Here is a 115325-nt window from a genome sequence, read left to right on the forward strand (position 1 = left end):
ATCCAGTCCGTGCCGGCTCTATGTAAGAGCAATCCAGCTACACCCCTGCAGTATCCCCGTAGCCCTGCATTTTTTCCCTTCAAGTACTTATCCAGTTCCCTTTTGAAGGCCATGATTGAATCTGCCTCCACCACCCCTTCGGGTGGTGCATTCTCCTCATGTCACCTTTGCTTCTTTTGCCAATCACCTTAAATCTGTGTCCTCTGGTTCTTGACCCTTCCACCAATGGGAACAGTTTCTCTCTATCTACTCTGTCCAGACCCTTCATGATTTTGAACACCTCGATCAAATCTCCTCACAACCTTCTCTGTTCCAAGGAGAACAACCCCAACTAGAGCAGTGTTCAAAATAATGATGGGTTTTCATGAGATGAATCGTGGTAAAACTATCTGCCCTGGTCGGTGAGTCGGTAGGGAGAGAGAGAACAAGCATCAGAAAAGGAGGAGTTAAAAGAATGGAGAGAGTCCGAGGTTCAGTTAGAAAAAGAGGGACGATTTCTCTCAGCGGCCCGGTCAAAATCCCCCAAAACCATCACCACTAATGGTCACTAATCTCACTACTGTTTGTGGGATATCGATGTAGGTTTAGCACTTCAAAATACTTTATTGTGCAAGATTTGAGTGCTTTCTGATGACACACAATATAAATACAAGTGAGAATCGATTTCTCTGAGAAGCCACTTTTGTTTTACAAGATCATTCCAGTTAATTTTAAAAGCTAAGTCCAGAAAGGTGACCAGATGACTTGTGATATCTGTAAAAAATGGCCCAAAATGATAGGAACATAGGAACAGGAGTAGGCCATTCAGCCCCTCGTGCCTGCTCCGCCATTTGATAAGATCATGGCTGATCTGTGATCTAACTCCATATACCTGCCTTTGGCCCATATCCCTTAATACCATTGGTTGCCAAAAAGCTATCTATCTCAGACTTAAATTTAGCAATTGAGCTAGTATCAATTGCCGTTTGCGGAAGAGAGTTCCAAACTTCTACCACCATTTGTGTGTAGAAATGTTTTCTAATCTCACTCCTGAAAGGTCTGGCTTTAATTTTTAGACTGTGCCCCCTACACCTAGAATCCCCAACCAGCGGAAATAGTTTCTCTCTATCCACCCTATCCGTTCCCCTTAATATCTTATAAACTTCGATCAGATCACCCCTTAACCTTCGAAACTCTAGAGAATGCAACCCCAATTTGTGTAATCTCTCCTCGTAACTTAACCCTTGAAGTCCGAGTATCATTCTAGTAAACCTACGCTGCACTCCCTCCAAGGCCAATATGTCCTTCCGAAGGTGCGGTGCCCAGAACTGCTCACATTACTCCAGGTGCGGTCTAACCAGGGTTTTGTATAGCTGCCGCATAACTTCTGCCCCCTTGTACTCTGGTCCTCTAGATAGAAAGGCCAGCATTCCAATAGTCTTATTGATTATTTTCTGCACCTGTTCATGACACTTCAATGATCTATGTACCTGAACCCTTAAGTCCCTTTGGACATCCACTGTTTTTAACTTTTTACCATTTAGAAAGTACCCTGTTCTCTCCTTTTTTGATCCAAAGTGGATGACCTCACATTTGCCTACACTGAATTCCATTTGCCACAGTTTTGCCCATTCACCTAATCTATCAATATCGCTTTGTAATTTTATGTTTTCATCTACACTGCTTACAAATTCGTAGAAGGTACTGCCAATCTTTATTCTGGGTCCGATCAGCCTTTACCCTTCTGTTTCTCTCTCTCTCTATCTCTCTAAACAGCGAACTTAATGTCCATTGTGATCCTGCCCCGGAGGAAGTGCGGTCTCTCCAGATGCATCACTGGGTACCTGGTGTCCATGGCGGTCACTGATCTCCTGGTTGTTGTCACCGCGCTGTTCCTGAATCCGATCAGTGGTATTTATCTGCCGGTTAGTTTCCTGTCCACCACTCCTGCCTGTAGTATCAGCACTGTGTTCATCTATTCATCCAGAGACTGTTCCGTTTGGTTAACGGTCGCTTTCACCTTTGATCGATTTGTGGCCATTTGTTGCCAGAAGCTGAAAGCAAAATATTGCAGCGGGAAAACGGCGCGTGTGGTCATATGTTTGGTGTGCGCACTGGGTTGTTTGAAAAACATTCCCTGGTACTTTGTATATGAACCAGTGTATGTGATTAACAAAGTACCCTGGCTTTGCAACATTAAATTGGGCTTTTATGCTTCATTTGCATGGACAGGATTCGACTGGTTCGATCGTGTTTTAACCCCTTGTATCCCCTTCATTCTGATTCTTCTGCTCAATGCTCTGACCGTCAGACATATTCTAGCGGCCAGTCGAGCCCGCAGGAGACTCCGGGCCCACAGCAATGGAGAGAATCAGAGTGGCCCGGAGATGGAGAGCCGGAGAAAGTCCATCGTTTTACTCTTCATTATATCGGGTAATTTCATCCTGTTATGGACGACCTATGTTGTAAATATTGTATATGTGCGGATTACAGACGGTTCTTATTTCAAAGGTTTTAATTTCAATGACCCCAAGTTTATTCTGGAAGAAAGCGGAAACATGCTGCTGCTCCTGAGCTGCTGTATCAACACGGGGACTTATGTAATGACCCAGAGTAAGTTCAGAGAGGAGTTAAAGAATGCGCTGAAATATCCACTGACTTTAATTGTTAAATTAGTTAAATAATGAAAAGACGGAATCATTTCCAGATTATGTCCTTTCCCATACTCTATCCGATACCTTTACCCTTCTGCCCATCAAACGCTGCCCGACTCTCCCAGACACTGCCCCGCGCCCCACTACCACAAATAAGGGCCACCTCTCCCACCCAAACAACAAGGATGTACCCCGAGACCCTCCCACACACTGAAGGTGAGAACAGATGGCGAATTTACCGCTCACAGTGTGGCGATATATTCTCAATTCCTCTTCGATTACTGCCCACTTCTCCTGAAGGAATTCATTCAAGTCAGATGACGTTCTAGCCCCGAATGATCTCATTTCCAGCTGTGAGAAACACATCAAGGGTCATGGTGTCTGGTCAGGGTTTTATTTTTGCACAAAGGTCATGACACAAATACTAGAGGCGACACTAAGAGTCACTTTCTAAAAATGTGAAATGCTTCTGTTTACCCCCCCCCCCGCTGCCCCCACTCGGCCTCTCCCAATTACCCCCGCTGTCCCCACTCTGCCTCTCCCATTTACCCCCCGCTGTCCCCACTCCCCCTCTCCCATTTACCCCCCGCTGTCCCCACTCTGCCTCTCCCATTTACGCCTCGCTGTCCCCACTCTCCCTCTCCCATTTACCCCCCGCTGTCCCCACTCTGCCTCTCCCATTTACCCCCGCTGTCCCCACTCTGCCTCTCCCATTTACCCCTCGCTGTCCCCACTCCCCCTCTCCCAATTACCCCCGCTGTCCCCACTCTGCCTCTCCCATTTACCCCTCGCTGTCCCCACTCCCCCTCTCCCATTTACCCCCCGCTGTCCCCACTCTGCCTCTCCCATTTACCCCCCTGTCCCCACTCTGCCTCTCCCATTTACCCCCAACTGACCCCACTCTGCCTCTCCCATTTACCCCTCGCTGTCCCCATTCCCCCTCTCCCATTTACCCCCCGCTGTCCCCACTCTCCCTCTCCCATTTACCCCCCGCTGTCCCCACTCCCCCTCTCCCATTTACCCCCCGCTGTCCCCACTCCCCCTCTCCCATTTACCCCCCGCTGTCCCCACTCTCCCTCTCCCATTTACCCCCCCTGTCCCCTCTCTCCCTCTCCCATTTACCCCCCGCTGTCCCCACTCCCCCTCTCCCATTTTCCCCCCCGCTGTCCCCACTCTGCCTCTCCCATTTACCCCCAACTGTCCCCACTCTGCCTCTCCCATTTACCCCTCGCTGTCCCCATTCCCCCTCTCCCATTTACCCCCCGCTGTCCCCACTCTCCCTCTTCCATTTACCCCCCCTGTCCCCTCTCTCCCTCTCCCATTTAGCTCCCGCTGTCCCCACTCTCCCTCTCCCATTTACCCCGCTGTCCCCACTCTGCCTCTCCCATTTACCCCCCGCTGTCCCCACTCCCCCTCTCCCATTTACCCCCCTGTCCCCACTCTGCATCTCCCATTTACCCCCAACTGTCCCCACTCTGCCTCTCCCATTTACCCCTCGCTGTCCCCATTCCCCCTCTCCCATTTACCCCCCGCTGTCCCCACTCTCCCTCTCCCATTTACCCCCCGCTGTCCCCACTCCCCCTCTCCCATTTACCCCCCGCTGTCCCCACTCTCCCTCTCCCATTTACCCCCCGCTGTCCCCACTCCCCCTCTCCCATTTACCCCCCGCTGTCCCCACTCTCCCTCTCCCATTTACCCCCCCTGTCCCCTCTCTCCCTCTCCCATTTACCCCCCGCTGTCCCCACTCCCCCTCTCCCATTTACCCCCCGCTGTCCCCACTCTGCCTCTCCCATTTACCCCCAACTGTCCCCACTCTGCCTCTCCCATTTACCCCTCGCTGTCCCCACTCCCCCTCTCCCATTTACCCCCCGCTGTCCCCACTCTCCCTCTCCCATTTACCCCCCCTGTCCCCTCTCTCCCTCTCCCATTTACCCCCCGCTGTCCCCACTCTGTCTCTCCCATTTACCTCCCGCTGTCCCCACTCCCCCTCTCCCATTTACCTCCCGCTGTCCCCACTTTGCCTCTCCCATTTACCCCTCGCTGTCCCCACTCCCCCTCTCCCATTTACCCCGCTGTCCCCACTCTCCCTCTCCAATTTACCCCCCGCTGTCCCCACTCTGCCTCTCCCATTTACCCCCCGCTGTCCCCACTCCCCCTCTCCCATTTACCCCCTCGCTGTCCCCACTCCCCCTCTCCCATTTACCCCCCGCTGTCCCCACTCTGCCTCTCCCATTTACCCCTCGCTGTCCCCACTCCCCCTCTCCCAGTTACCACTCGCTGTCCCCACTCCCCCTCTCCCATTTACCTCACGCTGTCCCCACTTTGCCTCTCCCATTTACCCCTCGCTGTCCCCCCTCCCCCTCTCCCATTTACCCCGCTGTCCCCACTCTGCCTCTGCCATTTACCCCCCGCTGTCCCCACTCCCCCTCTCCCATTTACCCCCAGCTGTCCCCACTCTGCCTCTCCCATTTACCCCCTGCTGTCCCCACTCTGCCTCTCCCATTTACCCCCCGCTGTCCCCACTCCCCCTCTCCCATTTACCCCCTCGCTGTCCCCACTCCCCCTCTCCCATTTACCCCCCGCTGTCCCCACTCTGCCTCTCCCATTTACCCCTCGCTGTCCCCACTCCCCCTCTCCCAGTTCCCACTCGCTGTCCCCACTCCCCCTCTCCCATTTACCTCCCGCTGTCCCCACTTTGCCTCTCCCATTTACCCCTCGCTGTCCCCCCTCCCCCTCTCCCATTTACCCCGCTGTCCCCACTCTGCCTCTGCCATTTACCCCCCGCTGTCCCCACTCCCCCTCTCCCATTTACCCCCCGCTGTCCCCACTCTGCCTCTCCCATTTACCCCCCGCTGTCCCCACTCTGCCTCTCCCATTTACCCCCTCGCTGTCCCCACTCCCCCTCTCCCATTTACCCCTCGCTGTCCCCACTCCCCCTCTCCCATTTACCCCTCGCTGTCCCCACTCCCCCTCTCCCATTTACCCCTCGCTGTCCCCACTCCCCCTCTACCATTTACCCCGCTGTCCCCACTCTGCCTCTCCCATTTACCCCCCGCTGTCCCCACTCTGCCTCTCCCATTTACCCCCCGCTGTCTCCACTCTGCCTCTCCCATTTACCCCCCGCTGTCCCCACTCCCCCTCTCCCATTTACCCCGCTGTCCCCACTCTGCCTCTCCCATTTACCCCCCGCTGTCCCCAATCTGCCTCTCCCATTTACCCCCCGCTGTCCCCACTCTCCCTCTCCCATTTACCCCCCGCTGTCCCCACTCTGCCTCTCCCATTTACCCCCCGCTGGCCCCACTCTGCCTCTCCCATTTACCCCCCGCTGTCTCCATTGCGCCTCTTCCATTTGGTCCCTCAGTCTCCTAGTTTGATGTTGAGCAAGCAGTGAGGGGTGTATCGGGTCATGAGGTTATAGATTGGGCTGGTTTACTATTCTGCTACTGTCGATGGCCCGCAGCAGTTCACGAATGTCCTCCAGTTACTTGGATTGTTCTTCCCACCGTTTGATTGGAAGTGTAACATTTACTACATTTAAAGCCTTTGGTGTTATCCCCTTCTCTGCTGCAGTAGAAACAATCTCTTCTCTGTCCTCATAACTATAGTTTCCTCATCGCGAGATTGCTCATAGAGCATTGTTGAAAAATATAATTTTGTGATATTGGACTAACCTTGCTGTGACTGAAGATGGCGCTGTTACAACCTTTTCTCGCAAGGCACCACCTGACCAAATCAGACGAATGAATATTCACACTGGGAAAAATCATATTCTATTGATCAACACGCTGTGACTTATCAGAGGGATTGAGAGAAACAGTGGAACCTATCAGACTGATTGATAAACTCATTGGGCACTATTGGAAGGATATTTAACACAGTGGGGCCAATCAGACGGACTGATAAACACACAGGGGCCGATCAGAAGAATAGAGAAACACCATGGAACCGAACAGCGTGCTGAAGAATACCCTCGGTGCAAGCAACTCAGCCCCAGGACATTGCTGCAGGAGTTCCTCAGGGCAGTGTCCTAGGCCCAACCATCTTCAGCTGCTTCATCAATGACCTTCCCTCCATCATAAGGTCAGAAATGGGGATGTTCGCTGATGACTGCACAGTGTTCAGTTCCATTCGCAACCCCTCAAATAATGAAGCAGTCCGAGCCCGCATGCAGCAAGACCTGGACAACATCCAGGCTTGGGCTCATAAGTGGCAAGTAACATTCGCGCCAGGCAAGTGCCAGGCAATGACCATCTCCAACAAGAGAGAGTCTAACCACCTCCCCTTGACATTCAACGGCATTACCATCGCCGAATCCCCCACCATCAACATCCTGGGGTCACCATTGACCAGAAACTTAACTGGACCAGCCACATAAATACTGTGGCTACAAGAGCAGGTCAGAGGCTGGGTATTCTGCGGCGAGTGACTCACCTCCTGACTCCCCAAAGCCTTTCCACCATCTACAAAGTACAAGTCAGGAATGTGATGGAATACTCTCCACTTGCCTGGATGAGTGCAGCTCCAACAACACTCAAGAAGCTCGACACCATCCAGGGCAAAGCAGGCTGCTTGATTGGCACCCCATCCACCACCCTAAACATTCACTCCCTTCACCACCGGCGCACTGTGGCTGAAGTGTGCACCATCCACAGGATGCACTGCAGCAACTCGCCAAGGCTTCTTCGACAGCACCTCCCAAACCCGCGACCTCTACCACCTAGAAGGACAAGAGCAGCAGGCACATGGGAACAACACCAGCTCCAAGTCATGCAGAATCCTGACTTGGAAATATATCGCCGTTCCTTCATCGTCGTTGGGTCAAAACCCTGGAACTCCCTTCCTAACAGCACTGTGGGAGAACCGTCACCACACGGACAGCAGTAGTTCAAGAAGGCAGCTCACCACCACCTTCTCAAGGGCAATTAAGGATGGGCAACAAATGCCGGCCTTGCCAGCGGCGCCCACATCCCATGAAAGAAGAATTTTTAAAAATTCCGAGGGATTGATAAACACACTAGGACCTAACATTTGCATTAATAAACAAAGTGGGACCTATCAGAGGGATTGATGAACACACTGGGACCTATCAGAGAGACTGATAAACACAATGGGACCAATCAGAGGGATTGACAAACAAAATAGGACCAATCAGAGGGATTGATAAACACACTGGGACCTATCAGAGGGATTGATAAACACAATGAGACTTATCAGAGGGATTGATAAAGACACTGGGACCTATCAGAGGGGTTGATAAAGAACCTAGGAAATATCAGAGGGAGGGATTGATAAGCAAACTTGGACCTATCAGAGTGTTCCATAAACACACTGGGACAAATCGGTGGCGTTGAGAAACACACTGGGACCTGTCAGAGTGAGCGTTACATAGAAGCTTAGAAAATATGAGCAAGATTAGGCCATTCGGCCCTTCGGGCCAGCTCCGCCATTCAAAGTGATCATGGATGATCGTCTAACTCAGTACCCTGTTCCCGCTTTTTCCCCATATCCCTTGATCCCTTTAGCATTAAGAAATATATCTATCTCCTTCTTGAATACATCTAATGGCTTGGCCTGCACTGCCTTCTGTGGTAGAGCATTTCACAGGTTCACCACCCTCTGAGTGAAGAAATTTCTCCTCATCTCGGTTCTAAATGTCCTACCCCGTATCCTGAGACTGTGACCCCTGGTTCTGGACTCCCCAGCAATCGGGAACATCCTCCCTGCATCTGGTCTGTCTAGTCCTGTTAGAATGTTATAAGTTTCGATGAGATCACCTCTCATTCTTCTAAACTCTAGTGAATATAGGCCTAGTCGACCCAATCTCTCCTCATACGTCAGTCCTGCCATCCCAGGAATCAGTCTGGTAAATCTTCGTTGCACTCCCTCTATGGCAAGGACATCCTTCCTCAGATAAGGAGACCAAAACTGCACACAATACTCCAGATGTGGTCTCACCAAGGCCCTGTATAACTGCAGTAAGACATCCCTGCTCCTGCATTCAAATCCTCTTGCAATGAAGGCCAACATACCATTCGCCTTCCTAACTGCTTGCTGCACCTGAATGCTCACTTTCAGCGACTGGTGTACAAGGACACCCAGGTCTCGTTGCACCTCCCCTTTTCCCAATCTATCACCATTCAGATAATAATCTGCCGTTCTGTTTTTACAACCAAAGTGGATAACCTCACATTTATCCCACGTTATACTGCATCTGCCATGTTCTTGCCCACTCACCCAACTTGTCTAAATCACATTGGAGCCTCTTTGCATCCTCCTCACAGCTCACATTCCACCCCGGATCTGTGTCGTCGGCAAACTTGGAAATGTTACATTTGGTTCCCTCATCCAAATCATTGATATATATTGTGAATAGCTGGGGCCCAAACACTGTTCACTGCGATACCCCACTAGTCACTGCCTGCCACCCGGAAAAAGACCCGTTTATTCCTACTCTCTGTTTCCTGTCTGTCAACCAATTCTCAATCCATGCCAGTATATTCCCCCCAATCCCATGTGCTTTAATTTTGCACACTAACCTCTTGTGTGGGACCTTATCAAAAGCCTTCTGAAAATCCAAATACACCACATCCACTGGTTCTCCCTTATCTATTCGACTAGTTACATCCTCAAAAAACGTCAGTAGATTTGTTAAGCATGATTTCCCTTTCATGAACCCATGCTGACTTTGTCCAATCCCGTTCACGCCCTCCAAGTATTCTGTTATCACATCTTTTCTAATAGACTCTAACATTCTCCCCACTACTGATGTTAGGCTTACTGGTCTGTAATTCCAGGTTTTTTCTCTCCCTCCTTTTTTAAATAGTGGGGTTACATTTGCCACCCTCCAATCTGTAGGACCTGTTCCAGAGTCTATAGAATTTTGGAAGATGATCACCAACGCATCCACTATTTCCAGGGCCACTTCGTTTCGTACTCTGTAGATTATCTGGCCTTGGGGATTTGTCAGCCTTTAGCCCCATTAATTTCCCTAGCACTATTTTATTTAACTAATACTGGTTTCCTTCGTTTCCTCCCTCTCACTGGACCCTTGGTTCCCTAACATTTCAGGCAAGTTATTTGTGTCCTCCTTTGTGAAGACAGAACCAAAGTATGTGTTTAATTGTTCTGCCATTTCCCTGTTCCCCATTATAATTTCCCCCATTTCTGACTGTAACGGATCTACATTTGTCTTCACTAATCTTTTTCTCTTGACATATATGTAGAAGCTTCTCCAGTCAGTTTTTATGTTCCCTGCTAGTTTACTCTCATACTCTATTTTTCCCCTCTTAATCAATCTCTTTGCCCTCCTTTGCTGAATTCTGAACTGCTCCCAATCCTCAGGCTTGCCGCTTTTTCACAATCCTCTGAGTGAAGAAATTTCTCCCCATCTCGGTCCTAAATGGCCGACCTCTTATTTTGTTTTATTCGTTCATGGGATGTGGGCGTCGCTGGCGAGGCCGGCATTTATTACCCATCCCTAATTGCCCTTGAGAAGGTGGTGGTGAGCCGCCTTCCTGAACCGCTGCAGTCCGTGTGGTGAAGGTTCTCCCACAGTGCTGTTAGGAAGGGAGTTCCAGGATTTTGACCCAGCGACGATGAAGGAACGAGGCTACGAGTCGTGAGACTATGACCTCTTGGTCCAGACTATCCAGCCAGGGGGAACAACATCTCACTTTCTACCCTGTCAAGCCCTCTAAGAATTTTTACTTTTCAAAGGGATCAACTCTCATTCTTCTAAACTCCAGAGAGTATAGGCCCATTCTACTCAATCTCTCCTCATAGGACAACCCTCTCATCCCAGGAATTAATCTTGTGAACCTTCGTTGCACCGCCTCTAAGGCAAGTATATCCTTCCTTAGATAAGGAGACCAAAACTGTACACAGTACTCCAGGTGAGGTCTTGCCCGAGCACTCTGTAATTGCAGCAAGACTTGCTTGCTCTTATACTCCAACCCTCTTGCAATAAAGGCTAACATACCATCCGCCTTCCTAATTGTTTGCTGTACCTGCATGTTAATTTTCTGTGATTTGTGTACAAGGACACCCAAATTCCTCCGACGATCAACATTTCTTAGTCGCTCACCTTTTAAAAAATATTCTGATTTTTTATTCTTCCTACCAAAGTGGATAATTTCACATTTCTCCACATTATACTCCATCTGTCACCTCCTTCCCCACTCACTTAACCTGTCTATATCCTTTGCAGAATCTTTGTGTCCACCTCACTGCTTACTTTCCCACCTCGCTTTGTATCGTCAGCAAACTTGGATACATTACACTCGGTCCCCTCATCTAAGTCATTAATATAGATTGTAAATAGCTGAGGCCCAAGCACGGATCCTTGTGGCACCCCACTAGTTACAGCCTGCCAACCCGAAAATGACCCGTGCATTCTTACTCTCCATTTTCTGTCCGTTAACCAATCCTCTATCCATGTAATATATTACCCCCAAACTCCATGAGCCCTTACCTTGGGGGACAACCTTTTATGTGGCACCTTATCGAATGCCTTTTGAAAATCCAAATATACTACATCCACTGGTTCCCCTTTATCTACCCTGCTCGTTACATCCTCAAAAAACTCCAATAAATTTGTCAAACACGATTTCCCTTTCATAAAACCATGTTGACTCTGCCTAATCATATTATGATTTTCCAAGTGCCCTGTTACTACGTCGTTAATAATAGATTCCAGCACTTTCCCAACTACTGATGTCAGGTTAACTGGTCTGTAGTTCCCTGTTTTCTCTCTCCCTCCTTTCTTGAATAGCGGTGTTACATTTGCTCCCTTCCAATCCGCTGGGACCGTTCTAGAATCTAGGGAATTCTGGAAGATCACAACCAATGCACCCACTGTCTCTGCAGCCACCTCTTTTAGAACCCTGGGATGTAGGCCATCAGGTTCAGGGGATTTGACGGCTTTTAGTCCCATTAATTTCTCCAGTACTTTTTCTTTACTAATATTAATTACTTTAAGTTCCTCACTCTCATTCGACCCTTATTTCACCATTATTGTTTTTTTTTTGCGCCTTCTATTGTGAATGTACAAAATATTTGTTTAACGTCTCTGCCATTTCCTTATTCTCCATTATAATTTCTCCTGTCTCAGCCTCGAAGGGACCAACATTTACTTTCACTAATCCCTTCCTTTTTACATACTTGTAGAAGTTCTTACAATCTGTTTTTATATTTCTTGCTAGTTTACTCTCATATTCTATTTTCTCCCTCTTTATCAATTTTGTGGTCGTCCTTTGCTGGTTTCTAAAACTCTCCTAAATCTCAGGCTTACTACTCTTTTTGACAATATTGTAAGCCTCTCCTTCTAATCTAATACTATCCTTAACTTCTCTAGTTAGCCACGAATGGATCACTTTACACACGGAGTTTTTATTCCTCAATGGAATGTACATTGAGATTTATGAATTATTTCTTTAAATGTTCGCCATTGCTTATCTAGTCATATCTTTCAATCTAATTTCCCAATCTACCATAGCCAACTCGCCCCTCATACCCATGTAATGGGCTTTGTTTAAATTTTAGATCAGCAAGCACATGGAAAATAATATACAGAAGTCACATAGAACTTGACCCCAGGTACAGGATCGGAATAAGCGGAGCTTAATTTACTCTGTATCTAACCCTTTCACTGTCCTCCGAGTGTTTGATGGGACAGCGTAGACGGAGCTTTACTCTGTACCAAACCCGTGCTGTACCTGCCCTGGGAGTGTTTGATGGGACAGTGTAGAGGGAGCTTTACTCTGTATCTAACCCGTGCTGTACCTGCTGTGGGAGGGTTTGATGGGACAGTGTAGAGGGAGTTTTACTCTGTATCTAACCCGTGCTGTACCTGCCCTGGGAGTGTGTGATGGGACATTGTATGAACATAGGGACAGTAGTGCCCCATTAAGACAATCTAAACTGTTCCACCATTCAATTAGATTATCGCTGATCTGTATCTTAACTCCATTTATCCGCCTTGGTCCATTAATAGCCTTTCCTAACAAAAGTCTATTAACTTCAGCTTTCAAATCTACCCGACAATGTGGAAAATTGCCCAGGTATGTCCTGTCCACAAAAAGCAGGACAAATCCAATCCGGCCAATTACCGCCCCATCAGTCTACTCTCAATCATCAGCAAAGTGATGGAAGGTGTCGTCGACAGTGCTGTCAAGCGGCACTTACTCACCAATAACCTGCTCACTGATGCTCAGTTTGGGTTCCGCCAGGACCACTCGGCTCCAGACCTCATTACAGCCCTGGTCCAAACATGGACAAAAGAGCTGAATTCCAGAGGTGAGGTGAGAGTGACTGCCCTTGACATCAAGGCAGCATTTGACCGAGTGTGGCACCAAGGAGCCCTAGTAAAATTGAAGTCAATGGGAATCAGGGGGAAAACTCTCCAGTGGCTGGAGTCATACCTAGCACAAAGGAAGATGGCAGTGGTTGTTGGAGGCCAATCATCTCAGCCCCAGGACATTGCTGCAGGAGTTCCTCAGGGCAGTGTCCTGGGCCCAACCATCTTCAGCTGCATCATCAATGACCTTCCCTCCATCATAAGGTCAGAAATGGGGATGTTCGCTGATGACTGCACAGTGTTCAGTTCCATTCGCAACCCCTCAAATAATGAAGCAGTCCGAGCCCGCATGCAGCAAGACCTGGACAACATCCAGGCTTGGGCTCATAAGTGGCAAGTAACATTCGCGCCAGATAAGTGCCAGGCAATGACCATCTCCAACAAGAGAGAGTCTAACCACCTCCCCTTGACATTCAACGGCATTACCATCGCCGAATCCCCCACCATCAACATCCTGGGGGTCACCATTGACCAGAAACTTAACTGGACCAGCCATATAAATACTGTGGCTATAAGAGCAGGTCAGAGGCTGGGTATTCTGCGGCGAGTGACTCACCTCCTGACTCCCCAAAGCCTTTCCACCATCTACAAGGCACAAGTCAGGAGTGTGATGGAATACTCTCCACTTGCCTGGATGAGTGCAGCTCCAACAACACTCAAGAAGCTCGACACCATCCAAGATAAAGCAGCCCGCTTGATTGGCACCCCATCCACCACCCTAAACATTCACTCCCTTCACCACCGGTGCACTGTGGCTGCAGTGTGCACCATCCACAGAATGCACTGCAGCAACTCGCCAAGGCTTCTTCGACAGCACCTCCCAAACCCGCGACCTCTACCACCTAGAAGGACAAGAGCAGCAGGTACATGGGAACAACACCACCTGCACGTTCCCCTCCAAGTCACACACCATCCCGACTTGGAAATATATCGCCGTTCCTTCATTGTCGCTGGGTCAAAATCCTGGAACTCCCTTCCTAACAGCACTGTGGGAGAACCGTCACCACACGGACTGCAGCGGTTCAAGAAGGCGGCTCACCACCACCTTCTCAAGGGCAATTAGGGATGGGCAATAAATGCTGGCCTCGCCAGCGACGCCCACATCCCGTGAACGAATAAAAAAAAAATTGACCCCCCCAGCCTCAAGAGCTTTTTAGGGGAGAGAGTTCCAGATTTCCACTCCCCTTCGAGTGAAGAAGTGTTTGTTGACGTCACCCCTAGCTCTAATTTGAAGGTCATGTCCCCTTGTTCAGGACTCCCCCACCAGAGGAATTGGTTTCTCTACCGACCCGATCAACTCCTTCAATCGCCTTCAACACCACAATTAGATCACCCTTTAATCTTCTACACTGAAGAGCATCCAAGCCTAGTCTGTGCAACCTGTCCTCAAAATTTAACCCTTTTACCCCCGGTATCGTTCTGGTGAATCTGCTTTGCACCCCCTCCAAGGCCAATATATCCTTCCTGAGGTACAGTGCCCAGAATTGAAGGCAGTACTCCAGGTGAGATCTAACCAGAGCTTTATACAACTGTGAGCATACCTTCCAACCTTTTGTATTCCAGCCCCCTTGAGAGAAAGGTGAACATTCCATTAGTCTTTTAATTTATTTTTGTACCTGTCAACTAGTTTATAGTAATTTCCGGACACACCTCCGAAATCTCTCTGCTCCTCCACAGATCCGAGCTTCTCTCCATTTAGAAGATACTCTGATCGATCTTTCTTAGGTCCAAATTTGATGACCTCACACTTCCCCACGCTTAAATTCATCTGCCATTCATTTTGCTCACTCACTGAATCTATCAATGTCCCTTTCCATCTTTCTGCTCCCATCTACACTATTTATTGTGCCAGCTCACTTGTTGTCGTCAATAAACTTGGATATTCGGCTCTCTCTTCCGTCATCTAAGTCATTTATAAATATAGTGACAAGCTGAGGCCTCAGTTCAGATCCCACTAGTCCCATCCTGCCAATTCGAGCACTGACCCATTATCCCCACTCACTGTCTCCAACCTCCTAATCAATTCCCAAACCCGGCAACGGGTTGGCTCTAATTTCATGCACTTTCCTTTTTTGGTAACGGTACCTTGTGTGGAAAGTTATTGAATGCTTTGTGGAAGTCCAGAGAAATAACCTCCATCGACACTCACTTAACTATACGTTATGCTCCTAAAATATCGACTAAATCAGTTAAACATGACTTAAGAATCTATGAACAATTCATATTTGTCTAAGTGCTCTGTCACTCTCTCCCTAATAACAAATTCTAGTAACTTCCACACAACAGACATTAGACTAATACGTCTAGAATTTCCTTGGTTATCTCTCCTGCCCTTCTTAAATAGTGGAGTGACATTGGCAATTTTCCAATCCAAGGGGAGAATGCCGCAATCAAGAGGGTTTTGGAAGCTCATGTCTGGAGAATCGACAATTTCCCCACTTACTTATTTTAATCCCCTGGGGTGGAAACCATCAGGTCCTGGAGATTTGTCTATCTTTAGTCTCATTATGTAACAATTAGCATTTTTAACTGGTATTAAATCTAGTAATTTCCTCCACTTGATTTATTTGTAGATTTCCTCTTATCCTTCATCCTTTTCCTCCATTGTGAAGGTCAATATAAAGTGATAAATACAAATAACTTTTAGCAATTCTGCCATTTCCGGATTTTCAATTACAAAATCACATGGGTGTCTTTATGGGGCCCACATAACTCGTAGCTACCCTCTTTCTCTTAATATACTTGTAAAATCCTTTAGTGTTACCCTTGATATCTCTCGTAAGTTTTTTTTCCCTTGTATTCCCTTTCTGCAACTCTTACTATTTTCTTTGTATCTTTGTTGTTTATAACTCTCCCAGTCAGCAGGATCTGCGCTATTCTTTGCAGGTATGAAAGCTCTGTCTTTTTGTTTTATATTATGTCTTTCATTGAGGAGTGTATTCCCTTTAGGAGTATATGCAGATCTTGTATTGTATCAAATGCTTATTTGAACACCTCTCATTGTTCATTTGTAGTTTTACCCGTTAACAGTCTATTATAGAATCATAGAATCATAGAAGTTACAACATGGAAACAGGCCCTTCGGCCCAACATGTCCATGTCGCCCAGTTTATACCACTAAGCTAGTCCCAATTGCCTGCACTTGGCCCATATCCCTCTATACCCATCTTACCCATATAACTGTCCAAATGCTTTTTAAAAGACAAAATTGTACCCGCCTCTACTACTGCCTCTGGCAGCTCGTTCCAGACACTCACCACCCTTTGAGTGAAAAAATTGCCCCTCTGGACCCTTTTGTATCTCTCCCCTCTCACCTTAAATCTATGCCCCCTCGTTATAGACTCCCCTACCTTTGGGAAAAGATTTTGACTATCGACCTTATCTATGCCCCTCATTATTTTATAGACTTCTATAAGATCACCCCTTAACCTCCTACTCTACAGGGAATAAAGTCCCAGTCTGTCTAACCTCTCCCTGTAAGTCAAACCATCAAGTCCCGGTAGCATCCTAGTAAGTCTTTTCTGCACTCTTTCTAGTTTAATAATATCCTTTCTATAATAGGGTGACCAGAACTGTACACAGTACTCCAAGTGTGGCCTCACCAATGCCCTGTACAACTTCAACAAGACATCCCAACTCCTGCTTTCAATGTTCTGACCAATGAAACCAAGCATGCCGAATGCCTTCTTCACCACCCTATCCACCTGTGACTCCACTTTCAAGGAGCTATGAATCTGTACTCCTAGATCTCTTTGTTCTATAACTCTCCCTAACGCCCTACCATTAACGGAGTAGGTCCTGGCCCGATTCGATCTACCAAAATGCATCACCTCACATTTATCTAAATCAAACTCCATCTGCCATTCATCGGCCCACTGGCCCAATTGATCAAGATCCCGTTGCAATCCCAGATAACCTTCTTCACTGTCCACAATGCCATCAATCTTGGTGTCATCTGCAAACTTACTAACCATGCCTCCTAAATTCTCATCCAAATCATTAATATAAATAACAAATAACAGCGGACCCAGCACCGATCCCTGAGGCACACCGCTGGACACAGGCATCCAGTTTGAAAAACAACCCTCTACAACCACCCTCTGTCTTCTGTCGTCAAGCCAATTTTGTATCCAATTGGCTACCTCACCTTGGATCCCATGAGATTTAACCTTATGTAACAACCTACCATGCGGTACCTTGTCAAATGCTTTGCTGAAGTCCATGTCGACCACGTCTACTGCACAGCCCTCATCTATCTTCTTGGTTACCACTTCAAAAAACTCAATCAAATTCGTGAGACATGATTTTCCTCTCACAAAACCATGCTGACTGTTCCTAATTAGTCCCTGCCTCTCCAAATGCCTGTAGATCCTGTCCCTCAGAATACCCTCTAACAACTTACCCACTACAGATGTCAGGCTCACTGGTCTGTAGTTCCCAGGCTTTTCCCTGCCGCCCTTCTTAAACAAAGGCACAACATTTGCTACCCTCCAATCTTCAGGCACCTCACCTGCAGCGGTGGATGATTCAAATATCTCTGCTAGGGGACCCGCAATTTCCTCCCTAACCTCCCATAACGTCCTGGGATACATTTCATCAGGTCCCGGAGATTTATCTACCTTGATGCGCGTTAAGACTTCCAGCACCTCCCTCTCTGTAATATGTACACTCCTCAAGACATCACTATTTATTTCCCCAAGTTCCCTAACATCCATGCCTTTCTCAACCGTAAATACCGATGTGAAATATTCATTCAGGATCTCACCCATCTCTTGTGGTTCCGCACATAGATGACCTTGTTGATCCTTAAGAGGCCCTACTCTCTCCCTAGTTACCCTTTTGCCCTTTATGTATTTGTAGAAGCTCTTTGGATTCACCTTTGCCTGATCTGCCAAAGCAATCTCATATCCCCTTTTTGCCCTCCTGATTTCTCTCTTAACTCTACTCCGGCAATCTCTATACTCTTCAAGGGATCCACTTGATCCCAGCTGCCTATGCATGTCATATGCCTCCTTCTTATTTTTGACTAGTGCCTCAATCTCCCGAGTCATCCAAGGTTCCCTACTTCTACCAGCCTTGCCCTTCACTTTATAAGGAATGTGCTTACACTGAACCCTGGTTAACACACTTTTGAAAGCCTCCCACTTACCAGACGTCCCTTTGCCTGCCAACAGACTCTCCCAATCAACTTCTGAAAGTTCCTGTCTAATACCATCAAAATTGGCCTTTCCCCAATTCAGAATTTTAACTTTTGGGCCAGACCTATCCTTCTCCATAGCTATCTTAAAACTAATGGAATTATGATCACTTGTCCCAAAGTGATCCCTCACCAACACTTCTGTCACCTGCCCTTCCTTATTTCCCAAGAGGAGGTCAAGTTTTGCCCCCTCTCTAGTCGGGCCATCCACATACTGAATGAGAAATTCCTCCTGAATACACTCAACAAATTTCTCTCCATCCAAGCCCCTAATGCTATGGCTGTCCCAGTCAATGTTGGGAAAGTTAAAGTCCCCTACTATTACCACCCTATTTTTCTTGCAGCAGTCTGTAATCTCCTTACATATTTGCTCTTCAATTTCCCGTTGACTATTTGGGGGTCTGTAGTACAATCCTATCAAAGTGACCTCTCCCTTCTTATTTTTCAGTTCTACCCATATAGACTCAGTGGGCGAACCCTCGGATATATCCCCTCTCACTACTGCCGTGATGTTCTCCCTAATCAAGAACGCAACTCCCCCTCCTCTCTTACCTCCTGCTCTATCTTTCCTATAGCATCTGTACCCTGGAACATTGAGCTGCCAGTCCTGCCCCTCCCTTATCCATGTTTCAGTAATAGCTATAACATCCCAGTCCCATGTACCCATCCATGCCCTGAGTTCATCTGCCTTGCCCATCAGACTTCTTGCATTGAAATAAATGCAGTTTAATCTAGACTTCCCTTGGTCTTTGCCCTGCTTTCTCAGACCATCTGTCCGGTCATGTTCTGTACACTCTCCCTTACTGCCTTTTGTTTCTGTCACCATTTTATTTCCCACTGACTTCCTGCATCGGTTCCCATCCCCCTGCCACATTAGTTTAAACCCTCCCCAACAGCACTGGCAAACACTCCCCCTAGGACATTGGTTCCAGTCCTGCCCAGATGCAGACCGTCCAATTTGTACTGGTCCCACCTCCCCCAGAACCGGTTCCAATGGCCCAGGAATTTGAATCCCTCCCTCTTGCACCATCTCTCAAGCCACGTATTCATCTTAGCTATCCTGTCATTCCTACTCTGACTTGCCCGTGGCACTGGTAGCAATCCTGAGATTACTACCTTTGAGGTCCTGCTCTTTAGTTTAACTCCTAACTCCCTAAATTCAGCTTGTAGGACCTCATCCCGTTTTTTACCTATATCGTTGGTGCCTATATGCACCACGACAACTGGCTGTTCACCCTCCCCCTCCAGAATGTCCTGCAGCCGCTCCGAGACATCCTTGACCCTTGCACCAGGGAGGCAACATACCATCCTGGAGTCTCGGTTGCGTCCGCAGAAACGCCTGTCTATTCCCCTTACAATCGAGTCCCCTATCACTATAGCTCTGCCACTCTTTTTCCTGCCCTCCTGTGCAGCAGAGCCAGCCACGGTGCCATGAACCTGGCCACTGCCACGTTCCCCTGGTGAGCCATCTCCCCCAACAGTATCAATTCCTGACTCATCCCTCCAAAGTCAGCCTTACCTAAATTCTAAAGCTTGGTTTATAACTCACTATTCTCCATCTCAAACCTAATATCGAATTCTATCATGTTATGGTCACTGTTAGCTAATTGTTCCCTTACCTTTAGATTATTGTCTCGTTCAGGCTCATTACTCAACACTAAATCTAGGATGTCCTGTTCTCTTGTTGATTCAAGGACATATTGTTCCAGAAAACTTTCTCCAATACACTTCTGAAATTGGCTGCCTTTGAGACTCGAGTTGTTCTGCTGCTCACAGTTTCTGTGAAAATTAAAGTTTCCCATGATAATCACTCTGCTTTTCTGATCTCCGTATTTATGTATCCCGCCACTTCATCAATACTATCAGGAGCTCTGTGGACAACTACAACTAAAGTCTTGCATCTTTTTCTATTCCTCAAATCTACCCACAGAGTTTCTACTGCCTGCTCACCCGCACTGATATCCTTTCTTTCTAAAGCTGTAAGTGTGTCCTTTATCAATATTGCTACTCCTCCGACTTTTCCAATTTCCCCGTCCTTTCTAAAGACCTTATAACCTGGAATATTTATCTCCCAGTCCTGCCCAGCTTTTAGCCAGGCCTCAGTGAATGCCATTCCGCCATACCCTTCAAGATAAATGTGGATTTCTAATGTATTTGTGCTATTCCTTAACTTGTCTCTGCAGCTCAGCTACTTGCATTTACTCGCATGCACTCTAAACCCACCTGTGCATTTCTCCCCTGTCTGCTCCCTCCTCTTTCTGGGCTACTCTTTATTCTAATGCTTTTTGTCTCTCCCATTTCTTGCTTCTCCTCTCCGACAATTCATCCTGCTTCCCGTCTCTCTGTCAAAAGAGTTGAAACAAGGCTCAGCATTAACAGCGGATTTATTTCGGCAGCTTTTTCGTGCTTTATTTCATTTTAAAACTGTATAATATCAATCGGAATCCAACGAAATGTGTCAAAACCATTCGAGTGAAAGTGACTTAGGCTCTGTTTGTTCATTGGCCTGTAATGAACATAAGTTAACATGCGTGAACATAACTGTTAACCTGTTTGTTTAATATAAATTTAAGATGTCATTTAGTTATCTTTCGGGAGAATAACATCAGATGTAAATACCGGACATTTGAAAGTGTCACAGAGAATGGGTCGGAGCTCAGTTATTATCGCTTCTCACCAAAAATGCATGCACCACCGAAGGGTCTGATTTATGCTATTTACTGTATCGTTGTTGCAGCTCTTGGAGTCTCAGGTAAGCTATTGCACTAAGTTAAATCATTGTACAAATTCAAGTTAATAGTTTTAAGTTATAGTTGCCTCACGGTGTCTCCCACAGATTCACTTCTTAAATGTTATAATTTCACACAATATTCCACCCCAGCTTTCAGTTCTTCATTCAGTGTTATAATAACTTCCGAGTCACACAGACACACTCACAGACACATACAATCTCACACAGACACACTCACAGACACATACAATCTCACACAGACACACGCGCTCATACATACACAGACACATACAATCTCACACAGACACACTCACAGACACATACAATCTCACACAGACACACGCGCTCATACATACAGACACATACAATCTCACACAGACACACTCACAGACACATACAATCTCACACAGACACACGCGCTCATACATACACAGACACATACAATCTCACACAGACACACTCACAGACACATACAATCTCACACAGACACACTCACAGTCACATACAATCTCACACAGACACACGCGCTCATACATACACAGACACATACAATCTCACACAGACACACTCACAGACACATACAATCTCACACAGACACACTCACAGACACATACAATCTCACACAGACACACTCACAGACACATACAATCTCACACAGACACACTCACAGTCACATACAATCTCACACAGACACACGCGCTCATACATACACAGACACATACAATCTCACACAGACACACTCACAGTCACATACAATCTCACACAGACACACGCGCTCATACATACACAGACACATACAATCTCACACAGACACACTCACAGACACATACAATCTCACACAGACACACGCGCTCATACATACACAGACACATACAATCTCACACAGACACACTCACAGACACATACAATCTCACACAGACACACTCACAGACACATACAATCTCACACAGACACACGCGCTCATACATACACAGACACATACAATCTCACACAGACACACTCACAGACACATACAATCTCACACAGACACACGCGCTCATACATACACAGACACATACAATCTCACACAGACACACTCACAGACACATACAATCTCACACAGACACACTCACAGACACATACAATCTCACACAGACACACTCACAGTCACATACAATCTCACACAGACACACGCGCTCATACATACACAGACACATACAATCTCACACAGACACACTCACAGTCACATACAATCTCACACAGACACACGCGCTCATACATACACAGACACATACAATCTCACACAGACACACTCACAGACACATACAATCTCACACAGACACACGCGCTCATACATACACAGACACATACAATCTCACACAGACACACTCACAGACACATACAATCTCACACAGACACACTCACAGACACATACAATCTCACACAGACACACGCGCTCATACATACACAGACACATACAATCTCACACAGACACACTCACAGACACATACAATCTCACACAGACACACGCGCTCATACATACACAGACACATACAATCTCACACAGACACACTCACAGACACATACAATCTCACACAGACACACTCACAGACACATACAATCTCACACAGACACACGCGCTCATACATACACAGACACTCACACACACTCGCACACACACACATACACAGACACATAGAATCTCACACAGACACACTCAGATACACTCTCACACGCACACAAACTCACACAGACACACATACAATCTCACACACACACAAACGCTCACACATACACAGATACATACAATGTCACATAGACACAAACGTTAACACAGACACACACACATACAATCTCACACTCACTCACTCACACACACAACTACTATTTAAGGATTATATTCCTTCACCGCCGAATTGCCGTCTGATATCTGGACCCGCTCTGGTTCATGTTATCGATCTGTTTTCGTGTGTCGACGCAACTGTTACAAGATTGTACTGGGCCAGAGTCATGTTACAGCGTGAAGCAAACCGGTCCGAACGCAGTAAGAAGGGTGTTATTTTGAAGTGGGCTTTAATATTCTCCAACCAACTGTGTCTCTGGAGCAAGAAGCAGGCCCACTTTCCACCATCAGTGTCGATGTTGCTAGATGATTGCAATGTGTCTATTTCTGATCATTGTTTTGAAATCAAGTCCAATGAGATATTCACATCTCACCTCTGTAAGAATATCCTTCCTGCTTGTCAATCGGACTGACTTCATCCCATCTCCTTCAGCGCATTAGTGTAAATTTCAACGGGTTCGGGAAGAGGATAGAGGAATGAAACGAAGTGAATTGTTATTTCAGAGACACAGCACAGGCGCAATGGGCTGAATGGCCTCCTTGTCGGGTGTGAAATCAAAGTTCCTACGAAACAAACAGTGAATTTCAAAAGATTAGTAAAACGGACAAAGTGTTATCCCTTCATTTATTGGGTATCCTCCTCAAAAGAAAATTTAGTGGGCTCTTCATTTGGAGACTTCCTCTCTGCACTTCCGTACCTTTTGCACAATTCCGCCTGGTTGCATACAGTTTTGGTCTCCATACTTAAGAAAAGACATACTTGCTCTCGAGGCAGTACAAAGAAGGTTCACTCGGTTAATCCCGGGGATGAGGGGGCGGACATATGAGGAGAGGTTGAGTAGATTGGGACTCTACTCATTGGAGTTCAGAAGCATGAGAGGCGATCTTATTGAAACATATAAGATTGTGAAGGGTCTTGATCGGGTGGATGCGGTAAGGATGTTCCCAAGGATGGGTGAAACTAGAACTAGGGGGCATAATCTTAGAATAAGGGGCTGCTCTTTCAAAACTGAGATGAGGAGAAACTTCTTCACTCAGAGGGTAGTAGGTCTGTGGAATTTGCTGCCCCAGGAAGCTGTGGAAGCTACATCATTAAATAAATTTAAAACAGGAATAGACAGTTTCCTAGAAGTAAAGGGAATTCGGGATTACGGGGAGCGGGCAGGAAATTGGACTTGAGATTTGAGGTTAGGATCAGATCAGCCATGATCTTATTGAATGGCGGAGCAGGCTCGAGGGGCCGATTGGCCTACTCCTTCTCCTATTTCTTATGTTCATATGTTCTTATGGTTGAGCTTAGTTTAAAACTATTTCCAGTGATTCGATTTGTAGATTGAGTCCTCTTCCTGTCTTTGACTGAGAGTGCAGCATCTGATAGGACGGGATTGAAATGCATGTCTTTGAGTTTCTTCAATTGTTCCCAAAATATCTCTTCTTGGTTATGTTCAATTTAATGTATTTGCTTCTTTGTGAATTGATGATCGATTAATTTATTAATTATTCCTTTCCACTTCTTATCTATTAAATTTCTTTTGTTCTGTTGACAGATTCTCCCCTTCATGCACGATTGCTTTTGAATTAATTTGTTATTTCAGAGTTTCTTATTTTCAATATTCCACGCGGACTTCAATGGGATCTCGGGCCCTCTTTAACCTCATTATTTTTTGCATTATGTTCCTCTCACTCGAGGTCTCCGGCAAACCTCAGCTTTAATTCAACAATTATTTTATTTTCATGTAACTTATAAATCTGTGGCAGTGGACACTGTGTTGAGGTTGTTAAATATGAAAGCTGGAAACTTCGAACAACTTTCAGACCAAGTCACTATTTTACTGGAATTCTAACCCGCCATTTCTCTTCTTGCAGCTAATTTAGTGGCGATTGTGATCCTGTCCCGAGGAAGGTGCGGTCTCTCCAGATGTATCACTCGGTACCTGGTGTCCATGGCGGTGACGGATCTCCTGGTCATTCTCACGGCTGTGATATTAAACCGGACCAGTGTTATTTATTCTCCAGGTAGTTTCCTGTCCATTACCCCGATGTGTAGCCTCAGTAGTGTATTAAGTTATGCAACCAGGGACAGCTCAGTCTGGTTAACGGTCGCTTTCACCTTTGATCGATTTGTGGCCATTTGTTGCCAGAAGCTGAAATCAAAATACTGCACCGAGAAAACGGCGGCTGTGATTATAGGGACGGTCTGTGCCCTGAGCTGTTTAAAAAACATCCCATTTTTCTTTATCTATCAACCATCGTACATCATTAACAATGTACCCTGGTACTGCAATGTTAAATTACTTTTTTATACTTCTCCTGTATGGACAATATATGACTGGATTGATTGTATTCTAACACCGTTTCTCCCTTTCCTTCTGATTCTTCTGCTCAATGCTCTGACCGTCAGACACATTCTAGCGGCCAGTAGAGCCCGCAGGAGACTCCGGGCCCACAGTAATGGAGAGAATCATAGTGACCCGGAGATGGAGAGTCGGAGAAAGTCCAACGTTTTACTCTTTCTCATCTCGGGCAGTTTCATCCTCTTGTGAATGACGTATGTTGCAAATTTCTTATATGTAGAAATTACACGCTAATTATTCCACAGGTTTCAACTTCAACGACCCAAAGTTGATTTTCCGAGAATTTGGAAATATGCTCCAGCTCCTGAGTTGCTGCACCAACACGTGTGTTTATACTGTGACCCAGACTAAATTCAGAGAGGAGTTGAAGAATGTGCTGGTGTCCTCTCAATCTACTTGTTAAATGAGTTCTAAAATGACATTGATTGTAACATTATCCCTGCCTAATATCCCACGGTGCTCACGCGCTCTCCCAACCTTTCCTTGCTGACCCTGATTCCAGATTGACATCACTCCTAGATCGTTCAACGCACACAACCTGGAAATATTCGAGGGAAGTGATGTATTTCACCCAAATCGAGTGTTGTGAAATGCTCTGATTGATTTTTCACTGACTTTATCCATGGTCTCAGCTTGGCACAGGTCTAAGAGCGCCCATAATCCTCTGCAACTTCGACATTACTGCTTGAGAGAGACAATCAGAGCGGTGATTGTAAGGATAGGATATAGAATAGTAAATAGAATGAGCTATTTGTAGTATATAGAATTATATTATATGGAGCTGTAGAGCTCTTAGGTTAGAATACAATTGAGAGAGACACACGGTTGGTACCCGGAAGTGGTGAGTGTGAAGTACGAATTTTGATTGTCAGTGTAGATCAGAGAAAACTTTCCTTTCGTAATAAAAATTGGAAGCGGTATAACACCAAAAGCAGACACGACAAATAGTGACAGGTAATCTTAACACTCAATGATAGCGCTTTATCAACAGCATTCAGACAAAGAGGTGGCGATGACGTATGGTACCCACATTTGTCCTACGTAATCTATCCAATAAAAATACCACATTCTGAAAGTCCAAGACAAACTTCAATCTGCTCCTTCTGAGGCCAGTGTAAGCAGCAAAGGCGACACGAATGCGATCTCCTGATGACAAAGCTTTTGTGAGTTATAATCGCTATCGATCTCATATGTTTGTGTGTAAGGTTTATGGTTTATTGCCGCATTGATGTGATTTAATAAAGAGCGTTAGCCAGACGTTTGTCAGTATTTTCTAATCCTCGAACTTGTATGAGAGGTAAACGATTTATAAAAATAACCTATAATACCTCCACATAAGGGCAACAGGGATAAATGACAATATCCTACATCAACACAACAGTTAACTACATTTCAATCCTGGGAAGGGTTTTATTGCTGAGTACAGAGTGCAGCAGAGCACAGAGTGACCAGCTGAGAGTTTGGTGAGTGGGAGTTTAAGGGTTAATCTCTTTAAAATCTAGTGTAAATTGCTATCAACTGTGAAGGTTAATTTTAAAGTTTTAAGTTTCTGTCAGGCTTCAGCAGAGAGAGCTGCTGTAGTTACTTAATTGGTTAGCTAGATTAAACTGGTTCCTGAAGGAGGAGCAGGCCTGACTCATCTGAGTCACAAACAGGGGCCTGTTAGTGCTAACCGAGCACGGAGTGCGGCGGAGCACCCAGTGACACAGCTGAGAGTTTGGTGAGTGTGGGAGTTGGGGGAAGGAGGTGCTGCTTTGCCTTGCTTTTCCTAACTTTTTCCCCAGAGCGGCGGCGGACCTGAGCAGCAGAAGACTGAGATTGGGGAATAAAAGCAGCAGCAGACTTGCAACAAGAAAAAACTACTGTGCGACGTGGCAGGTGAGGCAGGAGAGTCCGAGACGTGAGCACAGTATAAAAGGAGAGACCTAGAGCGGGAGGAGAGTCTGAGAGGTGAAGGCAGTGTAAATCTAAGGCAAGTCACGGCAGCACAGCTCGCACCCGTGATATGCTCCTCCTGCACTATGTGGGAAGTCATGGACACTACCAGTGTCCCTGGTGACCCTGTGTGCAGGAAGTGTGTCCAGTTGCAGCTACTGGCTCACCGTATTTCGGAGCTGGAGCTGCGGGTGGACTCGCTGTGGAGCATCCGCGATGCTGAGATGATCGTGGATAGCACATTCAGTGAGGTGGTCACACCGCAGGTAAAGATTATGCAGGCAGAAAGGAAATGGGTGACCGCCAGGCAGAGTAAAAGGACTAGGCAGGTAGAGCAGGAGTCATAGAATCATAGAATCACAGAAGTTTACAACATGGAAACAGGCCCTTCGGCCCAACATGTCCATGTCGCCCAGTTTATACCACTAAGCTAGTCCCAATTGCCTGCACTTGGCCCATATCCCTCTATACCCATCTTACCCATGTAACTGTCCAAATGCTTTTTAAAAGACAAAATTGTATCCGCCTCTACTTCTGCCTCTGGCAGCTCGTTCCAGACACTCACCACCCTTTGAGTGAAAAAATTGCCCCTCTGGACCCTTTTGCATCTCTCCCCTCTCACCTTAAATCTATGCCCCCTCGTCCCCTGGGGCCATCTCCCTCTCAAACAGATATTCCGCTTTAGATACTGTTGGGGGAGTTGGCTTATCAGGGGAAAGCAGCAAGAGCCAAGTTCGTGGCACCACGGGTGGCTCTGCTGCACAGGAGGGGAGGAAGAAGAGTGGCAGGGCTATAGTGATAGGGGATTCAATTGTAAGGGGAACAGATAGGCGTTTCTGCGGCCGTAAACGTGACTCCAGGATGGTATGTTGCCTCCCTGGTGCTAGGGTCAAGGATGTCATGGAACGGCTGCAGGACATTCTGGAGGGGGAGGATGAACAGCCAGTAGTCGTTGTCCATATCGGTACCAACGACATAGGTAAAAAAGGGAAGAGGTCCTGCAAGGTGAATTCAATGAGTCAGGTTATAAAGTGGATTATAGGGCACAGATTACAAATAACGTCAGGTTATAAAGTGGATTACAGAGCACAGATTACAAATAACTTCAGGTTATAAATTGGATTATCGGGCACAGATTACAAATAACATCAGGTTATAAAGTGGATTATAGGCACAGGTTACAAATAATATCAGGTCATAAAGTGGATTATAGGGCACAGATTACAAATAACGTCAGGATATAAAGTGGATTATCGGGCACAGATTACAATATGTTTGAATGCACAGAATTTGCGATAGAATTGATTCCACTGCCGGAGAATCTTCAGTTCTTAATGTTTATTTAATCTCATAATTCCAGTAAAGGGATATTTCACCACATTCTTCAACTCCTCTCTGAATTTAGTCTGGGTCACGGCATAAATACACGTGTTGGTGCAGCAACTCAGGAGCTGGAGCATAAATCCCAGTTCTTGTACTGAATAAGGTGGATTTACTGAATAAACCACCAAAAACCACATCCGGCTCCATATGGAATACAAGATAAATATCACCCATAACAGGATAAAATTCCCCGATATAACCAACAGTAAAATGATGGATTTCCTTCTCTTCTCCATCTCTGGGTCACTGGGACTCTCCCCACTGCTGTGGGCCCGGAGTCTCCTGCGGGCTCTGCTCGACACTAAAATGTGTCTGACGGTTAAAGAATTCAGGAGCAGAATCAGAACAAATGGAACAAATGGGGTTACAATATAATGAAGGAATTCAATGACTGTCCATACCCGTGAATAACGAACACTAACGGATACCAGACAAAACCAGGGAGAATTGAAACGCGAGTATTTACTTGTATACAAAAAGTACCAGAAAGTGTTCTTCACACAGAGCAGCACACTCACTGTTCCCAGAACCACAGCCGCCGTTTTCTCGGTGCAATATTTAATTTTCAGCTTCTGGCAACTAATGGTCACAAATCGATCAAAGGTGAAAGTGACTGTGAACCAGACAGAACAGTCTGTGGCTGCGTAAAGCAGGACCGCGTGGATATTACACACGAACTGAACTGAACTTCTGCCTCTGGCAGCTCGTTCCAGACACTCACCACCCTTTGAGTGAAAAAATTGCCCCTCTGGACCCTTTTGCATCTCTCCCCTCTCACCTTAAATCTATGCCCCCTCGTCCCCTGGGGCCATCTCCCTCTCATGAACTGAACAGTTCCACATGAACTGAAACTGGGTCACATAACGAATAGGAATCTGCCTGAATATCAGATCAGTGATAACGACCAGTAGATCGGCCGCTGCCATGGACACCAGGTAACGGGTGACACATTTGGAGAGACCGCACCTTCCTCGGGACAGGATCACAATCGTCACTAAGTTCACTGTAAGGAAGAGAAACAAAGATCTTGTACTTTTTCTCATCAGATTTCCAGAATCCGCAGTATTTCGCTTTTGAACTTATTCTTCAGATTGAGAGCAAAATGAAGATCTTATAAAATGTGAAACTTCATTCTGTGTTTGATCAGTTTCCCCAGGGAGGGATTTCAAAGAAAAATAATCGATAATGTAACGATGGTAACTGAACTGGGGGATAAATGAAAATCCCAGCACAGAAACAGGCCATTCGGCCCGACTGCTCAATGCCGCGTTTGTGCTCCACTCGAGCCTCCTCCCTCCCCCCTTCATCTCCCCCTATCAGCAAATCCTTCTATCCCTTTCCTCCTCATGTCCTTATTGAGCTGGACCTTAAATGTATCGATGCGATTCACCTCAACAACTCCTTGTGGTTCCAAGTCCCACATTCTCATCAATCTCTGGAGAAAGAAGTTTCTCCTCAATTCCTTATCGGATTTATTGGTGACTGTCTAATACTGATAACCACTGGCTTTGGTCTCACCCACAAGGGGAAGCATCTTCTCTCCATATTCCCTATCAAATCTTGTCCTGAGGTCTGCTGCCAGGTATCCTAACTCGCTCCAAGTCCAGTTCTCCCATCACCCCTGTGCTCGCTGACTTACAATGGTCCCCTGTCCGGCAACGCCTCAATTTTAAAATTCTCATCCTTGTTTTCAAATCATTCCATGGCCCACGCCGCTCCCAATCTCTGTAACCTCCTCCAGCCCTCCGACCCTCCCAATCTCTGTAACCTCCTCCAGCCCTCCGACCCTCCCTATCTCTGTAACCTCCTCCAGCTCTCGCCCCTCCCTATCTCTGTAACCTCCTCCAGCCCTCCGACCCTCCCTATCTCTGTAACCTCCTCCAGCCCTCCGACCCTCCCTATCTCTCTAACCTCCTCCAGCCCTCCGACCCTCCCCTATCTCTGTAACCTCCTCCAGCCCTCCGACCCTCCCCTATCTCTGTAACCTCCTCCAGCCCTCCGACCCTCCCTATCTCTGTAACCTCCTCCAGCCCTCCGACCCTCACTATCTCTGTAACCTCCTCCAGCCCTCCGACCCTCCCTATCTCTGTAACCTCCTCCAGCCCTCCGACCCTCACTATCTCTGTAACCTCCTCCAGCCCTCCGACCCTCCCTATCTCTGTAACCTCCTCCAGCCCTCCGACCCTCCCTATCTCTGTAACCTCCTCCAGCCCTCCGACCCTCCCCTATCTCTGTAACCTCCTCCAGCCCTCCGACCCTCCCCTATCTCTGTAACCTCCTCCAGCCCTCCGACCCTCCCTATCTCTGTAACCTCCTCCAGCCCTCCGACCCTCACTATCTCTGTAACCTCCTCCAGCCCTCCGACCCTCCCTATCTCTGTAACCTCCTCCAGCCCTCCGACCCTCCCTATCTCTGTAACCTCCTCCAGCCCTCCGACCCTCCCCTATCTCTGTAACCTCCTCCAGCCCTCCGACCCTCCCTATCTCTGTAACCTCCTCCAGCCCTACAACCCGCTGACACCTTTGCACTTCTCCAATTCTTGCTCATCCCCGATTTTCTTCGCTCCATCATTTGCGGCCGTGCAATCAGCTGCCTTGACCCTAAGTTCTGGATTTCCCTCCCTAAACCTCCGCATCTCTTCATAGAATCATAGAATCGCAGAAATTTATGGCACAGAAGAATGCCATTCGGCCCATCGTGCCTGTGCCAGCCGAAAAAAGACCTTTCCAGCCTAATCCCAGCTTTTGGTTCGTAGCCTTGTAGTTTACGGTACTTCAAATGCATATCAAAGTATTTTTCAAATGCGATGAGGGTTTCTGCCTCTCCCACCCTCTCAGGCAGTGAGTTCCAGACTCCCACCACCCTCTGGCTGAAAAAAATTCTATTTAACTCCCCTCTAATCTTTCTACAAATTACTTTAAATCTATGCTCCCTGGTTGTTGACCACAAACTAAGAGAAATTGTACTTCCTATCCACTCTATCTTGGTTCCTCATAATTTTTTACACATCAATTAAACTTCCGCTCAGCCTCCTTTGTACCAAAGAAAACAACCCCAGCCTATTCAATCTTTCCTCATAGCTAAAATTCTCCAATCCTGGCAACATCCTCATAAATCTCCTCTGTTCCTCACATCTTTCCTATAATGTGGTGACCAGAACTGCACGCAGTACTCAAGCTGTGGCCTAACTAATGTTTTAGCATGACCTCCCTGCTCTTATCTTTATTAGCCGAGGCATAGAATCTAATTAATAACTGGAAACAGAGACTTAAATACCAACAACAGTAAGGTAACTAACCAGAGATTTCAGCATTAATAGGTGGTTCTTGTCACTCACCAGGAACACCAACAGCAGCCAGGAGAGGGTAGTAAATCTTTTGGATGTCGTAAAGTGCATACAATATCCGATAGGTGAGTGGGACATTCCCGTGCATCAGTTCACTTTCTGTGAGAATCGACAGTCCCTGGAAGTGCTGGAGACAATGTTCTCACAGTGGGAGGTAACATCTTGTTCGGAGTGCTTATTTATCAGAGAGGGAAATTCTCCAGTGAGATTATTAGCAAACATAACAAGCCTCATTAATCACAGTCACTGAACAAGCAGATTTCACTCAAGCAATTTTAATGTTATAAAATATAGTCCAAAAGATTGTGTCCAATATAAACTGAGAGGGCAGCTGTTAGTTCTCTGACAGGGGAACATTGAGATTTTCAAAGTATTTATGTGGAGGTATTATTCAGATTGGCTCTAGATTCAGATATCGGCGATATCGGTACAGTGATTGATGTCTCTCAGTCCCTTCCTCAGGGAGATATCTGCACAGTGATTGATGTCATAGAGTCATAGAGTCATAGAATGGGAGGACCCTAGGCAAGACAGAGGGTCAGAGGGATATTGGTGTGCAAGTTCACAGATCCCTGAAGGCGGCGGAACAGGTAGATAAGGTGGTAAAGAAGGCATATGGGATACTTGCCTTTATTAGCTGAGGCATAGAATACAAGAGCAAGGAGGTTATGATGGAGCTGTATAAAACACTGGTTAGGCCACAGCTGGAGTACTGTGTGCAGTTCTGGTCGCCATACTACAGGAAGGATGTGATCGCTTTGGAGAGGGTGCAGAGGAGATTCACCAGGATGTTACCAGGGCTGGAGCGCTTCAGCTATGAAGAGAGACTGGGAAGATTGGGTTTGTTTTCCTTGGAGCAGAGGAGGCTGAGGGGGGACATGATTGAGGTGTACAAAATTATGAGGGGCACAGATAGGATGGATACTAAGGAGCTTTTTCCCTTCGTTGAGGGTTCTATAACAAGGGGACATAGATTCAAGGTAAAAGGCGGGAGGTTTAGAGGGGATTTGAGAAAGAACTTTTTCACCCAGAGGGTGGTTGGAGTCTGGAACTCACTGCCTGAAAGGGTTGTGGAGGCAGGAACCCTCACAACATTCAAGAAGCATTTGGATGAGCACTTGAAATGCCATAGCATACAAGGCTACGGACCAAATGCTGGAATATGGGATTAGAGTAGACAGGGCTTGATGGCCGGCGCGGACACGATGGGCCGAAGGGCCTCTATCCGTGCTATATAACTCTATGACTCTATGACTCTATAAATGGTCAGCGATAGATTTAAATATTCGATCTGATGACACAAGTCTCCAGCTGTGTTCTGCTGCAGTTGGTCTGCAATTTAATCGGTTTAAATTCAATGGATTAGCGAGACCTTTTGTCTAGTGCAGCGGAATTAATCAGCAAATTAAGAATTGATGCAAAAAGATCTGATTGTGTCGTTTCAAGCCCCGTGTTCTTGAAATAATTGTGGAATGTCTGCTGGATTGGAGCTGTGAACAAAACCGTATCCAAGTGACTCATAATGAATTCCTCATTAAGATGGAGAGTGAAGTCGTCTGAAACCAGGGTCCTGAATCTAAATAAAGGAAATGACGAAAGCATGAGGTGTGAGTTGGCGATGATAGATTGGGGAACTTTACTAAAAGGGATGACGGTGGATAGGCAATGGCTAATATTTAAAGAACGTGTGCAGGAATTACAATTATTCATTCCTGTCTAGTGCAAAAATAAAACAGGAAAGGTGGCTCAACCATGGCTTACAAAAGAAGTTAGGGATAATATTCGATCCAAAGAGGAGACATAGAAAATTGCCAGAAAGAACGGCAAGCCTGAGGATTGGGAGCAGTTCAGAATTCAGCAAAGGAGGACAAAGGCATTGATTAAGAGGGGAAAAATAGAGTATGAGAGTAAACTAGCAGGGAACATAAAAACTGACTGTAAAAGCTTCTATAAATAAGTCAAGAGAAAAAGATTAGTGAAGACAAATGTAGGTCCCTTACAGTCAGAAATGGGGGAAATTATAATGGGGAACAAAGAAATGGCAGAACAATTAAACACATATTTTGGTTCTGTCTTCACAAAGGAGGACAGAAATAACCTGCCAGAAATGTAAGGGAACCAACGGTCCAGTGAGAGGGAGGAACTGAAGGAAAACAGTATTAGTAAAAAAATAGTGCTGGGGAAATTAATGGGGCTAAAGGCTGACAAATCCCCAGGACCTGATAATCTACATCCCAGAGTACTAAAAGAGGTAGCCATGGAAATAGTTGCATTAGTTGTCAACTTCCAAAATTCTATAGATTATGAAACAGTTCCTGCAGATTGGAGGGTGGCAAATGTATCCCCACTATTTAAAAAAGGAGGGAGAGAAAAATGAGGGAACTACAGACCGGTTAGCCTAACATCAGTAGTAGGAAAAATGCTAGAGTCTATTATAAAGGATGTGATAACAGGACACTTAGAAAATATCAACGGGATTAGACAAAGTAAACATGGATTTATGAAAGGGAAATCATGTTTGACAAACATACTGGAGTTTTTTGAGGAGGTAACTGGTAGAATAGACAAGGGAGAACCAGTGAATGTGGTTTATTTGGATTTTCAGAAGGCCTTTGATAAAGTCCCACATAAGAGGTTAGTGTACAAAATTAAAGCACATGGGATTGGTGGTAATATACTGGCATGGATTGAGAATTGGTTAACAGACAGGAAACAGAGAGTGGGAATGAATGGGTCTTTTTCGGGGTGGCAGGCAGTGACTAGTGGGGTACCGCAGGGATCAGTGCTTGGGCCCCAGCTATTCACAATATATATCAATGATTTGGATGAGGGAACCAAATGTAATATTTCCAAGTTTGCTGACGACACAAAACTAGGTGGGATCGTGAGTTGTGAGGAGGATGCAAAGAGGCTTCAAGACAATTTAGACAAGTTGAGTGAGTGGGCAAATACATGGCAGTTGCAGTATAATGTGGATAAATGTGAAGTTATCCAGTTCGGAAGGAAAGACAGAAAGGCAGAGTATTATTTAAATGGTGATAGATTGGGAAATGTTGATGTTCAAAGGGACCTGGGTGTCCTTGTACACCAATTACTGAAAGCTAACATGCAGGTGTAGCAAGCAGTTAGGAAGGCAAATGGCATGTTGGCCTTCATTGCAAGAGGATTTGATTACAGGAGCAGGGATGTCTTATTGCAGTTATACAGGGCCTTGGTGAGACCACACCTGGAGTATTGTGTGCAGTTTTGGACTCCTTACCTAAGAAAGGATATACTTGCCATAGAGGGAGTGCAGCGAAGGTTCACCAGACTGATTCCTGGGATGGCAGGACCGTCGTGTGAGGAGAGATTGGGTCGACTCGGCCTGTATTCACTCGAGTTTAGAAGAATGAGAGATCTCATTGAAACATATAAAATTCTGACGGAGCTAGACAGACTGGATGCAGAAAGGATGTTTCCCCTGGCTGGGGGGTCCAGAACGAGGGGTCACAGTCTCAGGATACCGGGTAGGACATTTAGGACTGAGATGAGGAGAAATTTCTTCACTCAGAGGGTGGTGAACCTGTGGAATTCTCTACCACAGAAGGCTGTGGAGGCCAAGTCACTGAATATATTTAAGAAGGAGCGAGATAGATTTCTAGACACAAAAGGCATCACGGGGTATGGGGAGAGAGCGGGAATATGGTATTGAGATAAAGGATCAGCCATGATCATATTGAATGGCAGAGCAGGCTCGAAGGGCCGAATGGCCTGCACCTACTCCTATTCTCTATGTTTCTATATCCAAGTTTGCCAATGACACAAAGATGGGCAGCATTGTAAGCAGTGTAGATGGAAGTATAAAATTACAGAGAGATATTAATAGATTAAGTGAATGGGCAAAACTGTGGTAAGTGGATTTCAATGTGGGCAAGTGTGAGGTCATTCACTTTGGATATAAAAGGATCGATCAGAGTACTTTCTAAATGGTGAAAAGCTCAAAACAGTGAAGGTCCAAAGAGACTTAGGGGTCCAGGTACATAGATCATTAAAATGTCATGGACAGGTACAGAAAATAATCAAAAGGCTAATGGAATGCTGGTCTTTATATCTGGAGAACTAGAATACAAGGGGGTAGAAGTTATGCTCCAGCTATACAAAGCCCTGGTTAGACCACACCTGGAGTACTGTGTTCAGTTCTGGGCACCGCACCTTAGGAAGGATATACTGGCCTTGGAGGGAGTGCAGCGTAGATTTACTGGAATGATACCTGGACTCTCATGGTTAAATTATGAAGAGAGATTACACAAACTAGGGTTGTATTCCCTGGAATTTAGAAGATTAAGGGGTGATTTGATCGAAGTTTTCAAGCTATTAAGGTGAATTGATAGGGTAGATAGAGAGAAATTATTTCCACTGGTTGGGGAGTCTCGGACTAGGGAACATAGCCTAAATATTAGAGCCAGGACTTTCAGGAGTGAAGTTAGGAAACACTTCTACACACAAAGGGTGGGAGAAGTTTGGAACTCTCCTCCACAAACTCTCTTCTGCTCGCTTAATTGTTAATTTTAAATCTGAGATTGATAGATTTTTGTTAACCAAAGGTATTAAGGGATATGGGGATAAGGTGGGTATATGGAGTTCGATCACAGATCAGCGATGATCTCACTGAAGGACGGAACAGGCCCGAGGGGCTGAATGGCCTACTGCTGTTCCAAAGTTCTCATGTTCCCTGCGGACCTGGGGTTTAATCCTCTCTAAGTTTGATTAATTTATCAATTATCTCCCCCTCTTTTTGTCTTAAATGTCTTGATAACTGTTCTGATCTCTTCTTCCAATATCATTTGCACCTTGTTATTCTCCCTGGTAAATACTGAGGCAAAGTAACTGGTCAAAATTGCTGTCATTACTTGTGAGGTTTTCGTCTGTATCCCTTAGCGGCCCAATCCCTATTCTGATTTTTCTTTTATTATTTATGAGTCTATAGAATACTTCACTATTTCTTTTTATATTAATTGACAATTTAATCTCGTAGTTCCTCTTTGTTTTCCGAATTGTTTTTTTGACTTCTTTCCTCACCGCTTCATTTTCCCTTTTGTGTTCCCCTCATTTTTCTTCAGTTTTAATTTTAACAGAACTGAACGCAGTCTCCAGATGAGGTCTAACCAGAACTGGAACATGACTTCCACATAGGAACATAGGAACAGGAGTAGGCCATTCAGCCCCTCGTGCCTGCTCCGCCATTTGATAAGATCATGGCTGATCTGTGATCTAACTCCATATACCCGCCTTTGGTCCATATCCCTCAATACCTTTGGTTGCCAAAAATCTATCTATTTCAGATTTAAATTTAGCAATTGAGCTAGTATCAATTGCCGTTTGCGGAAGAGAGTTCCAAACTTCTACAACCCTTTATGTGTAGAAATGTTTTCTAATCTCGCTCCTGAAAGGTCTGGCTCTAATTTTTAGACTGTGCCCCCTACTCCCAGAATCCCCAACCAGCGGAAATAGTTTCTCTCTATCCACCCTATCTGTTCCCCTTAATATCTTATAAACTTCGATCAGATCACCCCTTAACCTTCAAAACTCCAGAGAATACAACCCCAATTTGTGTAATCTCTCCTCGTAACTTAACCCTTGAAGTCTGGGTATCATTCTAGTAAACCTACGCTGCACTCCCTCCAAGGCCAATATGTCCTTCCGAAGGTGCGGTGCCCAGAACTGCTCACAGTACTCCAGGTGCGGTCTAACCAGGGTTTTGTATAGCTGCAGCATTACTTCTGCCCCCTTGTACTCTAGTCCTCTCGATATAAAGGCCAGCATTCCATTAGCTTTATTGATTATTTTCTGCACCTGTTCAAGACACTTCAATGATCTATATACCTGAACCCTTAAGTCCCTTTGGACATCCACTGTTTTTAACTTTTTACCATTTAGAAAGTACCCTGTTCTATCCTTTTTTGATCCAAAGTGGATGACCTCACATTTGTCTACATTGAATTCCATTTGCCACAGTTTTGCCCATTCACCTAATCTATCAATATCCCTTTGTAATTTTATGTTTCATCTACACTGCTTACAATGCCACCAATCTTTGTGTCATCGGCAAACTTAGATATGAGACTTTCTATGCCTTCATCTAAGTCGTTAAGAAATATTGTGAATAATTGAGGCCCCAAGACAGATCCCTGCGGGACTCCACTAGTCACATCCTGCCAATGTGAGTACCTCCCCATGATCCCTACTCTCTGTCGCCTTTCGCTCAGCCAACTTCCTAACCAAGTCTGTACTTTTCCCTCGATTCCATGGGCTTCTATCTTAGCTAACAGTCTCTTATGTGGGATCTTATCAAATGCCTTCTGGAAGTCCATAAAAATAACATCCATTGACATTCCCCTGTCCACTACTTTAGTCACCTCTTCAAAAAATTCAATCAGGTTTGTCAGGCACGACCTACCTTTCACAAATCCATGCTGGCTCTCTCTGATTAACTGAAAATTCTCGAGGTGTTCAGTCATCCTATCCTTAATTATAGACTCCAGCATTTTCCCCACAACAGATGTTATGCTAACTGGTCTACAATTCCCTGGTTTCCCTCTCCTTTCTTAAAAAGTGGAGTGACATGTGCAATTTTCCAATCTGGAGTTCCTGAATCTAGAGAACTTTGAAAGATTATAGTTAGGGCATCTGCAATGTGCTCACCTACTTCCTTTAAAACCCTGGGATGGAAACCATCTGGTCCTGGGGATTTGTCACTCTTTCATGCTATTATTTTCTTCATTACTGTTCCTGCTCCCATCTACACAACTTGCTGTGCCTCCTAACTTGGTGTCATCTGCAAACTTGGATATACCATTCTCTTGGAGGCCCCACCTCTCCTCTTACTACCTGTTTCCTATTTATATGCCGAAAGAAGACTTGAATTCTCGAGGGGATGACGAAGCAATTCGCTGTTCACCAACTAACGTTGTCAATGGCGATGTTATTACCCACAATTCCTCGCGCGGCGGAAAGTGCTCTATCAATGATTGTAGGTTCCCGGTGCGCAAGCGCAGAACCGAGAATGCACTGAGCATGCGCAAAGTGCGCTGAATCCGGAAGGAGCGGCTGGACGCAGGCGAGAAATGGCGCTCCGGGTGAAGGCCTCAGACCTCGAGTGAGAGCCCGGCGGCCGCCCAGGTGAGCGAGGGGGAAGTCAGGGAGGGAACAGGGCGCAGGCGCATCAATCCTGGAGCGGGAACAAAGAGTGGGCGGGGCTTCAGGGTCCCTGTGACCGGGAACAAAGAGTGGGCGGGGCTTCAGGGTCCCTGTGACTGTGAACAAAGAGTGGGCGGGGCTTCAGGGTCCCTGTGACCGGGAACAAAGAGTGGGCGGGGCTTCAGGGTCCCTGTGACTGTGAACAAAGAGTGGGCGGGGCTTCAGGGTCCCAGTGACTGTGAACAAAGAGTGGGCGGGGCTTCAGGGTCCCAGTGACTGTGAACAAAGAGTGGGCGGGGCTTCAGGGTCCCAGTGACTGTGAACAAAGAGTGGGCGGGGCTTCAGGGTCCCAGTGACTGTGAACAAAGAGTGGGCGGGGCTTCAGGGTCCCTGTGACTGGGAACAAAGAGTGGGCGGGGCTTCAGGGTCCCTGTGACGGTGAACAAAGAGTGGGCGGGGCTTCAGGGTCCCAGTGACTGGGAACAGAGAGTGGGCGGGGCTTCAGGGTCCCAGTGACTGTGAACAAAGAGTGGGCGGGGCTTCAGGGTCCCAGTGACGGGGAACAAAGAGTGGGCGGGGCTTCAGGGTCCCAGTGACTGTGAACAAAGAGTGGGCGGGGCTTCAGGGTCCCAGTGACTGGGAACAAAGAGTGGGCGGGGCTTCAGGGTCCCAGTGACAGGGAACAAAGAGTGGGCGGGGCTTCAGGGTCCCAGTGACCGGGAACAAAGAGTGGGCGGGGCTTCAGCGTCCCAGTGACGGTGAACAAAGAGTGGGCGGGGCTTCAGGGTCCCAGTGGGCGGGGCTTCAGGGTCCCTGTGACCGGGAACAAAGAGTGGGCGGGGCTTCAGGGTCCCTGTGACCGGGTACAAAAAGTGGGCGGGGTTTCAGGGTCCCTGTGACCGGGAACAAAGAGTGGGCGGGGCTTCAGGGTCCCTGTGACAGGGAGCAAAGAGTGGGCGGGGCTTCAGGGTCCCAGTGACTGGGAACAAAGAGTGGGCGGGGCTTCAGGGTCCCAGTGACAGGGAACAAAGAGTGGGCGGGTCTTCAGGGTCCCAGTGACCGGGAACAAAGAGTGGGCGGGGCTTCTGCGTCCCAGTGACGGTGAACAACGAGTGGGCGGGGCTTCAGGGTCCCAGTGACCAGGAACAAAGAGTGGGCGGGGCTTCAGCGTCCCAGTGACGGTGAACAAAGAGTGGGCAGGGCTTCAGGGTCCCAGTGGGCGGGGCTTCAGGGTCCCTGTGACCGGGAACAAAGAGTGGGCGGGGCTTCAGGGTCCCTGTGACAGGGAGCAAAGAGTGGGCGGGGCTTCAGGGTCCCAGTGGGCGGGGCTTCAGGGTCCCTGTGACCGGGAACAAAGAGTGGGCGGGGCTTCAGGGTCCCTGTGACAGGGAGCAAAGAGTGGGCGGGGCTTCAGGGTCCCAGTGACTGGGAACAAAGAGTGGGTGGGGCTTCAGGGTCCCAGTGACAGGGAACAAAGAGTGGGCGGGGCTTCAGGGTCCCAGTGACTGTGAACAAAGAGTGGGCGGGGCTTCAGGGTCCCAGTGACTGGGAACAAAGAGTGGGCGGGGCATCAGGGTCCCAGTGACTAGGAACAAAGAGTGGGCGGGGCTTCAGGGTCCCAGTGACCGGGAACAAAGAGTGGGCGGGGCTTCAGGGTCCCAGTGACCGGGAACAAAGAGTGGGCGGGGCTTCAGGGTCCCTGTGACTGTGAACAAAGAGTGGGCGGGGCTTCATTGTCCCAGTGACTGTGAACAAAGAGTGGGCGGGGCTTCAGGGTCCTAGTGACTGTGAACAAAGAGTGGGCGGGGCTTCAGGGTCCCAGTGACTGTGAACAAAGAGTGGGCGGGGCTTCAGGGTCCCAGTGACTGGGAACAAAGAGTGGGCGGGGCATCAGGGTCCCAGTGACTAGGAACAAAGAGTGGGCGGGGCTTCAGGTTCCCAGTGACCGGGAACAAAGAGTGGGCGGGGCTTCAGGGTCCCAGTGACGGTGAACAAAGAGTGGGCGGGGCTTCAGGGTCCCAGTGACGGTGATCAAAGTGTGGGCGGGGCTTCAGGGTCCCAGTGACGGTGAACAAAGAGTGGGCGGGGCTTCAGGGTCCCAGTGACCAGGAACAAAGAGTGGGCGGGTCTTCAGGGTCCCAGTGACGGTGAACAAAGAGTGGGCGGGGCTTCAGGGTCCCAGTGACCGGGAACAAAGAGTGGGCGGGGCTTCAGGGTCCCAGTGACGGTGAACAAAGAGTGGGCGGGGCTTCAGGGTCCCTGTGACGGTGAACAAAGAGTGGGCGGGGCTTCAGGGTCCCAGTAACTGTGAACAAAGAGTGGGCGGGGCTTCAGGGTCCCAGTGACTGTGAACAAAGAGTGGGCGGGGCTTCAGGGTCCCAGTGACTGTGAACAAAGAGTGGGCGGGGCTTCAGGGTCCCAGTGACTGGGAACAGAGAGTGGGCGGGGCTTCAGGGTCCCAGTGACTGTGAACAAAGAGTGGGCGGGGCTTCAGGGTCCCAGTGACTGGGAACAAAGAGTGGGCGGGGCTTCAGGGTCCCAGTGACAGGGAACAAAGAGTGGGCGGGGCTTCAGGGTCCCAGTGGGCGGGGCTTGAGGGACCCTGTGACCGGGAACAAAGAGTGGGCGGGGCTTCAGGGTCCCAGTGGGCGGGGCTTGAGGGACCCTGTGACCGGGAACAAAGAGTGGGCGGGGCTTCAGGGTCCCTGTGACCGGGTACAAAGAGTGGGCGGGGCTTCAGGGTCCCTGTGACCGGGAACAAAGAGTGGGCGGGGCTTCAGGGTCCCTGTGACAGGGAGCAAAGAGTGGGCGGGGCTTCAGGGTCCCAGTGACCGGGAACAAAGAGTGGGCGGGGCATCAGGGTCCCAGTGACTAGGAACAAAGAGTGGGCGGGGCTTCAGGGTCCCAGTGACTGTGAACAAAGAGTGGGCGGGGCTTCAGGGTCCTAGTGACAGGGAACAAAGAGTGGGCGGGGCTTCAGGGTCCCAGTGACCGGGAACAAAGAGTGGGCGGGGCTTCAGGGTCCCAGTGACCGGGAACAAAGAGTGGGCGGGGCTTCAGGGTCCCTGTGACTGTGAACAAAGAGTGGGCGGGGCTTCAGGGTCCCAGTGACTGTGAACAAAGAGTGGGCGGGGCTTCAGGGTCCCAGTGACTGTGAACAAAGAGTGGGCGGGGCTTCAGGGTCCCTGTGACTGTGAACAAAGAGTGGGCGGGGCTTCAGTGTCCCAGTGACTGTGAACAAAGAGTGGGCGGGGCTTCAGGGTCCTAGTGACTGTGAACAAAGAGTGGGCGGGGCTTCAGGGTCCCAGTGACTGTGAACAAAGAGTGGGCGGGGCTTCAGGGTCCCAGTGACTGGGAACAAAGAGTGGGCGGGGCATCAGGGTCCCAGTGACTAGGAACAAAGAGTGGGCGGGGCTTCAGGGTCCCAGTGACCGGGAACAAAGAGTGGGCGGGGCTTCAGGGTCCCAGTGACGGTGAACAAAGAGTGGGCGGGGCTTCAGGGTCCCAGTGACGGTGATCAAAGTGTGGGCGGGGCTTCAGTGTCCCAGTGACGGTGAACAAAGAGTGGGCGGGGCTTCAGGGTCCCAGTGACCAGGAACAAAGAGTGGGCGGGTCTTCAGGGTCCCAGTGACGGTGAACAAAGAGTGGGCGGGGCTTCAGGGTCCCAGTGACCGGGAACAAAGAGTGGGCGGGGCTTCAGGGTCCCAGTGACGGTGAACAAAGAGTGGGCGGGGCTTCAGGGTCCCTGTGACGGTGAACAAAGAGTGGGCGGGGCTTCAGGGTCCCAGTAACTGTGAACAAAGAGTGGGCGGGGCTTCAGGGTCCCAGTGACTGTGAACAAAGAGTGGGCGGGGCTTCAGGGTCCCAGTGACTGTGAACAAAGAGTGGGCGGGGCTTCAGGGTCCCAGTGACTGGGAACAGAGAGTGGGCGGGGCTTCAGGGTCCCAGTGACTGCGAACAAAGAGTGGGCGGGGCTTCAGGGTCCCAGTGACTGGGAACAAAGAGTGGGCGGGGCTTCAGGGTCCCAGTGACAGGGAACAAAGTGTGGGCGGGGCTTCAGGGTCCCAGTGACCGGGAACAAAGAGTGGGCGGGGCTTCAGGGTCCCAGTGGGCGGGGCTTGAGGGACCCTGTGACCGGGAACAAAGAGTGGGCGGGGCTTCAGGGTCCCTGTGACCGGGTACAAAGAGTGGGCGGGGCTTCAGGGTCCCTGTGACCGGGAACAAAGAGTGGGCGGGGCTTCAGGGTCCCTGTGACAGGGAGCAAAGAGTGGGCGGGGCTTCAGGGTCCCAGTGACCGGGAACAAAGAGTGGGCGGGGCTTCAGCGTCCCAGTGACGGTGAACAAAGAGTGGGCGGGGCTTCAGGGTCCCAGTGACTGTGAACAAAGAGTGGGCGGGGCTTCAGGGTCCCTGTGACCAGGAACAAAGAGTGGGCGGGGCTTCAGGGTCCTAGTGACTGTGAACAAAGAGTGGGCGGGGCTTCAGGGTCCCAGTGACTGTGAACAAAGAGTGGGCGGGGCTTCAGGGTCCCAGTGACGGTGAACAAAGAGTGGGCGGGGCTTCAGGGTCCTAGTGACTGTGAACAAAGAGTGGGCGGGGCTTCAGGGTCCCTGTGACTGTGAACAAAGAGTGGGCGGGGCTTCAGGGTCCCAGTAACTGGGAACAAAGAGTGGGCGGGGCATCAGGGTCCCAGTGACTGTGAACAAAGAGTGGGCGGGGCTTCAGGGTCCCAGTGACCGGGAACAAAGAGTGGGCGGGGCTTCAGGGTCCCAGTGACGGTGAACAAAGAGTGGGCGGGGCTTCAGGGTCCCATTGACCGGGAACAAAGAGTGGGCGGGGCTTCAGGGTCCCAGTGACCGGGAACAAAGAGTGGGCGGGGCTTCAGGGTCCCAGTGACAGGGAACAAAGAGTGGGCGGGGCTTCAGCGTCCCAGTGACGGTGAACAAAGAGTGGGCGGGGCTTCAGGGTCCCAGTGACCGGGAACAAAGAGTGGGCGGGGCTTCAGGGTCCCTGTGGGCGGGGCTTCAGTGTCCCTGTGACCGGGTACAAAGAGTGGGCGGGGCTTCAGGGTCCCTGTGACCGGGTACAAAGAGTGGGCGGGGCTTCAGGGTCCCTGTGACCGGGAACAAAGAATGGGCGGGGCTTCAGGGTCCCAGTGACCGGGAACAAAGAGTGGGCGGGGCTTCAGGGTCCCAGTGACGGTGAACAAAGAGTGGGCGGGGCTTCAGGGTCCCTGTGACAGGGAACAGAGAGTGGGCGGGGCTTCAGGGTCCCAGTGACTGTGAACAAAGAGTGGGCGGGGCTTCAGGTTCCCAGTGACTGTGAACAAAGAGTGGGCGGGTCTTCAGGGTCCCAGTGACTGTGAACAAAGAGTGGGCGGGGCTTCAGGGTCCCAGTGACTGTGAACAAAGAGTGGGCGGGGCTTCAGGGTCCCAGTGACTGTGAACAAAGAGTGGGCGGGGCTTCAGGGTCCCAGTGACTGGGAACAAAGAGTGGGCGGGGCTTCAGGGTCCCAGTGACTGTGAACAAAGAGTGGGCGGGGCTTCAGGGTCCCTGTGACCGGGTACAAAGAGTGGGCGGGGCTTCAGGGTCCCTGTGACCGGGAACAAAGAGTGGGCGGGGCTTCAGGGTCCCTGTGACCGGGTACAAAGAGTGGGCGGGGCTTCAGGGTCCCTGTGACCGGGAACAAAGAATGGGCGGGGCTTCAGGGTCCCAGTGACCGGGAACAAAGAGTGGGCGGGGCTTCAGGGTCCCAGTGACGGTGAACAAAGAGTGGGCGGGGCTTCAGGGTCCCAGTGACTGTGAACAAAGAGTGGGCGGGGCTTCAGGGTCCCAGTGACTGTGAACAAAGAGTGGGCGGGGCTTCAGGGTCCCAGTGACTGGGAACAGAGAGTGGGCGGGGCTTCAGGGTCCCAGTGACTGCGAACAAAGAGTGGGCGGGGCTTCAGGGTCCCAGTGACTGGGAACAAAGAGTGGGCGGGGCTTCAGGGTCCCAGTGACAGGGAACAAAGTGTGGGCGGGGCTTCAGGGTCCCAGTGACCGGGAACAAAGAGTGGGCGGGGCTTCAGGGTCCCAGTGGGCGGGGCTTGAGGGACCCTGTGACCGGGAACAAAGAGTGGGCGGGGCTTCAGGGTCCCTGTGACCGGGTACAAAGAGTGGGCGGGGCTTCAGGGTCCCTGTGACCGGGAACAAAGAGTGGGCGGGGCTTCAGGGTCCCTGTGACAGGGAGCAAAGAGTGGGCGGGGCTTCAGGGTCCCAGTGACCGGGAACAAAGAGTGGGCGGGGCTTCAGCGTCCCAGTGACGGTGAACAAAGAGTGGGCGGGGCTTCAGGGTCCCAGTGACTGTGAACAAAGAGTGGGCGGGGCTTCAGGGTCCCTGTGACCAGGAACAAAGAGTGGGCGGGGCTTCAGGGTCCCAGTGACTGTGAACAAAGAGTGGGCGGGGCTTCAGGGTCCCAGTGACTGTGAACAAAGAGTGGGCGGGGCTTCAGGGTCCCAGTGACGGTGAACAAAGAGTGGGCGGGGCTTCAGGGTCCTAGTGACTGTGAACAAAGAGTGGGCGGGGCTTCAGGGTCCCTGTGACTGTGAACAAAGAGTGGGCGGGGCTTCAGGGTCCCAGTAACTGGGAACAAAGAGTGGGCGGGGCATCAGGGTCCCAGTGACTAGGAACAAAGAGTGGGCGGGGCTTCAGGGTCCCAGTGACCGGGAACAAAGAGTGGGCGGGGCTTCAGGGTCCCAGTGACGGTGAACAAAGAGTGGGCGGGGCTTCAGGGTCCCATTGACCGGGAACAAAGAGTGGGCGGGGCTTCAGGGTCCCAGTGACCGGGAACAAAGAGTGGGCGGGGCTTCAGGGTCCCAGTGACAGGGAACAAAGAGTGGGCGGGGCTTCAGCGTCCCAGTGACGGTGAACAAAGAGTGGGCGGGGCTTCAGGGTCCCAGTGACCGGGAACAAAGAGTGGGCGGGGCTTCAGGGTCCCTGTGGGCGGGGCTTCAGTGTCCCTGTGACCGGGTACAAAGAGTGGGCGGGGCTTCAGGGTCCCTGTGACCGGGTACAAAGAGTGGGCGGGGCTTCAGGGTCCCTGTGACCGGGAACAAAGAATGGGCGGGGCTTCAGGGTCCCAGTGACCGGGAACAAAGAGTGGGCGGGGCTTCAGGGTCCCAGTGACGGTGAACAAAGAGTGGGCGGGGCTTCAGGGTCCCTGTGACAGGGAACAGAGAGTGGGCGGGGCTTCAGGGTCCCAGTGACTGTGAACAAAGAGTGGGCGGGGCTTCAGGTTCCCAGTGACTGTGAACAAAGAGTGGGCGGGTCTTCAGGGTCCCAGTGACTGTGAACAAAGAGTGGGCGGGGCTTCAGGGTCCCAGTGACTGTGAACAAAGAGTGGGCGGGGCTTCAGGGTCCCAGTGACTGTGAACAAAGAGTGGGCGGGGCTTCAGGGTCCCAGTGACTGGGAACAAAGAGTGGGCGGGGCTTCAGGGTCCCAGTGACTGTGAACAAAGAGTGGGCGGGGCTTCAGGGTCCCTGTGACCGGGTACAAAGAGTGGGCGGGGCTTCAGGGTCCCTGTGACCGGGAACAAAGAGTGGGCGGGGCTTCAGGGTCCCTGTGACCGGGTACAAAGAGTGGGCGGGGCTTCAGGGTCCCTGTGACCGGGAACAAAGAATGGGCGGGGCTTCAGGGTCCCAGTGACCGGGAACAAAGAGTGGGCGGGGCTTCAGGGTCCCAGTGACGGTGAACAAAGAGTGGGCGGGGCTTCAGGGTCCCTGTGACAGGGAACAGAGAGTGGGCGGGGCTTCAGGGTCCCAGTGACTGTGAACAAAGAGTGGGCGGGGCTTCAGGTTCCCAGTGACTGTGAACAAAGAGTGGGCGGGTCTTCAGGGTCCCAGTGACTGTGAACAAAGAGTGGGCGGGGCTTCAGGGTCCCAGTGACTGTGAACAAAGAGTGGGCGGGGCTTCAGGGTCCCAGTGACTGTGAACAAAGAGTGGGCGGGGCTTCAGGGTCCCAGTGACTGGGAACAAAGAGTGGGCGGGGCTTCAGGGTCCCAGTGACTGTGAACAAAGAGTGGGCGGGGCTTCAGGGACCCTGTGACCGGGTACAAAGAGTGGGCGGGGCTTCAGGGTCCCTGTGACCGGGAACAAAGAGTGGGCGGGGCTTCAGGGTCCCTGTGACAGGGAGCAAAGAGTGGGCGGGGCTTCAGGGTCCCAGTGACCGGGAACAAAGAGTGGGCGGGGCTTCAGGGTCCCTGTGACCGGGAACAAAGAGTGGGCGGGGCTTCAGGGTCCCAGTGACTGTGAACAAAGAGTGGGCGGGGCTTCAGGGTCCCAGTGACTGTGAACAAAGAGTGGGCGGGGCTTCAGGGTCCCAGTGACGGTGAACAAAGAGTGGGCGGGGCTTCGGGGTCCTAGTGACTGTGAACAAAGAGTGGGCGGGGCTTCAGGGTCCCAGTGACTGTGAACAAAGAGTGGGCGGGGCTTCAGGGTCCCAGTGACTGGGAACAAAGAGTGGGCGGGGCATCAGGGTCCCAGTGACTAGGAACAAAGAGTGGGCGGGGCTTCAGGGTCCCAGTGACCGGGAACAAAGAGTGGGCGGGGCTTCAGGGTCCCAGTGATGGTGAACAAAGAGTGGGCGGGGCTTCAGGGTCCCATTGACCGGGAACAAAGAGTGGGCGGGGCTTCAGGGTCCCAGTGACCGGGAACAAAGAGTGGGCGGGGCTTCAGGGTCCCAGTGACAGGGAACAAAGAGTGGGCGGGGCTTCAGCGTCCCAGTGACGGTGAACAAAGAGTGGGCGGGGCTTCAGGGTCCCAGTGACCGGGAACAAAGAGTGGGCGGGGCTTCAGGGTCCCTGTGGGCGGGGCTTCAGGTTCCCTGTGACTGTGAACAAAGAGTGGGCGGGGCTTCAGGGTCCCTGTGACCGGGAACAAAGAGTGGGCGGGGCTTCAGGGTCCCTGTGACCGGGTACAAAGAGTGGGCGGGGCTTCAGGGTCCCTGTGACCGGGAACAAAGAATGGGCGGGGCTTCAGGGTCCCTGTGACAGGGAACAAAGAGTGGGCGGGGCTTCAGGGTCCCAGTGACCGGGAACAAAGAGGGGGCGGGGCTTCAGCGTCCCAGTGACGGTGAACAAAGTGTGGGCGGGGCTTCAGGGTCCCAGTGACGGTGAACAAAGAGTGGGCGGGGCTTCAGGGTCCCTGTGACAGGGAACAGAGAGTGGGCGGGGCTTCAGGGTCCCAGTGACTGTGAACAAAGAGTGGGCGGGGCTTCAGGTTCCCAGTGACTGTGAACAAAGAGTGGGCGGGGCTTCAGGGTCCCAGTGACTGTGAACAAAGAGTGGGCGGGGCTTCAGGGTCCCAGTGACTGTGAACAAAGAGTGGGCGGGGCTTCAGGGTCCCAGTGACTGTGAACAAAGAGTGGGCGGGGCTTCAGGGTCCCAGTGACTGGGAACAAAGAGTGGGCGGGGCTTCAGGGTCCCTGTGACAGGGAACAGAGAGTGGGCGGGGCTTCAGGGTCCCAGTGACTGGGAACAAAGAGTGGGCGGGGCTTCAGGGTCCCAGTGACAGGGAACAAAGAGTGGGCGGGGCTTCAGGGTCCCAGTGACTGGGAACAAAGAGTGGGCGGGGCTTCAGGGTCCCTGTGCCTGTGAACAAAGAGTGGGCGGGGCTTCAGGGTCCCTGTGACGGTGAACAAAGAGTGGGCGGGGCTTCAGGGTCCCAGTGACGGGGAACAAAGAGTGGGCGGGGCTTCAGGGTCCCAGTGACCGGGAACAAAGAGTGGGCGGGGCTTCAGGGTCCCAGTGACCGGGAACAAAGAGTGGGCGGGGCTTCAGGGTCCCAGTGACGGTGAACAAAGAGTGGGCGGGGCTTCAGGGTCCCTGTGACCGGGAACAAAGAGTGGGCGGGGCTTCAGGGTCCCAGTGATGGTGAACAAAGAGTGGGCGGGGCTTCAGGGACCCAGTGACTGTGAACAAAGAGTGGGCGGGGCTTCAGGGTCCCAGTGACTGTGAACAAAGAGTGGGCGGGGCTTCAGGGTCCCAGTGACTGTGAACAAATAGTGGGCGGGGCTTCAGGGTCCCTGTGACTGTGAACAAAGAGTGGGCGGGGCTTCAGGGTCCCAGTGACTGTGAACAAAGAGTGGGCGTGGCTTCAGGGTCCCTGTGACTGTGAACAAAGAGTGGGCGGGGCTTCAGGGTCCCAGTGACTGGGAACAAAGAGTGGGCGGGGCTTCAGGGTCCCTGTGACTGGGAACAAAGAGTGGGCGGGGCTTCAGGGTCCCTATGACTGTGAACAAAGAGTGGGCGGGGCTTCAGGGTCCCTGTGACTGTGAACAAAGAGTGGGCGGGGCTTCAGGGTCCCTGTGACCAGGAACAAAGAGTCGGCGGGGCTTCAGGGTCCCTGTGACTGTGAACAAAGAGTGGGCGGGGCTTCAGGGTCCCTGTGACCAGGAACAAAGAGTGGGCGGGGCTTCAGGGTCCCTGTGACTGTGAACAAAGAGTGGGCGGGGCTTCAGGGTCCCTGTGACCAGGAACAAAGAGTCGGCGGGGCTTCAGGGTCCCTGTGCCTGTGAACAAAGAGTGGGCGGGGCTTCAGGGTCTCTGTGCCTGTGAACAAAGAGTGGGCGGGGCTTCAGGGTCCCTGTGACTGTGAACAAAGAGTGGGCGGGGCTTCAGGGTCCCTGTGACCAGGAACAAAGAGTGGGCGGGGCTTCAGGGTCCCTGTGACTGTGAACAAAGAGTGGGCGGGGCTTCAGGGTCCCTGTGACTGTGAACAAAGAGTGGGCGGGGCTTCAGGGTCCCTGTGACTGTGAACAAAGAGTGGGCGGGGCTTCAGGGTCCCAGTGACTGTGAACAAAGAGTGGGCGGGGCTTCAGGGTCCCTGTGACTGTGAACAAAGAGTGGGCGGGGCTTCAGGGTCCCTGTGACTGTGAACAAAGAGTGGGCGGGGCTTCAGGGTCCCTGTGACTGTGAACAAAGAGTGGGCGGGGCTTCAGGGTCCCTGTGACCAGGAACAAAGAGTGGGCGGGGCTTCAGGGTCCCTGTGACTGTGAACAAAGAGTGGGCGGGGCTTCAGGGTCCCAGTGACTGTGAACAAAGAGTGGGCGGGGCTTCAGGGTCCCTGTGACTGTGAACAAAGAGTGGGCGGGGCTTCAGGGTCCCTGTGACTGTGAACAAAGAGTGGGCGGGGCTTCAGGGTCCCAGTGACTGTGAACAAAGAGTGGGCGGGGCTTCAGGGTCCCAGTGACTGTGAACAAAGAGTGGGCGGGGCTTCAGGGTCCCTGTGACTGTGAACAAAGAGTGGGCGGGGCTTCAGGGTCCCAGTGACTGTGAACAAAGAGTGGGCGGGGCTTCATGGTCCCAGTGACTGTGAACAAAGAGTGGGCGGGGCTTCAGGGTCCCTGTGACCAGGAACAAAGAGTGGGCAGGGCTTCAGGGTCCCTGTGACTGTGAACAAAGAGTGGGCGGGGCTTCAGGGTCCCTGTGACCAGGAACAAAGAGTGGGCGGGGTTTCAGGGTCCCTGTGACTGTGAACAAAGAGTGGGCGGGGCTTCAGGGTCCCTGTGACCAGGAACAAAGAGTGGGCGGGGCTTCAGGGTCACTGTGACTGTGAACAAAGAGTGGGCGGGGCTTCAGGGTCCCAGTGACTGTGAACAAAGAGTGGGCGGGGCTTCAGGGTCCCTGTGACCAGGAACAAAGAGTGGGCGGGGCTTCAGGGTCCCAGTGACTGTGAACAAAGAGTGGGCGGGGCTTCAGGGTCCCAGTGATGGTGAACAAAGAGTGGGCGGGGCTTCAGGGTCCCAGTGACTGTGAACAAAGAGTGGGCGGGGCTTCAGGGTCCCAGTGACTGTGAACAAAGAGTTGGCGGGGCTTCAGGGTCCCAGTGACTGTGAACAAAGAGTGGGCGGGGCTTCATGGTCCCAGTGACTGTGAACGAAGAGTGGGCGGGGCTTCAGGGTCCCTGTGACCAGGAACAAAGAGTGGGCGTGGCTTCAGGGTCCCTGTGACTGTGAACAAAGAGTGGGCGGGGCTTCAGGGTCCCTGTGACCAGGAACAAAGAGTGGGCGGGGCTTCAGGGTCCCTGTGACTGTGAACAAAGAGTGGGCGGGGCTTCAGGGTCCCTGTGACCAGGAACAAAGAGTGGGCGGGGCTTCAGGGTCCCTGTGACTGTGAACAAAGAGTGGGCGGGGCTTCAGGGTCCCAGTGACTGTGAACAAAGAGTGGGCGGGGCTTCAGGGTCCCTGTGACTGTGAACAAAGAGTGGGCGGGGCTTCAGGGTCCCAGTGACTGTGAACAAAGAGTGGGCGGGGCTTCAGGGTCCCAGTGACTGTGAACAAAGAGTGGGCGGGGCTTCAGGGTCCCTGTGACCAGGAACAAAGAGTGGGCGGGGCTTCAGGGTCCCTGTGACTGTGAACAAAGAGTGGGCGGGGCTTCAGGGTCCCTGTGACTGTGAACAAAGAGTGGGTGGGGCTTCAGGGTCCCTGTGACCAGGAACAAAGAGTGGGCGGGGTTTCAGGGTCCCTGTGACTGTGAACAAAGAGTGGGCGGGGCTTCAGGGTCCCTGTGCCTGTGAACAAAGAGTGGGCGGGGCTTCAGGGTCCCTGTGACTGTGAACAAAGAGTGGGCGGGGTTTCAGGGTCCCTGTGACTGTGAACAAAGAGTGGGCGGGGCTTCAGGGTCCCTGTGACCAGGAACAAAGAGTGGGCGGGGCTTCAGGGTCCCTGTGACTGTGAACAAAGAGTGGGCGGGGCTTCAGGGTCCCTGTGACCAGGAACAAAGAGTGGGCGGGGCTTCAGGGTCCCTGTGACTGTGAACAAAGAGTGGGCGGGTCCTCATGGTCCCTGTGACTGTGAACAAAGAGTGGGCGGGGCTTCAGGGTCCCAGTGACCGGGAACAAAGAGTGGGCGGGGCTTCAGGGTCCCTGTGACTGTGAACAAAGAGTGGGCGGGGCTTCAGGGTCCCTGTGACTGTGAACAAAGAGTGGGCGGGGCTTCAGGGTCCCTGTGACTGTGAACAAAGAGTGGGCGGGGCTTCAGGGTCCCTGTGACTGTGAACAAAGAGTGGGCGGGGCTTCAGGGTCCCTGTGACTGTGAACAAAGAGTGGGCGGGGCTTCAGGGTCCCTGTGACTGTGAACAAAGAGTGGGCGGGGCTTCAGGGTCCCTGTGACTGTGAACAAAGAGTGGGCGGGGCTTCAGGGTCCCTGTGACTGTGAACAAAGAGTGGGCGGGGCTTCAGGGTCCCAGTGACTGTGAACAAAGAGTGGGCGGGGCTTCAGGGTCCCAGTGACGGTGAACAAAGAGTGGGCGGGGCTTCAGGGTCCCAGTGACGGGGAACAAAGAGTGGGCGGGGCTTCAGGGTCCCTGTGACAGGGAGCAAAGAGTGGGCGGGGCTTCAGGGTCCCAGTGACCGGGAACAAAGAGTGGGCGGGGCTTCAGGGTCCCTGTGACCAGGAACAAAGAGTGGGCGGGGCTTCAGGGTCCCAGTGACTGTGAACAAAGAGTGGGCGGGGCTTCAGGGTCCCAGTGACTGTGAACAAAGAGTGGGCGGGGCTTCAGGGTCCCAGTGACGGTGAACAAAGAGTGGGCGGGGCTTCGGGGTCCTCGTGACTGTGAACAAAGAGTGGGCGGGGCTTCAGGGTCCCAGTGACTGTGAACAAAGAGTGGGCGGGGCTTCAGGGTCCCAGTGACTGGGAACAAAGAGTGGGCGGGGCATCAGGGTCCCAGTGACTAGGAACAAAGAGTGGGCGGGGCTTCAGGGTCCCAGTGACCGGGAACAAAGAGTGGGCGGGGCTTCAGGGTCCCAGTGATGGTGAACAAAGAGTGGGCGGGGCTTCAGGGTCCCATTGACCGGGAACAAAGAGTGGGCGGGGCTTCAGGGTCCCAGTGACCGGGAACAAAGAGTGGGCGGGGCTTCAGGGTCCCAGTGACAGGGAACAAAGAGTGGGCGGGGCTTCAGCGTCCCAGTGACGGTGAACAAAGAGTGGGCGGGGCTTCAGGGTCCCAGTGACCGGGAACAAAGAGTGGGCGGGGCTTCAGGGTCCCTGTGGGCGGGGCTTCAGGTTCCCTGTGACTGTGAACAAAGAGTGGGCGGGGCTTCAGGGTCCCTGTGACCGGGAACAAAGAGTGGGCGGGGCTTCAGGGTCCCTGTGACCGGGTACAAAGAGTGGGCGGGGCTTCAGGGTCCCTGTGACCGGGAACAAAGAATGGGCGGGGCTTCAGGGTCCCAGTGACCGGGAACAAAGAGTGGGCGGGGCTTCAGGGTCCCTGTGACAGGGAACAAAGAGTGGGCGGGGCTTCAGGGTCCCAGTGACCGGGAACAAAGAGGGGGCGGGGCTTCAGCGTCCCAGTGACGGTGAACAAAGTGTGGGCGGGGCTTCAGGGTCCCAGTGACGGTGAACAAAGAGTGGGCGGGGCTTCAGGGTCCCTGTGACAGGGAACAGAGAGTGGGCGGGGCTTCAGGGTCCCAGTGACTGTGAACAAAGAGTGGGCGGGGCTTCAGGTTCCCAGTGACTGTGAACAAAGAGTGGGCGGGGCTTCAGGGTCCCAGTGACTGTGAACAAAGAGTGGGCGGGGCTTCAGGGTCCCAGTGACTGTGAACAAAGAGTGGGCGGGGCTTCAGGGTCCCAGTGACTGTGAACAAAGAGTGGGCGGGGCTTCAGGGTCCCAGTGACTGGGAACAAAGAGTGGGCGGGGCTTCAGGGTCCCTGTGACAGGGAACAGAGAGTGGGCGGGGCTTCAGGGTCCCAGTGACTGTGAACAAAGAGTGGGCGGGGCTTCAGGGTCCCAGTGACAGGGAACAAAGAGTGGGCGGGGCTTCAGGGTCCCAGTGACTGGGAACAAAGAGTGGGCGGGGCTTCAGGGTCCCTGTGCCTGTGAACAAAGAGTGGGCGGGGCTTCAGGGTCCCTGTGACGGTGAACAAAGAGTGGGCGGGGCTTCAGGGTCCCAGTGACGGGGAACAAAGAGTGGGCGGGGCTTCAGGGTCCCAGTGACCGGGAACAAAGAGTGGGCGGGGCTTCAGGGTCCCAGTGACCGGGAACAAAGAGTGGGCGGGGCTTCAGGGTCCCAGTGACGGTGAACAAAGAGTGGGCGGGGCTTCAGGGTCCCTGTGACCGGGAACAAAGAGTGGGCGGGGCTTCAGGGTCCCAGTGATGGTGAACAAAGAGTGGGCGGGGCTTCAGGGACCCAGTGACTGTGAACAAAGAGTGGGCGGGGCTTCAGGGTCCCAGTGACTGTGAACAAAGAGTGGGCGGGGCTTCAGGGTCCCAGTGACTGTGAACAAATAGTGGGCGGGGCTTCAGGGTCCCTGTGACTGTGAACAAAGAGTGGGCGGGGCTTCAGGGTCCCAGTGACTGTGAACAAAGAGTGGGCGTGGCTTCAGGGTCCCTGTGACTGTGAACAAAGAGTGGGCGGGGCTTCAGGGTCCCAGTGACTGGGAACAAAGAGTGGGCGGGGCTTCAGGGTCCCTGTGACTGGGAACAAAGAGTGGGCGGGGCTTCAGGGTCCCTATGACTGTGAACAAAGAGTGGGCGGGGCTTCAGGGTCCCTGTGACTGTGAACAAAGAGTGGGCGGGGCTTCAGGGTCCCTGTGACCAGGAACAAAGAGTCGGCGGGGCTTCAGGGTCCCTGTGACTGTGAACAAAGAGTGGGCGGGGCTTCAGGGTCCCTGTGACTGTGAACAAAGAGTGGGCGGGGCTTCAGTGTCCCTGTGACGGTGAACAAAGAGTGGGCGGGGCTTCAGGGTCCCAGTGACTGTGAACAAAGAGTGGGCGGGGCTTCAGGGTCCCTGTGACTGTGAACAAAGAGTGGGCGGGGCTTCAGGGTCCCTGTGACTGTGAACAAAGAGTGGGCGGGGCTTCAGGGTCCCTGTGACTGTGAACAAAGAGTGGGCGGGGCTTCAGGGTCCCTGTGACCAGGAACAAAGAGTGGGCGTGGCTTCAGGGTCCCTGTGACTGTGAACAAAGAGTGGGCGGGGCTTCAGGGTCCCAGTGACTGTGAACAAAGAGTGGGCGGGGCTTCAGGGTCCCTGTGACTGTGAACAAAGAGTGGGCGGGGCTTCAGGGTCCCTGTGACTGTGAACAAAGAGTGGGCGGGGCTTCAGGGTCCCAGTGACTGTGAACAAAGAGTGGGCGGGGCTTCAGGGTCCCAGTGACTGTGAACAAAGAGTGGGCGGGGCTTCAGGGTCCCTGTGACTGTGAACAAAGAGTGGGCGGGGCTTCAGGGTCCCTGTGACTGTGAACAAAGAGTGGGCGGGGCTTCATGGTCCCAGTGACTGTGAACAAAGAGTGGGCGGGGCTTCAGGGTCCCTGTGACCAGGAACAAAGAGTGGGCAGGGCTTCAGGGTCCCTGTGACTGTGAACAAAGAGTGGGCGGGGCTTCAGGGTCCCTGTGACCAGGAACAAAGAGTGGGCGGGGTTTCAGGGTCCCTGTGACTGTGAACAAAGAGTGGGCGGGGCTTCAGGGTCCCTGTGACCAGGAACAAAGAGTGGGCGGGGCTTCAGGGTCACTGTGACTGTGAACAAAGAGTGGGCGGGGCTTCAGGGTCCCAGTGACTGTGAACAAAGAGTGGGCGGGGCTTCAGGGTCCCTGTGACCAGGAACAAAGAGTGGGCGGGGCTTCAGGGTCCCAGTGACTGTGAACAAAGAGTGGGCGGGGCTTCAGGGTCCCAGTGATGGTGAACAAAGAGTGGGCGGGGCTTCAGGGTCCCAGTGACTGTGAACAAAGAGTGGGCGGGGCTTCATGGTCCCAGTGACTGTGAACGAAGAGTGGGCGGGGCTTCAGGGTCCCTGTGACCAGGAACAAAGAGTGGGCGTGGCTTCAGGGTCCCTGTGACTGTGAACAAAGAGTGGGCGGGGCTTCAGGGTCCCTGTGACCAGGAACAAAGAGTGGGCGGGGCTTCAGGGTCCCTGTGACTGTGAACAAAGAGTGGGCGGGGCTTCAGGGTCCCTGTGACCAGGAACAAAGAGTGGGCGGGGCTTCAGGGTCCCTGTGACTGTGAACAAAGAGTGGGCGGGGCTTCAGGGTCCCAGTGACTGTGAACAAAGAGTGGGCGGGGCTTCAGGGTCCCTGTGACTGTGAACAAAGAGTGGGCGGGGCTTCAGGGTCCCAGTGACTGTGAACAAAGAGTGGGCGGGGCTTCAGGGTCCCAGTGACTGTGAACAAAGAGTGGGCGGGGCTTCAGGGTCCCTGTGACCAGGAACAAAGAGTGGGCGGGGCTTCAGGGTCCCTGTGACTGTGAACAAAGAGTGGGCGGGGCTTCAGGGTCCCTGTGACTGTGAACAAAGAGTGGGTGGGGCTTCAGGGTCCCTGTGACCAGGAACAAAGAGTGGGCGGGGCTTCAGGGTCCCTGTGACTGTGAACAAAGAGTGGGCGGGGTTTCAGGGTCCCTGTGACTGTGAACAAAGAGTGGGCGGGGCTTCAGGGTCCCTGTGACCAGGAACAAAGAGTGGGCGGGGCTTCAGGGTCCCTGTGACTGTGAACAAAGAGTGGGCGGGGCTTCAGGGTCCCTGTGACCAGGAACAAAGAGTGGGCGGGGCTTCAGGGTCCCTGTGACTGTGAACAAAGAGTGGGCGGGTCCTCATGGTCCCTGTGACTGTGAACAAAGAGTGGGCGGGGCTTCAGGGTCCCAGTGACCGGGAACAAAGAGTGGGCGGGGCTTCAGGGTCCCTGTGACTGTGAACAAAGAGTGGGCGGGGCTTCAGGGTCCCTGTGACTGTGAACAAAGAGTGGGCGGGGCTTCAGGGTCCCTGTGACTGTGAACAAAGAGTGGGCGGGGCTTCAGGGTCCCTGTGACTGTGAACAAAGAGTGGGCGGGGCTTCAGGGTCCCTGTGACTGTGAACAAAGAGTGGGCGGGGCTTCAGGGTCCCTGTGACTGTGAACAAAGAGTGGGCGGGGCTTCAGGGTCCCTGTGACTGTGAACAAAGAGTGGGCGGGGCTTCAGGGTCCCTGTGACTGTGAACAAAGAGTGGGCGGGGCTTCAGGGTCCCAGTGACTGTGAACAAAGAGTGGGCGGGGCTTCAGGGTCCCAGTGACGGTGAACAAAGAGTGGGCGGGGCTTCAGGGTCCCAGTGACGGGGAACAAAGAGTGGGCGGGGCTTCAGGGTCCCTGTGACGGTGAACAAAGAGTGGGCGGGGCTTCAGGGTCCCTGTGACTGTGAACAAAGAGTGGGCGGGGCTTCAGGGTCCCAGTGACTGGGAACAAAGAGTGGGCGGGGCTTCAGGGTCCCTGTGACGGTGAACAAAGAGTGGGCGGGGCTTCAGGGTCCCAGTGACTGTGAACAAAGAGTGGGCGGGGCTTCAGGGTCCCTGTGACAGGGAACAAAGAGTGGGCGGGGCTTCAGGGTCCCAGTGACTGTGAACAAAGAGTGGGCGGGGCTTCAGGGTCCCTGTGCCTGTGAACAAAGAGTGGGCGGGGCTTCAGGGTCCCTGTGACGGTGAACAAAGAGTGGGCGGGGCTTCAGGGTCCCTGTGACTGGGAACAAAGAGTGGGCGGGGCTTCAGGGTCCCAGTGACCAGGAACAAAGAGTGGGCGGGGCTTCAGGGTCCCTGTGACTGGGAACAAAGAGTGGGCGGGGCTTCAGGGTCCCAGTGACTGTGAACAAAGAGTGGGCGGGGCTTCAGGGTCCCAGTGACTGGGAACAGAGAGTGGGCGGGGCTTCAGGGTCCCTGTGACTGTGAACAAAGAGTGGGTGGGGCTTCAGGGTCCCTGTGACTGTGAACAAAGAGTGGGCGGGGCTTCAGGGTCCCTGTGACCAGGAACAAAGAGTGGGCGGGGCTTCAGGGTCCCAGTGACGGTGAACAAAGAGTGGGCGGGGCTTCAGGGTCCCTGTGACGGTGAACAAAGAGTGGGCGGGGCTTCAGGGTCCCAGTGACTGTGAACAAAGAGTGGGCGGGGCTTCAGGGTCCCTGTGCCTGTGAACAAAGAGTGGGCGGGGCTTCAGGGTCCCAGTGACAGGGAACAAAGAGTGGGCGGGGCTTCAGGGTCCCTGTGACTATGAACAAAGAGTGGGCGGGGCTTCAGGGTCCCTGTGACTATGAACAAAGAGTGGGCGGGGCTTCAGGGTCCCTGTGACCAGGAACAAAGAGTGGGCGGGGCTTCAGGGTCCCTGTGACTGTGAACAAAGAGTGGGCGGGGCTTCAGGGTCCCTGTGACCAGGAACAAAGAGTGGGCGGGGCTTCAGGGTCCCTGTGACTGTGAACAAAGAGTGGGCGGGGCTTCAGGGTCCCTGTGACCAGGAACAAAGAGTGGGCGGGGCTTCAGGGTCCCTGTGACTGTGAACAAAGAGTGGGCGGGTCCTCATGGTCCCTGTGACTGTGAACAAAGAGTGGGCGGGGCTTCAGGGTCCCAGTGACCGGGAACAAAGAGTGGGCGGGGCTTCAGGGTCCCTGTGACTGTGAACAAAGAGTGGGCGGGGCTTCAGGGTCCCTGTGACTGTGAACAAAGAGTGGGCGGGGCTTCAGGGTCCCAGTGACTGTGAACAAAGAGTGGGCGGGGCTTCAGGGTCCCAGTGACGGTGAACAAAGAGTGGGCGGGGCTTCAGGGTCCCAGTGACGGGGAACAAAGAGTGGGCGGGGCTTCAGGGTCCCTGTGACGGTGAACAAAGAGTGGGCGGGGCTTCAGGGTCCCTGTGACTGTGAACAAAGAGTGGGCGGGGCTTCAGGGTCCCAGTGACTGGGAACAAAGAGTGGGCGGGGCTTCAGGGTCCCTGTGACGGTGAACAAAGAGTGGGCGGGGCTTCAGGGTCCCAGTGACTGTGAACAAAGAGTGGGCGGGGCTTCAGGGTCCCTGTGACAGGGAACAAAGAGTGGGCGGGGCTTCAGGGTCCCAGTGACTGTGAACAAAGAGTGGGCGGGGCTTCAGGGTCCCTGTGCCTGTGAACAAAGAGTGGGCGGGGCTTCAGGGTCCCTGTGACGGTGAACAAAGAGTGGGCGGGGCTTCAGGGTCCCTGTGACTGGGAACAAAGAGTGGGCGGGGCTTCAGGGTCCCAGTGACCAGGAACAAAGAGTGGGCGGGGCTTCAGGGTCCCTGTGACTGGGAACAAAGAGTGGGCGGGGCTTCAGGGTCCCAGTGACTGTGAACAAAGAGTGGGCGGGGCTTCAGGGTCCCAGTGACTGGGAACAGAGAGTGGGCGGGGCTTCAGGGTCCCTGTGACTGTGAACAAAGAGTGGGCGGGGCTTCAGGGTCCCTGTGACTGTGAACAAAGAGTGGGCGGGGCTTCAGGGTCCCTGTGACCAGGAACAAAGAGTGGGCGGGGCTTCAGGGTCCCAGTGACGGTGAACAAAGAGTGGGCGGGGCTTCAGGGTCCCTGTGACGGTGAACAAAGAGTGGGCGGGGCTTCAGGGTCCCTGTGCCTGTGAACAAAGAGTGGGCGGGGCTTCAGGGTCCCAGTGACAGGGAACAAAGAGTGGGCGGGGCTTCAGGGTCCCTGTGACTATGAACAAAGAGTGGGCGGGGCTTCAGGGTCCCTGTGACTATGAACAAAGAGTGGGCGGGGCTTCAGGGTCCCAGTGACTGTGAACAAAGAGTGGGCGGGGCTTCAGGGTCCCAGTGACTGTGAACAAAGAGTGGGCGGGGCTTCAGGGTCCCAGTGACTGGGAACAGAGAGTGGGCGGGGCTTCAGGGTCCCTGTGACTGTGAACAAAGAGTGGGCGGGGCTTCAGGGTCCCTGTGACTGTGAACAAAGAGTGGGCGGGGCTTCAGGGTCCCTGTGACCAGGAACAAAGAGTGGGCGGGGCTTCAGGGTCCCAGTGACGGTGAACAAAGAGTGGGCGGGGCTTCAGGGTCCCTGTGACGGTGAACAAAGAGTGGGCGGGGCTTCAGGGTCCCTGTGCCTGTGAACAAAGAGTGGGCGGGGCTTCAGGGTCCCAGTGACAGGGAACAAAGAGTGGGCGGGGCTTCAGGGTCCCTGTGACTATGAACAAAGAGTGGGCGGGGCTTCAGGGTCCCTGTGACGGTGAACAAAGAGTGGGCGGGGCTTCAGGGTCCCAGTGACTGTGAACAAAGAGTGGGCGGGGCTTCAGGGTCCCAGTGACTGTGAACAAAGAGTGGGCGGGGCTTCAGGGTCCCTGTGACCGGGAACAAAGAGTGGGCGGGGCTTCAGGGTCCCAGTGACCGGGAACAAAGAGTGGGCGGGGCTTCAGGGTCCCAGTGACCGGGAACAAAGAGTGGGCGGGGCTTCAGGGTCCCAGTGACCGGGAACAAAGAGTGGGCGGGGCTTCAGGGTCCCAGTGACTGTGAACAAAGAGTGGGCGGGGCTTCAGGGTCCCAGTGACTGTGAACAAAGAGTGGGCGGGGCTTCAGGGTCCCAGTGACTGTGAACAAAGAGTGGGCGGGGCTTCAGGGTCCCTGTGACTGTGAACAAAGAGTGGGCGGGGCTTCAGGGTCCCAGTGACTGTGAACAAAGAGTGGGCGGGGCTTCAGGGTCCCTGTGACTGTGAACAAAGTGTGGGCGGGGCTTCAGGGTCCCAGTGACCGGGAACAAAGAGTGGGCGGGGCTTCAGGGTCCCAGTGACTGTGAACAAAGAGTGGGCGGGGCTTCAGGGTCCCAGTGACTGTGAACAAAGAGTGGGCGGGGCTTCAGGGTCCCAGTGACTGTGAACAAAGAGTGGGCGGGGCTTCAGGGTCCCTGTGCCTCATTTATTTTCCTCTCACTCTGCTCCCAGTGGAGAACTGAACCCGACCAGAGTAGAGGGAGGGAGGAAACTGGGAGTGGAGGGAAGGAATGATGGAGATGGTGCGATGGGTTTGGATTTCAGCACAGGGAGGAGGGAGAGTGTGTGGGACGGGGATTTACAGTCTGGGGGAATGAGCGGGAAGAATGTTCCAGAGAAACTAGAATTGTCTGCTCTGAATTTCTATCCTGTATTTACAGTGAGGACTTTTGTAAACTCCTTTTACAGGGGATTAGAAGGGGAGGATTTACAGACGGGAAACTCAAATCAAACATCACGTCAGGATTTGACGGAGTCCCTCGATTCATCAGGACCTGAATATCATCGGTCTTTGAATGTGGAAGGAGAAATGTTTGTCTGTTCTGTCTGTGGGAAAAGATTTCAAACATCAGTGTGAGTGGGAAATCACCGAGACTCTCAGCCCCGAGTGAGAGTGTTCCAGTGCACTGAGTGTGGAAAGAGCTTTCACCAGTTACACAGCCTGAAAAAACATCGCACCATTCACAGCGGGGAGAAACCGTCCACGTGTTCTGTGTGTGGACGAGGCTTCAACTGATCGTCCAACCTGGAGAGACACAAGGACACCCGGACCACGGAGAAACCGTGGAAATGTGGGGACTGCGGGAAGGGATTCAGTTTCCCCTCCCGGCTGGAAATTCACCGGCGCAGTCACACCGGGGAGAGGCCGTTCACCTGCCCCGTGTGTGGGAAGGGATTCACTTGGGCATCCGTCCTCCGGTCACACCAGCGAGTTCACACTGACGAGAGGCCGTTCAGTTGCTCTCACTGCGGGAAGAGGTTCAGGCAGTCAGCCACCCTCATTGAGCACCAGCGAGTTCACACCGGGGAGAGGCCGTTCACCTGCTCCGTGTGCGGGAGAGGTTTCACTTCATCCTCAAGCCTCACTGATCACAAGCGAGTTCACACCGGCGAGAGACCGTTCGTCTGCTCCGTGTGTGGGAAAGGATTCAGGTCTTCATCCCACCATCTGACACACCAGGCTGTTCACACAGATGAGAGGCCGTTCACCTGCTCCGTGTGTGGGAAGGGATTCACTCGTTCATCCCACCATCTGACGCACCAGCGCACTCACACCGGGGAGAGGCCGTTCACCTGCTCCGTGTGTGGGAAGGGATACATTTGTTCGTCCCACCTCACTGCACACCAGCGAGTTCACACTGACGAGAGACCTTTTAAATGCTCTGAATGTGAGAAGAGCTTTAAAAGCACAGGGGACCTGCTGAAACACCAACGCACTCACACCGGGGAGAGACCGTTCACCTGCTCCGTGTGTGGGAAAAGATACACCCGTCCATCCCACTTGAGGACACACCAGCAAGTTCACAAGTGACTGCAGGGATAAACACAGAAAATGCGAGTCAGGCAGCATCTTGTGGAGAGAGAAACAGAGTTAATGTTTCAGGTCGATGACCTTCCGTCAGACGCTGCCTGACTTGCTCGGTTTTTCCAGCATTTTCTGTTTTTATTTCTGATGTCCAGCATCGCATGTTTTGCTTTTGATTAGTGAGTGCGGGGGTCTGAATAGTGAGGGGGGGGGGGTCGGGTTAGTGAGGGGGGGGGTCTGAATAGTGAGGGGGGGGGTCGGGTTAGTGAGGGCGGGGGTCTGATTAGTGAGGGGGGGTCTGATTAGTGAGGGGGGGGTCGGGTTAGTGAGGGCGGGGGTCTGATTAGTGAGGAGGGGTCTGATTAGTGAGGAGGGGTCTGATTAGTGAGGGGGGGTCTGATTAGTGAGGGGGGGGGTCTGATTAGTGAGGGGGGGGTCTGATTAGTGAGGGGGGGTCTGATTCGTGAGGGGGGGGTCTGATTAGTGAGGGGGGGTCTGATTAGTGAGGGGGGGGGTCTGATTAGTGAGGAGGGGTCTGATTAGTGAGGGGGGGATCTGATTAGTGAGGGGGGGGTCTGATTAGTGAGGGGGGGGGTCTGATTAGTGAGGGGGGGGGTCTGATTAGTGAGGGGGGGTCTGATTAGTGAGGGCGGTGGTCTGATTAGTGAGGGGGGGTCTGATTAGTGAGGGGGGGTCTGATTAGTGAGGGGGGGTCTGATTAGTGAGGAGGGGTCTGATTAGTGAGGGGGGGTCTGATTAGTGAGGGGGGGTCTGATTAGTGAGGGGGGGTCTGATTAGTGAGGGGGGGTCTGATTAGTGAGGGGGGGTCTGATTAGTGAGGTGGGGTCTGATTAGTGAGGGGGGGTCTGATTAGTGAGGAGGGGTCTGATTAGTGAGGGGGGGGGTCTGATTAGTGAGGGGGGGTCTGATTAGTGAGGGGGGGGGTCTGATTAGTGAGGGGGGGTCTGATTAGTGAGGGCGGTGGTCTGATTAGTGAGGGGGGGTCTGATTAGTGAGGGGGGGTCTGATTAGTGAGGGGGGGTCTGATTGATTAGTGAGGGGGGGTCTGATTAGTGAGGGGGGGGGTCTGATTAGTGAGGGGGGGGGTCTGATTAGTGAGGGGGGGGGTCTGATTAGTGAGGGGGGGTCTGATTAGTGAGGGGGGGGTCTGATTAGTGAGGGTGGGGGTCTGATTAGTGAGGGGGGGTCTGATTAGTGAGGAGGGGTCTGATTAGTGAGGGGGGGGTCTGATTAGTGAGGGGGGGTCTGATTAGTGAGGGGGGGTCTGATTAGTGAGGAGGGGGTCTGATTAGTGAGGGGGGGTCTGATTAGTGAGCGCGGGGGTCTCATTAGTGAGGGGGGGGTCTGATTAGTGAGGGGGGGGTCTGATTAGTGAGGGGGGGTCTGATTAGTGAGGGCGGGGGTCTGATTAGTGAGGGGGGGGTCTGATTAGTGAGGGGGGGTCTGATTAGTGAGGGGGGGGGTCTGATTAGTGAGGGGGGGTCTGATTAGTGAGGGGGGGTCTGATTAGTGAGGGGGGGTCTGATTAGTGAGGGGGGGGTCTGATTAGTGAGGGGGGGTCTGATTAGTGAGGGGGGGTCTGATTAGTGAGGAGGGGTCTGATTAGTGAGGGGGGGGGTCTGATTAGTGAGGGGGGGTCTGATTAGTGAGGGGGGGTCTGATTAGTGAGGGGGGGGGTCTGATTAGTGAGGGGGGTTCTGATTAGTGAGGGGGGGTCTGATTAGTGAGGGGGGTTCTGATTAGTGAGGGGGGGGGTCTGATTAGTGAGGGGGGGTCTGATTAGTGAGGGGGGGTCTGATTAGTGAGGGGGGGTCTGATTAGTGAGGGGGGGTCTGATTAGTGAGGGGGGGGTCTGATTAGTGAGGGGGGGTCTGATTAGTGAGGGGGGGTCTGATTAGTGAGGGGGGGTCTGATTAGTGAGGGGGGGTCTGATTAGTGAGGGGGGGTCTGATTAGTGAGGGGGGGGGTCTGATTAGTGAGGGGGGGGTCTGATTAGTGAGGGGGGGGGGTCTGATTAGTGAGGGGGGGTCTGATTAGTGAGGGGGGGGTCTGATTAGTGAGGGGGGGTCTGATTAGTGAGGGGGGGGTCTGATTAGTGAGGGGGGGTCTGATTATTGAGGGGGGGTTTGATTAGTGAGGGGGGGTCTGATTAGTGAGGGGGGGTCTGATTAGTGAGGGGGGGTCTGATTATTGAGGGGGGGTTTGATTAGTGAGGGGGGGGTCTGATTAGTGAGGGGGGGTTTGATTAGTGAGTGCGGGGTCTGATTAGTGAGGGGGGGTCTGATTAGTGAGGGGGGGGTTGGGTTCTTCTGTTATTCGCTTTGAACATCAATAAATTGCATTTATATAGTGCCTTTAATGTAGTTAGAATTAGAATTGCTCTTTAAGGCGCCTCACAGGCCCGATTATGAAACAGAAATTTGACACCGAACCACATAAGGAGAGATTAGGACAGGGCACCGAAATCTGGGTCAAAGAGGGAGGTTTTAAAGGAGCATCTTAAAGGAGGAGAGAGAGGGGGAGAGGTTCAGGGAGGGAATTCCAGAGCTTGGGGCTCAGACAGCTGAAGGCACGGCCCCCAATGGTGGGGAGAGCAGAGATCTGGGAGGGTCGGAGGGCTGGAGGAGGTGACAGAGATAGGGGAGGGTCGGAGGGCTGGAGGAGGTTACAGAGAGAGGGGAGGGTCGGAGGGCTGGAGGAGGTTCCAGATATTGGGGAGGGTCGGAGGGCTGGAGGAGGTTACAGAGATAGGGGAGGGTCGGAGGGCTGGAGGAGGTGACAGAGATAGGGGAGGGTCGGAGGGCTGGAGGAGGTGACAGAGATAGGGGAGGGTCGGAGGGCTGGAGGAGGTTACAGAGATAGGGGAGGGTCGGAGGGCTGGAGGAGGTTACAGAGATAGGGGAGGGGCGGAGGGCTGGAGGAGGTTACAGAGATAGGGGAGGGTCGGAGGGCTGGAGGAGGTGACAGAGATAGGGGAGGGTCGGAGGGCTGGAGGAGGTTACAGAGATAGGGGAGGGTCGGAGGGCTGGAGGAGGATACAGAGATAGGGGAGGGTCGGAGGGTCATGGAGGAGGTTACAGAGATAGGGGAGGGTCGGAGGGCTGGAGGAGGTTACAGAGATAGGGGAGGGACGGAGGGCTGGAGGAGGTTACAGAGATAGGGGAGGGTCGGAGGGCTGAAGGAGGTTACAGAGATAGGGGAGGGGCGGAGGGCTGGAGGAGGTTACAGAGATAGGGGAGGGTCGGTGGGCTGGAGGAGGTTACAGAGATAGGGGAGGGTCGGAGGGTCATGGAGGAGGTTACAGAGATAGGGGAGGGTCGGAGGGCTGGAGGAGGTTACAGAGATAGGGGAGGGTCGGAGGGCTGGAGGAGGTGACAGAGATAGGGGAGGGTCGGAGGGCTGGAGGAGGTTACAGAGATAGGGGAGGGTCGGAGGGGGTTACAGAGATAGGGGAGGGTCGGAGGGCTGGAGGAGGTTACAGAGATAGGGGAGGGTCGGAGGGCTGGAGGAGGTGACAGAGATAGGGGAGGGTCGGAGGGCTGGAGGAGGTTACAGAGAGAGGGGAGGGTCGGAGGGCTGGAGGAGGTTACAGAGATAGGGGAGGGTCGGAGGGGGTTACAGAGATAGGGGAGGGTCGGAGGGTCATGGAGGAGGTTACAGAGATAGGGGAGGGTCGGAGGGCTGGAGGAGGTTACAGAGATAGGGGAGGGTCGGAGGGTCATGGAGGAGGTTACAGAGATAGGGGAGGGGCGGAGGGCTGGAGGAGGTTACAGAGATCGGGGAGGGTCGGAGGGCTGGAGGAGGTTACAGAGATAGGGGAGGGTCGGAGGGCTGAAGGAGGTTACAGAGATAGGGGAGAGTCGGAGGGTCATGGAGGAGGTTACAGAGATAGGGGAGGGTCGGAGGGCTGGAGGAGGTTACAGAGATAGGGGAGGGTCGGAGGGCTGGAGGAGGATACAGAGATAGGGGAGGGTCGGAGGGCTGGAGGAGGTTACAGAGATAGGGGAGGGTCGGAGGGCTGGAGGAGGTTACAGAGATAGGGGAGGGTCGGAGGGCTGGAGGAGGTTACAGAGATAGGGGAGGGACGGAGGGCTGGAGGAGGTGACAGAGATCGGGGAGGGACGGAGGGTCATGGAGGAGGTTACAGAGATAGGGGAGGGTCGGAGGGCTGGAGGAGGTTACAGAGATAGGGGAGGGGCGGAGGGCTGGAGGAGGTTACAGAGATAGGGGAGGGTCGGAGGGCTGGAGGAGGATACAGAGATAGGGGAGGGTCGGAGGGCTGGAGGAGGTTACAGAGATAGGGGAGGGTCGGAGGGTCATGGAGGAGGTTACAGAGATAGGGGAGGGTCGGAGGGTCATGGAGGAGGTTACAGAGATAGGGGAGGGTCGGAGGGCTGGAGGAGGTTACAGAGATAGGGGAGGGTCGGAGGGCTGGAGGAGGTTACAGAGATAGGGGAGGGTCGGAGGGCTGGAGGAGGTTACAGAGATAGGGAGGGTCGGAGGGTCATGGAGGAGGTTACAGAGATAGGGGAGGGTCGGAGGGTCATGGAGGAGGTTACAGAGATAGGGGAGGGTCGGAGGGTCATGGAGGAGGTTACAGAGATAGGGGAGGGTCGGAGGGCTGGAGGAGGTTACAGAGATAGGGGAGGGTCGGAGGGTCATGGAGGAGGTTACAGAGATAGGGGAGGGTCGGAGGGCTGGAGGAGGTGACAGAGATAGGGGAGGGTCGGAGGGTCATGGAGGAGGTTACAGAGATAGGGGAGGGTCGGAGGGCTGGAGGAGGTTACAGAGATAGGGGAGGGTCGGAGGGCTGGAGGAGGTTACAGAGATAGGGGAGGGTCGGAGGGCTGGAGGAGGTTACAGAGAGAGGGGAGGGTCGGAGGGCTGGAGGAGGTTACAGAGATAGGGAGGGTCGGAGGGCTGGAGGAGGTTACAGAGATAGGGGAGGGTCGGAGGGCTGGAGGAGGTTACAGAGATAGGGGAGGGTCGGAGGGCTGGAGGAGGTTACAGAGATAGGGAGGGTCGGAGGGTCATGGAGGAGGTTACAGAGATAGGGGAGGGTCGGAGGGCTGGAGGAGGTTACAGAGATAGGGGAGGGTCGGAGGGTCATGGAGGAGGTTACAGAGATAGGGGAGGGTCGGAGGGTCATGGAGGAGGTTACAGAGATAGGGGAGGGTCGGAGGGCTGGAGGAGGTTACAGAGATAGGGGAGGGTCGGAGGGCTGGAGGAGGTTACAGAGATAGGGGAGGGTCGGAGGGCTGGAGGAGGTTACAGAGATAGGGGAGGGTCGGAGGGCTGGAGGAGGTTACAGAGATAGGGGAGGGTCGGAGGGCTGAAGGAGGTTACAGAGATAGGGGAGGGTCAGAGGGCTGGAGGAGGTTACAGAGATAGGGGAGGGTCGGAGGGCTGGAGGAGGTTACAGAGTTAGGGGAGGGTCGGAGGGCTGGAGGAGGTTACAGAGATAGGGGAGGGTCGGAGGGCTGGAGGAGGTTACAGAGATAGGGGAGGGTCGGAGGGTCATGGAGGAGGTTACAGAGATAGGGGAGGGTCGGAGGGCTGGAGGAGGTTACAGAGATAGGGGAGGGTCGGAGGGCTGGAGGAGGTTACAGAGATAGGGGAGGGTCGGAGGGCTGGAGGAGGTTACAGAGATAGGGACTGAGCCACATTCATTCTGCAGTTGGAGCTTGTCTTTGATGTCTTTAACTCCTGCTGGATTTAGTGTGTGTCCCACAGCATCTCTCTCACGTTCGACATGTGAACAGAGCATCAGGCCTGAAAGCCTGGTATTAAATTTAAATCCACTCAGCAAATGGATTGAACCAAAGATGAACACATCACGGCCCAATCCTCCAGCTCTATATTGACAGGAGACAATCTGTTCTGTACCTCGAGGACGAGACCGTGTAAACACCGAATATCAGTAATCACACGGAGACTTGCTATTTGATAGACAGGCTCTTCAAAGCTGTTAACATGTCAGTTATTGAAGGAATTACTCTTAAAGTAATCTCACCAATTTATAACCTCTGACTCTGCTCCTTGCTATAGTTAATACTCTATCTGTTAGTGCTGATTTCCAGTGAGTCACTGATTTTCCTGTATAAGCTTTGCTACTTGTTTTATGAAGTAACTCTGTCCATTGCTGATTTACTGATCAATTAGTAGATAACTCTGATTATATTTCTAGATGTCTATTAAACCTCCGTGTGACCAACTTTAACTAATGCTTGTGATCTGTAACCAATAAACAGTGTTTAGTGCATAACTTGTGGTGTGGGTGCTACTTTGGTGATTTGTTAAGAGTTAATTCACTTACTCAGCAGCTCGACGGGAACCTAACTGAGATTTCATGAACTGAATTCATCTTGATCTGACCTGGGTTCGATATCAGACAGTTCGGGGAGTCAGGAATCATTCACCCCCAGACCTACACTGACAGGTAAAACTCCAGACCGTTCCTCAGTGAGAATTCCTCTGGTTCCTCGGCATAACGAAACTCAGCTTCCTTACAGTCCACTCCTGGAGGCCCCACTCCCCGAGCCTACAACCTTCAGCAGGGTGGAGTTCTGCAGTGGGAGTGATCCCAGAGTAACTGTCAGGATCGACCCCCCCCCTGGGGATGGTCCAGGTCGTGTATTTTTAGTTATCCTGGTGTCTAACCCGCTCACATCAATAAAACAGGGAATTCTGGAAACACACTGCAAGTCCTTCTTTATCTGGAGATCAAATGACTGGTGGATAATTGTACCAGCCGTTAACAGGCTCCTGTGAACTCCTTCCTCTGCTATTTTAATGCAGGTTTTAACAAACAGGTTCAATCTTTGTAGAATAATTCCCAGTCAGTTTTAGACTGGAAACTTAAACCTGCCGTTTCCCTTTCAGTCAGGAACAGATCCCAGTTTTACACCAATCTCTGATTTACAGCATGTTTCCAGCATTCCCCGTTGTTCTTCCTGACTCTAAACACAGTTGTAAAGGAGCCTTCTGTTCCGTGCCTGGAGCTCTGAACCATGGAGGAGAGCGGCTGGGACACATTACTTACACGCCTCAAGATTAACCCACACAGTGACTCTGCGGTCAGTGAAGAGAGAGGAGAAAGCCCCAAAGTGCCGTTTGCCCCTCTCAGTGTGGCCCTGAAGGACTGTGTCCGGGCTGAAGTTCTGTTCCCATCGGACGATCCTCCCCCCAGATTGTCCTTTCTGAGCTCCAGTCAGGTGATGCTAAACACTCAGATGGGAAAGGCCAAAATCTACAACAAGGTGTTTAAAACAAAGCTGGTTTATTTAACATGTATCCAGAATATTAAACTCCATCCCATTTATAGGGGTTATTAACATCAGAAACAAACCCCGACTGTCAGAATGAACATGGTTCAGTCCTGGATGTGATTAACAGCAGAATCCAACCCCTGCAGTCACTTGTGAACTCGCTGGTGTGTCAGCAGGGTGGATGACTGAGTGAATCTCTTCCCACACACGGAGCAGGTGAACGGTCTCTCCCCGGTGTGACTGCGTCGATGAGTTTCCAGCTCAGACGGGGAACTGAATCCCTTCCCACAGTCCCCACATTTCCACTGTTAATTCCCCACACCTCTGTGTTTGTGTCTCACGGGCGAGACGATTGGCTGAAGGTGCATTCACACACACAGAACACGTGTACAGTTTCTCACCGCTGTGATTGGTGATTTCTCCTTCTATGCTCAAAGGCCGACGATATTCAGGTCCTGATGAATTGAGTGACTCGGTCAGATCGTGATGTGATGTTTGGTTTGTCTGCAAATCCTCCCCTTCTAAGTCCCTGTAAAAGGAGTTTATAAAAGTCCTCACTGCAAATACAGGATAGAAATTCAGAACAGGCAATTCTGGTTTCTTGTCTCTAGTATCAAATTCTTGTCTCAAATTTTATTTGGTTGCGCTCCTGTGAAGTGCCTTGGGATGTTTTACTGTGCACTTTATCAATACAAGTGTTAGTGTTTCTGTCGAATACTCTGTCTGCTCCTAAGCTGTAAATTCCCCATTCCACACACTCCCCCTCCCTCCATCCTTACTGACTAAAATCAACGTTCATTCCACCGTCTGTGGTTTTGTTTCTCTCCTGAAGGTGCTGAATCTGACTGGATGCAGCTCCACAGACAATAATTACCCTCGAAAAGGTCCAGCAGGAGTGCAGTGCAGATTCCCCAGAACGTTGCCAGGGCTCCAAGGGTTAGATTATGAGGAGAGATTTCATAAACTCGGCTTGTATTCCCTGGAATATAGAAGGTTAAGGGGTGATTTGATTGATTTTAGGATTTTGAAAGGAATTGATAGGGTAGAGAGAGAGAAAGTTTTCCCGCTGGTGGGGAGTCGAGGACATGGGGACATAACCTTAAAATCAGAGCCAGGCCATTCAGGGGAGAAGTTAGGGAAACATTTCTTCACACAATGGGTGGTCGAAGTGTGGAACTCCCTCCCACAAAAAGCAGTAGCTGCTCAATTAATAATTTAAAATCTGAGATCATTAGATTTTTGCCAGTTAAGGGCATGAGGGGATGTGGATCTGCCTTGGGTCCACAGATCAGCCATGATCGCCTTGAATGGTGGGACAGGTTCGATGGGCTGAATGGCCCACTCCTGTTCCTAGGTTCCATTCTTAATGCATGAGCCCACACAGTGAGTGTCAGCAGGATTTTCCACTGTGGTGGGCATCACAGCCGAGTCCAGTCCTGCCCTCAATACACTTCCCAGTCGGTGTCACTGGCTCGCCATCAAGAGCAGGGGCACGGACTGATCTTTACCCTTATTTAGCCCAACTACAGCACCTGAATTGCTGCCTTGTCTGAGATCAACTGTCGGCTCAGATCGAGGAGTGAACTCAGGACCTTCGGAGTCAGTAATACAGAATATTTTAAATTGCAGGGTGGGGGGCAGGTAGAACAGAATATTTTGAAAGAAATGTCCCTTTAATCAAAACCTTTGTCACTCACTGTGAAATTCTAATTGAGCAAACGAGTCAGATAGCTCTTCAAAAAATAGTGAGACATTTTAGAAAGGCTGCAATCACGAAAATGGAGAGTTTTACCATCACGGCAATAATTACAGAAAGGATCGACTGTTAACAGGGGCTCTGTTAGTGATGTCCCCCGACACACTGAGATAAGCAGGACTGTCCCTTTAACTATAAATGCACAGAGTAAGGGGAGTCACTGTCCCTTTAAATATAAACACACAGAGCGAGGGGAGTCACTGCCCCTTTAAATATAAAGCATGGAGTGAGAGGTGTCACTGTCCCTTTAAATATAAACACACGGAGCGAGGGGAGTCACTGTCCCTTTACAGAAAAACACACAAAGTATAGGGAATCAGTGTCTCTTTACGGACAAACACACAGAGTGTGGGGAATCACTGTCTCTTTAAACATAAACACACAAGATATAGGGAGTCACTGTCCCTTTAAATATAAACACACAGAGCGAGGGGAGTCACCATCTCTTTAAATATAAACACACAAAGTATAGGCAGTCACTGTCCATTTAAAAATAAACACAGAGTGAGGGGAGTCACTGGCCCTTTAAATGTAAACAAACAGATTATGAGCAGTCAATATCCTTTTAAATACAAACACACAGAGTGAGGGGAGTAACTGGCCCTTTAAATGCAAACACACAGAGTGAGGGGAGTCACTGTCCCTTTAAATATAAACGCACAGAGTGAGGGGAGTCACTGGCCCTTTAAATGTAAACAAACAGAGAAAAAAAAGCTCCTGTCCCTTTAAATAATCACCCCCATTCCCACAAGCAGTGGGAGGAGCCTGAATCGAGGGGCGTGGACTCGGGCGATGACGCTTGTTGAGCGGAGGAACTGCGCAGAAGGCGGTGCGCGGTAGACGCTGCCCTCGCCCTCGCTCCCGGAGCCCAGCGCGCAGGCGCGGCGGAGACTCGGCGGACGGAGGTGTGAGGTGTGAGGGTCCCGGCCGGAGATCCGGAAACCGGAGGTAGGTCCCGCGCTCGGCCTCTCAAACAGAGTGAGCGGCGGCAGAAACCGCTCAGGATCAGATTGTCCCGCGTGTCTTGAGCCGGGCGGCAGCTGCGAGGCTTCTCCCCGGGGACAGGCCCGGGTTACCGGGGGAACCGGCCGCCATCTTGGTACAGGAGGAGGGAGCGTCACGGCGCATGCGCGACCATCTTGGTACAGGAAGACTGCGCTCAGGACTTCCTCATCCCCATCCTCACCCTCACCCTCCGAACACTGACCCTGGGACACTACACTCAGCACCTCCTCATCCCCATCCTCACCCTCACCCTGGGACACGACACTCAGCACCTCCTCATCCCCATCCTCACCCTCACCCTGGGACACGACACTCAGCACCTCCTCATCCCCATCCTCACCCTCACCCTGGGACACGACACTCAGCACCTCCTCATCCCCATCCTCACCCTCATCCCCATCCTCACCCTCACCCTCCGAACACTGACCCTGGGACACTACACTCAGCACCTCCTCATCCCCATCCTCACCCTCATCCCCATCCTCACCCTCACCCTCCGAACACTGACCCTGGGACACTACACTCAGCACCTCCTCATCCCCATCCTCACCCTCACCCTGGGACACGACACTCAGCACCTCCTCATCCCCATCCTCACCCTCACCCTGGGACACGACACTCAGCACCTCCTCATCCCCATCCTCACCCTCACCCTCCGAACACTGACCCTGGGACACTACACTCAGCACCTCCTCATCCCCATCCTCACCCTCACCCTCACCCTCCGAACACTGACCCTGGGACACTACACTCAGCACCTCCTCATCCCCATCCTCACCCTCACCCTCCGAACACTGACCCTGGGACACTACACTCAGCACCTCTCCCCATCCTCACCCTCACCCTGGGACACGACACTCAGCACCTCCTCATCCCCATCCTCACCCTCACCCTCCGAACACTGACCCCTGGGACACTACACTCAGCACCTCCTCATCCCCATCCTCACCCTCATCCCCATCCTCACCCTCACCCTCCGAACACTGACCCTGGGACACTACACTCAGCACCTCCTCATCCCCATCCTCACCCTCACCCTGGGACACGACACTCAGCACCTCCTCATCCCCATCCTCACCCTCACCCTGGGACACGACACTCAGCACCTCCTCATCCCCATCCTCACCCTCACCCTCCGAACACTGACCCTGGGACACTACACTCAGCACCTCCTCATCCCCATCCTCACCCTCACCCTCCGAACACTGACCCTGGGACACTACACTCAGCACCTCTCCCCATCCTCACCCTCACCCTGGGACACGACACTCAGCACCTCCTCATCCCCATCCTCACCCTCACCCTCCGAACACTGACCCCTGGGACACTACACTCAGCACCTCCTCATCCCCATCCTCACCCTCATCCCCATCCTCACCCTCACCCTCCGAACACTGACCCTGGGACACTACACTCAGCACCTCTCCCCATCACAACATCACCCTCCTAACACTGACCCCTGGGACACGACACTCAGCACCTCTCCCCATCACAACATCACCCTCCTAACACTGACCCCTGGGACACTACACTCAGCACCTCTCCCCATCACAACATCACCCTCCGAACACTGACCCTGGGACACTACACTCAGCACCTCTCCCCATCACAACATCACCCTCCTAACACTGACCCTGGGACACTACACTCAGCACCTCTCCCCATCACAACATCACCCTCCTAACACTGACCCCTGGGACACGACACTCAGCACCTCTCCCCATCACAACATCACCCTCCGAACACTGACCCTGGGACACTACACTCAGCACCTCTCCCCATCACAACATCACCCTCCGAACACTGACCCTGGGACACGACACTCAGCACCTCTCCCCATCACAACATCACCCTCCTAACACTGACCCCTGGGACACTACACTCAGCACCTCTCCCCATCACAACATCACCCTCCGAACACTGACCCTGGGACACTACACTCAGCACCTCTCCCCATCACAACATCACCCTCCGAACACTGACCCTGGGACACTACACTCAGCACCTCTCCCCATCACAACATCACCCTCCGAACACTGACCCTGGGACACGACACTCAGCACCTCTCCCCATCACAACATCACCCTCCTAACACTGACCCCTGGGACACTACACTCAGCACCTCTCCCCATCACAACATCACCCTCCGAACACTGACCCCTGGGACACTACACTCAGCACCACTCCCCATCCTCAACCTCACCCTCCGAACACTGACCCTGGGACACTACACTCAGCACCTCTCCCCATCCTCAACATCACCCTCCGAACACTGACCCCTGGGACACTACACTCAGCACCTCTCCCCATCACAACATCACCCTCCGAACACTGACCCTGGGACACTACACTCAGCACCTCTCCCCATCACAACATCACCCTCCTAACACTGACCCTGGGACACTACACTCAGCACCTCTCCCCATCACAACATCACCCTCCGAACACTGACCCCTGGGACACTACACTCAGCACCTCTCCCCATCACAACATCACCCTCCGAACACTGACCCCTGGGACACTACACTCAGCACCTCTTCCCATCACAACATCACCCTCCGAACACTGACCCCTGGGACACTACACTCAGCACCTCTCCCCATCACAACATCACCCTCCGAACACTGACCCCTGGGACACTACACTCAGCACCTCTCCCCATCACAACATCACCCTCCGAACACTGACCCTGGGACACTACACTCAGCACCTCTCCCCATCACAACCTCACCCTCCGAACACTGACCCTGGGACACTACACTCAGCACCTCTCCCCATCCTCAACATCACCCTCCGAACACTGACCCCTGGGACACGACACTCAGCACCTCTCCCCATCACAACCTCACCCTCCGAACACTGACCCCTGGGACACTACACTCAGCACCTCTCCCCATCACAACATCACCCTCCTAACACTGACCCCTGGGACACGACACTCAGCACCTCTCCCCATCACAACATCACCCTCCGAACACTGACCCCTGGGACACGACACTCAGCACCTCTCCCCATCACAACATCACCCTCCGAACACTGACCCCTGGGACACTACACTCAGCACCTCTCCCCATCACAACATCACCCTCCTAACACTGACCCCTGGGACACTACACTCAGCACCTCTCCCCATCCTCAACATCACCCTCCGAACACTGACCCCTGGGACACTACACTCAGCACCTCTCCCCATCACAACATCACCCTCCGAACACTGACCCCTGGGACACTACACTCAGCACCTCTCCCCATCACAACATCACCCTCCTAACACTGACCCCTGGGACACTACACTCAGCACCTCTCCCCATCCTCAACATCACCCTCCGAACACTGACCCTGGGACACTACACTCAGCACCTCTCCCCATCCTCAACATCACCCTCCGAACACTGACCCCTGGGACACTACACTCAGCACCTCTCCCCATCACAACATCACCCTCCGAACACTGACCCCTGGGACACTACACTCAGCACCTCTCCCCATCCTCAACATCACCCTCCGAACACTGACCCTGGGACACTACACTCAGCACCTCTCCCCATCACAACATCACCCTCCGAACACTGACCCCTGGGACAATACACTCAGCACCTCTCCCCATCACAACATCACCCTCCGAACACTGACCCTGGGACACTACACTCAGCACCTCTCCCCATCCTCAACATCACCCTCCGAACACTGACCCTGGGACACTACACTCAGCACCTCTCCCCATCCTCAACATCACCCTCCGAACACTGACCCTGGGACACTACACTCAGCACCTCTCCCCATCCTCAACATCACCCTCCTAACACTGACCCCTGGGACACGACACTCAGCACCTCTCCCCATCCTCAACATCACCCTCCGAACACTGACCCCTGGGACACTACACTCAGCACCTCTCCCCATCACAACATCACCCTCCGAACACTGACGCCTGGGACACTGCACTCAGCACCTCTCCCCATCCTCAACATCACCCTCCGAACACTGACCCTGGGACACTACACTCAGCACCTCTCCCCATCCTCAACATCACCCTCCGAACACTGACCCTGGGACACTACACTCAGCACCTCTCCCCATCACAACATCACCCTCCGAACACTGACCCCTGGGACACTACACTCAGCACCTCTCCCCATCCTCAACATCACCCTCCGAACACTGACCCCTGGGACACTACACTCAGCACCTCTCCTCATCACAACATCACCCTCCGATCACTGACCCCTGGGACACTGCACTCAGCACCTCTCCCCATCACAACATCACCCTCCGAACACTGACCCCTGGGACACTGCACTCAGCACCTCTCCCCATCACAACCTCACCCTCCGAACACTGACCCCTGGGACACTGCACTCAGCACGTCTCCCCATCCTCAACATCACCCTCCGAACACTGACCCCTGGGACACTACACTCAGCACCTCTCCCCATCACAACATCACCCTCCGAACACTGACCCCTGGGACACTACACTCAGCACCTCTCCCCATCACAACATCACCCTCCGAACACTGACCCTGGGACACGACACTCAGCACCTCTCCCCATCCTCAACATCACCCTCCGAACACTGACCCTGGGACACTACACTCAGCACCTCTCCCCATCACAACATCACCCTCCGAACACTGACCCTGGGACACTACACTCAGCACCTCCTCATCACAACATCACCCTCCTAACACTGACCCTGGGACACTACACTCAGCACCTCTCCCCATGACAACATCACCCGCCGAACACTGACCCTGGGACACTACACTCAGCACCTCTCCTCATCCTCAACATCACCCTCCGAACACTGACCCTGGGACACTACACTCAGCACCTCTCCCCATCCTCAACATCACCCTCCGAACACTGACCCCAGGGACACTACACTCAGCACCTCTCCTCATCACAACATCACCCTCCGAACACTGACCCTGGGACACTACACTCAGCACCTCTCCCCATCACAACATCACCCTCCGAACACTGACCCCCGGGACACTACACTCAGCACCTCTCCCCATCACAACATCACCCTCCGAACACTGACCCCTGGGACACTACACTCAGCACCTCTCCCCATCACAACATCACCATCCGAACACTGACCCCTGGGACACTACACTCAGCACCTCTCCCCATCACAACATCACCCTCCTAACACTGACCCCTGGGACACTACACTCAGCACCTCTCCCCATCACAACATCACCCTCCGAACACTGACCCCTGGGACACGACACTCAGCACCTCTCCCCATCACAACATCACCCTCCTAACACTGACCCCTGGGACACTACACTCAGCACCTCTCCCCATCACAACATCACCCTCCGAACACTGACCCCTGGGACACTACACTCAGCACCTCTCCCCATCACAACATCACCCTCCGAACACTGACCCCTCGGACACTACACTCAGCACCTCTCCCCATCCTCACCCTCACCCTCCGAACACTGACCCCTGGGACACTACACTCAGCACCTCTCCCCATCCTCACCCTCACCCTCCGAACACTGACCCCTGGGACACTGCACTCAGCACCTCTCCCCATCACAACATCACCCTCCTAACACTGACCCCTGGGACACTACACTCAGCACCTCTCCCCATCCTCAACCTCACCCTCCTAACACTGACCCCTGGGACACTGCACTCAGCACCTCTCCCCATCACAACCTCACCCTCCGAACACTGACCCCTGGGACACTACACTCAGCACCTCTCCCCATCCTCAACATCACCCTCCGAACACTGACCCCTGGGACACTACACTCAGCACCTCTCCTCATCCTCAACATCACCCTCCGAACACTGACCCCTGGGACACTACACTCAGCACCTCTCCCCATCCTCAACCTCACCCTCCGAACACTGACCCCTGGGACACGACACTCAGCACCTCTCCCCATCCTCAACCTCACCCTCCGAACACTGACCCCTGGGACACTACACTCAGCACCTCTCCCCATCACAACATCACCCTCCTAACACTGACCCCTGGGACACTACACTCAGCACCTCTCCCCATCACAACATCACCCTCCTAACACTGACCCCTGGGACACGACACTCAGCACCTCTCCCCATCACAACATCACCCTCCGAACACTGACCCCTGGGACACTACACTCAGCACCTCTCCCCATCACAACATCACCCTCCGAACACTGACCCCTCGGACACTACACTCAGCACCTCTCCCCATCACAACATCACCCTCCGAGCACTGACCCCTGGGACACTACACTCAGCACCTCTCCCCATCACAACATCACCCTCCGAACACTGACCCTGGGACACTACACTCAGCACCTCTCCCCATCACAACATCACCCTCCGAACACTGACCCCTGGGACACTACACTCAGCACCTCTCCCCATCACAACATCACCCTCCTAACACTGACCCCTGGGACACTACACTCAGCACCTCTCCCCATCCTCAACATCACCCTCCTAACACTGACCCCTGGGACACTACACTCAGCACCTCTCCTCATCACAACATCACCCTCCTAACACTGACCCCTGGGACACTACACTCAGCACCTCTCCCCATCCTCAACATCACCCTCCTAACACTGACCCCTGGGACACTACACTCAGCACCTCTCCCCATCACAACATCACCCTCCGAACACTGACCCCTGGGACACTACACTCAGCACCTCTCCCCATCACAACATCACCCTCCGAACACTGACCCCTGGGACACTACACTCAGCACCTCTCCCCATCACAACATCACCCTCCGAACACTGACCCTGGGACACTACACTCAGCACCTCTCCCCATCACAACATCACCCTCCGAACACTGACCCCTAGGACACTACACTCAGCACCTCTCCTCATCACAACATCACCCTCCTAACACTGACCCCTGGGACACTACACTCAGCACCTCTCCCCATCCTCAACATCACCCTCCTAACACTGACCCCTGGGACACTACACTCAGCACCTCTCCCCATCACAACATCACCCTCCTAACACTGACCCTGGGACACTACACTCAGCACCTCTCCCCATCACAACATCACCCTCCGAACACTGACCCTGGGACACTACACTCAGCACCTCTCCCCATCCTCAACATCACCCTCCGAACACTGACCCCTGGGACACGACACTCAGCACCTCTCCCCATCCTCAACATCACCCTCCTAACACTGACCCCTGGGACACTGCACTCAGCACCTCTCCCCATCACAACATCACCCTCCTAACACTGACCCTGGGACACTACACTCAGCACCTCTCCCCATCACAACATCACCCTCCGAACACTGACCCTGGGACACTACACTCAGCACCTCTCCCCATCACAACATCACCCTCCGAACACTGACCCTGGGACACTACACTCAGCACCTCTCCCCATCACAACATCACCCTCCGAACACTGACCCCTGGGACACTACACTCAGCACCTCTCCCCATCACAACATCACCCTCCGAACACTGACCCCTGGGACACTACACTCAGCACCTCTCCCCATCACAACATCACCCTCCGAACACTGACCCTGGGACACTACACTCAGCACCTCTCCTCATCACAACATCACCCTCCGAACACTGACCCCTGGGACACTACACTCAGCACCTCTCCCCATCCTCAACATCACCCTCCGAACACTGACCCCTGGGACACAACACTCAGCACCTCTCCTCATCACAACATCACCCTCCGAACACTGACCCCTGGGACACAACACTCAGCACCTCTCCTCATCACAACATCACCCTCCTAACACTGACCCTGGGACACTACACTCAGCACCTCTCCCCATCACAACATCACCCTCCGAACACTGACCCCTGGGACACTACACTCAGCACCTCTCCCCATCCTCAACATCACCCTCCGAACACTGACCCCTGGGACACTACACTCAGCACCTCTCCCCATCACAACATCACCCTCCTAACACTGACCCCTGGGACACTGCACTCAGCACCTCTCCCCATCCTCAACATCACCCTCCGAACACTGACCCCTGGGACACTACACTCAGCACCTCTCCCCATCCTCAACATCACCCTCCGAACACTGACCCCTGGGACACTACACTCAGCACCTCTCCCCATCCTCAACATCACCCTCCGAACACTGACCCTGGGACACTACACTCAGCACCTCTCCCCATCACAACATCACCCTCCTTACACTGACCCCTGGGACACTACACTCAGCACCTCTCCCCATCACAACATCACCCTCCGAACACTGACCCCTGGGACACTACACTCAGCACCTCTCCCCATCACAACATCACCCTCCGAACGCTGACCCTGGGACACTACACTCAGCACCTCTCCCCATCACAACATCACCCTCCGAACACTGACCCCTGGGACACTACACTCAGCACCTCTCCCCATCCTCAACATCACCCTCCTAACACTGACCCTGGGACACTACACTCAGCACCTCTCCCCATCACAACATCACCCTCCTAACACTGACCCCTGGGACACTACACTCAGCACCTCTCCCCATCACAACATCACCCTCCTAACACTGACCCCGGGACACTACACTCAGCACCTCTCCCCATCACAACATCACCCTCCTAACACTGACCCTGGGACACTGCACTCAGCACCTCTCCCCATCCTCAACATCACCCTCCTAACACTGACCCCTGGGACACTACACTCAGCACCTCTCCTCATCCTCAACATCACCCTCCGAACACTGACCCCTGGGACACTACACTCAGCACCTCTCCCCATCACAACATCACCCTCCGAACACTGACCCCTGGTACACTACACTCAGCACCTCTCCCCATCACAACATCACCCTCCGAACACTGACCCTGGGACACTACACTCAGCACCTCTCCTCATCACAACATCACCCTCCGAACACTGACCCTGGGACACTACACTCAGCACCTCTCCCCATCACAACATCACCCTCCTAACACTGACCCCTGGTTCACTGCACTCATCGGAAATCGTGTTTCACAAATCTATTAGTTGCACCCTCAAAAAATTCGATCAGGGTCGATAAAGGGGAGCCAGTGGGTGTCGTATATTTGGATTTTCAAAAGGCATTCAATAAGGTGCCACACGAATGGTTGTTACACAAGATAAGGACTCGTGGGGTTGAGGATAATGTATTATAGAATCATAGAAGTTTACAACATTGAAACAGGCCCTTCGGCCCAACATGTCCATGTCGCCCAGTTTATACCACTAAGCTAGTCCCAATTGCCTGCACTTGGCCCATATCCCTCTATACCCATCTTACCCATGTAACTGTCCAAATGCTTTTTAAAAGTCAAAATTGTACCCGCCTCTGCTACTGCCTCTGGCAGCTCGTTCCAGACACTCACCACTCTTTGAGTTAAAAAATTTCCCCTCTGGACCCTTTTGTATCTCTCCCCTCTCACCTTAAATCTATGCCCCCTCGTTATAGACACCCCTACCTTTGGGAAAAGATTTTGACTATCTACCTTATCTATGCCCCTCATTATTTTATAGACTTCTATAAGATCCCCCCTTAACCTCCTACTCTCCAGGGAAAAAAGTCTCAGCCTATCCAACCTCTCCCTATAAGTCAAACCATCAAGTCCCGGTAGCATCCTAGTAAATCTTTTCTGCACTCTTTCTAGTTTAATAATATCCTTTCTATAATAGGGTGACCAGAACTGTACACAGTATTCCAAGTGTGGCCTAACTAATGTCTTGTACAACTTCAACAAGACATCCCAACTCCTGTATTGAATGTTCTGACCAATGAAACCAAGCATGCTGAATGCCTTCTTCACCACCCCATCCACCTGTGACTCCACTTTCAAGAGCTATGAACCTGTACTCCTAGATCTCTTTGTTCTATAACTCTCCCCAACGCCCTACCATTAACGGAGTTTGCCCTGGCCCGATTCGATCTACCAGAATGCATCACCTCACATTTATCTAAATTAAACTCCATCTGCCATTCATCGGCCCACTGGCCCAATTTATCAAGATCCCGTTGCAATCCTAGATAACCTTCTTCACTGTCCACAACGCCACCAATCTTGGTATCATCTGCAAACTTACTAACCATGCCTCCTAAATTCTCATCCAAATCATTAATATAAATAACAAATAACAGCGGACCCAGCACCGATCCCTGAGGCACACCGCTGGTCACAGGCCTCCAGTTTGAAAAACAACCCTCTACAACCACCTTCTGTCTTCTGCCGTCAATCCAATTTTATATCCAATTGGCGACCTCACCTTGGATCCCGTGAGATCTAACCTTATGTAACAACCTACCATGCGGTACCTTGTCAAAGGCTTTGCTAAAGTCCATGTAGACCACGTCTACTGCACAGCCCTCATCTATCTTCTTGGTTACCCCTTCAAAAAACTCAATCAAATTTGTGAGACATGATTTTCCTCTCACAAAACCATGCTGACTGTTCCTAATCAGTCCCTGCCTCTCCAAATGCCCGTAGATCCTGTCTCTCAGAATACCCTCTAACAACTTACCCACTACAGATGTCAGGCTCACCGGTCTGTAGTTCCCAGGCTTTTCCCTGCCGCCCTTCTTAAACAAAGGCACAACATTTACTACCCTCCAATCTTCAGGCACCTCACCTGTAGCTGTCGATGATTCAAATATCTCTGCTAGGGGACCGCAATTTCCTCCCTCACCTCCCATAACGTCCTGGGATACATTTCATCAGGTCCCGGAGATTTATCTACCTTGATGCGCGTTAAGACTTCCAGCACCTCCCTCTCTGTAATATGTACACTCCTCAAGACATCACTATTTATTTCCCCAAGTTCCCTAACATCCATGCCTTTCTCAACCGTAAATACCGATGCGAAATAGTCATTTAGGATCTCACCCATCTCTTGTGGTTCCGCACATAGATGACCTTGTTGATCCTTAAGTGGCCCAACTCTCTCCCTCGTTACTCTTTTGCCCTTTATGTATTTGTAGAAGCTCTTTGGATTCTCCTTTGCCTTACCTGCCAAAGCAATCTCATATCCCCTTTTTGCCCTCCTGATTTCTCTCTTAACTCTACTCTGGCAATCTCTATACTCTTCAAGGGATCCACTTGATCCCAAGTGCCTATCATATGCCTCCTTCTTCTTTCTGACTCGGGCCTCAATCTCCCGAGTCATCCAAGGTTCCCTACTTCTACCAGCCCTGCCCTTCACTTTATAAGGAATGTGCTTACCCTGAACCCTGGTTAACACACTTTTGAAGGCCTCCCACTTACCAGACGTCCCTTTGCCTGCCTACAGACTCTCCCAATCAACTTCTGAAAGTTCCTGTCTAATACCATCAACATTGGCCTTTCCCCAATTTAGAATTTTAACTTCTGGGCCTGACCTATCATTCTCCATAGCTATCCTAAAACTAATGGAATTATGATCACTGGTCCCAAAGTGATCCCTCACTAACACTTCTGTCACCTGCCCTTGCTTATTTCCCAAGAGGAGGTCGAGTTTTGCCCCCTCTCTAGTCGGGCCATCCACATACTGAATGAGAAATTCCTCCTGAATACACTCAACAAATTTCTCTCCATCCAAGCCCCTAATGCTATGGCTGTCCCAGTCAATGTTGGGAAAGTTAAAGTCCCCTACTATTACCACCCTATTTTTCTTGCAGCTGTCTGTAATCTCCTTATATATTTGCTCCTCAATTTCCCGTTGACTATTTGGGGGTCTGTAGTACAATCCTATCAAAGTGATCTCTCCCTTCTTATTTTTCAGTTCTACCCATATAGACTCAGTGGGCGAACCCTCGGATATATCCCCTCTCACTACTGCCGTGATGTTCTCCCTAATCAAGAACGCAACTCCCCCTCCTCTCTTACCTCCTGCTCTATCTTTCCTATAGCATCTGTACCCTGGAACATTGAGCTGCCAGTCCTGCCCCTCCCTTAGCCATGTTTCAGTAATAGCTATAACATCCCAGTCCCATGTACCCGTCCATGCCACATATTAGTGTGGATAGAGGATTGGTTAACAGACAGAAAACAGAGAGTAGGGATAAACGGGTCATTCTCAGGTTGGCCGGCTGTGACTAGTGAGGTGCCGCAAGGATCAGTGCTTGGGCCTCAGCTGTTAACAATATATCTGAGGGGACCCAGTGTAATGTATCCATGTTTGCTGACGATACAAAGCTCGGTGGGAAAGTTAGCTGTGAGGAGGACACAAAGAGTCTGCAAAGGGATATAGACAGGTTAAGTGAGTGGGCAAGAAGGTGGCAGATGGGGTATAATGTGAGGTTATTCACTTTGGTGGGAAAAATAGAAAAACAGAATATATTTTAAAAGGTGAAAGACTGAGAAATGTTGGTGTTCAGAGGGATTTGGGTGGCCTTCTCCACGAATCACAGAAAGTTAACATGCAGGTGCAGCAAGCATTCAGGAGGGCAAACGGTATGTTAGCCTTTATTGCAAGGGGGTTGGAGTACAAGAGTAAGGAAGTCTTATTACAGTTGTACAGGGTTTTGGTGAGACCTCACCTGGAGTACTGTGTACAGTTTTGGTCTCCTTATCTAAGGAAGGATATACTTGCCTTAGAGGCGGTGCATCGAAGGTTCACTAGATTGATTCCTTGGATGAGAGGGTTGTCCTATGAGGAGAGATTGAGTAGAATGGGCCGATACTCTCTGGAGTTTAGAAGAATGAGAGGTGATCTCATTGAAACATTCTGAGGGGGGCTTGACAGGGGAGATGCTGAGAGGCTGTTGCCCCTGGCTGGAGAGTCTAGATCTAGAGGGCATAGTCTCAGGATAAGGGGTCGGCCGTTTCGGACTGAGATGAGGAGGAATTTCTTCATTCAGAAGGTTGTGAATCTTTGGAATTCTCTACCCCCGAGCGCTGTGGATGCTGAGTCATTGAGTATATTCAATTGTAAACAATTTTACAACACCAAGTTATAGTCCAGCAATTTTATTTTAAATTCACAAGCTTTCGGAGATTTTCTCCTTCCTCAGGCAAATGTTTCAAGATCTCCTTGAAGCCTACGCATTTATACATATTGAACAATAATACATGGTGTTTACAGACTGCCCCTGCAACTGCCCGTTGCCAAGGCAATCACCGTGTTCAGACAGAGAGGTGTTACCTGCAGAACCTCCGAATACACATTCAACAAAAAAACAAACAGGGAAAAAAAACAGAGAAAAAAAAACACAGAGAGAGGCAGAAACATCCGGAAGGCAGAGAGAGCCAGCAAATGACCCATTATATTAAAAACAGATAACATTTGTTCGCTGGTGGGGTAACGTGTAGCGTGACATGAACCCAAGATCCCGGTTGAGGCCGTCCTCATGGGTGCGGAACTTGGCTATCAATTTCTGCTCGACGATTTTGCGTTGTCGTGTGTCTCGAAGGCCGCCTTGGAGTACGCTTACCCGAAGGTCGGTGGATGAATGTCCATGACTGCTGAAGTGTTCCCCGACTGGGAGGGAACCCTCCTGTTTGGCGATTGTTGCGCGGTGTCCGTTCATCCGTTGTCGCAGCGTCTGCATGGTCTCGCCAATGTACCATGCTCTGGGGCATCCTTTCCTTTCCAAGGCGGCCTTCGAGACACACGACAACGCAAAATCGTCGAGCAGAAATTGATAGCCAAGTTCCGCACCCATGAGGACGGCCTCAACCGGGATCTTGGGTTCATGTCACGCTACACGTTACCCCACCAGCGAACAAATGTTATCTGTTTTTAATATAATGGGTCATTTGCTGGCTCTCTCTGCCTTCCGGATGTTTCTGCCTCTGTGTTTTTTTTTCTCTGTTTTTTTTCCCTGTTTGTTTTTTTGTTGAATGTGTATTCGGAGGTTCTGCAGGTAACACCTCTCTGTCTGAACACGGTGATTGCCTTGGCAACGGGCAGTTGCAGGGGCAGTCTGTAAACACCATGTATTATTGTTCAATATGTATAAATGCGTAGGCTTCAAGGAGATCTTGAAACATTTGCCTGAGGAAGGAGAAAATCTCCGAAAGCTTGTGAATTTAAAATAAAATTGCTGGACTATAACTTGGTGTTGTAAAATTGTTTACAATTGTCAACCCCAGTCCATCACCGGCATCTCCACATCATGAGTATATTCAAGGCTGAGATTGATAGATTTTTGGACTCTAGGGGAATCAAGGGATATGGGGATTGGGCGGGAAAGTGGAGTTGAGGTCGAAGTTCAGCCATGATCTTATTGAATGGCGGAGCAGGTTCGTGGGGCTGTATGGCCGACTCCTGCTCCTAATGTATGTGGAACTGAACCCAGTCAGAGTCAGCACCTTCAGGGGAGGAGAGAGAGGGGAACCAGTGAGTGTAGAACTGAACCCAGTCAGAGTCAGTACCTTCAGGGGAGGAGAGAGAGGGGAACCAGTGAGTGTAGAACTGAACCCAGTCAGAGTCAGTACCTTCAGGGGAGGAGAGAGAGGGGAACCAGTGAGTGTAGAACTGAACCCAGTCAGAGTCAGCACCTTCAGGGGAGGAGAGAGAGGGGAACCAGTGAGTGTAGAACTGAACCCAGTCAGAGTCAGCACCTTCAGGGGGAGGAGAGAGAAGGGAACCAGTGAGTGTAGAACTGAACCCAGTCAGAGTCAGCACCTTCAGGGGAGGAGAGAGAGAGAGAGAGGGGAACCAGTGAGTGTAGAACTGAACCCAGTCAGAGTCAGCACCTTCAGGGGAGGAGAGAGAGGGGAACCAGTGAGTGTAGAACTGAACCCAGTCAGAGTCAGCACCTTCAGGGGAGGAGAGAGAGGGGAACCAGTGAGTGTAGAACTGAACCCAGTCAGAGTCAGCACCTTCAGGGGAGGGAGGAAAAATAATGGGTATGGTGGAGAATTGTTTGAGATGCTGTGTTAAGGTTTCGGGGATAATCTCCGAAAGCTTGTGATTTAAAAATAAATTTGTTGAACTATAACCTGGTGTTGTAAGATTCCTTACATTTGTCCACCCCAGTCCATCACCGGCATCTCCACATTAAGGTTTCAGTGGACAGAGAGAGGGAGAGTGTGTGGGACGGGGATTTACAGTCTGGGGGAACAAGAGAGGAAAGAATTTTCCATAGAAACTAGAATTGTCTGTTCTGAATTTCTATCCTGTATTTACAGTGAGGACTTTTGTAAACTCCTTTTACAGGGAATTGGAAGGGGAGGATTTACAGACAGGAAACTCAAACCAAACATCACGTCAAGATTTGACGGAGTCACTCGATTCATCAGGTCCTGAATATCATCGGTCTTTGAGCATAGAAGGAGAAACATTTCTCCTTCTGTGTCTGTGAGAAAAGATTTCAAACATCAGTGTGAGTGGAAAATCACCGAGACTCTCAGCCCCGAGTGAGAGTGTTCCAGTGCACTGAGTGTGGAAAGAGCTTTAACCAGTTACACAGGCTGAAAAAAACATCGCACCATTCACAGCGGGGAGAAACCGTCCACGTGTTCTGTGTGTGGACGAGGCTTCAACTGATCGTCCAACCTGGAGAGACACAAGGACACCCGGACCACGGAGAAACCGTGTAAATGTGGGGACTGCGGGAAGGGATTCAGCTCCCCGTCTGAGCTGGAAACTCATCGACGCAGTCACACCGGGGAGAGGCCGTTCACCTGCTCCATGTGTGGGAAGGGATTCACAACTTCTTCCCACCTGCTGAGACACCAGCGATTTCACACCGGGGAGAGACCGTTCACCTGCTCTGTCTGTGGGAAGGGATTCACTCAGTCATCCCACCTCCTGATACACCAGCGATTTCACACTGGGGAGAGGCCGTTCACCTGCTCCGTGTGTGGGAAGGGATTCACTCAGTCATCAAGCCTCATTGAACACCAACTTGTTCACACTGATAAGAGACCTTTTAAATGTTCTGACTGTGAGAAGAGCTTTAAAAGCACAAAGGATCTGCTGAGACACCAACACACTCACCCTGGGGAGAGGCCGTTCACCTGCTCCGTGTGTGGGAAGGGATTCACTCAATCATCCAGCCTGCTGACACATCAGCGAGTTCACACTTTGGAGAGGCCGTTCACCTGCTCCGTGTGTGGGAAGGGATTCACTTGTTCATCCAGCCTGTTGACACACCAGCGAGTTCACACTGACGAGAGACCTTTTAAATGTTCTGACTGTGAGAAGAGCTTTAAAAGCACAAACGAACTGCTGAAACACCAACGTGTTCACACCGGGGAGAGACCGTTCACCTGCTCCGTGTGTGGGAAGAGATTCACTCGGTCATCCAACCTACTGATTCACCAGCGAGTTCACACCGGGGAGAGGCCGTTCACCTGCTCCGTGTGTGGGAAGGGATTCACTCATTCATCCAACCTGCTGAGACACCAGCGAGTCCACACTGGGGAGAGGCCGTTCATCTGCTCTGTGTGTGAGAAGGGTTTCACTCTGTCACAACACCTGCTAAAACACCAGCGAGTTCACCTGTGACTGCAGGGGTTGGATTCTGCTGTTAATCACATCCAGGACTGAACCATGTTCATTCTGACAGTTGGGGTTTGTTTCTGATGTTAATAACCCCTATAACTGGGCTGGAGTTTAATATTCTGGATAAGTGTGAATTAAATCAGCTTTATTTGAAACACAGTGTGTCTGGTCCTTGATATCTCGATGATTAGAAAAGCTGATTGAGGAATTATCATAAAGTGAGTGGAATCCATCTTAGAACTGAGTTCCTCCAACTCTTCAACAGATGGATCTACAAGATGTCCAAGTCTGAGAGGACAAAAAATTCTATTATATCACAGGGTCCACTTCAATCAGCCTGAGCAGATTTCCACCACCCGTGTGTGATAAAGAGCTTCCTGATTTCACTCCGAGACGCCCTAGCTCTAATTTTAAGGTCATGCCCTCTTGTTCTGGATTCCCCCACCACAGAAAATAGTTTCTATTTCGACCCTATCGAATCCCTTTATCATTTGAAATCCCTGGATCAGATCACCCTCAACCTTCGAAACTCAAGGGAATACAAACCAAGTTTCTGCACCCTGTCCTCATAATTGAACCTTCAAGCCCCAGTATCATTCTGGTTAATCTGCACAGTCCCCCCTCCAAGGCCAAGATATCCTTGTTGAGGATCAGTACTCCAGAGGGGCTCTGACCGAGGCTCTGTGGAACTGAAGCATAACTTCCTCCCCTTTGTATTCCAGCCCTCGAGATAAAGGCCGACATTCCATTAGTCTTTGTGATTACTTTTTGTATCCGGGCACTCGCTTTTAGTGATCTGTGTACATGGACACCCAAATCCCTTTGCTCCTCCACAGTTCCCAGTCTCTCACTTGAAGAAAATACTCCAATGTTTCCTTCTTGCATCCCAAGTGGATGACCTCACATTTCCCCACGCTGAACTCCATCTGCCACAGTTTTGTCCACTCACTTAATCTGTCCCTTTGTAGCTTCCTACATCGGAACAGGAGTAGGCCATTCAGCCCCTCGTGCCTGCTCCGCCATTTGATAAGATCATGGCTGATCTGTGATCTAACTCCATATACCTGCCTTTGGCCCATATCTCTTAATACCTTTGGTTGCCAAAAAGCTATCTATCTCAGATTTAAGTTTAGCAATTGAGCTGGTATCAATTGCCGTTTGCGGAAGAGAGTTCCAAACTTCTACCACCCTTTGTGTGTAGAAATGTTTTCTAATCTCGCTCCTGAAAGGTCTGGCTCTAATTTTTAGACTGTGCCCCCTACTCCTAGAATCCCCAACCAGCGGAAATAGTTTCTCTCTATCCACCCTATCTGTTCCCCTTAATATCTTATAAACTTCGATCAGATCACCCCTTAACCTTCTGAACTCGAGAGAATACAACCCCAATTTGTGTAATCTCTCCTCGTAACAACCCTTGAAGTCCGGGTATCATTCTAGTAAACCTACGCTGCACTCCCTCCAAGGCCAATATGTCCTTCCGAAGGTGCGGTGCCCAGAACTGCTCACAGTACTCCAGGTGCGGTCTAACCAGGGTTTTGTATAGCTGCAGCATAACTTCTGCCCCCTTGTACTCTAGTCCTCTAGATATAAAGGCCAGCATTCCATTAGCTTTATTGATTATTTTCTGCACCTGTTCATGACACTTCAATGATCTATGTACCTGAACCCTTAAGTCCCTTTGGACATCCACTGTTTTTAACTTTTTACCATTTAGAAAGTACCCTGTTCTATCCTTTTTTGATCCAAAGTGGATGACCTCACATTTGTCTACATTGAATTCCATTTGCCACAGTTTTGCCCATTCACCTAATCTATCAATATCCCTTTGTAATTTTATGTTTTCATCTACACTGCTTACAATGCCACCAATCTTTGTGTCATCGGCAAACTTATGAGACTTTCTATGCCTTCATCTAAGTCGTTAAGAAATATTGTGAATAATTGAGGCCCCAAGACAGATCCCTGCGGGACTCCACTGGTCACATCCTGCCAATGTGAGTACCTCCCCATGATCCCTACTGTCTGTCGCCTTTCGCTCAGCCAACTTCCTAACCAAGTCTGTACTTTTCCCTCGATTCCATGGGCTTCTATCTTAGCTAACAGTCTCTTATGTGGGATCTTATCAAATGCCTTCTGGAAGTCCATAAAAATAACATCCATTGACATTCCCCTGTCCACTACCTTAGTCACCTCTTCAAAAAATTCAATCAGGTTTGTCAGGCACGACCTACCTTTCACAAATCCATGCTGGCTCTCTCTGATTAACTGAAAATTCTCGAGGTGTTCAGTCATCCTATCCTTAATTATAGACTCCAGCATTTTCCCCACAACAGATGTTATGCTAACTGGTCTACAATTCCCTGGTTTCCCTCTCCTTTCTTAAAAAGTGGAGTGACATGTGCAATTTTCCAATCTGGCGTTCCTGAATCTAGAGAACTTTGAAAGATTATAGTTAGGGCATCTGCAATGTGCTCACCTACTTCCTTTAAAACCCTGGGATGGAAACCATCTGGTCCTGGGGATTTGTCACTCTTTCATGCTATTATTTTCTTCATTACTGTTCCTGCTCCCATCTACACAACTTGCTGTGCCTCCTAACTTGGTGTCATCTGCAAACTTGGATATACCATTCTCTTGGAGGCCCCACCTCTCCTCTTACTACCTGTTTCCTATTTATATGCCTATAGAAGACTTGAATTCCCTTTTATGTTAGCTGCCAGTCTAGTCTTATACTCTCTCTTTGCCCCTCATTTCCTTTCTCACTGCCCCTCTGAACTTTCCATATTCAGCCTGGTTCTCACTTGTATTATCAGCCTGACATCTGTCATCCAACTCTCTTGTCTTTTATCCAGGGAGCTCTGGCTTTAGTTGCCCTACCTTTCCCCCTCGTGGGAACGTACCTAGACTGTACCCGAACCATCTCTTTAAAGGCCGCCCATTGTTTGATTACAGTTTTGCCTGCCCATCTTTGATTCCAATTTACCCGGGTCAGATCCGTTCTCAACCCACTGAAATTGGCCCTCCTCCAATTGGGTATTTTCACTCTAGATTGCTCCTTGTCCTTTTCATAGTTAATCTAAACCTTATGATACTATGATCACTGTTCCCTAAATGTTCCCCCACTGATACTTGCTCCACTTGGCCCACCTCATTCCCCAGAACCAGATCCAGCAATGCCTCCTTCCTCGTCGGACCAGAAACATACTGGTCAAGAAAGTTCTCCTCAACACACTTTGCCCCTTATATCAGCCTAAGATAGGATAATTGAAGTCCCCCATTATCACTACTCTATAGTTCTTGCACCTCTCTGTAGTTTGCCTGCAAATTTGCTCCCAGAGACTGGGAAGATTGGGTTTGTTTTCCTTGGAGCAGAGGAGGCTGAGGGGGGACATGATTGAGGTGTACAAAATTATGAGGGGCACAGATAGGATGGATACTAAGGAGCTTTTTCCCTTCGTTGAGGGTTCTATAACAAGGGGACATAGATTCAAGGTAAAAGGCGGGAGGTTTAGAGGGGATTTGAGAAAGAACTTTTTCACCCAGAGGGTGGTTGGAGTCTGGAACTCACTGCCTGAAAGGGTTGTGGAGGCAGGAACCCTCACAACATTCAAGAAGCATTTGGATGAGCACTTGAAATGCCATAGCATACAAGGCTACGGACCAAATGCTGGAATATGGGATTAGAGTAGACAGGGCTGATGGCCGGCGCGGACACGATGGGTCGAAGGGCCTCTTTCCGTGCTGTATAACTCTATGACTCTATGACTCTATATCCTTCCACCAGTTCAATGGCCTATAGTAATGTAATGGCACCTCTATTGTATCTTAACTCTAACCAAATAGATTCTGTCCTTGACCCCTCCAGGACATCCTCTCTCTCCAGCACTGCAATATTCTCCTTAATCAATACTGCCACCCCTCTCCTTTCTTCCCTTCCCTATCTGTCCTGAACACCTTGTATCCAGGAATATTTAGTCTCCAATCCTGCCCTTTTTTGAGCCAGGTCTCCGTTATCGCCATCTCATCATATTCCCATGTGACTATTGCGCCTGCAGCTCACCAACCTTATTTACCACACTTTGTGCGTTTACACACATGCACTGTAAACCAATCTTAGACCTTCTTGTATTTGTCCCACCTAATACTGTACTGTTTCTCCAGGCATGTAAACAGTAAACGGGTAGTAAGAGGAGTGGTGAGGCCAATTGGGGACTATAAAGGATAGCTACTCATGGAGGCAGAGGGCATGGCCGAGGTACTAAATGAGTACTTTGCATCTGTCTTTACCAAGGAAGAAAATGCTGCCAGAGTCTCAGCAAAGGAAGATATAGTTGAGATACTGGATGGGCTAAAAATTGATAAAGGGGAGGTACTTGAAAGGCTAGCTGTCCTTAAAGTAGATAAGTCACCCAGTCCGGATGGGATGCATCCTAGGTGGCTGAGGGAAGTAAGGGTGGAAATTGCGGAGGTACTGGCCATAATCTTCCAAACATCCTTAGATACAGGGGTGGTGCCAGAGGACTGGAGAATTGCAAATTGCAAAGGTGTAAGGATAAACCCAGCAACTACAGGCCAATCAGTTTAACCTCGGTGGTGGGGAAACTTTTAGAAATAATAATCTGGGACAGAATTAACAGTCACTTGGACGAGTGTGGATTGATTAAGGAAAGCCAGCACGGATTTGTTAAAGGCAAATCGTGTTTATCTAACCTGATAGAGTTTTTTTGATGAGGTAACAGAGAGGGTTGATGAGGACAATGCAGTTGATGTGATGTATATGGACTTTCAAAAGGCGTTTGATAAAGTGTCACATGGTAGGCTTATCATCAAGATTCCGGTCCATGGAATAAAGGGGGCAGTGGCAGCATGAATAGGAAATTGTCTCAGTAACAGGAAACAGAGAGTAGTGGTGAACAGTTGTTTTTCGAACTGGAGGGAGGTGTACAGTGGTGTTCCCCAGGGGTCAGTGCTGGGACCACTGCTTTTCTTGATCTATATTAATGACTTGGATTTGGCACAATTTCAAATTTTTCAGATGACACAAAATTTGGAAGGTTAGTAAACATTGAGGAGGATAGTGATAGACTTCAAGAGGATATAGACAGGCTGGTGGAATGGGCGGACATGTGGCAGATGAAATTTAACGCAGAAAAATGCAAAGTGATACATTTCGGTAGGAAGAACGAGGAGAGGCAATATAAACTCGAGGGCACAATTCTAAAAGGGGTGCAGGAATAGAGATCTGGGGGTATATGTGCACAAATCAGTGAAGGTGGCAGGGCAGGTTGAGAAAGTGGTTAAAAAAGTGGGCTTTATAAATAGAGGCACAGAGTACAAAGTATGGAGGTCATGATGAACCTTTATAAAACACTAGTTCGGCCACAACTGGAGTATTGTGTCCAGTTCTGGGCACCGCACTTTGGGAAAGATGTGAAGGCCTTAGAGAGGGTGCAGAAGAGATTCACTTGAATGATTCCAGGGATGAGGGACTTCATATGTGGATAGACTGGAGAATCTGGGGTTGTTCTCCTTGGAACAGAGAAGGTTGCGAGGAGATTTTATAGAGGTATTCAAAATTATGAAGGGTCTGGACAGAGTAGGTAGAGAGAAACTGTTCCCATTGGCAGAAGGGTCAAGAATCAGAGGACATAGATTTAAGGTGATTGGCAAAAGAACCAAAGGTGACATGAGGTAAATCTTTTTTACACAGTGAGTGGTTCGGATCTGGAATGCACTGCCCGAGGGGGTGGTGGAGGCAGATTCAATCATGGCCTTCGAAAGGGAACTGGATAAGTACTCGAAGGGAAAAAAAGTGCAGGGCTACGGGAAAAGGGCGGGGGAGTTGGACTAGATGGATTGCTCTTGCAAAGAGCCGGCACAGACTCGAAGGGGCGAATGGCCTCCTTCCGAGCTGTAACGTTTCTATGGTTCCATTTCAGTGCAATCTGCATTAAATTTCATCTGCCACGTGTCCGCCCATTCCACCAGCCTGTCTATATCCTCTTGAAGTCTATCACTATCCTCCTCATTGTTCACTACCCTTCCAAGTTTTGTGTCATCTGCAAATTTTGAAATTGTGCCCTGTACACCCAAGTCCAAGTCAATAATATATTCCACAGTGCACCGGTGGTGAAGGGAGTGAATGTTTAGGGTGGTGGATGGGGTTCCAATCCAGCAGGCTGCTTTGTCCTGGATGGTGTCAAGCTTTTTGAGTGTTGTTGGAGCTGCACTCATCCAGGCAAGTGGAGAGTATTCCATCACACTCCTGACTTGTGCCTTGTAGATGGTGGAAAGGCTTTGGGGAGTCAGGAGGTGAGTCACTCGCTGCAGAATACCCAGCCTCTGACCTGCTCTTGCAGCCACAGTATTTATATGGCTGGTCCAGTTAAGTTTCTGGTCAATGGTGACCCCCAGGATGTTGATGGTGGGGGATTTGGCTCCCGGGTGGCCCTGGAGAGGGAGCACACGGTGTCTGCCAGTACTCTTGAGGCTTTCTGCGAGCTGTGGGCACCTCAGGGACCGGACTGCATCCTCAACAAGGAAAATAAAATGATGGTTTAATTTTGTTCTTTTAATTGACCTGTCAGGGTGACATAGATGGCCACTGTCATCAGAAAAATGGGATATTTTCACACCCTCCTCTGAAGGGGCGACAATAGAAAAGAAAACAGATTCTCACTCATTGGGACTGATCGGCGCTCAATTGGTTTCAGAATCTCAATAAAACCTGGGAGTCAGCATCCATTGGCGGCGCCTCTTCCACCCAATCCCAACCAGCGACCACTCCCATTGGGCTAGAACACTGCTGACGTCACTGGCCACAAGGGCGGGCCATTGAGGATTTGATTGGTGAACGGATGATTCGGGTCCCGGTATAAAGCCGAGCTGTGGAGTAACGAGGTGAGCGGTTAGTAGCTGGGTTTGGGTCGGTAGTGGGACTGGACACGATCCGAGAGAGGAGCGAATCGCGGTGAGCGGGAGATCTCTTTCTTTAACCTTCACTCAATCTCTGGTTTCCTTCTGTCTCCAGTTAGTAACCAAATAGTTTCAGGTGGAGTCTGTAGCACTTCCTGCCCCAGTACTGTTTGAGATAATTGGTGGAATCGTTCATTGATAAAGCGGCTTGTTCCGTTTACCTGGTCTGGAGCAGGTTGTTTCTAATTGAGGGAAAACCTCCTTTACAAGCTGTTCGACCGTGAGTGCAGCGCCGCCCTTATTACCGAGCTGACTATTAATCTCCTTAATATCCCTTCCCTCTGTCCACTGACTCAGTGAGGTGTCCCTAATATATATTATACATAAGCCCCTAATTCAACTAATGAAGTGTTCCCTTCTGTAGAGTGAACCTGAGTTACAGTCCGATATAAAACCAGTAGATATGAAGAATGACGCCAGAGTGAGATTGCCCTGTAAATCTTGGAGATGTGGAGTGCCAGAGGCGGTCGTGCGTCCCATGATTCACCGAGAAGGACTCGACCATTCCGGTGAGTATTTTTCTCTGGACTCTGTTTGGGAGTTTCATGGTTTGGTGACCGAGGCTGCAGGCGGTTCACGCGGTATCCCGGCTTTTTAATCTGTGACTATTATAAAGATCTCCCTTCTGGTGGTAGATATTGTGACCTGAGCTGAGGAATCTTAGTCCAGATCGAATTGCCCCAAATCTCAACTGTTCCAATCTTACTCTGGGTTTGTTGATTATCTGTAGAATTGTTACTTTGCCGCCTGGTTGGGACTGGGACACTGGGTCAGGAGGATCTCTTGCTCTCGGGAGCTGTAATTGGGTCTCTGGACTCAGTGTTCAGCCCCTAGTGCTGGAGCTCATCTCATGGAGCTTGGCCCCGATTTGGTAAATGTAGAAAGTGGTTTGTTAATGAACCTGCCATAGGCGGTCTTTGGATCGGTTGGTGTTCCGTGGGTTTATTCCCCGAGAATAAAACTAGACTAAAGTCAAAATACTGGGATTAAACACGTCATTAACTTGTGGGCCAGATGTTGGTCCAGTTCCAGCTGTTTCAGGCCCAGTTCACTGCTCAAGTCTCGGGTTAAATTGAAGTGGTTTGAGATTGGGCCGAATGTTAACTTTCACCTTAAGGTTTAAATGATTAAATTTCTCAACAAACTCCGAACTAAACTTCCAAAGACTAAAAATGATTTATTGGTAAGACAGGCCTGGTTCTGGGGTGGGGGGAGTCTGACTCCCGGGGCGGGAGCCCTCTAACTCCTGCTTCACTCCTTGTCTTTGCAGAGGGCGGAGCGCCGAGCGCCGGATCCCCCACCGCTTCTCCGAACTTGTTGGCGGCCTGGGGAGGCTCCACAGACGGCCAGTTGTCCGCTACTGACGGAGCAGCCTGGCTTCGGGGGTAAGTAACATGGAATCTCTCTCAACCTCCCGCCAGTCAGGCCCTGAGATTGGTCCTGATCACCTTGGCCAAGGTGGGGAATGGGCTCGAGTTCCCGGGAGTGATCCAGGACCGTGTGATGACACTGTGTCCGGCTTGTCTGTACTCGCTCTCCCCCCGGACAGGTGACTACCCTCCGATTGCTGATATTCAGTTGAGTCTGGATTTCAGCTGCTGCCCCCAGCGGTCGAAGCTCCGACCTGAATTTGAGGGCGGCCTGATGCCAGGACTGTAATTTAACCCCGATCCCGCCAATCTTTTCCCAACTCATTCCACCGCCCACCTGTCGGTGCCGGCCCGGGGTTCAGACACGGTCGGTCGCAGCAGTTGAATGAATTGGTCTCCAATAAAAGGCCGCGATAGAATCTGCTGCTCGAACTTTGCTCTCTGGATATTGAGTGTTGGACTCGCTCTGGCGGCTCCTCTCCACATTCCACTCGCTGAAAGTATAACTGCAGTCCGCTCTAATACTGTTTGAGAAGTGGCCCTGTTAATTCTGCCTGGTTAGATCCCGGGGGCTGTGTTTAGACCCACTTCCGACTGTCGGCAAGAAATTGGCCCGGATTCCACTAACTGACTAATTTGGGACCTCCAGTTGCTCATTATCCAGGCTGTACAGTGACCTACCCAGAGAAAGCTCTATTTCATATCCCGAATAGACGCTCAATCTCTAAATCGGGGTAACTCTCACTCAGGACCAACTGCGAATCCTATTCGGCGATTGCAATGGTTTGAAACGGACTTTACTTGTTTTTATGTAACACTTCCTTATTGTACCAGACGGAAATTCTCCCTCTGAGAAAGATGAACTGAATTTAAACACAGCTCCCTCTATTCCAGCAGGATTGCCCCAGACCAAGACTCTGGAGATGGGCGGGGTGAGGTGATTGCCCCCTGGAGACCCCGAGTGACTGTGCCCAGAACCCCCACAGTTCTCAAGTAAGTTTCAACCAACACAAGTCGGTCGGAACTCGATTATTTCAATTTCCCGTTTCGAGACTGTTGGATTTGTGTCTTTAACCGGAGACTGAGCCGGGGAGGAATCGCTCGGATCCGACTACAAGCTCCAAGTTTCTGTTACTGATCTGATGGGGACCAGGGGAGGGTTCCGTCTCGGTCCCCTCGAGTTCCGGGGACACTGCACAGGCTGGAGACCGGGGGAGGGTTCCGTCTCGGTCCCCCTCGAGTTCCGGGGACACTGCACAGGCTGGAGACCGGGGGAGGGTTCCGTCTCGGTCCCCTCGAGTTCCGGGGACACTGCACAGGCTGGAGACCGGGGGAGGGTTCCGTCTCGGTCCCCCTCGAGTTCCGGGGACACTGCACAGGCTGGAGACCGGGGGAGGGTTCCGTCTCGGACCCCTCGAGTTCCGGGGACACTGCACAGGCTGGAGACCGGGGGAGGGTTCCGTCTCGGTCCCCCTCGAGTTCCGGGGACACTAATGTCCTACAACCTTCTCAGGCAGCCCACTGATTCCAAAAATGAATGTTTTAAACCGCCCCCAATCCGATGTGGGATACTCTGGTGGAGAAATCCTTTCTCTCCAATGGCGCTCCTTTATTGAAGGGTTTGGGCAGGAAGAGAAACACCGTCACCGATTGGCCTTTCTCTTTATCCCGTGTCCGATTCCCAATGAGAACAGACCTTGTGTGGAAGTAATCGTTTGCTGGTAACTCCAACGTGACAGTAACTGAGGGAGGTCCGGTTCACATCAATTAACCTGGGCACCAACTCCCTAATGGCACCTGGTTCACTATTTACAGTGCAATCCTCGAACGGGACTGTAGGCTGAAGAGAGAATGTGGGTGAGACAGAGAAGCTTAATGTGTCCTCCCTCCCACTCCCGGTCTATTCACCCCCTCAATAACCCACAGGAATCCCGTGCCACCACAGAGTGTCCGTCTGCTGTTATCGCCCACGGTCAATGCTCGCCTGGTAAATCTAAATTCGCGAGAGCTTCGGATTTGTTCCCCGCCCTGAATTTGGATTAATGATGTAAATTTATGCCTCCCAAAAGTCGGTCTGTTATTTGGATCTTGGCTTTTTGTCAGAATTCCTTACCTTTAGAGGGGATGGCAGAGGCCAGTGTAAAATATCAAACTCCCCTCTTTGGGAGAGTTTGACTTGTGTTGGTGGTGAGTCAGGTTGGGGAAGGACTGATGGTCCGGACTGAGTGAACTAACCGCCACCCCGGCCTGCCTTTCCTTCCTAGGAGACACAGTGCAGTCTGGAGGCCGATGAGCTCAGAGGAACGGGAAATGGCGACGATCTCTCGCTTACAAAAGGAGACAGCAGAGCACAGGAAGCGCAACGAAGCAATGATGCGTTTAGCGATCGCTGGGACAGGTAAAGTGTCGCGACTGAGTTCACATGTCGGATCTGGAATATTCCACCTGTACCTTGTGTGGGGAGGTGTCTGTAACCAGTGTCGCTGGTGGGGTGGACCGGGATTCACTGATAGTTCATGGAGATACTCCTGGGACCTCCCTGAAATGGCGGGAGGTTCTATTCCCATCACCCACTGACTCCGATTCTGTTTCCACATCTTTCCTCTGCTTTGAGCATCGACAAATCAGCATTGATTCCTTCAATTTAACTTTCACCAAACCTCCTTTCATTCACTCTGGACAGTTTCACTGGCAGTTCCACGGTGCCTTAAACCAATCCCGAGCCCACTTTTACGATCAGTGGGTGCCAATTGATGGGACGGCACAGCAACAGACCATTCGGCCCATCATGCCTGTGCCAGCTCTTTGAAAGAGTCCAATTAGTCTCTTTCCCCATAGCCCTGCAATTCTTTTACTTGAACTATTTATCAAATTGCCTTTTGACAGTTACTGAATCTGCTTTCACCGCCCTCAGACACTGCGTTCCAGATCATAATTCGCTGCCTCATGTCCCCTCTGGGTTTGCCAGTTGCCTTCAATCTCTGTCCTCTGGTTACTGACGCTTCTGCCACTGGAAACTGTTTCTCCTTATTGACCGAAAACCGGTCATTACCTTGAACACCGATCAAATCTCCCCTCTACTCAATAACAACCCCGGTCTCTCCACCCAACTGAAGTCCCTCATCCCTGGTGTCATTTGAGTAAATCTCCTCTGCACCCTCTCCAAGGCCTTGACATCCTTCCTAAAGTCTAGTTCCCAAAATTGGACAAACTCGTGTTAAATTGAGCATAACTGCCTTGCTTTTGTAACTGGTCCCCTATTTATAAAGCCACCGACCCTGTGCCTTTTAACAGCCTTCTGAAATGTCCTGTCACCTTCCAACTTGTGTACGTCCACCTCCAGGTCTGTTCCTGCATCCCTCGTGTGTAATGGTCCAATCGGGCTGCTGAGGCGGGATACAGACCAATAATTGGTTCAGATTGAAGGCGGGTTTCTTTGGTCTCCCGCTCAGCTTGGTGCCATCGAGTTGTCCGAATCTGTATGGTCCATTCGATATTACATCGGGTGCCTGAAACAAATATCCCGTTTCTTGTCCCGACCACATCTTCCGCCTTCACCCCACAGACTAATGAATTTTGAGCTTCAAATGACTGATTCCTTCCTCGGGTGTTTGAGGAGATTCTGACGGGTCAGTTTGAACAGTTTATTGGAATAACCTGGTTGAGTGAGACGACCCGCATTGTCTCTGCTGGGATAGAGCAGCCTCCAAGTCACTGATGGTTGGTTTACATGGACCTGTTGGTGGAGTGGGCTCTACCGGATAGGACCTTGCCTACAAATGGGAGGAGCAATGTGGTAGTCCTCTCGCGTACTTCCGCCCTTATCTCGGCCTCTTCATGTAGGATGGGGAGCTGCGTTTGGGGACTGGGACCACACCCCTATTGAGGCTCCCTTGGACTGAGCTTGGAGTGCTTTCACGAAAAATGAGCGACTTCAGTGGTCTGAATTTCGGACGGGGGAAGGGGGTGTGTCGCGGGGTCCCGGGTTTGGGGGGAGGGGAGAAGGAAGGGGGTCCCGGGTGGGGTGGCGTGGTCCAGCGAGGCCCCGGTATTTTGAAGCGTTTCTTGCTGCTTGGATCCTGCAACTTGTTAGATTTGGGCGTGACCGGGAGATCATGTCCCACGTGGGCAGTAGAAATACCTATTATGGGATGTACTCGGATTTCCCAATTGGCGGTTCGACATGAGGCTACCGATTGAGGACAAGGAGTGCTGGAGAATCTATAAAATGGGGGAGATCGTCAGATGATAAAGCGGACACTTGATCGTCAGGTTAAGGGTTGAAATTGAGTGTCGGGTCTTTATGGGGGGACTGGGAGGGGCCCACTGCCTTTCCCCATCTTGTGATCTCTCCTCAGGTCAGCCCATGAAGAGGAGTCCTATCCCGCTCAGGCCTATCAACATTTACTGCCACACAAACAATCGGGTCAAAGATCTGAGTGAATCCGGATCAGAGCCGGAGTACAAAGAGTGGAATTTCATCAATGAACTCCGCACGTACCCGCCCTCGGTGAGTGAGCAGCCTGGGAACCGTGGGAACATTAGTCTAAGTAACGCCATGTGGGGAATGGAAGGAGAGCCTGAGCCGTTTCTGATTTTAACATCCACGTGGCCCTTGGTTTTAAGCCCCGTTTATCCTGAATTTCACTCCAGCTGGAGTTTGTTCTGTTCCAATAGTTAATTGAAAGAACGATCTTCATACTACATGAAACGACCTGTTTCTTCACTCCACTACCATAGAAAAAACCGCCTTTGGGCAGAGGGGGTCTGGTCTTAATGTTAGAGCCCGGCTGTTGAGTGATGTCGGGAACTCGTCACTCAGGAGTGAACATCTGGAATTCTCTCCCTCGAAGCTGAGGCTGGAGGAGGAGGAGGTCAACTGTAAATGTCAATTTAGATTTTGCTCGGTGAAGGTATTAAGCATCACAGAACCTAGATGGAGTTAATATTAGATCATGGCTGATCTGTATAGAAGGGCGGAACAGGCTCGAGGGGCTGAATGGCCTCTCTCTGTTCCGAAACCTCCGTGACCCGAGTTTGCTTCCACCCGCTCGGCGGAATCAACTGCAAACGTGGGTTTGAACAAAACGGAGTAAATATTCTCAGGTCTGGATCTGGGGGTTTTCACTTCCCGGCAGTCTTAGTCCCACAGCGTCATGTGATCACCCAGTACCTCGTGTCGTCCATAAAACAAATAATTTAATTTGATGGTTCATTTCTTGTGTTTATTAGTTGTGCCCTTTTTTAAAAGGTCACTTTTTTAGTTTATTTGCCCCAGTGCGATCAATCCAATGTCTCCGAACCGGTTTAAGAGGCTTTAGATTTAGTGTTGAATAAAGAACGACAATTAGTCACCAATCGAACGGTAAGGGAACACCCAGCGAACAGTGGCCTGAACATCATTGAAATCAATATTGGGTTTGAGGGAGAAGGTGATTCACGATATAAAGTTTAGAATTAGAGAATGCTTTCTTTGGAAGATGAGGCATGAACTGCCGACAGTCGGCTGGGCAGAGCCGTTAGTGGATCAAAGTACAGATGAGCAGTGGGAGGTGTCTGAAGATTTCTTTAGTCGAATACAAGACCCGTGTACACCCCGAAAGGACCAAAGCTCTAATTGTGTTATTAAAGAACCTTGGTCAGCAAGGGAAGTGAGATAATATAAAACTAACGAAGGGCGTACAGAAATGCAAAGAATAGTGGAGATCCTGCGGACTGGGAGAGATAGAGTGGCAGGAGATATAAGGAATGAGCAACTTGAGGAATATCGAGCACAACACTAAAGGTTTTAAAGTTTGAGGGTGGTTAGAAGGAATGTGGGCCCCTTAAAGACAGAAGCAGGTGACCTTGTAATGGAAAATAAGGAAATGGCAGACTTGCTAAATTACTTTCTAGCGGCTTTCAATAGAGGAAAAACTTCAATAAATCAAGGAAGGAACTTATAGATTTCAGTGGGAAAATTTTATTGGAGAAAATAATGAAACTGAAGATTGCAAGGAGTCTCATTAGGGACACTGCACTTGGAGAGATAAACTGATCAGAGAAGCAGCATAGGTAATTCAAGATTAACCAGCCTAGTTGCATTTTTTTTTGGAGGAGGTCATTAATATGGGTCTATATAAATGACCATTAATTACAATATAGATAAGTGCAGTGGTGCATTTTGGTAGGAGAAATAAGGAGGCCACATACTGCTTGGGGAAATAATCTACAAGGAGGAGATCTAGAACAGATTCACAAATCATTATAAAAGTAGCAACGCAGCCATTAAAATGCAAACAAAGCACGGGTTCATTTCGAGAGGACGAGAATTGAAAAGCAGAAGTTCTGTTAAACTTGTATCGAATCTTGTTTAGACCACACTTCGAGTACTTGCACAGTTCTACTCTCCAGATTACAAAGGATAGAGGCATTGGAGAGGGTGCAAAAAAGATTTACAAGAATGCTACCAGAACTGAGGGGTTATGACTTATCAGGCAAGAATGAACAGGCTGGGGCTCTTTTCTGCTGAGGAGGTGACCTGATGGGTCTTTAAAATTATGAAGGGGTTTGATTGGCGAGACAGAGAAAATGTTTCTGCATGTGGGAATCCATGACAAGGTCATTAATAAAATCCAGTAGGGAATTCAGGAGAAGCGTTTTTACCAAGTGGCTGGAATGTGGAACTTGCTACCACATTGAACAGTTGAAGCGAACAGCAAAGATGCATTTAAGGGGAAGCTGGAGAAACATGAAGGAGAAAGGAATGGGATATGCTGCTGGGGTTCGTGTGGAGCATAAACACCGGCCTGGAGCAGTTGGGCCGAGAGGCCTGTTTCTGTGATGTGGATTCTGTCATTCTATGGATGTTTTTATAGAATTCCAGAAAGCATTCGATAAGTTTCCACAAGGAACTTGGCAAAAATGACAGCATGTGGAACTGGAGGTAACCTTCTGACATGGGTAAGGAATTAGTTGGGTAGTAGGAGACGAGTAGCGATAGTATGAACTCCACTTGGCAGAGTGTGTCCAGTGGTGTCTTCCCCCCGTGATCTGTACTGGAGCCTTAGCTTTTCACTATCGATGACTGAGATGGAGTAGAGCAGTTTATCCAAGTTTACTGACCACAGTAAGTACTCTAGATGGGAGCACGAAGTTGCAAGGGGGCATTGCTAGTCAGTGGGCAAATCTGTCAGATGGACTTCAATGAGGGGAGGTGAGGTCATCCCCTTTGGACCGAAGAGAGATCAGTATTTTCTAATTGGTGAATAACAGATGTAGGGGTCCATGTGTAGGAATCACGAAACCAGTGGACAGGTACAAATAATTAAAGCAGCTGATGGGATGTTGGCCTTTATCTCAAGGGGGCTGGAATACAAATGAGTGGCAGTTATGTTTAGTTACAGAAAGCTCTGCTCAGACCCCCGTCTGGAGTATTGTGTTCCGTTCTGGGCAACACACCTCAGGAAGGAGAGATTGGCCTTGGCGGGGCTGCAAGGCCGGATAGTCATTGAGATGGTACAGAGATTGTATCCTAGGATTGAGACTAGTCTCTATAGTGTATGATGGAGAGATTGTATCCTGGGATTGAGACTAGTCTCTATAGTGTATGATGGAGAGATTGTATCCTGGGATTGAGACTAGTCTCTATGGTGTATGATGGAGAGATTGTATCCTGGGATTGAGACTAGTCTCTATAGTGTATGATGGAGAGATTGTATCCTGGGATTGAGACTAGTCTCTATGGTGTATGATGGAGAGATTGTATCCTGGGATTGAGACTAGTCTCTATAGTGTATGATGGAGAGATTGTATCCTGGGATTGAGACTAGTCTCTATGGAGAATGATGGAGAGATTGTATCCTGGGATTGAGACTAGTCTCCATGGAGTATGATGGAGAGATTGTATCCTGGGATTGAGACTAGTCTCTATAGTGTATGATGGAGAGATTGTATCCTGGGATTGAGACTAGTCTCTATGGAGTATGATTGAGAGATTGTATCCTGGGATTGAGACTAGTCTCTATGGAGAATGATGGAGAGATTGTATCCTGGGATTGAGACTAGTCTCTATGGAGAATGATGGAGAGATTGTATCCTGGGATTGAGACTAGTCTCTATGGAGAATGATGGAGAGATTGTATCCTGGGATTGAGACTAGTCTCTATGGAGTATGATGGAGTGATTGTATCCTGGGATTGAGACTAGTCTCTATAGTGTATGATGGAGAGATTGTTTCTGCACTAACACTCCTGTCATTTCAGACCCACTTAATCACAGGATGCACGGTGCCAAAACCGTTCAACCTGTCCTCTTGCAAGAAAAGGGAGTGTGAGGATGCGGCTGGCGGGCCGTATATCTCGATGGCCGAGTACATTGATATGTTTGAACACCGCACACAACCGGGAGGCCGCAAGAGGCCTAGACACCAGGAGATACCAGGTACTGCGCTCGGCCCTTAGCCTCAGCACTCAGTTTCAAATTCATAATTAAAGGGGAAGGTCGATTTAAACTTTCGGGAAGGGATGTTGGGATTCGGTCACCAAACACTGGCCTGTTCGGGTACCCCCTGAACACTCAGCTCGCTGTACAGTGAAGTTCACTCTCTGCCCGATCCGAATCACACGGTGCCCCGAGCTGGCGGCAGAATCGTAATTTAAACCCTCCCGGTGGGCCATGGAGAGGGAGGGGAGTGAGCGGGCTGTTTAAACTGGACTGAACAATAACTAGAGGGCGCGGGTCACTGATCAAACCCGCGTTTTATAAATCACTACTTCCAGCGGCCGTTGAGACCCCGGGCCCTGCTGACTGACTCCGTCTATCGCCGGCGGGGTCTCCGGGACACGGGTAGAGGTGGGAGTCACTGCCTTCAGACTGAAATCCGTGTTTCTCTCTCTCCCTCTGATCTCTACAGATCAACATGGCGCGTTGTGGCTAACAGGCTGTGGTGACTCCGGGGACCCAGTGATATGTCGAGTCTCTCTCTCTCCTGATCAGTGATGGGAACGGTGGTTGCTGCTCAGTCCCGTCGTCTTCCAGGTCTGAAACTCCCCTTTCACATTTCACCGCTCACCTTGGACCGAAGTGTCCGGGGGCCGCCTTCATCACCCCGAACTGATGCGTTAATCGAATGATTCCGGCCCGCTTTCCACCGACTGTCTGTCTCTCTCTCTCCAAACTCCGACCAGGCGGCCGAACCTTTTCTAAGGCGGAGTTTTTCACTCGACCAGCGCCCGAAGCGAGAAGGCCGATGTTTGGGCCTAAAGTTTATTTCTCTGATCTGAGGTCAGTCGGAAGTTTCACTTGTTTCTCCAGACAGATCCGCCCTCCATTTCCCCCCCAGATCTGAGCAGTAACTGTCCTTAATGGACCCAGCGATGTTTCACTTTAATGTATTGACTGGCGATGCGCGCGTCTGTCCCAAATCACCGAGCTGTACTTTTCCTGACCGAGGGGGGAGATTTCCCCCCAACTCAAAGCCCCTTCCACCCTTTCCCTTCATCTCCTTTCGAAGTTGCTGCTCCCGGTTATAATTGGACCAGTGTCCCAGGGGGTCCGGGCTGTAAATGGGCAGGAATTGTAAAACTTGGTAGATTTCCCTTGAATTCTTTTTAATGTTTGTAACATGTTCTGTTTGCACAATAAAGATGTTCGATGAGATTCTGGTGTCCTGTGGTGTTCAGACCCTGAACAGCTGAGATTATTCAGGAGGAACAAACTCTGCAATTTCCTGCCGCCAAGAGTTGAGTATTTGTAACAGCGAGTGAGACGCAGCGGGAGTCTAACTCGCTCAGGTCAGTGTTATAAACACTGATTTGCAGCAGTGTCCTGATTGTATTTAAATTTTCCTCCTCCTCTGTTCCCTTCCTCCTGATTTGATCCTTTCCCCACTGCTCTCCTGTTCATGAACCCACCCAACTGATGATGGAGCCAATCCGACTCCAGCACGGTCGGGGCTTTATTCATTGGTCCGTGTGTCTGCTTCGCTCTGTTCATTCGCCATCTTTATTCTGAGCTGTGAACTTTTCCCTTCAGTGATTAAATATCCCCCGTTATCTCGAGTCCCCCAAGGATCTATCCTCGACTCGCTTTTATTTCTCTGCTGCTCCCCTCGGACAACCTCCGAAAACACATCAAGTTTCACATTCACCCTGACTCCACCCAGCTCTACCTCACCACCACCACCTCTGTCAACCCCTGGATGGCGTCACTCTGCTTGTCCGACATCAAGCATGTGTATCTCAGTATAACGTTACAGCACAGCAGGAGGCCATTCGGGCCAGGTCTTTCAAAGATAGCCAATCACTCCCACTCTCCTGCTTTCCCCATAGCTGTGTAAATTTTTCCCTTCAAGTATTTATCCAATTCCCTTCTGGAAGTTATTATTGAATCTGATTCCACCGCCCTCTCAGACAGTGAATTCCAGATCATAACTCTGCGTTTTTAGTGTTTCCTCATTTCGCCTTTGGTTCTGAGGGACAGGAGTAGGCCATTCAGCCCCTTGTGCCTTTTCTGCCATTCGATTAGATCGTCTGTATCTTTCATCTACCCGCTCTAATTCTGTAACCTTTAATACCCTCGCCTAACAAATGTGAAACTTTCAGTTCACTCTCAGCCTCAACAGCTTTTGGGGTGAAGAGTTCCAGATTTTCACTCCCACTTGTGTGAAGTTCATTCTGATATCACCTCCGAACAGCCTAGCTCTAATTTTCGGGTTATGTCTCCTTGTTCTCGACACACTCTCTCCCTCTCTCTCTCTCTCTCTCTCTACCCTTTATTCCTCTGGAAACTATAAAATCCTTTAATCTTAAACACCTCAATTAGATCATCCCTCAATCATAGAAACTTACAGCACAGAACGTGGTTATTCGGCCCGTTGTGCCTGTGCTAGCTCATTAAAAATTCTCCAGTTTAGTCACACCCCTCAGCTTTTCCCCATAACCCTGCAACTTTGTGCTCTTTAAAGTACAAGTCCAATTACCTTTTGAAAATTCCCATGGGATTTTTCACCACCCTTTCAGGGATTGCACTCCAGATACTAACAAACCTCTGAAAACATTTCATCTCAAGTTCTTTTGCCAGTTATTTTAAATCTGTGCCAGAGGAAACGGAGCGAGTCAGGAGAAACTTTGAAAACCCATCATTATTTAGAATACCGTTACTTGGGCTCCCTTCTCTGCTCCAGGGAGAAACTGGGCTTGCTCTCTTGTCTCTCCATATAAGTAAAGTGGCTTATCTCTGGCTTATCAAGATTATGGCCCATGAGAAAAGGGGACAGTAGCAATACGGATATAGAATTGGCTAAGGGACAGGAAACAGAAGCGGTGAACGGTCCTGGGATCACTGCTTTTCTTGAGAGCTATATATATATTAATGACTTGGATGTTGAGGGCACAATTTCAAAATTTGCAGATGACACGAAACTTGGAAGTGTAGTGAACAGTGAGGAGGATAGTGATCGACTTCAAGAGGATATGGACAGGCTGGGGGAATGGGCGGACATGTGGAAAATGCGAAATGATATATTTCGGTAGGAAGAACGACAAGAGGCAATATAAACTAGAGGGCACCGTTCTAAAAGGGGGTTCAGGAACAGGGAGATCTGGGGGTATATGTGCACAAATCAATGAAGAGGGCAGGTTGAGACAGTGGTTAAAAAAGCAAACGGGATCCTGGGCTTTATAAATAGAGGCAGAGAGTGCAAAAGTATGAAAGTCATGATGAACCTTTATAAAACATTGGTTCGACCACAACTGCAGTATTGTGTCCAGCTTTAGGAAGGATGTGAAGGCCTTAGAGAGGGTGCAGAGAGATTTGCTAGAATGATTCCAGGGATGAGGGACTTTAGTTACGTGGATAGACTGGAGAAGCTGGGGCTGTTCTCCTTGGAACAGAGACAGTTGAGAGGAGATTTGATCGAGTTGTTCAAAACCATGAAGGGTCTGGACAGAGTAGATAGAGAAGAAACTGTTCCCATTGGCGAAAGGGTGAAGGACCAGAGGACACAGATTTAAGGTGATTGGCAACAGAATCAAAGGTGACATGAGGAAAAACGTTTTTACACAGCGAGTGGTTATGACCTGGAATGCACTGCCCGAGGGGGTGGTGGAGGCAGATTCAATCATGGCCTTCAAAAGGGAACTGGATAAGTACTTGAAAGGAAAACATTTGCGGGACTACGGGGAGAGGGCGGGGGAGTGAGACGGGCTGGATTGCTGACAGGCAGCCTGCAGAGGCTCGACGGGCCGAATGGCCTCCTTCCGTGCTGTAACCTTTCTATGATTCTAACAAATCCGTGTTGGATGTCATTTATTAACCCATAGTCTTCCAAGTGACAGTTGATTTTGTCCTGGATTATCCTGACCAGAAATATTCCCACCACCGACGTTAGGCTGACTGCCTGTAATGACCGGGATTTTCCCTCTTCCCCTTTGAAGAGGTGTAAGATTTGCAATTCTCCAGTCCGCTGGCACCGCCCAGATTTCCAAGGACTATTGTGGCCAAAGCGTCTTATTTCCACCCTAACTTCCCTCAGCAATTGTAAACAATTTTACAACACCAAGTTATAGTCCAGCAATTTTATTTTAAATTCACCGCTGTTCGCCAATAGTGCTGGAGTAATGTCAATAGTCTCTCAACTTACCTCTGAAAGACCCTCTAGTTCCCATTTCCACATCAAATTAATTACCTTTCCTCTCCTTGGTAGAAATTGAGCACTTTTGGAGCCTGTGTTGCCTCAGTTGTCTCGTCTCAGCCGATCCCACTTTGTGGCTATGCTCCATCCCTCGTTTGCCTTTTTCTTTTAAATGTATATTTTTCAGTTATTAACTTTCACTTCCTTGTGAATTTAAAATAAAATTGCTGGACTATAACTTGGTGTTGTAAAATTGTTTACAATTGTCAACCCCAGTCCATCACCGGCATCTCCACATCATCCCTCAGCAATGTGAGATACTTCCCATCCGGTCCGGGAGACGTTTCTACTTTAAGCACCTCCTTTATTTTTATCCTATTGGATTTCTCAAACTCCTCATTTACTGTGACATTGGAAGGTTTCTCACCTTGATCCGATGGGAAGGCTTGCGAGCGACTGTAACCCTGAAATCTATGCTGACAGGAAGAGTAACAAGAGGGGAAAAATGCATTTAAGGCCATGAGGAAAATGGTGCACAATGAAGATGGATTCGATACCAAAAGGCCTGCCTGGGGATCGAGTAGAGAGCCCTACATCCAAGTTAGCTGATCGCACTAAGTTAGGATGCACAGTAAGTAGTGTAGATGGATTCAATATCAAAAGGCATATCTGGAGTATAAAAAGGCCGTAAAGGTGGCAGAGAAAAATTCGAATTGAATATTGCAAAAGAAGTGAAGGTTAATAACTGAAAAGTACACATTTAAAAGAAAAAGGCAAACGAGGGATGGAGCAGGGCCACAAAGTGGGATCGGGTGAGACGAGACAACTGAGGCAACACAGGCTCCAAAAGTGCTCAATTTCTACCAAGGAGAGGAAAGGTAATTAATTTGATGTGGAAATGGGAACTAGAGGGTCTTTCAGAGGTAAGTTGTGAGACTATTGACATTACTCCAGCACTATTGGCGAACAGCGGTACAAACCGAAATCAGGGAGAAAATTGCAGGCACTCGGGCATCAATCTTGGAGAAATTTCTGAATAGCGGAGAGGAGCTTGTGACTGGAGAAAGCCAGAGTGAGTGAGTTTGACGTCCATTGTGAGTAAAGTTATGGAGACCCTTAAAGATAAGATCATGGTGCATCTGGATAGGAATATAATCTTAAAAGATGGCCAATATGTGTTGATGAAGGGGAGTCCTTGCTAATCGAGCTTATTAGTTTTCTTTAAGCTTGATATGGGTGAGGCAGTGGATGAGATGTACTTGGAGTTCAGTAAAGCCTTTTATACAATTCCTCTGGAAAGGCTGGGAGTGAAAAGGAGGATAGTGGGAATCAGTGGAAATAGTTCACAGGAAATTCGAATAGGATGACCGACAGAACCCAGTGGTACAAGGATTGTCATTGGTCCAGGAGAATGTTACCAGTGGGGTCCCACAGGGGGTCTGTTTTGGATCTTTTGTTTAATATCTTTATAAATGATCTGGAGCTCGGAGTCACAGCACAATGGCTACATTTACAGACAATACAAAGCTGATGAAAGTGGTAGACTGCAAAACTAAATAGGATAAGCGACAGGAGGATTTAAATACTTGGGAATTGGGCAGACAGGTGACAGATGGAATTCAATGTAGAGAAATTTAAAGTGGGGACGACAAATCCAGGAAGGGATTATTTCTTAAATGGAAAGAAAGTAAAGTGCATGGAAAATAAGAGAGAATATCATGGAAAAATTACGGCAGAGAAGGAGGCTATTCGGCCCATCTCGTCCACGCCAGCTGAGGAACGAGCTACCCAGCCAAATCGCACTCGATCTGTGGGTCCTGATTGAAAATAAATTGAAGCTATCGCAATAATAATGCTCGGAGGCAGTGAGGAAAACAAATCAGACATTGGGATGTATTCAAAGGTTCATTGAGCCGAGATTGTGAAGTAATCCTGTCTCTTTATAAATCACTAGTCTGACCGCACTTAGAATACCGTGTACAGATCTGATCACCACAGTACAAAAAAGATATTGCAGTCTTTGCGAATGGAAATCCGTTTCCAGTGGTGTACCACAGGGCTCAGTGTTGGGTCCCTTGCTGTGTGTGTGTGTGTGTGTGTGTGTACGTGATATCAATGGGTTGGGGTTGGGGGAGTGGGCAGAAAAGTGGCAAATGGAGTTCAACCCGGAGAAGTGTGAGGTAATGCACTTAGGGAGGGCAAACAGTAAAAGGGAACATGTGGTAAACGGGAATATATTGAGAGGGGTCGAGGAAGTGAGAGACCTTGGAGTGCATGTGCACAGATCCCTGAAGGTGGCAGTACAGGTAGATAAGGTTGTGAAGAAGGCATACGGAATGCTCTCCGTTATTAGCCGAGGTATAGAATACAAAAGCAGGGATGTAATGATGGAACTGTATAAAACGCTGGTAAGGCCACAGCTGGAGTATTGTGTACAGTTCTGCTCACCACATTACATTGGAGAGAGTGCAGAGAAGATTTACAAGAATGTTGCCAGGGCTTGAAAATTGCAGCTACGAGGAGAGATTGGATAGGCTGGGGTTGTTTTCCTTGGAGCAGAGGAGGCTGAGGGGAGACTTGATTGAGGTGTACAAAATTATGAGGGGCCCAGATAGAGTAGGCAGGAAATACCTGTTTCCCCAAGCGGAGAGTTCAAGAACTAGAGGACATAGATTTAAGCTGATTGGCGGAAGGATTAGAGGGGACATGAGGAAAACATTTTTACCCAGAAGGTAGTGGGCGTATGGAATTCGCTGCCCAATTGGTGGTAGAGGCAGGGACCCTCAACTCTTTTCAAAAGCACCTGGACCTGCACCTAAAGTGCTTAAGCTGCAGGGCTACGGACCGGGTGCTGGAAGGTGGGATTAGAATGGGCACCTGGTTGTTCTTCGAGCCGGCACGGACACGATGGGCTGAATGGCCGCCTTCTGTGCTGTATCTTTTCTATGGTTCTATTGAACGGGTATAGAAGAGAGCAACCAGAATGATTGAGGTGATGGAGGGATTGGATTATGAGGAGCGATTATGTAAATTCGGCAAGTTCTCAGTGGAAAAGAAAAGTTGAGAGATGATCTAATACATGGTGGGGTGGGGGGGACCAATCAAGAAACAATAGTAACAATGATTAAAGATTAAAATAGGGATAAGAGCAGAGTTCAGGTCAATGTTGGTGGATTTAATCCCGTTACTGTCTCAACAAAAGGGTTGTTAATCCTTCAACAATAACTTCCGCTTGAGTCTGACCTAAGCGGTTATAAAACAACAAGGTTTAATAGATTGACTCAACGGTAATACAACTGTCTCCAGATTACATTAAATGACAAGCAATCAATACAATCTCATTATACTCTTTCCTCCCCCACCCCAGACTGAAGATTGATCAGACCTTACCTCCATGGACTACCTGTGGCAATGAATTGCCGATCATCCCCACTCGAGAGCTCGAACTTTTGGAGGGAGCACGCCCTCTCTTTATACTATTCAGCTGCGTTGTTCTGCATGTCCGCATGTCTATCCTTATCTCCTGTCTGTAAACATCCCACTGTGCTGACTCTTATCAAAACCCACCAAGGATCTCTGCTGCATGAACAGTTTGTTTCACCTCGGCCTTACTTGGAAACTGCCATGTCTTACTATTTACATCGCCTTTCACTGTTAGCAGGTCTGAGTATGCGGTTTCTTTAGCATCTACCGCTGCCAACCGTCTCCAGACTTTTGGTTTTTTTTCTCCATTCTAGTGCCTCAGCATTCTCCCAGTGATCTCTTGGCTTTCTGTAAGTTCTTTCTCACACCGATGTGGTACTTTGCCCTTTATATATCTGCCCCCTTGCTAAGATCCTTGGCAGTATGCAAGTCAATATTTTCTATGCTTGCTTCAAGCCATATTCTTACATGTCCCTCCTCTTCATCCTGAGTAAAGCCTGAGTTCAATATTCACTTTATCCCTCAACTATCTTCTTGGTCTTGGATTAGATCAGCTTGAGTTTACATTTTATCAAAATTAGGTTTATATAAGCACACATAAATATTGCTTCGAAGTTTCATTTGGTTAATACAGAAACCTACAATGTATAATGTTATAAAGAAATCGCGGACTTAAAAGGAGAGCTGGAGAATCTTTTACTAATATTTTTGCTAAGTGTTATTTCTCCCGAGCCCAATTCCATTGTTAACTGAAAGGAGCCGAAACCTGAATTTGGAAATCCATATTACTGTGTCCGTCTTTACTTTAATTTCAATCCCTCTGATTCCTGATTGTTTCATTAATTAGTCGGTTTCTCTGTGGACAATGTGTCAGTGCCTTCGCATAAAAGATTTTCTCACTCTCCTGGGCCACATTAACCATTTCTTGTCCTTCTGTTGTTCAGTAACTGAGCGTGATTCAGACCCGTTCTTAGGGCATCTTCATCACGCATTTCCACAGACTAGTTACCTCACATGCAACATATCAGAGGTATCGTTCTGCTGGCCAGGTTCTTTTCCTCATGGTATTCCCATGACACAGGCCATATGTCCAGTAAGATTCCGTCCTGTAAGAACAACTGGTCTGTTTGAAGAGCGGTTCCACTAACTCACCAGACCGGAGGCCTTTGGAATCATGTTCTTCATCGTGGTCTCTGTTTCCAATAAATAGCAACACACATTTGTATCTTTCATGTTCACTGTAGCCATTCTTAGGCTTTCAGGTTATCTCATTAAACGATCAGGGTGGTCTGGAGGGGGCGGGCGGTCTGGAGGGGGGAGGGGGGCGGTCTGGAGGTCTTTGCTTATCTCCCCCTGTATGGTCCAGATGTATCGAGTAGTGCCCAGGCTATCAAATGCAGTTTTCTCATTGTTCAGTTGAGACGAGGACACAAATCTCCACGAGAAAGCTGTCAATTCAATATTCTCAACTATTTCCTGTCTTTCACTAGATTATACCAGATTGATATTTTTAGTAAATCATTCCTAGCTGATTTCTATTGCTCATAGATCTACTCACACATCTTTCTCTAACCCCTTTGGGTTGATTCCTGAAATTCACCAATAATCCCTTAGGGCGATGACCTTAGAAAAATTCCCATTGGTGATGTAATTTCCCTGTTTCCAGCTTATATCTTCAATCACTTCCTCTCAGCCAATTTTACACATCCCCTTATATCCATTAACCCTGGAGCAACTTTACTGTCCAATACAATATTTACAGTCTGGTCCAATACTCAGATTCCAGATTTCGGAAGGCTAACTTTAACAGAATGAGACAGAGACTGACGACAGCAAACTGGTCAAAACTGTTACCGGGTTAAAGGGCGGGAAAGTGGAGTTGAGGTCGAAATCAGATCAGCCATGATCTCATTGAATGGCGGAGTAGGCTTTAGGGGCCGAATGGCCTATTCATGCTCCTATCTCTTATGGTCTCATAGAATATAATGTGGGAAAATGTGAAGTCATCCACATTGGCAGGAAAAATAAAAAAACAAAATATCATTTGAATGGAGAAATACTACAAAATGCTGTGGTACAGCGGGATCTGGGTGTCCTCGTACATGGAACACAAAAAGTCAACATACAGGTGCAGCAGGTAATCCGGAAGGCAAACGGAATATTGGCCTTTATTTCTAGGAGAATGGAGTATAAAAGCAGGGAAGTCATGCTCCAACTGTACAGGGTGCTGGTAAGACCACACCTGGAGTACTGCGGACAGTTCTGGTGCCCTTATTTAAGGAAGGACATACTTGCATTGGAGGCAGTTCAGAGAAGGTTCACGAGGTTGATCCCGGGTATGGAAGGGTTGTCTTATGAGGAAAGATTGAACAGGTTGGGTCTATTCATTGGAGTTTAGAAGAATGAGAGGAGATCTTATTGAAACATACAAGATTCTGAGGGGACTCGATAGGGTAGATGCTGAGAGGATGTTACCCCTCGGGGAATCTAAAACTAGGGGGCATAGTCTCAGAATAAGGGGTCGCCCGTTTAAGACGGAAATGAGGAGGAATTTCTTCTCCCAGAGG

General features: G+C 50.8%; 3 protein-coding genes and 2 pseudogenes across 3 annotated transcripts; all 5 read left to right on the forward strand.

Annotated features, from left to right (window-relative positions):
• The first annotated feature begins 1832 nt into the window (after positions 1-1832).
• LOC137319142 (probable G-protein coupled receptor 139) lies at positions 1833-2663 on the forward strand. Its single transcript, XM_067981487.1, has one exon. The coding sequence runs from the start codon at positions 1833-1835 to the stop codon at positions 2661-2663; it is 831 nt and encodes a 276-aa protein (XP_067837588.1).
• An 18203-nt stretch (positions 2664-20866) lies between these two features.
• On the forward strand, positions 20867-25494 carry LOC137319143 (probable G-protein coupled receptor 139; annotated as a pseudogene).
• A 13143-nt stretch (positions 25495-38637) lies between these two features.
• Positions 38638-62121, forward strand: LOC137319144 (zinc finger protein 436-like; annotated as a pseudogene).
• A 9707-nt stretch (positions 62122-71828) lies between these two features.
• Positions 71829-88532, forward strand: LOC137319132 (zinc finger protein 623-like). Its single transcript, XM_067981479.1, has 2 exons — positions 71829-71918; positions 87088-88532. The coding sequence occupies exon 2, from the start codon at positions 87562-87564 to the stop codon at positions 88378-88380; it is 819 nt and encodes a 272-aa protein (XP_067837580.1). The 5' UTR covers positions 71829-71918; positions 87088-87561; the 3' UTR covers positions 88381-88532.
• Positions 88533-95293: 6761 nt separating this feature from the next.
• Positions 95294-106361, forward strand: LOC137319135 (targeting protein for Xklp2-like). The gene is made up of 8 exons (XM_067981481.1): positions 95294-95347; positions 95717-95861; positions 96623-96737; positions 97617-97715; positions 98987-99120; positions 101081-101232; positions 104966-105143; positions 105616-106361. Exons 2-8 carry the CDS (start codon positions 95756-95758, stop codon positions 105699-105701), a joined length of 870 nt encoding a protein of 289 aa, XP_067837582.1. The 5' UTR covers positions 95294-95347; positions 95717-95755; the 3' UTR covers positions 105702-106361.
• The last annotated feature ends 8964 nt before the right edge of the window (positions 106362-115325 follow it).

This window comes from Heptranchias perlo, unplaced genomic scaffold, assembly GCF_035084215.1.
Source record: "Heptranchias perlo isolate sHepPer1 unplaced genomic scaffold, sHepPer1.hap1 HAP1_SCAFFOLD_74, whole genome shotgun sequence".
Taxonomy (NCBI): Eukaryota; Metazoa; Chordata; class Chondrichthyes; order Hexanchiformes; family Hexanchidae; genus Heptranchias; species Heptranchias perlo.

Coding starts and splice junctions, on each gene's coding strand:
- LOC137319142 (XM_067981487.1), top strand. CDS start 1,833: ATGGCGGTCACTGATCTCCTGGTTGTTGTCACCGCGCTGTTCCTGAAT.
- LOC137319132 (XM_067981479.1), top strand. CDS start 87,562: ATGTGTGGGAAGGGATTCACAACTTCTTCCCACCTGCTGAGACACCAG.
- LOC137319135 (XM_067981481.1), top strand. CDS start 95,756: ATGAAGAATGACGCCAGAGTGAGATTGCCCTGTAAATCTTGGAGATGT. Junction 95,862..96,622: donor AGAAGGACTCGACCATTCCG/GTGAGTATTTTT, acceptor TTGTCTTTGCAG/AGGGCGGAGCGCCGAGCGCC. Junction 99,121..101,080: donor TTTAGCGATCGCTGGGACAG/GTAAAGTGTCGC, acceptor ATCTCTCCTCAG/GTCAGCCCATGAAGAGGAGT.